This window comes from Melozone crissalis, unplaced genomic scaffold, assembly GCF_028551555.1.
Source record: "Melozone crissalis strain CALT ecotype California unplaced genomic scaffold, PUWL_Pcris_2 ptg000041l_1, whole genome shotgun sequence".
Lineage (NCBI taxonomy): Eukaryota > Metazoa > Chordata > Aves > Passeriformes > Passerellidae > Melozone > Melozone crissalis.
The window spans coordinates 8,596,187-8,740,365 of NW_026535819.1; the positions used below are offsets into that span (position 1 = coordinate 8,596,187).

The following is a 144,179-nucleotide window of genomic DNA, read 5'->3' on the forward strand; positions in this document are numbered from 1 at the left end:
ATAATTACATAAATTACAATTATATAAATGGGTGTTTGCACTGGAAAAGTGGCCAAAAGTCAGCAGTGTTTAGAAGCACTTTTGAGTCATCACATCAGGAAAAGGAGAATTTAGTGCAGAAATAAAGTGAATTATTGTAAATAGATATTTAAAGCAATAACTGAAATGTTTTCTGGGAAAGTAACCTGAAGTGCCTTGTTTAATTGTGTTGAGTGGTTGTAAGGAAATGCTCTCATAAAAATCAGTTTGTTTGCAAACAATTGTCAAAAAGAAGCAGCAAATGGTTTTCTGCAAATTCCTGGGAAACCAACAGAAAAGTAGCAGATAAGGTGATAATCCAAGAGCCAGTTTTAGCAGGATTGCTGGAATATTGCTCAATAAACCAGAATTAACTGAGCTGTATTTGGCTACAGCAGTAAAGGAATGAAGGCAATGCAGGTGGAAAGACAAAAGCATTTTGATCTTGGTTCTGTGCCAGGAAAACCTTGTGAAAGGATACTCAGTAAAAAGGGTCAAAGAAATTGACCTAAAATCATCAATCTTAAGACTGGAGCACAAAAGGATTTTAAAGTCTCCTTAAGGACCAGCCCTGTGATATCAGAGTGTCTCTTTAAGCCTTGATTTTTCCTCTTTCCCTTGCAGTTAAAGGAGTTTTCAGCAGGATGGATTCCTTGGGGAGGCTGTTCTCAGGCTCCTGCTCTGTGCTCACATCCCTGAGGCTGCTGAGCTCCCAGGGATGCCCAGGCTGGAATTTTTGGGGTGTCTGTGCAGGGCCAGGGGCTGCACTGGGTGATTTTTGTGGGTCCCTTCCCACTCAGGATATTCTGTACTCCTATTCTAACATGAATTATCTCTGATAAATACACTTCCTTCCAGCCACAAGCACTGAATGCTCCTGAAATTGTTCCAATCCTGTCATTTATGTTTCAGATGTTCTATTGCAGTGGCTCACTGCATTCCCATCTCTGTGCTCCTGGAATTGGCTGCGCTCTGTGCATGGCAAAAGATTCTCAGGCTCCACTAAGGGTGCTCTTAATTCACATTCATGGCAGCTTTCACTCTCAAATATGCTGCTACAAAGCAGATTATTCCTAGGGCTGGGTGAACCAGCACAGGTATTAAATTGGAACAAAATCTAATTACCTGTGCTGCAACAATTTTGTCCCAAGGTAATAATGAGGAGATTTTTTGCATTTCAAACAATTAGTTGCTCTCTTTTAGGCATTCATAAATATAAAACTATTCCTAGATTTGTTTATAATTTATGACTTTCCATAGATCTTTGAATTTCATCCCTAACACTGACTTGCAAGCCCATAAAATCACAGCAACAAACTCCAGCATATTCAGCTCAGTGTGTTCATTTAATTTCTCCCTGTTCCTTTCATTTAAAAAAAAAAATCAATTTCTATCCACATTCATCTAATGAAAGAGGGCACCTCAGGGCACAGAATCCAGTGCTGGTCCTGCTTGTTAGAGATCACAACCTGGAGCTAACTTTCTGATTAAAATACATTTTCCCTGTTCTTTCATGTTATCATTTGTTTCTGACTCAGCCAATGGTTCAATGCTTGCCACAGACTGTGGTTAAGGATGGGTGAGCCCAAAACAGATAAAACAAGAACAAGCCTGAACTCTTACCTGGAACTTATCTCCTGTGGCATTTTTTTTTAATTTAAGTCAGGTAAGTGGGTGGTGAATTATTGGAGAAAAAATTAGTTGAACTTTTGATTCAGCAGCTCTTGGTGGAAAAATGGCATTAGCAAAATAAATCCCACAAGTTTCTTCCCTCAGTTTGACTTCATCTTGTGTAGACTTGTGTGTAGGGACAGGGAAATAAAGTGTTTTGTGAAAGAACTACTGAGAGAGACAGGAAATGGTTCATTGTATGGAGAACTGTCATTTCCAGAGTCCCATTCTGATTTTATTGGGAAAATTGTGTTACATCTCCCATGCAAGTTTTAGTCTTGAGCACACACTTAGTTGAATTAGAAATCATCCTTAAATCATGGAATATTCTGGGGTGGAGGGGACACACAAGGACTGAGTCCAGCTCTGAAGTGAAGGATCCAACAAGCTCAGGGTTATTTCACACCCTGAATTGAGGCAGAGCTGGCCCAGACTGGCTTCAGGACCAGCTGGAGAAGATTCTGAGAATTGCACACAAAAATTGGTGACCTGCTGATGACTTCACCCAACAACCCCACTGCCTTTGGGGCTGGTGGAGATGCCCAGAACAAGATGTTCTTCTAAGAAATCAGTGTTCAAAGAGGGTCCAATGCCTTTAGTAGGAATTAAGTAACATTTCTGACCCTCTTTTCATCACAGGCTCATTTCTTCTCTGAGGGCATGATTGTTAGGAAACACAGCATTTCACAAAATTAACACAGAAATTGGAAATGGGTGTTGATTTTTGGAAAAGACTAAAATTTATGCTGTGCATAAAGACTACAATTTATGGGGAGCTTAGGGTGAGCTCAGTGATATAATTGGAATAAGAGGAGGCACACAGGGGGTCAATGTTACACAGAAAAGCCACAGCAAGGAAAATTTAGGTAGTTCAGTAGGCAAAAAGCTCTGCTTTTTATGGCCTCCTAAAATAGTCAGAATTTCAGCATCAGGGATTCCCCCATCCTTTTCTACATGTGTAGGATTGGTAGTGCTGTGGAGGAGTGTTGGGGAAGATGAAACAGGAAAGCCTTATAAATATGATTGTCTAGTAAAAGATTTTGAGAATATAGAAACTCTAAGCGAGATTGAAATGAAAGCAAGCTTTGAGATACCTCAGTTACTGAACAACTGGAAAACAATGGTGTGGCCGGCTGAAGGTGATCCCCTTTTGATGGAACAACACCCTCTGCTTGCAGACAGGCCCAAGGGTCAGAGCAGACCCTACAGCTTGGCAGAAGGGGCCCAAAGAGGAGGTTTTAGGGTTTAAATGTAACACAAGATGGTAATGTAATGATTCTTATAGTCTGTATGTAAATGCTATAGGATTTGTATCTTGTACTAAATTAGTTAGTGAGAATCAGAATATTCAGCATAGAAGAAGATTTATTGTATTGTAACGGGAACCTTGCCCTTTTACTCTCTCACCCTCTCACCCTCTCTCCCCGTCTCTTCTCTCAGCCTGCTCTGAGCTGTGTCTGGCAGCTCCCAGCAGGGCCCTGCACCCAGGCCCTTTGCAATAAACCCCAAGTTCCAGACCTGGCTGCAGAGATCTCTCATCTCCGTCTGTCCCCACGGTCCTACCCCCAACACTCCTACAGAAGAGCAAACAGGAAAAAATCCTGACCCACACAATCACGGAATATCCTGAACTAGAAGCACTGAAGGGATCCCCCAGCCCAGCCCCTGTCCCTGCCCAGCCCCCCCAGCAGCCCCACCCTGGGCACCCCTGGCAGCGCTGCCCAAAGGCTCCTGGAGCTCTGGCAGCCTCGGGGCCGTGCCCATTCCCTGGGCAGCCTGGGCAGTGCCAGCACCCTCTGGGGGCAGAACCTTGCCCTGAGCTCCAGCCTGAGTCTGTCTGACACAGATTCACACCCTTCCCTCATAGAGTGATGTACCCATGGAGCCAGGGAAGGGCCAGCTGGGAGGAGATGTGTTCAGAGGGGAATATCACTCAAAATTCCCAGGCAATCTGGTTATATTTTTATGAGCATCTTTGCCCCTGAGGAGGATCCCAGCAGCAGAGGTTTGTGCTTTCATGGCCCTCAGAGACATTTGGGTAAGTCTTGCTTTCTAAACCATCCAACAGAAGAGTGATTTTATCTTTTATTCTGGACGACAGACCTCAAAGTTCAAGATTAATCTTCCTCCTTCCTCCTCTGCCACCACCTCCCCAACAGCACAACCCAATGGAAGCAGAAACCCAGAGCACAGAGGGCTGGGCACAGGATTTTAGTGTTAGGGGAGGAAAATCTGTCCTAATGAGTATTCTTTGACTGTGATCTTCTCTTTTTTGCCACCAGCCTCGGGTTCCAGGGTACTGAGAGACAACAAAGAGCCCTGGAAAGGTCCCAGCTGAGCACTCTGTGTGTCACTGATAGCTCCGGGATGGGAAGCAGGGAAGCCCTGAGCCTCAAACAGTGGCTGGGTTATCTGTACACACAGACAGCCACGTAATCTCTTTTTATCTGATCTGAGAAGAAAAGGGAATCCCTCCTGGGTTGTCCTCTTCGGGCGTTTATCTCTCCTATTTTAGTTTGGGGGTTTTTTTGTTTGTGTTTTTTTTACGAAGACTCAGGCAACGACTCTGTTCAGTTTTCTCATTAATTCCCCACACTTCTGCCTGCAGCTCTTCAGAGCAGGAGGGCAAAAGGACGAAAAAGAAATGACAGCTTGAAAAAATGGGAATATGCCAGATCTTCTGTTTGTATAAATCTGAATTTTGCAGTTGATTCCAGTAAAGTGGGGTCTATTTACACCAGCATTAAACCCATTAATTTCTGTAGGAGTCCCTGGAATTTAAACCCTGCTTGTGATTCCCTCAATTTCACGTAAGCTTGCTACTATTTCACAATGTTCAAAAAATGGTGAGGGGATTAAAACTCCTGATAATGCACTCCGCTGATGCTGTAGGGAAAATATTCTGCTTTCTGAGTCATTTGCCCTGAGCTGACTTTCTTTTTGAATGGTTCAGGAGGTTTCCTTCTTTAGCCATAAATCCCATGCAAATTCTTTTTGTGTGTGTGTGTGTGTGTGTGTGTGTGCCTGTGGATGACAGCGTGAGTGTGTGAGTGTGTGCGCGCCAGAGAGGGAGAGAGAGGCTGTTCCTTTAAAGCAAAACTGAAAAAAAAAATGCCTTCAGGCGTCCTATTACAGTGGAACGAGCCAAGGATCAGGATTTGCAGCTCAGCTATATAAACCCAGCAGAATCTGGCTGCTCTGACCAGTTTGCCTTGCTGTCAAAGCTCGCTGCCTTGCGCTCGCACACGGCACCGGACAACGCAACTTCGCCGAGTTTTGACAGGACGGCAACAAGAGTCAGGAGAGCCCAGCTGGCTTTGAACAGAGTATTTATTTCATGGAGGCTGCTCACAGCGGGATCTAAGCTCTGGCACAGTCTCTAAGGTAAGTCTGCTTCCTCCCTGAATTAAAAAGTCGCTCTCGCTCACGAGTTTGTAGTGACCCCGTTCTCCGGCATTGCCCTGGTGGCTGTGGCTGCCAGGTCAATGGGCAGGGATGCTGGTAGGAAATCGTTTGGGATTGGAGCATGCCTGCCCCAAAATCTGTCTGCATTGTCCGGCACAATAATTTCAGAAATGTCTCAATGACATCCACCCGACCCAATGAATGAATGAATGGAGCAGGAGCTGGCTGGGTGCTGGATGTCCTCACAGAGCCCAGATTGACAGGCAGGGCAGGAAAGCAGATTTGGGATTTCCTTTTGGCTCCTGAAGTGCTGTAAATGTTTCCCCCAGCCTCACCTCCCAAACCAGACTAAATCCACTCGCATGTTTTAACCCTCCCAAGCACAACTCCTCTTGTGCTCCTGTCTGTGACCTGATGAGAGCTGGGCCCTTCCTGCTGGTCATTTGCTGTCCCCACACATCTTTTCTTTGCACCACAGCCTTTGTCACCTTCCTCCCTGCCCCCACTGGTCTCCAATTTCTTTTAAAAGTCCTGTAATATTAGCCTGCAGTGGGGAGCAAAGCACAAAGGAAGATTCAACTGGTATTTTATTACCCCTGCTTTGCTGGGTGGGTTCTGGGAGCGGGAGGGTGAAATTCTCCATCCTCATGGAAAAACAGAGGCACTTGCTCCGTGTCTCAGCTCCTTGCTCCCTGGTGCACTGAGATTTTCTGCATGACTGTGTCTGCACTTACCAGCGAGGCTCAAATTGGCTTAAGAAGGAGAAGCTGGCTGGGAGAAGGTGAACACACTTAGATTCATTTAGGAGTTAAACTCACTCACTCAGGACTTTGTGTTACATCACCTTTGCAGAGTTTTCCCTGCCTGATTTTCTGTCTGGCTACCAGGACAGAGAAGTTTTTGGCAGTTAATCTAAACTCCTGAAAAGTCAGTCTCATACTATGGAAAGGAATGTTCGGATTGAAATGATGCTGATGTGTTGTGCTGCACAGTGGAAATCTAAAATTAAAAAGCAAACTAAAAACATTTATAGGAGTTTTTCTTCATGACAAAGCAGAAAACAATGAGGTGGATGTGATTCTATGGTCTGGCCTTGCTGTCCAGCTCTTGGGTTTGGTTTTCTCTCCTGGTTTAATTTTTTTAATACAATATTAAATATTGAGAATTCATTTTGCACACTTCCTGATTAATGTTACATGTGGGGGCTGTTTTATTGTTCTGGGTTTGTTAATTTGTCTTTTAAAGCTGTGAAATCATGGAATGGTTTGGGTTGGATGGGACCATAGAGATCATCCAGCTCCAGCCATGGGCAGGGACACCTTCCACTGGACCAGGCTACTCAGTTTAGGGGTGCTGGAGTCCAAAAATGAGGTGGAAGATGGGAATTAGGGACCATCCTTTGAATCCTAGGGAAACTTGCAGAAATGTGATGGCTTTTGTGTTGTTGGGAACACAAGGGCAAATTGAATCTGAAGAAGTTTGGCCAGATGAAAGTGTTTAGCCAAGAGAAGATAACTGGTCTGTCTGCAGCCCAGCTTCCCTGGCAGGGAATTTGGGGAGCAGCTGGAACAGCTGTCAGGGTGCTCCCAGTGCAGGTCCTGCTCCGTGCTCAGGGAAGGATTTGCCCCTGAACTGAGCAGAGCAATGGGACAGGAGTGACAAGGGCTGTGCCTCCCATCACTGACCCAGTCACTCTCTCCCAAATACCAAACCTGCATTCACCTCCCATATTTTTTGCTCATTAATTTTATCCTCTGGCTCCTTTCAGCCCAGTGCCTTAATCCTGTCACTAGAGTTACTTTATCAGTGTTTCCAGAGCCCTGGAAGAGCCAAAGGATCTGCTGCAAAGCCCCCAGCCTGCAGATGAGAATGTCAGGTCTCATCTGGAGACAAAGCAGAAATTCTGCTACAGAAATCACTGATGGTGGTCATGGGCACATGGAAAAGACAAACAACCAGACCCAAATCTCCTGCTGAAATAGTGATGCTTAATGGTGTTAGAACTTACTGGGAAAATCCCTAAACACAGGCTAAAATGTGCTCCACAGATTCTGAGTAACTGTTAGCTAGAGACTTTTTGAAAGCCATCCTCTTCTATTATCCCAACTCTTTAAAAGTGAATCATTTCTCCTCAGTATTCACTCAAACTTAACTATCATGTTGCTCTAACATAATTTCTAAAGGTGTTTGACATTCAGCTTTTTTCACATTAGTGCTTTTTATAAAATGCCTAAAAAAAGCCAAAGACTATTCATGGGTGAAGACGTTCTGACTTGCTATAAAGAGACTGTCAAAGTTTGTTCTTGAGCATTGTCTCACTTTTTTGATAAGAAAATGAGATTAAATGGTAGGGTCTGTGCCTTTTGGGACTCTCATCCTTTTCAAGAGTCAGGCAGAACTAAAAAGCAGAAGTGTCTGTGAAACAGCGATGCTGCTTTGGAGCCAGAGCTTTAACCCTTTCATCCCTCCTGGCAAAACCATTAGGAAAACCAGCTTGGCCAGTCCTCTGCTGCTTTCCTGGTACATCACAGTGCCTGTGTCTACCCAGCCCTGTAGGATGTGCCTAAAGGTTTAAGTGGTGCTGATGGCATTTAATTGTCCTGGGTTGAACAATGGGTGTCTGGTGGAAGTGGATGTGAGGGAGAAAGAGTTTCCATCCAGTCCTGCATCGCTTAGAGAGCCCTGGTATCCCTGGAGGAATAGCACCTTTGGAAGGAAGATTAATGCAGAGGGTGGTGGCTTGGTTATCAGCTACACATCCACCTGTCCTACCTCTGTGCCATGAGAAATCCAGAGTGCTTAAATAATTACTCTCACTTGAAGCCCGTGACTTGATAAATTCCTCCTTGGCCTTGTGCCACCACAGTCTGCTAAGCTGAAGGGCCACTGACAGTTTTAAGGTCTAGTGGCTCATAAAACTCCAGCTTAGGAGTGGATGATTTACATCCCTGGAAAGTTCGAAATCTCAGCTTTCCAATAATAAAAGGAATTTGTTTTGAACTGTGTCAGTTTGAGATGCAGGGCTTTGAAGCTGGGCTCTGATTTACCAACGTGTGCTTTCCCAGACTTAATTACTGGTGTGAGTTTAGCACACCCTGCTCAAAGACTGAGCTCTGATCTAACCCTGTGGTTATAAACTGCAGACGTCTGAAACTACTGTAATATGTAATAGCTGCTCTTAGTGGTTTTCAGGAAGCTGCTGATGTCATATTGCTGAAAAAATCATTGTTGCTGAAGTGGGAAACTAAGGAAGACAGCAATCTAAGTGAAATAAGTTAATGTTTTGTCACCTACCAGGCTCAGAAATCTTCAAAACTGCAAGCAATTATAGGATTAGTAACTAATGAGTTCTGGACAGGAAACACCATAACCTGAGGTCATGGGCTCAAAATTAGGAATGTGTACAGATTGCTTATGAGTTTTTAAGATGTAATTTAGTTCATTAAACTACTTGTATTAAAGAAGACTTGTCCATGGATTTGGTTGGTTGATGTTGTAATAATTGCTCCAGCATTTTAAAGCCTCACTGTATTAGGAATGAAGGGGTTTAATAAATTATGCTCCCTGCCACAAAGAATCTGCAATTCCTGTTATTAGCTATTCCCCAAAAAATTCTTTGTATAGTGAAGAGAAAAAGGAAATAAGAAAGCAGTTCTTTGAGGAAGGGGACTGCTGGAAAGCAGGGAAATGAAGAACCCTGAGGGACAATCTTGAGTGGTCGCAGTTTCCACCAAGCTCAGGGTTTCCACAAGTGTGAAACCTCTGTGCTCGCTGTCCACTCGTGTGTCTGACCCTCTGGCCAGCCAGAGCTGGAGCTAAAAGCTTTCCACATGTGGGAAAAGTTAGAGGCTGGGCTTGGTTCCAGCCCCTGAAATCCCTGAGCGCATGATGTAACCCCACGGTGCGGAATGGGCAGACTGGAGGAGGAGTCAGTGGGATCCTGCCTGACAAGAGGCGGCTCTGGAGCCTGCAGGAAGCGTCTGGGCATTGAAAAGAGGAATAGATGGGGATCCTTTGCTAAAAGGGAAAAGTTTGAATAATTTAGTGTCACTTTTTAGCATTGAATGAATGATAGACGTGCCCTTATAACTAGAATTGTCCTTAATGTAAGATTTTCCTGGGTTTCTAAATGCATCGTTTCTCTCTCCTATATGCTGCCTATCCTGTTGCTGACTAAATAACAGCAAAAAACCTCCACCTATAGCTTCAGAGAGCATATCCAGATGTAGAATTTGAATAATACTTATTAATATAAATTATACCTCCCAACACAACCCCTCCTAAACAAATGTGGAGTCAATGGGAAATAACTCCCCACTTATATCCTTGTTTGACTTAGCCAATCACCCAAGACAAATCCATCCTGAGCTGATCTCGTCGCAAGAAATTTCTCCGAGCTCCCATCCTTAATTGTCTGCAGTTTCAATTAAAGCAAGGTGGGCTGGTGCCAAGTTTCCAGCACTTCCAAGGGGAGAGCCCCGGTGCCCGAATAGGCAGTGGCATTTTGTATTCTTTGGGGAGCGGAGGGCAGCGTTGCCAAGTTTGCATTCAGTCATCCATCACATATTAGCCCACTGGAGGTCCATTCTTCCCAAGCAATGGGGGAGCTCTGCTTCCTACTTTGAAAGATTACTCCCACAGAAAGGCCTTTCCCCAAACCCAGCAGAGAAAGGAAGCTTTTCTTCGATTCATACAAGCGCTCCCTTTCCAAGCTCCCCACAAAAATGATATTGTTTCATGCTCAGAAAAAACATATTCTCTTCAGCAATTGAGGAGAAAGTGCAGGGTGGTAGGAGAGAAACCTTAAATACAGATTTTTCCTAAAGTGCTTGTTTCAATCCTGGGCTCAACAAAGGTTTATTGTAGTGGCTGTCTCTTCCCATGGCAGGCTGGAGCATTGACTATGTGTGGATAGATATTGGCCAGGAGCCTCCCAGGAGGCTGAAACTGAGAGCCTGGGGAAATTCCATTATAATGATTTTGGCTTTAACTCATGCACCAGAACTTGCTAAGCTCATAAGCCTAAAATTGCAAATGCTAATTTTGTTATGGAATTAGGATATTTACCTGAATATTCATCTAAACAGTCTTGATTCTTCTTTAAATTTATCTCCTTTTCCACCATGCTGGCAGCGCAAAGCTGAAAGGGAACATAAATTTCTTCTTATACATGAAAATCAAACTGTGTGATCCTTTCCCTGTGTGCCCAGCAGAACTGGCTAAAGAGTTATTTCCACCATTAAGGAAAGGCTGGAAAAGGGCTAAAAAAAGCTTTATTTCCAAGACATAAGTTCACTTTCCCTTGCCAAGAAATCAAAAGACCTGGAAAGAGGCAGATTTTGTTGGTCAGTTTGGGGTTTTGGTCAGGCACAGAGTGCAGGTGAGAGAGGCTGTGGGCTGAGGGCTCCGGGGATGGTGGTTTTGTGCCTCTTTGCTGTGATGAAAAGCCTTTATTCGGCCAGGAAAGGGTCACTCTCAGTGTGTGCTGAGCACTTGAGCACCAGCCCTTGGTGGTTATCTCCCTCCTCAGGATTTCATCTTGTCAGGAGCTGTTTGCTGGCCTCTCAAAAGGAGCTCAGTGCCCACTCTGCCCTGGCTCTTTGTCTCTCCTGGTTCCTTTGCAAGGCCAACCTCTTTTGGGCCTGCTGAATCCTCCTAAATAGCTTCTCTGTGCTGTGGGACAAAGGTTTATGCCAAGAAAGATATAAAGGTAGCTTGTGATCTGCAGGCAGCCCATTCCTCTTGGCCAGAGCCAGTGTAATGCATATTTTCCCTTTGCTTGTGGCTTGTACTTCCCTCCTGCATTGCTTGTAGCGCAGTAATTCAGGGCTGACTCCCGATGAATGCTGCACACTGTGGGCCACAAGGCACTGCAGAACAGGATACATATGAAGGGAAAGTTCTCAGATCATTTTTCTTACTGAAGGATTTTGGCCATGTAAAGAGTTTCCAGGAAAAAAAGAAAAACAAAACAAAAAACCCTCTGGCATTTCCCATGGTGAGGGCTCCTTATGAATGTCCTATCTATTTTTCCAGTTTGGTGGCCAAGTGGAGTGTTTAGAGGAGGATATACCACCTACAAGCCAGGGAATTTATATTTCCACTGCCAAGTGTTAATTATGATGTCGACTTAGCCACTTTACAGGTTAGCAAGTCAATCATAGGGAGCCAGCACTCCAAGTGCTGCAGCTCCAGGCTTGATGGAAAGCCTGCAGCACCCAGAGAGTGCCATTCTCAAACACATCAGCATTATTTGTTCCTTTATTTGTCATTCTCTGGCTGTTACCTCATATATTGTTTATTTGCCTTAGCAAGAGCAAAATAAATTGTAAGGGTAACAAAATCCACAGAGAAAGACACCAGAGAATTGAAGAAAAATCTGCAACTGACCCAAAAGATGGGTCCAGCTCATTCTCTTACATCAACTGAAGGTCCATTTATTGGGATTTGCAAGGGTTGCTGTTACAAACAAGGCAATTCAGTTTATTACCACTAGCCATGTGGCAGGGATGCCTTTTTGATTGTTCTGATCCTTGATCTTGAACAATTCCAGGGATGGGGACTCCCCAGCCTCTCTGTGTTATTTATGGCCTAAATATCCTGTAATCCTGTACCCTAATATCCCAGAAATAAACGGAACAAATTTAACTAAAAAATTTAACCAAAATTTAACTTAAAATTGAATTTAATTAAATTTTAAACTAAATTTGAATTTAGCTAAAAATTGAATTAATTAATTCAACTAAAATTAAATTAATTAACTAAAAATTGAGTTTTTGGTGTCAAGCTCCACCTGGGAGAGAGTTTTCCTGCTGACAGGAGCAATATTGAATTCCCTTTGGTGTGGGGTGTTGGATATACGTAAAACCCCCATTGCCTTGATGATATCTTTGTGCAGAGGGTGCCTTGGGCTGCTGCAGTTTGCTCTGTGCTCATATAGGTCATGGAGCAGCACAGGGCCAAACCCAGGCTGCCAGAGGGGAAATTAAAACCCACGGAGCATTTTCCATGCCCTTCTTTGCCTGCATTGTCCCCTCCAGCCTGCCCTGCTGAGGGGATGGATGGGTTTCTCCAGGGCAGACTTCAGGGGCTGCCAGCCAAATTCTCATGTGACACAATGGCATTGATTTCACTGGGGATCTGGTGCTGGATAATTGAGCTCCATGTCCCTCCTTTCACCATCCCACAGCTCAAATTGCTGCCAGCCAAGGCTTCAGCACGGGCAGGGCTCAAGTCACTGTGGGTTAAGGGAACGAGGTCAGAGCTGGTGGAGGTCTCTCAAGCCTCCCATTAATGTGGCAGTGGCCAATTTGTTGACATTTGGGGCAGCAGTGCAGATTTTTGTCCGACTTCAGTCACTAATCACTGCTCAGGGCTGTGTTTATGGCTGCAATTTCCATCACATTACATAAGTGCCTCTGCTTTACATCAGATCACTGCAAAACATCCCCAGACTGGACTTTTCAGAAGCAGCCTCCTCTCTTTTTCCAAATGCCTCGCACTCAATTTGTCTCATATCTTGTGCCTCTCATTTATATTTCATTTTGCCTTGCCAAGCCATGGTTGATTTCATTCCATCCTCTCTTCACGAAGCGTTTTGCTCTGCTCTGAGTTTGCTACCCTTTCCTGGCTTGCCAAAGATGCAAATTCTTGATGCTACCACATGTGACAGAACTAGGCCAGGCAGATCTGCAGCCCGGGGGCGATTACTGGAAGTCAGATTTCAAGGAACTCCTTCTGTGGTCTTGTGAGTTACAAAAATGTGCACATTCCTGTGTGTTTGAGGTGCTAGTACCAAGGACAGAGGAGCTCCAGCAGGGAGGAAAAGCTGTCCAGGGAAACTTGTAATTGGTTTAAAAGCAAGGAGCTGCCTGGTGAAGGGTTACCCATCTGTTCCCTCAGCTTCTTTTTAAACCATGCCTGAAGTCTGCTAATGACAGGAATGATAATTCTGGTCCCCAGGAACAGTAGCAGGCTTTTATGGCTGAGTCCTGAGTCATTTTTAGTGCTTGGATAAGTATATGGTTAAATCAAAGTAAAATTATAAAGCACATGCAAATATTCATAATGGAATCTGAAAGTACCCTGCTGCCTGCTGACCAATATCATCTGCAGCAATCCATACAATTAAATACTTTCCGTTATTCCAGACCAATATAAATGTAAATTGTTCGTGCTCTTACTTACAGCAAAGCTGTTAAAAGAGAAGAATTCCACCTCTCTCGCTTCTGTACGTGACATTCCTTCAGCTAAAATGATTTTAAATATGGAAAAGTGTGGGGTTGGGTGTGTGGAGCAGAATTTTGGCTCATCTCTTTTTCCTGACCTCCAGGAGAAATTTGAAAAACAGCTTCCTCAGAGGTGCTGTACAAAGCAGTGGTGTCTCAGTGTTTATTCACTGCGTATTTGTTTAATGTGTCAGTATTTTATGGTTCTTATAAATGATCCTTATTTCTATTGCACAGATTTCACCAATACTTTTGGTTAATATATTAATTTGGCATCTGGTTTTTTATTTTAGACCAGCTATTATTTCACCTATTGTTATTATATTTATCAAGAGTATTGATGGCTTATTTCCTACCTCTCATTATCAGTAAAAAAGATGACGTTTCATACCTAAATCATGAACTTGTGAGACAAATCACACTGGCCAAGTTCCCATCTCCAGCACTTGGCTGCTCCTTTGTTCTCAGCAACTCCTGCTTGGCACGAAGGGAGTGGGAAGAAAATTCAGAAGTCTTGAATTTCTGCTCTTCCCATCTCATCCCAAAACCACCTAGAACTTTGTGAAATGGGCTCTGGAAAGTTTATAGGTGGTTTTGGAAGTGAGAGTGTGGAGAAGGGCCTGGAAACGGAGCAGAGCTGTGTGTGTGGAAGGAACACGAGTTGCCATGATTCATGCGAGCGAGCACACCAACCCCATGCTCTGAAACTGCATCAGCAAAGCCCTCAAAGTATTTCAAAGCAAAGCCTCCAGAAAATAATGAGCTCCTGACAAAGTGTAACTTGGCAGAGAAACTTTCCAAAGACAAGTTTAGAAAACTGTAGATCTTTTCCAGCCCCGCGTCTTTGCTGCGAGCGGGGAAAAGCCAAGAGCCCGAGCGAATGCTTTTGCTATTAGCAAAGGTTTTATTAAAAGGTACAGGACGTACTTGAGAGGCAGCAGTGGTTTCTGCTGGAGGTTATGCACAGGAGCTGTGAAAGGGTTTTTTTTTTTAATATTGGAAAAGGCACTAATTGAGGTTTCTGTGTCTGTGGCAGCTCTGCCATGGCCTGCATTCAATTCCCTGTTCAGCGGTTCTGGGATGGGTAAAAGTCACTCCCCAGACTTTCAGCCATCAGAGAGGGATGGGTAAAAGTCACTCCTGTGCTGGAAATGCAAACAGGGGGACCAGACAGACACCAGGTGTTTCTGCAACCCTGAAAATGCTCAGCTCCTAACTTCATATGAAGGAAAAAGAAGTTGCAGCACACTCTCCTTTTATAAATGTGGCCTTGATGTGCTTCTGGCTTATTTACCTAGCTATAAAATTAGTAGTATACACATTTCATAGAACAATGCAGGATTAAGTAATTCTTTATATTTGTAAATCAGTCCATGAGTGGAAAACATTCTCAGCAGAAGTGCCAAGAATTGCTGCTCTGAACTCAAACATGCAAAGGTATGGGAAAGATATTCCCTTTTCAGTATCTGCGCTTAGAATATGTATCTGGCCATGATAGCCAGGTGATTAAAACCCAGGCAGAAGGAAGGTGTGACCCATCCACTCTGCTTTCCATGAGTCCCTTGGATGTGACCCATTTCTAAGCTCTGCTTCTGTTTTTAGAACAGCACCAGTTTTTCTGAATCCATTGTTGCCTTTGCTGCTCCCATCTCTGTTTGCCCTGCTGCTTCTAATCCACAGTTTTTGTCCAGGCTGTGTCTGCCATGGGCTTTTTCTTCTCCTCTGCCAGCTACAGCAAGGACAGAGGTTTCTTTGCAGATGTGAGAAAAAAGTATTTAGCAGATGGCTTTTTCCCCCCTTCTCCTGAGTCTGTAGCAAATTGCTCCACTTGGCTGATTGTGTGCCCCCTGCCAGGAGCCTGAATGCAGCTCCAGAGCACCCCACTGCCCTGCTTGTTTTGTTTCTCTTTTCTGAGCTCCTGTTTCAAGAACTGATGCTCAAGTGTCCGAACCCTTAACAAAAAACCAAGCTGCAAGGGCAGACTGAATTCCCTCTTAACTTGTGCCTCATCCCAGTCCCTGTGAGTTAGACCAGCTGGGTTTGGTGTGAGTTCTCCCATGGTTACTTCTTGTAATGCTGCTTCTCTTTTTTTTTTTTTTTTTTTTTTTAACTTTTTATGCAACACATTTGAGTGATCTGCCCTATAAAATAACCAGGCTGTTTCTTGTGGCTGCTGTAAAATTCCTTCTGTGGTCAGAGCTGGATGAAGGATTCTCCTGCACTTCCCAAGCACAGGGGTGAATCACTGGGGTTGTGTAACAGCAGCAAACATTGGCACACCAAGGTGCAGGAGGATCGTGCACATGTGTAGGAATGATCCCTCAGATCCCATAAAACTTCCAGAGATGAAAAGACCTCCAGTTGATGTAAGAGAATGAACTGGACACGTTCATTTTGGGTCAGTTGCAGATTTTTCTCAAATTCTCTGGTGTCTTTCCCTGTGGGTTTTGGTAACCTTACAATTTATTTCCATGGATTCATCTTCTCATTCTGGTAATTGGCCTGGCACAAACTCTTGGCTTCAGAGTAAGGCTGCAGTTTTCTATTATTACCCCAAAATTTCAGGCAGTCCTGTGGCTCTGTGCGTTTGTGCTGCACATCTGGTCAGACTTTTTTCTACAGAGAAAAAGATTCTTGAGAAAGAAAAAGAAGGAAAAAAATCAAACAATGAAAGAATACCCTGGTTTGAAATGGACTTTAATACTCATCTCATTCCAACCCTGCCATGGCAGGGACACCTCCCACTGTCCCAGGCTGCTCCCAGCCCTGTCCAGCCTGGCCTTGGGCACTGCCAGGGATCCAGGGGCAGCCACAGCTGCTCTGGGAATTCCATCCCAGCCCTTCCTCACCCTCCCAGGGAACAATTCTTATTCCCAATATCCCATCCAGCACTGCCCTCTGCCAGACTAAACCCATTCCCCCTTGACCTGTCACTCCAAGCCCTTGTAAAAATTCTCTTTCCATCTTTCTTGTTGGCTCCTTTAGGTTCTGGGAAGCTGCAATTACCCAAAATCTCATCTCCAGATGCACAATCCCAGCTGTCCCAGTCTCTCCTCCCAGCAGAGCTGCTCCATCCTCTGATCCCCCTGGAGCCTCCTCTGGATCTCTGCAGCAGCTCCAGCTCCTCCCTGTGCTGGGCCAGGGCTGGGGCAGCTCTGCTGATTTCCCTTTCTCTCCCAAATTGCAGGGATAACTCTCCAGCTCTTTGCTTTTTAATGAAGTATTTTCTGACAATTTTACAGCACTCCTCAGGAAGATGTTTAATTATGGAAATGAGGATTTAACAGCACCTTTCCTGTGAGGTCATTGGAATACTCAATTCACAGGACACACATCACCCCGGTGAAGTTCTACCAGAGGTTAAACAGAGGCACAGCAGATGATTTATTAAATCATTTCAGAGCAGGACGCCTGAATTTCAGGCCTCAGTCCTAACCATGGGACCACACCTTTAACCCCAAGGTTCTGGGCACTTTCTGGGATCTCTGCTGAGAGCACAAGGCGTTGTGGCAATTCCATGGGTCCATTTCTCTTGTTATGGAAAAGACTTGAGGATGGCAGACCCCCAGTCAGGAAGATTTCATCTCAACCCTTATTGCTGAGATGTAGCTTTTCCAAGCCTGGGGAATTCATTCATTGGGAGACCTGTTCATTCCCACTTTGCAAAGACACCTTAATTCTGTTCCTCACCATTCCACTAAACTCTGATTCCTTGGCTGCCCTATTGGTTCACCTCCAACTTTATCCCAGTTTAGATTTCCCCGTCATTCAGCACATCCCTGGTGAGCCAATCTAACGATTTGTATTCCCAGATTCCATAAAGGAGATTTTATCTTCTCCAGAAAGTTCACAGCACCACAAACCAAGGCTCTGTGGTAAAGCACAGGTGAGCTCTGTGCCCTCTTTCCTGCCCATCACCTTCCACAGGACAGATCCAGAAGGAATTCGCTCCTTTCCTTATCCTGCATGAGGACCAGGATGAAAATCACACTCACGCGTGTGCCACTGTTGGGAATGTTAGTTGAAATATATTCTAAAAAATAAGATTACTCCAAATGAGCATTTGTTTGGCTTTTCCAACTCAGCATTCAGAGTTTCACCTCCTCACATCCTAAAGGGAACAGATCTAATTTGTAAGAAAAACCCTTTGCTTTTTATAGATGCAGCTTTTTCATTTCCTGGGCTTTGCACCTCTAAGGAAGAGCAACATAAACCATGAGTGAGACATTACTTCAGCCAACCTACTCCAGGCTGCATTATTCCCTTGTACTCGTTCAGCAGCATCTTTTTACATGGTCTTATCCTTTTTTATGCCTCCAACAAAACCAGGATTTTTAAAAACATAGTACACAGACATATTTTTAGCTGCAGTGCCAAGGGGTCGAATCCACCAGCTGGTCTAACATGTTGTGAAGGCAAAGTGGAGTTGTCTAAGACACCAGAGCAGCACCATCAAATCCCAAACCTGAGAAATCTCAGTGTCTGTCTCCCCTGCTGCCCCTCCCTCCCTCCCCAGCTCTGCTCTCTTTCCTTTCCCCACTCTCCCAAGCTGTTTGTTTTACATCCCCAGCCAAGCTGACTTGCAGCCAAACATCCTGGGGGCAGGAGAATGTTATTTATCCCTCGTTACAGCCCTTTGGTGGATAACAAGCAGAATTTGTCTGGGGAAAAGGAGAATCCCTGTGCTTGGAGATGGTAACAAGCTGAAGGTAATTGGGCAGAGCAGGCAGCAATAAGGAGCCCTCTGGCTCCTGGACCAGTATATTTGAAGTATTTTGCTGCCTGAAAATTCAGTTTGGTGTTTGAAGATGCACTGACATGTTTTACTCCCCGACGGGCACAACTCTGAGCTTTTAGAGGTGGGAGTGAACATGAAATTAATTCTCTTTTTTCTGTCCTGGGGTGCAGGAAAGCACGAGCACTGTGGGTTCACTTTGATAAATTTTCACTTAGTAATTGAAGGCCGGGTTGCTCCAGCTTTTATTAGAAAAAGGAGCAGGAATCCTTTGAAGAAATGATTGAGGTTGGTATTCTTTCCAACAGGCCATTCGGTTCAAAGCAAGCCATTACTGGTTTCAAACATTTACAAAAAAAGATTTGTCAGGGAATTTTTTTCTCAAGAATGGGAACTCCTGAAATGCTGCTGACTCCCCCTTAGCTTCCTTCTTGCTGAGTCTTCAGAATCAAATGAAAAATGGCACCTTTCAATGACCAAATATGTGTTGTGAAAAACTTTCAAGCAGTGGTACCTGTTAATTTATAATCACTTGGCTCCAGTTCTTTTATAGAGGCAACTTTTACACCTTTTTTTTTTTTTCCTGGACATCCAATGGAGAGGACAATGGAGGGAAGTACTGAATGAAATGATACAAAATGAGAGGAACAAAGAGAAATATTTCTCTAAAATAGGGAACCACTTCTTCTAATATAGGGAACCACTGATGCCACCAAATAACTGATTTGAAATACTGTCATTCTAATAAGTACAGTAGATATAATTTATAAATATTTAAATATCCTTGAGTGCTTACCAGTGCAAACCAGACAAGTTTTTCTTCAAGTTAAATAAAAATTGGAGTCCAATTTCAGTTTACCTCCTCCAAAATGGATCAAAAGCCCAGTTTGGTGAAGGGTTTCACTGCTGCAGAAGGTGGGTGCTGGGTCACTCCACAGGGAGAGGTGTGGGATGGCTTCTGCTCTTTGGGTGCTGCATTGTGACCCTCCCAGGTGACATTTGCCTCATGGATGGGTGCAACTGGTGTCTGCCACAGGGTTGGCTCTGTAGAAATCTTTAAAATAGATGAAGATCTTTGTTCTGTCATCTCAGAACAAGGAATCAGTGTCTTATCCCACTTTCCCATCTTATTCCTCTCTGCTTTTCCTGTCAGGCAAAAAAAAAAAAAAATAATTAAAAAACCAACCAAATTCAATTTATTTATTCACTTCTCAATTCTGCCTGAGCCTGTTCTTTAAAGACCCTTCTTTTGTGAGTTTAATCAGATGCTTGATAAGCTCAAAAGCGTTGCTAACTAACACGGGCTACAAAGCAGCCCCTTCAGGGAACACATGACCTCATCCCCAGGATTACTCCAGCACAGCAATTCAGCCTCCAGCACACCCAAAATAAACCTTTGCAAGGAAATGCTTTATCCACCTCTCCTTGGCCAGGCATATGCTTTGCCAATGTCCTCCTCAGTGGCTGGGACGAAACCCGTATGGAAATTAAGATTCTGTGCTCCCAAGCAGCCTGCCCTGCTGGCTGGAGCTGCCTTTGGGCTGCTGCCCTGCAGGAGCAGCCAGCCCTGGCACAGGGATGCACTCACGGAGCTGGATTTCCCTCCCAGCTCCCTTTGTGTGCTGGGGTTTTGTTGGATGCTCGGAGCCCTGGCAGCCGGGGGCGGCTCTGTGGGGTCACACACAGCGCTCCCCAAACCCCCCCTCTGCCAAGAGGTGGCACAAATCCCTCTCTGATGGATTGGAAGTGACACCATTGTGGTGTCTTGGAGCTCTCAAGGCCTTTAGCACCCAATATTGGACAGCACAATATGCCAAGGGTATCAAGGATATCATCCCTGCTGGTGGGTTTCCAGCCAGCTGCTTTGGGATCTCAGTCTGGGTTCAAGACTGAGCTCCTGTTGCCCCTGTGATGAAGAGGAGGACATGGGGAGCAGCTCCTCACCCTAGCACACTTCTGCTGGACAAGGTCTCCAAGGAAATGCAAGAAGGACTCCTGCAGTTCCTGAAGTAAAATGAACTAAAAGACAATATCCTCTTTATGCCTTGGGAAGGCTGAGCTAGAACAGAGACTTGACAGAGCTAAAGAATATAGCAGGGATTTATTAAAATGCCTCAATGAGTAGCCATGATATTTTCTGAAAAATCCTTTCCTTAGGATTTTTTCTCCTGATTAGGCCTCAGGAGCAAAATGTAAACAATGGTTATCTGCTGCTGAGGAATGCAACAGGTGGATCTGTGATTGGTCCCATGTGGTTGTTTCTAATTAATGGCCAATCACAGCCCAGCTGTCTGGACTGTCTCGGTCAGTCACAAGCCTTTGTTATCATTCCTTTTCTATTCCTTGCTAGCCTTGTGATGAAATCCTTTCTTCTATTCTTTTAGTGTAGTCTTAATATAATATATATAATAAAATAATAAATCAAGCCTTCAGAAACAGGGAGTCAACATTCTCATCTCTTCCCTCATCCTAAGACCCCTGTGACCACCATCACATCAATGGATGCACCTTGGGCAGCACCAGAGCCCAGCCAGGGCTGCACCCAAGATGAACCAAAATGGTCCCAAAATGCACGGCCGGGCACGGGGTCTGTCACTGGGATCAGTTCTGCTCCATTTGCATCTTGCAGTTCATTGTCCCATTCCAGCTTTAGCCCATGCAGTCCCACCCTGCTTGTTTTTCTCTCTCCAGCCCACGGTGTTTGTGCTCTTGGGCTGAGATTTGGATCATTTGTCCTTGGTGCCCAGCTGGAGCAGGAATTGTTTTGTCTCCCTGCTCTGTGCACAGAGCTCACCATCCCCTCATATGGAGCTCAGACCCACACACTAAAGCATCACAGAATGTGAAAAATAGGAAAGCTCAAACCTGAGGCATCACTGTCAAGTCCCAAGCTGGAGACCTGCTTTAAGCCCCATTATCTCTAGTCAGGAGCTCATAACCATGCTGGAAGGCAGCACATCTGTGGCGCACACTGAGATGTATCATTTATTTGTTTCTAATTATGCACATTTAGCAGCAAATTACATGAAAGATTAAACACCACATTACGAGTGTGGTCTGATTAATTCTGCACCATGCTTTTAAGTTACTCAGCAATTACTTCCACTCATTTTAAACACAGATGATTTTATTAAATCTGGTGGTACCAAAAATGAGTTAAGAGCTTTGGATTCCTGTTTTTAGTGTGGTCTCTTCCCGAGGCTGGCTGCCTATATATAATTATTACATAATGCCACGTTGGATGCTTCTCATTTAAACAACAGCTGAAATAGCTGCAAGGCTCTGACACGAGGCAAGGCAAGCTGGATACCACAGGGTTCAGCAGATGCCACTTCCTTGGCTCTGCTCCTCTAAATGTGAATTCTTCATCGTGCTTGGGATGCCTGTTGGGAAGAGATGTTGCAAAGCCTCAAGGATTGAGTTTATTCTACAAATAATTGGCCTGAAGAGTAAGTACTGCCCTAAACACCACAGTAGTGGTGTCAGAGCAGCTCCGCTCCTGCCAGATTGTGCCATTTCCAAAGGTCTCCTTTCCCCTTTTTACCATCAATCTTGTGCCCATCTGTGACCTATTTATGTCGAAATTCAAGACATCCCTCTGGCTGTCCTGGATTGCCCAAACCCCTGCCAGGGGGCTCAGAGACCTTGGCACAAAGCCCAAGACACCTGTGACTTTGATTATGACCCATGGAAAAAATTACCAACCTTATATGAGGATCTGCAAGCCATGAAAGTTTAAGTAGAATAAAAATTAGTTTGTCATGGAGTGAAAAATAGATTTTTTTGGGTTTTTAGAATGGGGGTTCAGAGGACAAGATGGAGGAATCTGGGCATGCCCAGCGTTTCTTCTTCTTCTTCTTCTTCTTGGCCTCCACCTTCTGCTGTGATGTTGGCACTTTTAGATTGGTTTAGAGCAGAAGCTCACTGTCCAACACAGGTGATAGGTGTTGGGAAGTTATGGTAAATAATGTACATGCAGTTTTTAGTATAAAAAGATAACACTGCCCTGAGGGTGGCCAGAGTGCCTCTGTCTGACTTGCTGAACAGACCTCAGCAGGCCAGAGAAAGAATTTTATACATAAGAAACAATAAACAACCTTGAAAATTATATTAGAAGAGTTCTGACTCCATCTTCAACTACTGGGCTGGGAAAAGAGACTTTCTAACACATCTCAGGGTCACTCTGACCAGCAGAAGCCCCAAGATATATAGAGGGTGGCTGTGATAAACCTTATAAACCTGTAGGCACTTGGCTTCTCTTATTTAACAGCCTTGGGGCTACCTCTAATCCAGGTGATATATTGAAAGAATTAAGACATTCTAGCATGAAGAGCATGATAGAGTTTATGTAGAAAAACTGAGAGCAGAGGAAGCCTTTTCATAGGGGTAAAATGAAGAATCTTTCCAGAGCAGTTGGAAATATAGAATTCGGAAGTTTGGTTGTTTGTACTTTGTTTAGACTTATTAGAAATCAGGGTGAGAACTGACTGGGCTGAAATGGCAGAGCTGAGGGATGGTCTCAGCTCTCCCATGTCCCAGCTCGGTGCCATTGCCACATTCCTGGCTCTCCCCTGAGCTCTTCTGCTTTGCTCTTGATGGAATAGAAATAGCAATGGTATGTTCAGGCAGCATTTCTTTGCTCTTCTCATCATCAGCCAGGTAATTCCTAAGAAACATAAATCAGCAAAATCTATAGGACCCAGAAACTGGAAGGCACCTCTTGATTGCTGGGTTCCATATCCTGTTCTTGCATCCCATAATCTGTTTTTCACTTCTCTTTAATTATTGCATGTTTTCAGCAGTTATTTTCTCCCAGCTGTATCTCTGCTTTTCATTTAATTCATGAAATTTGCTCAATATATTCAATATTTCATTGATCAAAGATGTCACTGGAATAAGACCACCTCCAATCCCTGAATTTTTAATTGTGCTCTGAAAAAGAGCCAAACTCATTGTTTAGTTTGGAAAATTCTGTTCTCTCTCTGAGATCCTGACCAAGGATAGATCTGGAGAAATTTTCCATGGCTAAGAGGACAAAACATCTGAAACAAAAGTAGTTTATAATGGAATAATCATGGTAATTTACCTCAAAATAGTCACTGTACAACAGAAGGTTTAGTCTCTCATGGGTCTCCTTTTATGCTTATCATTCAGAATTTACCAGAGCTCTTTCATATTTTATGGATGTTGGCTGCTGTGGATTATTTCTCCTTCCCCTTTTTGGCACTGTCATGCTGATGGCTTTGAAATATGAGCCATTGCTAAATTCTAAATTGTACACAAAGCAATTAATTAAAATTCCTTCCAAAACAGCCCTGGCAAAGCCCTGGCAGTGCTGCTTTCCAGCCAAGGTGGAATGGGTGGAGGCTAAAATGCATCCAAGTTGTTTTATTTCACAATGGTGTGCAGTAGGATCCGTGAAACACAGACCCTACAGCTTCCCCAAAACAGGAACACCATCTAAGACCTGTATCCAAAGGTGAAAACTGAGCTGGGGTGAAGAGTTCAGGCTAAGCTCAGTGATATCTAATGCAGGATCTCAGGGGCAGCACAGGACAAAAAGTACCCATGTGTCGCAGACATCTTTTATGAAAAATCTTTTCTTTAAGATTTTTCCTCTTGAGAAGCTGAGAAGCCTCAAGAACAAAATGTAAACATTGATTATCTGCTGCTGTGGAATGCAACAAGTAGAACTTTGATTAACCCATGTTGGTTGTTTCTAGTTAATGGCCAATCACAGCCCAGCTGGACCGGACAGAGAGCCGAGCCACAAACCTTTGTTATTCATTCCTTTCTATTCTTAGCTAGCGTTCTGATAAAACCTTTCTTCTATTCTTTTAGTATAGTTTTAATGTAATATATATCATAAAATAATAAATCAAGCCTTCTGAAACATGGAGTCAGATCCTTGCCTCTTCCCTCATCCAAGAACCCCTGTGAACATGGTCACACCCATGAATTGTTTTAATTGTTTAATTGCAATTCTTTGAAAGAGTCTGAGGTATAAATGTGATGACAGGACCTCTCATATGATTTCAGATGATCTAAAATTCCTGTTGTTTTCATGACCAATTCCAGTGGCATGGGCAAAGCCCTTGGAAAGGGTGATGGATGCATTGAAAACTGTCATTTATGACAGCTCAGGAGTCAATCCTGAATTAACTGCAGAGCAGCTACCATCTCTGCACTCAGAATGTTCTGGGTTGTGTCTGTGGTCAGTCCCACAGAGCTGCACTGCTCTGAAATGTGCAGTGCCAGCAGCAGATGGGACACAGGTGGCATCCAGAGCCCTGAGCTGTGGCTGCTCACCCACATCAGACACAAACTGCTGGTTTCTCCTGGAATGAGAGGGATTCAAGTCACAAAGGCAGGCACATCCAGAGGAAAATGTGCTTTTATAAGCCATAAATGCCTTCTGGGTGGTGTTTGAACCACTGTGGTGGGACTCAGCAAAGCTGCATCAGCTTCCTCTGGCTTGCAGTGGGTAAAATACCTCAGCAAAAAGAGCAGAGGCTCCTGGGGAGCTTGGGATTCTCAGTGTCAGCCTCTCCATGTCTCAGTTTTCTGTATTTAAAGTGGAGGAGTGTGCTTTGTTTATCCATTATAATTCAAAAAGCTTTCAAAGAGGCTCTTTGCCTTCCTCCAGCACATGTGGATGCCATGAGGTTCCTCTTGTGGGCCTGTGGACATCACTGAGTCCCTTCTGTGACAGAAAAAGCGGATTTGTGTCACTTGTGTTCCTACACTTCAACTCGTCTCATTGAACAACTTTTAAATCTTCCTTTCAATTGTTCCCTCTCTGTCCCTTTTTCCATGGAATTTTTCCAGAGGATGCTTTCTTGCTTTTTCCCTCTTTTTCACTCTCATTGCACTCCCACAACCATTTTGGTTAATGGTTATCTCCCTTTGCCATTTCAAGGATGAGCTTTAGTCTGAAATATGGCATAGGTGGGGTGGCAAAGGCTTTTTATTCAGGGCTTTCACATTTTGCTATTTATTAAAGGGAGGTCACCAAGCCTGGATCTATAATTTTGTGTGGGCTTCCCAGATGTGGGATTTCTTATCCAGAAAACTGTAGAGCATTTGCAGGGTGTTTATTCTTTGTGACCTGGCCGTGGAGGTAGAAGTGAAGTTGTTTGACTATAAATTCAAGGTAAGTCCTCAGTCTGGAAGCTGGATGGATTCCTGCTTATCACTCTGCACTTTATCTGTTAGAGAAAAAGGCAATCAGCTTCCTCCTGTTCCCTTTGAAAGTTATGACCCTCTTTTCACCTCTTGTGCAGCTGATTTAAGACTTTGAAGAAAATTCCTGAATTATGAAAATTTCCCTTTGGAGCTTCACACCCTCAGGGCCTGCTCATATCTGTGGGGTCTAATTGGGGTTGAAACAATTGCCACACTTCCCTGCACACACATTCTCTGGGAGCCTCGGGGAACACAGTGGATTTTCTGAATTACTCTAAATTCAGCTGCCTTAAAATTCTTCTCCTTAGAATGTAAATGTGTAAATAAAGAAGAGGTGGGTGGGGAAAAAAGAAGGCGACAATTTGTCTTTGATCATTTCAGCTGAAAAGATTCAGGCCTGATGCCTTAGGACTGTTATGAATTTCTGCTCTCCACTGTGATTTAATGGAGTTTGACCTGCACTGAGATCCCTGCTGATTCCTTCACCCTGTTGGAATTGGGAATGGAAAGAAAATTATTTTCTGCCGTTATGAATGTGTGGAACCAGCAATGAAAGATGATGAAGTCAGAGCCGTTCATGTTTTGGCCTGACACGTCAAAACTTCCAGGTCCCCCCAGCCCCTTGCTTTGAGAACATTTCAATTTACTTCAGATTTAATCTAGTTTTTCTGGAGAAGATTCCCGGAGCCTCAGGAGTCACAGGGTCTTGGTAAAACCAGTCCAGCACTCTGGCTTTGAGGGGTTGAACCTTATGAGGCCTTGCCTCATGAAAATGCCCTCTGGTCTCAATTTATGAGTCCTGTGGAGCAGCACTGCTGGCATTCCTTGCAGAAAATGCCCCAATTGCCCATGCAGGCAGACAGGGAATGGTATCAATATCCCCAGGAGATGATAACTCTTTTCTGTCTTGGTGGCAGTAGATGAGGAGGGGGCAGTGATAACACCACATGTGCCCTGCTGGGCACTCCAGGCTGCAGGGAACACACAGCTCACACCTTGGTGGAAACCCTGGAAACTTGAATTTCCTGGAGTTAACAGATCACAGAGAACTCTTTTGGGGTTAGCAATTTACAAACCTCAAAATGCTCCTTGCTGTGTTCCCTGGAGAGGGCTTTGGCCCTTCTCCAGCTGAGCCTTCCTCCCTGTCACAACCCAGCCTGCTGCTAATTTACCCAGATTTTAACAAGATGTGCTTGAATCCAGTATGGTGATGACAATATTTGACCCTCTCCTGCTGAAATGTAGGAAATATCTGCTTAGACAGGAATTATTTCCTTTTTTTTTCGCCCCCCTCTCTTTTCCCATTTTCATGTCTAATTTCCAAGTCATGACATGTAGAGGGTGTCTGAGCAAATCTAATCAGCCTTCTGCCTTCGTTAGGAAGGACAGCTGAGATGGAGTTTTTAACACCTCCATTCCTTCCTTGCTGCAATCTGTTTTGATTAAAATTGCACAGGGCTCTCATCTGCATATTTATCATTCCACATACCCACAAATCATCTCACAATTCTGCCACTCCTGAACATTTCAGGAGAGACTGGAGTGCTACACCAGGACTTTAAAGTATGCAGACATTAATTTAGTTTCTCACACCTGCTGCTTTCCAGCAAATATGGCTTTGGGGAAGGGAAATATTCATGCATTACCTTTGCTTAGTATTCCCCAGGAGTCAGGATTCCTGGGGTTTTTTTTCAAGATTGATTGAAAATTTCCTATTAAGAAACAAATTTCTAATTAAATGGAAAGGTCCTTGAAAAGTTCTAATGCTGGGAGGGGGCAAGGGGAAGGGGGGATGTCTAAACAAAGAAATAACCTTTTTTAATAACATTTTTTTCAGCTTTTTACAGCCAGACTGTGACATGCTTTCAAATCTTCAGATGAAAGGGTTGCAGTGGAAATGAAAATTATTCCTTCTCTTTGTGCTATTGACAGTCCATCTTACCCCCACCACATATTATTAAGTGTATCACCAGGCAGTGATGAAGTTTTTAAGGAGTGTTTCTAGAAATAGCCCTTTTCTGCTCTTTGGTTAAAATCTAACTTCTAAAGTTAATGTTCATGTAAGAAAATTCTTACCTGAATCTCCTTTTGCCTCTCGTACTGCAGAGATGCTACGATTTGCTTCTCAATTCATAATCTCTATTTTTTAACCAGATATTTAAGATGTGTCAGAGGCCACAACACATTTTTTTCATATTTAAATTGAGGTTCTGCCTCGGGGAGCAGGAGATAGCTCTTGTCCAAGGATGGTGGGAAGGTGCCAGTGACCAGATGGGGAGAACACAAGCTCCCCTGCATTTATTGTCCTGCATGACAAGCAGAACATTTTGAAGATCATCCACATCATCATGTGCAGGATTTTCGTAGTCAGAGTGGCAGGAAGATCTGAGGGCACAGCTCATTAGGATGATAGGTGTTCTCTATTAGACAAAATATTTGTAAAACTAGACACACTCTGGGTCATACAAACCTCTCAAAGTACCTGAGAGATGTCGGCCATCACCCAGCTCCTCTTACAGACCACAAGGCCAAACTCATGCTGGGAAGGGTCATTTTTCTGCCAACCCTTGCTGCAAGACTTTTAGGTGCCCCTAAGTAATCCAGCAGCTGATGTCTGCCAAGAAAATACCAAGAGGATTTCTCCAAGAGACAGGTTTAAAATACAATCTACACGAGCTGCTCTGAAGGGAAGAGGAGGGAAAATGAAGGGACAGCAGAGCCTGGCAGTCACTGTGGCTTCATTTCTCTCCTGCTCCCGGGTGGTCGGTTGTGGTCAGAGCTGTTGTTTGGATGTGTCTGAGGAGCTGGAGAGAAGGATGTCCTCTTTGTTCTCCCAGCCAAAACCATGGCTGATGTATAAAGAACTGGAGGAAGGTGTCTATTTTGTAGATGCCAGATGCAGGAGTGGAGCTCAGCTAAGCATGCTGGGCCCGTGGCAGATGGGATGGGAAACACCTGATGGGGATGGATTAGCTCAGACATCACACCAGGTGCCAAAGCACAGGGGTCACAGAGCAGGCAAGCAATGCTGCTCCTAGACCACCACGATGCTTCTCCAGAAACTTCAAAAGGATGTCAGCCCAGACATGTTAATTCTTCCAGTTTCATCTGTGAGCTGAGAGGTTTGGCTGCCTCTAATGCAGCAAGTGTCCTCTCAGAGTCCTGGGGTTCATGTGGCTTTCACCAGTGGTGAAGATGACAGTGACAGTGACAGTGACAGTGCCAGAGCAGGTTTGTCATTTTCCAGGCATATTAAAGAAATTACAATTTGTGCCATGATTAAGTGATTTGTCAGCAGAAAAAAAGTGCAATTTCCTTGGTTTGGGCAGGGCCCGTATTCCTGTTGGTTGGGATTTCCAGAAGCCATAAGGAAATGGATGCTCAACTTTCACTAAAATTCAGTGAGAATGATATGCAGAGCTGCCTCCAGTTTGTTCCATTTTCCATTGGTGATCCATCTGTCCAGCAGCCTGTCCCTTTAGTGACTACTTGAGGGTCAGGCACCAGTTTTAGCTGTGTGATCTTGTCCTGGGGCAAAAAGTGCATTGCAGCACAGGGGATTGTATGGGAAGCACTTTGCAAAGCCCTAGTGGGAGTGCTCAAGACTAAAATCCCACTTCAAATACAGTCCTGAACACATTTCATGAACTGGCAACACAGTTTAGGGATTGAGTCAGAAATGAGACCTGGGCCATGTCTGTCTCTGTTATTCTATATTAATAACTTTGTGATCTGTTCTGGTGCAGGCAGGGCTTGCAGAAATATTTGAGCAAATGGGGTAAGTGTTAGAAATGCCTTAAAGCTGAATGGGTTTCCGTAACAAGGAAAAAACTTTCCTTGCTGCTTGTTTACTTCTGATTTATTCCCCAGTAAAAAGGGGTGAAGTTTGCCCATTCCCTACTAAACCCACTAAACTCCAGTGAAGTGTCTGATGTGTTATTGTCATTCCCTCACAAAAGCAGCTGGGATAGCATGGGAAAACAGTCCCATCACTTTGGGGGAATCAGAAGGGTGGAAGAGGCTGGTCTCTCATCTGACAAATAAATTAGCATCAAAACCATGATGTTTAGAGAATAAATTGCTGTTTCCTCCATTACTGGCATTTCATAGCTTGCAACCACTGAAAGCACAGTCACTGATCTAACCATTAAGCCAAGCTCTTCTGGGAGAGGGAAGGAAAACAAATGCTGAGATGACATTTATTAGGTGTGCTTGTTCAGGCAGTCCATTACTGCTCTGGCTCCTCGCTCTACATGCTGAGGGGCTGATCCTGCATGGAAGTCAATGGATGTCTTTGCACTCCCCTGGCTCACTCCACTGAAAAGGAACAGGCACAGACTGAGGAGGAAGGGGAAATAGTGGAGCTAATTGAAAGGAATGAGTTTCAGGAGGAGCTGTAGAGCCCAGCCAGGTGCTTGTAACTGTACACGAGTTATTGTGCTGTAGCTGAGGAAAGATCAGGCAGTGGGAAATGCTGCCTGATGGAAAGGGATACTGGCTGCTAAAATGTCATTTTTACACATGTAGTTTTATTGCTGTCTCTCTTGTTGGAGTCTGCTTCTCTTGTGTCTCACTACTTTTATACTATAATATCCTTGTGGTACAAGCACTGGCACCAGAACCTGTAGAGAGTTCCACTTATCTTCATGTTCTTGATAAATCATCACATAGGGGAACTTACTATGGAGCTACAAGCCCTGGAGTTCAGATTCCACAGCAATCTTGCAGTTAAAACCTCTAGAGAAGGGATGGAATGATCTTGGTGGTGTTGATGCACTTTTTGACAATGTCTCAAGTTTCTTACGTGGTCCAAACTTGAGCAGCCTTCCGGCAGTGGAGGGATGAACGAAATACAGAATTTAGCATTGGTTAAATCATAACCGAACACATATTTATTTCATCTACCTCTGTTTTCAGTTGAGCTGAAACTCAGCAGGCATCTTGGCCCCAGTCTTCTGCTTGAGGCAGTTAAACTTTCTACAACTCACAGTATTAGCTCTAACCTGGAAATAACAGCAGCTTTCTTCATATCTGGTGGGATTTCCTTCAGAATCACACTGAGATCCTGGAAAATGACTGTTGTTACACATCAGAGCAAGCTCAGCAGTGAAGTGTGATGGTCCTGTGGCAGAAATTCAACATTCTGATGTAAAATAAAAAACCTAAAATAGTTGAAGTGCTAAAACACTGGAATGAATTTGCACGTGTTTAATACTAGACAAAAAATAACAAGTGGAAGCAAAACACAAAAGAAAGGTAAAGAACAAAATAAATAAGCATTTAAATTAGTATTACTGTACTGTGCATTATCAATTTGAATTAAATCTGGAGTTCAGCTGTGTAAAATCTAAATGTGTTGTAGAACCAAATGTGTTGTTCTCTGAGGATGCAGCACACGAGCACTGTCACACCTTCGCTGGGTGGTGTAGCTGCTGTTAATCCCTTACACTGTTCCTTCTTCTTCTAGGGAACAAACACCAGGAAAGAAAAGGATCTCCAGCTTGGTTTGTGCTGTTAATCCCTTACACTGTTTTCTTCTTTTAGGGAACAAACACACCAGGAAAGAAAAAGATCTCCAGCTTGGTTTGGCCTGGCTTTCCAATTTCTGCTGCAGATTACAACGGCCAAGCAGAACTAAAATTCTCTCAGCCTCAAAAGGAAACCGGGCACCACAATGGGACTCCCCAGCTGGGTCTTGGCCTGTGCCATCCTCGCTTTGCTGTCCCAGCACATCACTGGGGGACTCATCAAGAGAATTATCCGGCAGAAGAGGGAGACTGGGCTGAACGTGACCTTGCCAGAGGAAAACCAGCCTGTGGTTTTCAACCACGTCTACAACATTAAGCTGCCCGTTGGCTCCCTCTGCTCTGTGGACCTGGACTCGGCGAGCGGTGACGCTGACCTGAAGGCAGAAATTGAGCCCGTCAAGAACTATGAGGAGCACACGGTAAACGAGGGCAACCAGATTGTCTTCACACACAGGATTAACATTCCCCGGCGGGCCTGTGGCTGTGCAGCTGCCCCAGACATTAAGGATCTGCTGAGCAGACTCGAGGAGCTGGAGGGGCTGGTCTCCTCCCTGCGGGAGCAGTGTGCCAGCGGGGCTGGATGCTGTCCCAATTCCCAGGCAGCAGAAGGTAAGGCAGTCTGGGGAGCTGCTCCTGGGGGAAATTCTTGTGCTGGCTGTAGATATTGTTTAGAGTGATACTCCAATCTCTTTCAAGAATAAGCACAAGTCGACCCCTTAAATTTGAAACGTAATCAAAACTGGGAACATGTTTGGCCAGCATGCAAGGTACATTCATTCACAGTTCCACGGCTTTATGGATCTGTGGGTCAGGAGCTGGCCTGGGACCCTTTGTAGATGTGGCATTGAGCATGGACAGCACTTGGACATGGTAAATCCGTGTCGGAGTTAAGATTAAAACTCACAGTCCAAGCTCTTGGCTCCACTTTTTGTCCCCTTGAGGAAGCTGCCAATGTAACCATTTTTGCTTCCAAGTTTTCTTTAGTAGAGACCAATAAAAATACAGCAGGACATAAGGCAATAGACGAGCACAAATAGTTATAGAAGAGGGAAAAATGTGTCTGTCTGGTTGATTTTTAAGTTGAGGGAAGGAGTTGGTCATATAAGAAAAGGAATACAAGTCTTCTTCAGAATGATGTGTCCCTTTGAGCTCAGAGCAGCCTCCTGGCTGCTGATACAGCTGATGACACAATGTGCTGCCTGACTTTTGTGTTCTGGGGTGAATGGATGAATGATGTTCTATTTTGCATGCCCTAATGAAGCAGTCAGGAAAGCTTCTCAGTGAGTGGGAGAGGATTTTGAGAAGGGAGGAGGAATCCAGCATGCTCAATTACCAAGTGGCTGGCAGGGGATCTTCCCTGGCATTAGAGCAAATTAGAGCTTTCCTGGTAAAGTAAATCTAGCTGGAGAAAGAAAGAGATTCTCATTTAAAAACTTTAAAAACTTATATCCTGTAGGGAACTAGAAAATCAGAGCCCTTTTGGGTCATAAGTGTCACGCTGGCCTACGGCATTCTAGTGCCATGGGGATTAATGAACTTTGGGCTCGTTGGTACAGGTCGCCTGGACACCACACCCTACTGCAGCGGGCATGGCAACTACAGCATCGACATCTGCGGCTGCATCTGCGAGCCCGGCTGGAAGGGCCCCAACTGCAGCCAGCCCTCATGTCCCAACGACTGTAACGACCAGGGCAAGTGCGTGGACGGGCTGTGCGTGTGCTTCGAGGGCTACACAGGCCCAGACTGCAGCCAGGAGCTCTGCCCCCAGGGCTGCGGTGCCCACGGGCGCTGCGTGGGTGGGCAGTGCCTGTGCCACGAGGGCTTTGTGGGTGACGACTGCAGCGTGCCCCTGTGCCCCCACAACTGCCACGGCCGTGGGCGCTGTGTGGACAGCGAGTGTGTGTGTGATGAGGGCTACACCGGCGAGGACTGCAGCGAGCTCATCTGCCCCAACGACTGCTTCGACCGCGGGCGCTGCGTTAACGGCACCTGCTTCTGCGAGGAGGGCTTCACCGGTGAGGACTGCGGCGAGCTCACCTGCCCCAACGACTGCAACGGCAATGGGCGCTGCGAGAACGGGCTGTGCGTGTGCCACGAGGGCTTTGTGGGCGATGACTGCAGTGAGAGGAGGTGCCCCAACGACTGCCACAACCGCGGGCGTTGCGTGGGCGGGCGCTGCGTGTGCCACGAGGGGTACCTGGGTGAGGACTGCGCGGAGCTGCGGTGCCCCAATGACTGCCACAACCGCGGGCGCTGCGAGAACGGGCAATGCGTGTGCCACGAGGGGTTCATCGGGGAGGACTGCGGGGAGCTGCGCTGCCCCAATGACTGCCACAACCGCGGGCGCTGTGAGAACGGGCAGTGCGTGTGCCATGAGGGCTTCACTGGGGATGACTGCGGCCAGCTGCGGTGTCCCAACGACTGCCACAACCGCGGGCTGTGTGTCAACGGGCAGTGCGTGTGCGATGAGGGGTACACGGGCGAGGACTGCGGGGAGCTGCGGTGCCCCAATGACTGCCACAACCGCGGGCGCTGCGTGGAGGGGCGCTGTGAGTGTGATAATGGCTTCACAGGGGAAGACTGTGGTGAGCTCTCCTGCCCCAACGATTGCCACGGGCATGGGCGCTGCATCAACGGGCGCTGCGTGTGCGATGAGGGCTTCGTGGGCGAGGACTGCCGGGAGCGCTCCTGCCCCAACGACTGCAACAACGCGGGGCGCTGCGTGGACGGGCGCTGTGTCTGCGAGGATGGCTACATCGGGGACGATTGCTCTGATGGTAGGTGCAGTGTCCCTCTGAACAGCTTCCCCTTGGGCCAGCCAACAGCCTTGGATGCTTCGTGAAGGTTTTCCATAGAGCTGGGCCTTGTTGGTGCTTTTTCAACATGGTCCAAACAGCAGGATCAGGGATACAGCAACACCAGTAACTCTTGGCATCCTGAAATATCAGGGATAAGTAGTGTAGTGGTTTCTGGTGGCTTTTGATGGTCACTAATACAACAGGCTGCTGATGGTGTTGCAATGCCTTTGTCACCTCCATTTCTGCTCCCATCACAATGTCATTGGTGCTGTAGACAGCACTAGCTGGGATTTGTCACCATGAGCCTCCAGGTTCTCACAGTACCTCTTGATGCCAGGAAAAAAAGCTGAAGGAAGCTGCTCTAGCTAAGAAGAAAAGGGAAATGGTCCAGAGTCTTCTCCACATGTGTGTATGTATTCATACATATATATATAAATGCACAATACATATGTATATGGATGTGTGTATCTTAGATCTCACAGAAGCTTACAGGAAAATTGTGAGATCAGCTGGAGTGAAAACTTAGCTATAAAGTCACATGCTTGGTTTCCCAGGACCAGCGACTCTATGGAAATTGATAGAAAATTTTGGCAGTGTGATAATGACAAGCTATACACCATAAATGAGGTCGTTTTCTTTAGTAGATCCTGGGGGAGAAATTGTGAGACTAAATTTTGGTAATGAAAGAGTACTTTGGGTTGGGAGCACTATAAAAGACAATGAATACCCTTTAAAAGAAATTCCCATCGTTCATCTCCTCCTCCTGGAAGGTGCCTAAACCCCACTTTGTGATCTTGCACAGGCAGATCTATTGCAAGTATTTACTCAAATAATGTTTTATTTGACTTTGGAAAATCTGTGCAAATCCCAGGACTTCTAGCTCTACAATCACATGCTGCTGGCAGTTGAATTAAACATCTGAACCCCTCGGGACCCAGCTATAGCACTCTTGTGCTGCAGCCATGAGAGGAGCAGCTGGAACACAGTCAGCCAGAGGTTGTGTGCAAGTGTGAGAGCAGAAATTGGCTTCTGGAAATGTCTGTAGTCTCCATCAGCTGAGCATTCCTTTCCTCAGCAGCTAATTTGTGGGACATGCCTTCCCCATTCCCTGCGTGTGAGATGAGCCTTAGGAACCGCTCCTGGGAAAATGTGAAACTGGGCAAGTCATTATTTCCTGAGCCTTGAGAACTTCTTATAACTTGGCTGGGCTTTTTTTTTTTTTCTCCCATTCCCAGTGTCTCCTCCAACTGAGCTGACTGTGACCAACGTGACAGATAAAACTGTCAATCTGGAGTGGAAGCACGAGAACCTCGTCAACGAGTACCTCGTCACCTACGTCCCCACCAGCAGCGGGGGCTTGGACATGCAGTTCACCGTGCCAGGAAACCACACAGCTGCCACCATCCACGAGCTGGAGCCAGGGGTGGAGTACTTCATCCGTGTCTTTGCAATCCTGAAAAACAAGAAGAGTATTCCAGTCAGCGCCAGGGTAGCCACATGTGAGTTTAATGTTCCCTGTATTCATCCTTTTGTCTACTCCATTTGAATCCCTCTTTTGGGGTGTTGCTTATTTTGTATTTTCTGTTTTCACTTTGTATGTGTTGGCTTGCATCCCTTTCTTGGGGGTATTTTTTCTGCATTTTTTATTTTCAGTTCAGATGTATTGATTTACAATCCATTTTTGGGATATCATTTCTTTTGTATTTTCTACTTCCAATTCAAATGTTGGCCTGGAAAAAACAGCTTTCTGTACTTCCATTTTCTATTTTTTTCCAATATCAGGAATTGTGTTAGAAGCAGAATTCACAAGCTCTTCGGCTCTCAGTGTCTCCCAATATGGTGCCTTTATGAATTAAGAACCTTGGCTTCTTTATAAAAATGCACATTTCTTTATTATAATGTGCATTTCTTTACTGTAATGTTCATTTAAAAAACTCTGGTAATTCTTCCTGAGAAAAAAATTAAAAATGTAACAGCATATAAAAGAGCAATATGAAAATGCTCGAATTCAAACTATTTTGGCTAAAGTAGAGGTTATATTTGTCTTGCATCTTTGCTGTGATTTACTACATCTTAACTTTTATCTGCCTGGCTGTACTTCTGTTGTTCATCTTCTTTTTGTTTTGTGCACATCACTGTCATATCTAAACATCCCAATATCAAAATGTGCTCTTTGACTTCTGTCACTGAGCTCATTTCTGGAGAGCTGGGGCAGGATTCAGCCCTCCTGACTTCCAAAGTTAACACCAGGCTTCTTTCAAGAGGGCACAAAAAAGAGAATTTGAGGGTAAAATTCTTTTATTCTAAGGTGACATTTAACCAGTTCAGGAAAGTCTCTCCAAAGCCACAATAACAGGATCTGAGAAGAGTTTAACCACCTCATCTGCAGATCCCCACCTGACAGATATTTCTAGAAGTGGAAAGATGTCCCACCCCAGTGCCCTAGTTATGGGAATTTGACACTAATGTGAGAATATCCCTTTCTTCTGCCACAGATCTGCCTGCTCCAGAAGGTCTGAGGTTCAAATCTGTTCGGGAAACGTCCGTCCAGGTGGAGTGGGACCCTCTGAACTTTTCTTTTGATGGCTGGGAGCTGGTCTTCCGTAATATGGTGAGTAAGCAGTTTCACGTTTAGAATGAAAAATCTTGTATTTTTATGTCTGTACTCACTGATTGTCTCATGTGTTCCAGAAAAAGGATGATAATGGTGACATAACCAGCAGCTTGAAAAGGCCAGAGACATCCTACATGCAGCCAGGTTTGGCACCTGGGCAGCAGTACAATGTGTCCATCCATATAGTGAAGAACAACACCAGAGGACCAGGACTGTCCAAAGTCATCACCACAAGTAAGCACAACCTGTGTTTGGTCTGGGTTTAGTTGGCCACCAACAAAACATCTGCTGTTTGGGGGTTTGTAAACAAAGAGAAATTCAAGCTCTACACTGTGAGTTAATAGCAGGGGAAAGAGATAGTGGAGCTGCTAATGAATAAGTGAGGAAAAAATAATTCCTCTCCACTTTACCTGTTTGAAGCAGAAGGGAAATTTTTGTCCAGCTTAGCATGCACTTTTATCCCTTTTTCAAGATGTACATCAGCAGGAACTAGAATTCCTTGCTAGAATTTGTGTTATCCTGGTGATATTTGCATGAAAAGCGTATGAAGGTGAGGAAGCTCTCAGGGTTCCTGCTTCTCTTTCTTTTGGCATCTCCTGGGTTGAAGGAGTTTTGATGGATTTGCTTCTGATGGATTGATTCCATCTGGAGTCCAAAACTACAGGAACCAAAGGAAGAGTGTAAATGAGGATACTAATTTAAACTTTGTTTCGAATCATCAATTAAAAGCATAAGAATATGGGTGTTTTTCATGGCAATATTCATTTTTAAAGCCCCTTCTCCTTTCTCTTTTGCTTGGTAACAGAGCTTGATGCCCCCAGCCAGGTGGAGGCCAGAGACGTCACCGACACCACGGCTCTCATCACATGGTCCAAACCCTTGGCTGAAGTTGAAGGTGTAGAGCTCACTTATGGCCCCAAGGACATTCCAGGGGACAGGACAACCATTGACCTCTCTGAAGATGAGAACCAATACTCCATTGGCAACCTGAGGCCGCACACAGAGTACGAGGTGACGCTGGTGTCTCGTCGAGGGGACATGGAGAGCGACCCTGTGAAGGAAATCTTTGTCACAGGTGAGGGGCTGGGAAGGTGCCACAGGGACCACCCATCCTCCTGTGCTGTTTGTGTATTGTTGCTGGAGTTGGCAGTTACTGATCAACACAAAACCAGCCCAGTTTTAGAGGTACATGGAAGTAGAGAACAATTTCCTGTGCCTTTTATGCTTTGTTGGCTCACCAAAATATTTAGACCCTCCCACAAGAATCTAAATGTATTTTTAAAATGGGAACTAGGTTATTGTGTCTTTTACCCTAAATCCCTGTTTCAAAAACCAAATTCCTCTGAATCATTTGTCTGTCCAATGAGCTAAATATCTTCTGTAGTTCCTGTTACATCTTATTTCTCTTTGCCTAATTAGTTTAGAAGCAGAGAACGGGGTTTTTTTTCTTCTTCAGTTCTGCAAATATTTCCTGCCATTCTTTTATAAATTTACTGTGCTCCTCAGTGATTCTGGGAATGTTTTTGGAAAGTGTGGGTCCTTTAGCAGGTTATCAAGGCTTGATGCATTAAGAGAGCTGTGAATTACATCCCTTTTCATCCTTAAACACAGTTGTTATTTTGGAACAGGATTTGAGGCTACTGTAGGTGAGAAAAATGAAAGCTCATAGAATTTCTCCATAATATTCACCTTTTTTTGAGACTTAGAGTTCCTTCCAGCCATGAATGCAAGATGTTACTGAACAGAAATTCTAGATATGACCAGTTCTTTGCTCTTCTTTCCTTTTGAAAGCTGAGATTTTTGTAAAGGAAAACTGTTTTCATCCAAGTATGTTTTTCCACAAACCCATTTTATAGTAAAAACTAATTATTACAAGTGAAAATATTATTTTTGTCTCAGGAGATAGAAGTTAAATTTCTTGAACTGAAGCTGATGAACTCACTTGTCATGCTAGAAAACCTTTGATTTTTGTAGTTAAGACATCACAGGATCATATGAGAGGAAGCTTTACGGGTCATTTCACCTTCTAAAAAGCACTGTCACAAGAGACTGCTGTCAGAAGAGAAATATTCCCAATTATTTATTTATTGCTTGGTTGATTCCAGACCTGGATGCTCCAAGGAACCTGAAGAGGGTGTCTCAGACTGACAGCAGCATCACCCTGGAGTGGAAGAACAGCCACGCCAACGTCGATAATTACCGAATCAAGTTCGCCCCCATCTCTGGTGGGGACCACGTGGAGATCACAGTGCCCAAGGGCAGCCAGGCCACAACCAGAGCTACACTCACAGGTAGGGGGATGGAGAGATTGTCATTAGTGTCACATTGTTTTTGTCACCCCAGGGCATGGACATGGAGAATTAAATGTGCTTGTGGTCACCATACATTAGAGGTACAAACAAGTTTTGAGTGATCTCAAGCACATTGTTTTGGGACAAGAGGTTACAAATTTGAAATTAGATGGGATATTAGGAAGGAATTGTTCCCTGTGAGGGTGGGCAGGCCCTGGCACAGGGTGCCCAGAGCAGCTGTGGCTGCCCCTGGATCCCTGGCAGTGCCCAAGGCCAGGCTGGACAGGGCTGGGAGCAGCCTGGGACAGTGGGAGGTGTCCCTGCAATGGCAGGGGGTGGAACAAGATGATCGTTAATGTCCCTTCCAACTCAAACTATTCCATGATTCTATAATTTAGTAGACCAAACTGAATTGAAAGCCATGTGAAATGGATTTACCAGCCAGCAGAAGACATGAAGCCATTTCACTTCCACATGCGCCCTGAATCCAACTAATCAGTTCCCCTAATTCCAAGCAGTTCTGTGGAAGTGCCTTCACATCCTGAGCTCAAGAGGCATTTTCATGTGCTAGGGGTGGGATTCACTGGTGCCAGTCTGCAGCTTGTCAGCTAGAGGGTCAACAGAAACCTCAATTGTCTGCATAGAGGAAAGCAGATCTCTCACTCTGCATCCATTCAGCCTTCCTTATTCCAATGCCTGCAGGTATATTCCATGGACTCACATTTCTTCTCCTCACCTCACAGGTTTGAGGCCTGGAACTGAATATGGCATTGGAGTGACAGCAGTGAGGAACGACAGGGAAAGTGCTCCTGCTACCATCAATGCTGGTACTGGTGAGTGTCCTGGTCCCATTACAGCTCTGGAGGAGGCACCTGTGGTGGAGCCACTCTTCCATTTCTAAGAGATGCTGGAAGAGATATTTTAGAAAGTTCTTGAGTTCATTGTGATACTTTTTCCCTCAAGGAAAACAAAAAAATCCAACAAAGGTCATGACCTCTGAATCTGAATCTCATTTCTTTTTCCTGTTCCTCTTAATGTTCTGTGAGTTTCATCTCCAGGTGAGCTCCTTAATGATAATAATACTTGCACTGATCACTCTGGCCAAGGCCCAAGGGTCAGAGCAGACCCTACAGCTTGGTAGAAGGGGCCCAAAGAGGAGTTTTTAGGGTTTAAAATGTAACACAGTATGGTAATGTACTGATTCTTATAGGCTGTATGTAAATGCTGTAGGATTTGTACCTTGTACTAGATTGGTTAGTGAGAATTAGAATATTCAACACAAAGAAGATTCATTGTATTGTAACGGGAACCTCGCTCTCTTACCCTCTTACCCTCTCTCTCTCATCCTCTCTCCCCCTCTCTTCTCTCATTCCTGCTCTGAGCTGTGGCTGGCAGCTCCCAGCAGGGCCCTGCACCCAGGCCCTTTGCAATAAACCCCAAGTTCCCAGACCTGGCTCCAGAGATCTCTCGTCTCCATCCATCCCAACCGTCCTACCCACAGACACTCCTACAGATATTCCCCTACAGATGCCTGAAAAAATCTCTCAGAGCACTTCAGAGACACCTCAACTTTGCTTGTTTTTCACTTGCAGACCTTGATAACCCCAAGGACCTGGAAGTCAGCGAGCCCACTGAGACCACCCTGTCCCTGCGCTGGAGAAGGCCTGTGGCCAAGTTTGACCACTACCGCCTGGTTTACACCAGTCCCTCGGGGAAGAAGAGCGAGGTGGAGATCCCAGTGGACAGCAGCTCCTTCCTGCTGCGGGGGCTGGAGCCAGGCACCGAGTACACCATCAGCCTGCTGGCAGAGAAGGGACGGCACAAGAGCAAACCCACCACTGTCAAGGGCTCCACGGGTGAGTAACAGCTGCTGGTGGTCACCATCCCAGGGATAACTGCACCTGATTTCCTAATCCATATCTAGGGAACCTCCTGCAGAGCTCTGCCAGCATGAGAGAGTGAAGGATAGATGAGTTTACCAGCCAGCAGAAGATATGAAACCATTTCACATCCCTGAAACCAACGAACCGGTTCCCCTAATTCCGAGCAGTTCTGTGGAAGTGGCTTCACATCCCAAGCTCAAGAGGGATTTTCATGTGCTGGGGGTGGGATTCACTGGTGCTAAATCCATCTCTGTGTGTCCCTCCCTGTTTCCCTCCCTGCTGCTCCCTCACCTCCATGTTTACAATGATTTCTTGCCCATCCTTTGAGAGGCCTCACAAAGAGCTCATCTACTGGTCCTGCATGGATGCAGAACTCATTCTCTCTTTTAGGCCAGGCTGGGTATTTTTGTACATCATGTCTTCTAACATGTTTTGCTTTCTACAGCCAAAAACCTAAGAGGAAGAGCAAGCAGAATGTGTTTAACTTGGTTTGTTCCTGCCTAATTTATTCTCTTCACAGCAGGCCATCATCCCTCAGCAGGGCCAGTGGGGCTCTGATGTTTCCTATTTCAGTTTTCTCATCCAAAACTGGAAAAGGTTTTTGCCCCAATCTGGTCCAAGCCACCATTTCTGCTGGGTACTGTGACTCATATTTGCCTGTTTCTGCCATCTCCATTTGTGCAAACCACTCCCACTGACCACTATCAGATGACTTACTGAACAAGGTTTTATCCTTTGGGAAACATTTTGAGCCAAGGTTTGTTGCATAGAGAATTATATCTCAGTATAGAACACAAATAAGTCCTGAATCTTTAGGTTTCTCAGCCTAAATCCTGTGAGGCAAAGCCTCAATCTGCTCTAAGCAAGCAGAGATGGTGAAATCACAATCAGCTGGGCTACAGTTATTGTCCTTAGCAGACACCAAGGTGTTTATCCTTTTCTTCCCAGTGACCATCTGTGAGGTGAGCACATGTTAGACAGTGTGGATTTTACAAATTAATAATTACACAGCTTCACTTAATAATTTACACAGATCAAAGCTGGGTTCATATTTCCTGGCAGTGCTCATGCCAGCACAACCTCTGAATGCTTTATAGAGACAGCAATCCATCAGAGAGCTACATGGTCTGGAAAACATCAGTCCTGAATGAGTTATTTGGTGCCTAAATCAGGCCTATATCCAGTGCAGGGAAAAATTAAGAAGCTTTGAGGCACATACAGAAAAAAGGAAGATGTAGGTTTGTGTGGCAGGAGTGAGCAGAATTCAATTTTCCAACTTTCTCTGTTGGAAGACTGAGAGGTTTGAAGGAAGTCTGCAGAGATGGTGAAGAGGCAGAAACAATGTGCTGTGGAATCTCACAGCCTGGTCTTTGCAACACCAGCTTCCAAAGCTTCACAAGGTGGCTTCTTTTTCCTGATTCGCCTTTTATTTATTTATTTTTTTTTCTTTAGAAATACCTTCGTCTGGCTGCTGTATTTGTTTTATGTCTTTTCTCAGAGCAGCAGTAAACAGAGAGGGCTCTGCAGTGGGCTCCAGGGAGGAGCAGTTGACATAACCTGGCTCTGTGACCTTTCTGCTGAGCAGGAATGGACAAATCCAAACACAGAGCACAGGGAGCAGAAATTCTCTGGAAGATAAGTGGTCTCTTCAGTTTGCTTTTCCATCTACCCTCAAGACACTCCTCTTTATCTTCCTCTTTATGTTCCAGCACTTGGGAGGTCCCAAGTCCTCAGGCTGAAGCCAAACAATCCTGTTTTGCCCTCTCTTGTGGAGGCAAGCTGAAACATTCAGAACTCGTGAACCTCTAGCAAAGGACACATCACAAAATACATAATGCAGGATGGAAGCCTCCGTTGCCTCTGTCCCTTCACAGGGATGAAGTGCAGCTCAGGTGACAAAGTATTTTTTAACTAATATTCCTGATCCTGCACTCAAGGGATGGCAAAAATTACAGAGTGAAGTTTACTAAATTTTGCTGAAAAGGAAACACTGAATATTTCACACTTCCATTTGCTTGTTTGTCTCTTGTAGCTCCATAGGTAGTGTAACCCTAATGTAAGCATTGAGTCCTGACCCAGAGGAGCTCCCTGAAATGAGGCTTTTTGTGCTCCAGAGGCATCAGGAATGCAGGAGAATTCCATGAGGGACCTTGTGGTCCTGAGGGGAACAGACCACACAGCTTTAGAGTCTTGTGGTGTGTAAATACAGGAATCCACAACAGTTTTGTGCTGAATACAGGAATACAGGAATCCACAGCAGTTTTGTGCTGGAGTAATGGAAGTGTCACAGCAGAGCCCTTCCTGCCCAGAGAACCCCTGGGAGCTGGGATTGAAGCCTCCAAACCAACACTTCCTATAAACCAAGGTGTGTTGGTTTATAGGCTGGAGAGGTTTATAGTTTGGTTTTTAGGCATGGGCTGGAGAGCAGCACTCTGCTCCTCTGGAAGCTGAGTTACCACAAGAAACCCCTTTCTGTTATTAGTGAAGGTGTCAGGAGGGTGCCACCTGCCACTGCATGAAGGTTTGACTCAGAAATTAAAGAAAAGGAGCCATTTTAGTCCTTGGAGGGACCTTGCCTTGAGCATGTCCCAGCAGATGAGCAGCTCATCTGCAGGGTGAGCACATCCCCAGCACTCAGGCTGCAGCTTTGAGCTTTGTTCTGTCCTGCTCTGCCCCTGGAGCCCTGCCTGCAGAGCACAATGTGGGGCCTGGAGCAGGAGGGATGCCAATACATCAGGCAATGCATGAGAGGCCTGGGGAGATAAATGAGTGAGAAACCAAGAGCCAAGCTCAAATTCCTCTGCTGAAGGACCCAGATTGTGCAGCAACTGTTGATGGATCGTGGATGTGATACTGTCCTGCCTCTGGGAGTGAGCTTGAACAGCAGAGCATGGCTTGGAGAAGTGACTTTTCCATTCTGCTGAATGTTTTCCACAAGATTTATGCTGTTTACCAAAGGCCCTTGTCCGTGGTGTGCGTCAGCCCCTCTTCCTCTCCTGGCTTCTCCAAGGCTCAGATTGCACCACCCTTTTTTATACAAACTCAAAGAAACATCAGCAAGAATGATTAGGTGAGCCAGCTCCATGGGAAAGCACTGAGCACTGGGAAACTAAATTTGCCAGGGAAGATTGTCCATTTGTTCAGCTGGCTCCTCCTCTGAGAGCACCTGGAGCCTGAGTTCAGTTTTTAGAAATAGCTACTCCATTTCTGAGTATTTCTGGCTTGTGATGTGCTGCAGTGTTTTCTTAATGAAATTCAGAGTTGCACAGGCACTGCAAGCCCAGTTTAATCAGCTGATTAAGAGAGGGGAAAGTGTTTTAGCCAAAGGGAGCTGAAAAGAAAACCTTGCTAGGTCATCAAGAGATTGGGAAAGTGGCTGAGAGCTCCTCTTGTAGAATAATTTAAAATCCCAGATTTAGAAGCAAGAAATAATACAGAATACTTCTTGCTCTATCCCAAGGGGTTGGGGAAATGTCACAAGTATCCTTTTTAGTAAAACCACCAGAGAAACATTCCAGTGGAATTCCTCAAAAGGCCAACACCACTCCACAGACAGATTCAGGCCAGGCTCACCCTGGAGATTTTACCAAGAGATATTGAGCTATTTCCTAAGCTGACAGTAAGAAGTGTTCCAGCCTGGGAAGGAGTGTATGGTTTTTATCCATCCAGTTTCCTTTTTCATCTTCTATCTCTGTTCATTCATCTCACCACTGTGAATCATTCTCTGGCTGTCACCCACCCACCCAAAGCTCCCAGAGCTCTCTGTTTTTTCTGCCCCTCTCTTGTTAAATCAAGTGTTTGAGCTCACTGTTCTTGTTATTCTACAGTTTGATTGTTTTCCAGATTTTCCATTATCTGTTACAGCATTCTGCCTGCTAAACAAAGAACACTGATATTTCTGTGGTATCAGAGTATTTTCCATGTATTCATATCATTTTCATTTGTCCATCTCTTGCTTGTTTGTACACAAAGCCACATATTCCTCTGATACACATGAATTATGTGGGATATATGAGTGTTAATATCTGTGGTAGAGGAAAACTATTTTTTCTCACCCACAAATTCATTTGTGGAGTCATTAAGTCCAAGGTAATATTCAGAATTATATTCCCTATGTTCCATGGGACAACCTGTACATGGAACCGCCATGTAGCTGCCAAGGTTGGCACAATAAAATAAATCCACTTGTGAATCCAGCAAATTTCTGGATTCAAATCTCACACAGGTGGTTGGTCCCTCAGGTTTTCTATAATATATTTGAACTGCTGCTGCATTTTCCGTCTAGATTGGAGTCACCAAATCCTTGTGTGGCTGTGCTAGAACAGGCAGGGATGCTGGAGAAATGTGCGGTGGTCAGGGAAAATGAGGAAAAATGAGGGGCCAGCTTTGACTGATCTTACACAGGGTTCTCTCACACACCCTCAGTACATCAGGAGGGTAATGCCACCCTAATTTTATGTTGCCTCTTTGTATTTTGGAATGTTTCATCTTCAGTTTAAAGTTCAGGGTTCATTTCCCAGGAGTAGTTGTCCCTGTGGGATGCACTGCTCCTCTCTCCTCCCCACTGAGCTGCCCACTCTTGTCTTCAGCAGAAACCCTTCCAGCAAAGCCCAGCCCAGCACAGCCCAGCTTTGGTTTGGAAAGACAGGAGTCTGCTAAGGCAGGCAGGAGCCTCCCCTGAAATAGAGAATGTAAACCCTCCCCACCCTTCCAAATTGCTATAAATTTTAAATTAAGGGGCTCTCAGGCAAAAATATGGGAGCAGGAATAACAGTTCTTTAATAGGGAAAAGAAAAAAATAAAATGATAAAATGAACAATGCAGTGCACTAGAACAACACTGACAGAGTCAGAACCCAACCTGACACCCTGTGGGTCAGGGTGTTGGTGGCAGTCCCATTGGAATTGTGGCTGCAGCCCTCCTGCAGTGTCAGGGGTGGTTCTGTTGGAGCAAGGGGATCTGTAGAGAAGGATGTATTCTTCCTCTGAAGATCCAGTGGAAGGAGAGGCAGCTGCTGTTCCTCTGGGGAATCCCGTGGAGAAAGCCGTGCTGGTGTCTCAAAACCTCTGGATTATATCTGGGTAGCAATGCTTGGCTCCTCCCTCTGGGCGGAGCATCTCCCAACGGGATGTTATAGTTCTTATCAGCCATGCAGTGACATTCAATAGTCTGTTATCAGCAATGTCCCCTCCCGAGGGAGGAGTGATTGTGGTCACTCAAAGAGAGAGATAAGGCAAACTGCCCACTTGACAAAGGTAATCTGCCATACAGATGGTAATGGAAAACATCTTGCATTGCAATCTGAAACACCAGCCCCTCAAAGCCCAGCCACCTCTGTGCCTGTTAAATTATCAAGTTTTAGACTAAACAAGTGCCCTTGCTCTTGATGTTGTAATTTTTTGCCTGTTCCCAGAACAGGAAAGACCTGCTTGGCACCTGCTGATGCACAAGCAGCTGGGAGCTGCAGAATGGTTCCAAACCGTCCTGCATTGTTCCACGAGCTGCCCTGGAGCAGGCAGATAACAGTTCTGACAGGGGTTTACTGGGAAAGAGGGGATGATGGCAGTGGTGAGCATTGTAGCTGTGCTGGTATGATGGAAATACGCTTATCTCCAGGATGCAGCATAGGCAGAGCCTGTTCAAATCATGTCTGGGGTGAATTAAAGGCATTTCTTACCTAAATCATGACTATTAATGCCAGATGTAAATATAAATATTCATATTATATATAAATATAAATCAGTCTTTGCCTCACAGGCTTCTCTCCATCCCAGAGGTGAGCAGAAAACAATGTTTCCACACCTGTAGTTAACCTGAGAGAATATTTACAAGCTAACATTTCTGCATCCATTTGAAAACATTTCTAATTGATTTTGCTCCTCTGAAGATGTATTTCTTTGTGAGGGATGTGTGAATTTGGAGACATGTAATGAATCCTGAGCAGATATTTGTGCTGAGCTGATGGATGGTGCTCGATGACTTGCTCTCTCTTATTGAATGGAAGTGGAGCATGAAAGCAAGGAAGTCACCGAGGTGTGAAATGATGAGGCTTCCCACTAATGAGGAGATAATTCTGCATGTCAGAGAAATCCCCTGCCTGGTGCCTTGTGCCCGGCATCAGAAACTCTTTGGCTGTGACCTCCACAGTTCTCAGATTTCCAGAATCTGACTGTTCTACAGGATAAATCCACAGATCATTCAGCATGTCTCCCCTTTCCATTCCTGGATTTTCTATAAGAAATATTTTTTTAAGTTCTTTCTATCCTAGTTTTTAGGCAAGAATGTGCATCCTCTCCACTTTATTCTGCATGTATCACAATGCATAACTCTTCCAAGCCTGTTTTTGGTGGGATATGAGGAGCTTTAGCCTGTTTCTGCTGTGATTTCTCAGCCTGGGTTTGGATGTGTTTGTGATTTTTGGCATGAATTCCCTCCATGGTTTGTGTCAGGAGTATTCACTGATGGGTGTAGGAAAGACAAAGGACCTGTTTGGATACTGAGGGTTCCAATGTGATGTAAATGAGCAAAGTTCTTTGGAAGTAATCAAAGAGAACTGATTTCCATCAGCTGAGGATGTGCCAGCTCCCTGCTGGAAGCATTCCATCTCCTCTCTGTTTGCTGCTCAGGGTGGCTCTGTGAGAACCAGGCTGTGTGTTCTGCTGCTCCCTTTGCTCCAGGCCTGGTTTCAGTCTCCAAAACCAGGAGAACTCCTCTGCTTGCTTTGTTTTCAGGGCTCCTAATGCACAGCCCACAGAGTGTGTTGGAGTAGGTGTTAGCTGTTTTTTGGCGGCTTATTATCAGGAAATTTTAGCACTTTTTAGCACTTCTGGCCACTACACGTGGAGAATCATTCAGAGAAACACCATTTGATCCTCCCAGCACTGCACCGACCCTGCTCAGTTATTTAACATCCCCCAGCCCTGAGTCTCCTGCTCTGCTTTTATTGCCCCTCACTCACCCAGCTCAGAATCACTGTGGCTCTTCATGGCCTTAATATAACCCCCAGGGCTTCCAGCAGTTCCACCCTGTCCTGGGCAGCACAGGATGAGGTATTTGATCAATTCCCTATCACTCTAAAAGGCCTGTCCACTTTAAACAGGACACAGGAAATGTTTCTGCTGGGAAGTCTTTGAGAAACAGAAATTCCCAATCTCCCAGCTGGCACACAATTCCAGATTAACCTCAGTGGAAGTATCCAATGCCAGCTCTCTTGGTCCCTGGAAGCTCTACCTGCTGCAGGCATTTCCCATGGATTCACAGCCGCCTGTTCCTTTTCTGCTTCAAAACCCAGAACTTCATTTCCATATGGCTTTGGTATGGATTTTAGGCTTTGTGAGTGATGCTTTTCCTCTTGGCTGGTTTATTCTTCCTTTTGCATGAGATGAAACTCTTACAGCTGTGGACAGCCTGGGGTGGTGCAGCATGGACAATGGAAGGTGCTGCAGCATCAAATCTCTCTTTTCAAATTGCATGCAAAGAGAGACATGGATGCATCTGCTGCTGATAAGGGATGTGGGAACAGAGAGATGCTGCATGTGCTTGTCTGGATTATGCTCAAACACAGCAGGAGTTTGGCATGGAAGTGATGATGCCAGAGAGAAAAAAAGATTGTGAGACCTTTCAAACTCCCACCTCTTGATGGAACCCCTGTTCCATCAATTTCACAAGGTGACAGAGGTGAGTTCAGTAATGACCAAAGCACCAGGGTGGGAGCCCGGATCTAAGGACTGCACTTGTTCAGCCCTCAAAACCAAATTCCCAACAGGAGGTAAACTACTTATGTAGAGACACGAAGATTAGTTCACAGAGCCAGAACAGTCTCACCTGTCCATGGTTTGTTCTCTCTGGTTTTGGTTTTTGGGTTTTTTTTTTTTAAGAAACATCATCCCTTGATCTTTACCATGGCGCTGTGGTTGCTTTGCCATCTGTGCTGGATGGCTGAGGGTTTTGGAGCACCCCAGCAACCCTGTTTGGTTCATGATTCCACAGGAGAACCCCTTGTCCCTGGAGAGCATGAGAGGTTGTTTGCTTTTCTGTCAGACATGCATGACCAACAAATGGCAGGGAAAGGGGCTCTGCATCATGGAGGAGAATGAAACTGAGCATTTTCAGAGAAATCAGAATTGCTTTCAACCTGTGATAGTTCCTGCATTACTTATTATAACCAAGCTTCTATTTAAAAGATTTAACTTCACTGTAACTTTAGTTTCACTTTCATTTGAAGGAAATGTATTTGTTTTATTTGTTTCTGTTGCCACCAACAGATTGTGATCTCTGATACAACCAGTTCCCTTGCTGTCCTGCTTTCTCTTTTCCAGATAACAGTCTTGTTTTGACAGAATTCATATTTTACCTCAATGAATCACCTTTCTGCTCCTGATAAGGGAAGACAGCTCTGGATTAATGCATTTTCTTTTATTGTTATTGAACATTGTCATAATGTCATAAACAATCTCTTTCCTTCAAACAGGATGGGAAAAGCTCAACAGAACTTCTGTTCCTGATAGTAGCAATTTACTGATTTGTTAATGACTTTCACTGAAGGTTATTATGATCTATGAGTGCTCAACCTCTGAAAATCCAGCCCCAGCTGTCTGCCTGAGGCTTTGAGCAGTCATGCAATAATCACACTGGTTTTACAGGGAGAAACTCCATATGAGTGATGCTGCTGAGCCTAAATTTCATTTATTCCAGGGCCCTCTTAACTTCTGTATTACAATATGCATAAAGTTGAAGTCTACAATTGACAAATCAGATCCATTTCCCTGCATGCAGCATCTCCTATGAATTCTCAGTCATGCAGAATGGGATTATTCAGAGACACTCTGTTCTCACTGTAACACTTATGTGCAACAATTCAAATAAATCAGAAGGGTGCTGAAAATCAGCACAGGCCACAGGTCAGTGATAGAGCACACAGGAGTTTCCAGGTAGAAAAAGCAGGCAGTGCTCTCTCATTTTCCCCTCTGACTGTTAATGTTAAGGAATCAGTTGAATTCCCTTTGTAGCAAAGAACTTTCCATTCTTGCTGAGCAAATGCCCTCAGCTTTCAGATTTAACAACAGAGTTACCTCTGATGGCTCTCAGCTTCCTCGGCCACCCCTGCGGGGGTTTGTGAGAATCTGAATTTCTGTGAATGAACATTTTGATTTTAGATTAATATCAGTAACTGTGAATGTCCTGTCTCCACCCACAGAAAGGTTTTGTGGATAGAATGATATGCTAAAAGAAGATAAATCCATTAAAGGCATGCAGACATGGAGGCATTTTTCTCTTCTTTGTTGTTTTGTATCTGAAATAGTTTGGAAGCATGAGCAGCATCCTTAAAGTGGATGCAATTAAAAATATAAATATCTGAATCCCATAAATATCTGAATCTGAAAAACATAAATATCTGAACATAAATATCTGAATCCCAACTACTCTAAACCATACCCTTTCCTACCTTTACAACACAGTTACTTCAGAATGGCACTGAAGTAGTTTCACAACTCAGTGTATCAGACTGAGTAAAGTTGTTACAGTAATACCTACTTATCTCATAGGGAGTTTAATTAATGCTGATAAAGCACTCACAGCTGTAAGATTCTCTGTGAGCTGCTTTCTGTGGGCAGCCTCCCAATATTTGTTAATTATTACCATTCTTCTCTCACTGTTTCATTTTGCCATGCCTCCAAAGAGACTTTATTGAACTTATCTGAGGCAGCTGATAATGTAAATGTGGGAGGGGGGGGGCATCTCTGTGGCCCTGATTAAATGTGAAATTCCTTAACACAGACCCTCATTAAAAAATCCAACATCAACCGACAGAACCTCATGAAATAATCCAACGTCAGCCCTGTGACGGTGTTCACAGGGGTTCTTGGATGAGGGAAGAGATGAGGATCTGACTCCAAGTTTCAGAAGGCTTGATTTATTATTTTATGATATATATTACATTAAAACTATACTAAAAGAATAGAAGAAAGGATTTCATCAGAAGGCTGGCTAAGAATAGAATAGCAAAGAATGATAACAAAGGTTTGTGGCTCGGACAGAGAGTCCAAGCCAGCTGGGCTGTGATTGGCCATTAATTAGAAACAACCACATGAGACCAATCACAGATGCACCTGTTGCATTCCACAGCAGCAGATAATCAATGTTTATATTTTGTTCCTGAGGCCTCCCAGCTTCTCAGGAGGAAAAATGCTAAGGAAAGGATTTTCCATAAAAGATGTCTGTGACACAGCCCCACTCTGCAACCCAAGTAACAGCTTGCCTCTCTGTCCTTATCCAGAGGAGGAGCCCGAGCTGGGGGAGCTGTCAGTGTCACAGCCTGGCTGGGATGGCTTCCAGCTCACCTGGACAGCAGCAGACGGGGCCTTTGAGAGCTTTGTGCTGCAGGTGCAGGAGGCTGGCAGCCCCGAGGAGAGCCGCAATGTCACAGTGCCGGGGACACTGAGCTCTGTCAATGTCACCGGCCTCAAGGCCAGCACTCCTTACACCATCACCCTGCAGGGGCTCGCTCGGGGCCACAGGAGCAAGCCCATTTCTCTTGAGACCACCACAGGTACCTTCCCTGCAGCTGTTTGTGACAGAGATGTGAGCCCCTGCGAGTGCTGGGCAGGTCCTGCTGGCTGGGACAGCCTTGCATGAGCTCCTTACAGCTTGGCTGAACATCTCTGCCATGGAAATGCCTCATGGTCAGGCTTCCCAGTGCCCTGGTGAAGCCCTTCCCTCCCTGCTTTCCCCTTTTTTTGTTCCCTTTCCTCACTTACCTGGCTGACACTAACAGCAAAACCCATCTGGATGTTGTACCTGCTTGGGAAAGGCCAGGTTGCCTGATAGTTATAAAAATAATTCCTCTACCAGCCCAGATAATTAAAGCCTGAGACTGCTCAGTTTTTACCCTTCAGAAGCTGCCTCTGAAATTCTCTGTGAATTCAGACTCAGTAAACTCAGACTCAGGACAAGGACAAGAACTTTCCATATGTTCTCATATAGGAAAGGACACAAATTAATTCCTAATCGGACTAATAAAGTGCATTAAGCCATCTAAGATCATGAAACAGTCTGGCCTGAAAAAGATATAATGCAAAAAAGCAAATTCATCAGAACTACCCTGGCACAAAACTGGCCTGAAGGGAGGCAGGTGAGCTCTGTGCTATCAGGAGCTTGCATGAAGCTCATCAAGGGCCCCAAAATAATTTTCTGGCTCATCATGTGAAACTCAGCAGTTTGAAATAAGAGCTTATCACAGGCTTTGACCATGAGAGATAAATGTATGTTTACATCTCTGCTGTGTGGCTCTCTGATCCTCCCAGGTGTCATGATAACTATAACGAACAGTGTGAATTAATTGGCATTAAAGTGGCACCAGTGGCCTTTCCTTCAGATAATTTCTACAAGAAATTATTAAAATCAGACAATTTCTGTTGCCTATGGGCAACAGCCTCAGCCCTTTGCTCTTCCTGTCTCTGTGAGATAGCCAGAGCTGGCTGGTGCCAGCACATGGTACCCTGCCCAGAAAGGGATGAAAGCACCTGTGAGAACGAATCAGAATTAAAGCATGAAGTGCAGCAGAGCTTGCTTGTTTCTGTGGAGCCTAGAGCAGCCTGGCTTGGGCAGGAATGGCTGTGCTGTGTCCCAGGAAAGTGCTGAGCTTTGAGAGTCCTCCCCAGGAGCTGGGAGCAGATGCCCAAGGAGAGCAGAGCAATGAGCTGGACAAAGAGACAGAGCAGGAAACACATCATGGGTGTCCTGCCTAAATATGCAATGTGCTCCCTTCCTTTACTCTCCTGAAAACAGCAGAAAATGCCCTGCTGAGGTTTTCCCTTCCCTTTCTGGGTCAAGCTCAGCAGCCAGCTTTTCAAAATCTTCCCTTCTGGGGACTTGCAATTGTTAACAAATATCTGAACCTTCCTGTAACGCTGTGGGGATGTCTGCAGAGAGGAAGAAACCCCAAGGCATCTCTCCCTGTTTTGCATTTTGGCTCCAGCTCCAAAATTACAAGCCAGTTTTCACAGACTTAAGCTGAAAGGGAAAGTAGAAGAGTAAACAAAACACAAGATTTTCCTTTGGATAAAGCAGCAGCTTTGGTTTTAGCTTCTCCTAAAACTGGAAGCCGTCTTTTCCAAATGCCCCAGGGGCATTCAAGACAGTCCTTTTGCATCTGCTTTCATGCTCGGACCTCAAAGACACGGCTGGGAAAGAAAAATAACCACAGTTTTAAATGTTATTTTAATTTTTTTTTTCTTATCTAACATTTTGTGACGCTTTAATTTCATTTCCTCCCCTTAGTACCTGTCTGCTCGTAACAAGCTTTTACTCACACGCCCTTGCCCGGCTGGCAGTGCTACCAGCAGGGCAGAGAGGAGCCTTTGAGAGCAGGAGGAGGCCGGGGCCCTTCTGACGGGTGTTGTTTCCCTCCCCAGGAGAGCAGCCCGGCGTTGCTGAGCTCACGGTTTCCGACATTACCCCCGAAAGCTTCAACCTCTCCTGGACAGCCTCCACCGGCGACTTCGACGCCTTTACCATTGAAATTATTGATTCTAACAGGTTGCTGGAGCCCATGGAGTTCAACCTGTCTGGCAACTCAAGGACTGCTCATATCTCAGGGCTTTCTCCCAGCACTGATTTCATTGTCTACCTCTCCGGGATCTCTCGCGGGTTCCGCACACAGGCAATCAGTGCTGCAGCTACCACAGGTACACAGAACCTGCCTCACTGCTAACTCTGCTTTTTTGAACTCTTCCTTACAGGTCGTGGCCCCTTCCCTGCCCTCAGCTACCCCACAGCTCACCCATTTCCCAACCTTCTGCCTTCTGAGGAAGATCGACCAGAAATACTGTGAGCTGGGAATGTTTGAATTTGAGCCACCAGCCCATCCAGCAAAGTCAGGCAATCCCATCGTGCTGGGGTTTCATTCACACCATGAGTCTAGACATCATGGGGCAGCCTTTGAGGCAGAAGAGAAGCAAAGCAAATATCCCAAGAACCAAGTGGGAGATGATTCCTTATGTTCACCTTTCAGCCTATGTGTGCATCTGTCCCACAGCTCAGAGAGGACACAGCTTCTCTCAGATAAGCTGATTTCTAGACACAGATTTACCTAAAAGATGTCAAGCACATTTCAGTCTGTGCCAGCACAATCTTGCAAGGCACTTTCACTGCTTGAATTTAGATTCAATTATTCAGGTTGTGTTGGGTGAGAGATTGAAAAGTCCATTTGAGTTGAAGTCAGAGAAGGGAATAGGCAGGCACTGAGTTGTTGGCAGGTTGAACGTTTCAAGGTTTTACAGTTGACAGCTTTCCCAGAAAAGACAGGGAAGTCAAATGTTCAGGATGAGAGTGGGAAGTGAGGACTGGACTACGGAAACAGAACATTGTTATGTAGGCAGATAATGGCTCGTGTTATGATTGTTAAACACCTCCACCAAATTTTGCCCCTCTAGGAAAAGTTGCTGTAGTGATTTGCCATAGGAATGGAGTAATGTGGTCAGTGAAAGCAAAATATCCAATCTCAGCTATCAGATAATATAATATCAATTTCCAGCAGCAGCAGACTGTGAATATTCTCATTTGATGATGGGTGGCAGCAGGAATATGGGAAACATGGGGAAACACAAGGCTGGGTGACCCTTGTGACCCGTGGTTGTGTGAATTCAAACTTCTCTATTAATTTATTTTATTGCTTTGGCTTTTGATAACTGTGATACATTTCCATTTGTTTTTTCTTCCCGTAGTAGAGGAACTTCTCCTTAGCAAACTCAGTGTATCAAACGCTACCTCAGCCAGCCTGTCACTCGCCTGGGAGGCACAGGACAAGGCCTTTGACCACTTTATTCTGGAAGTCAGGAACTCTGACTTCCCCTTGGACTCCCTGGTGCTCACAGTGCCAGGGGACTCCCGGCACTCTGTAGTGACCAACCTCAAAGCTGCCACTAATTACACAGTCCAGCTCCATGGGGTAATTGATGGGCAAGGTGGGCAGACCTTGACAGTCATGGCAACCACAGGTATTTCACTGTTTCACCTTCCAGGTTTGCTTTTTACTCTCCTTTCTCTTGCTGTCCACCAAACTGCTCTACAACGTGGCTCCAACTCATCATCGTTCTCTTGGGGAATTATAGCATGGATCCTTCCAACCATGAGGGGAGGCTGAAATACACTGAGAGGGCTTGGAAAAAGGTCTGTGGCAATGGAAAAGGCTGAAAAAGTGCCCCCAGCATTAAGAGAGGCAGTAGTGAACCATGATGGTTTCCTTATATATACACACCCCTCTGCAAGTTCAGTGTATATATAATTGCCTCGCTCCAGATGGTTGATGTCTTTCACTCAGCATCTCTGCACTTGATCATGAATGAAGTTGTTCATCCCACCCTCACTTGCTTTGCTGGGGGTGGGAGAGAGGCCTTCGTGTGGTTCTCAGCCTGGAGAGGCTCCTGCATGTCAGTTTTGTCCTCCTTAAACCCAAATGTCTCCCGAGGCATTTGCATCCCTGGTGGGCGTTCCGTGCCGCATGTGAAATGATCAACCCAACCTGCATGGAGTGGTCTGGCCACCTTCTGCTGGTTCTCATATTTTCTCTGCCCAGGATTTTTATGTTCTCAGCACAGAGCAGGGCTCAAAAAACGAATTTCCCTTGTCTTGGTGGTCAGCCCACCACTCTGTCCCTTGCATTGCTCCCTTTGAGTCTCCACAGCCTGTCTTGTTTCCCTGGGTTGTAGTGGTGATTCCAGGATGGCAGGAGATCACTAAGACTTGCCTGAGGATATGATTCCAGCTCATTTTGCATGTAACATTCCTGGCAGTCAGGCTGTCATGATGGGAATGTGCCTGACCATGGATGCAGGTGGCATGTGAAGAATGTGGCCATGCCAGGATGAGGTTGGAAAGGCTCAGTTTGCCCTCTCTGAGCTGCATGTGGGGCTGAGGGCTCAGATTTCCTGGGTTTTCCACCCAAGCCTGTTTGCTTTGTGGATATTTTCTCATCTCCTTGCCTGTCTTCAAGAGCACCATGGTGGTACCTTCCCTGCTGGCCATGAAGGCACCCATGGTCACTGGTTGATAGCATGACATCTGTGACATCTGTGTCCTTAATCGGGGCCACTTCCTTCACCTCTTCCCAGACAGTTCCAGAAAAGGAGCTGGATTATTATTTAAAAGTCTTGCAATAAGGGACATGAGCAAAAGTTGGAACATCTTGCAGCAGTACCTGTTTTAGCAAAGAAAAAGATTTCACTCTTTCACCACTCTCTGTCGGTGGGATCCTCTCTCTCACTTCTCCCAGCATGGATCACTCTTCCATCATTATTTTTCTATGTCTCACTGGGTGCATTTCCCAAGGTGTTCTTTGTTCCTACTCAATTGGCAACATAAGAATTAGAAAATCAGCCCAGAGAGCAAAACCAGGATTCTCTGACCCTCTGACTTGGGTCGTGTTTGTTCTCTCTCTGGGCTTTAATGAAACTTTAATGATTTTTGTGCTAAGTGTAAGTTTAAAAAGAGAATGGGTAAGGAGCTCTCCCTCTCCTGAAGGACAAGTTTCTCTCCTGGCAGGGCAAGGATGTGAATTTGAATTTTCTCCAGCAGAAAAGGAAAGTTTTGGCTTCTTAAGGAGGTGCCCTGACCACTGAACAGTCAGAAAGGAGAGTAAGAGCAGGGTTGTGGGGTTTATTGTTTATTAGACATTCTCTGATTGTGCCTAATCAGAGGATGAGGAACACCTTATCTGTGGATTCCAGGGAGGTTTTGGCCTGAGATTAGTGCTGAGATAATCCCTGAAATCCCTCATAAACCTCTGAGACCAAAAATAGAAGTATCTACAACTCCAGGCAACAGAAACACCAAACAGAACCTGGACTGTGATTTCAAGGATTCCTGCCTGAATCCAACTTTCTCTATTTTGGAATTGCTGTGGGTCTGTATTCCCATCAAATTCCCAGTGTGGAATTCCCACAATTTGCATGTGCATGTTGTTGATGCTTCTGTAAACCAGGCCCAGATTTCATTGGGCAAGTTGAGTTTATTTAAGAAAATTTAATGAAAAAAATATAAAAGTCAGCACTAATTTCAGTGGCTTCTTTCCAAAACCTGAGAAAACAGCTCTTGCAAGGCTGCTTTTCATTTATTTCACTTTATTTTATTTTATTTTATTTTATTTTATTTTATATTTTATTTTATTTTATTTTATATTTTTTTTTTAAATTATTTTATTTTTTATTCAACCACAGCAAAACAAGACTAAACCATTATTTTTGAGCACCTCCAATCCCTCCTCTGCTGATTCCCCCTTGAGTAAAGCTGTCTGCTCATCTGTGTTCCTTTCTCCCCCAGAGGCTGAGCCACAGCTGGGCACTCTGGCCCTCACAAACATTACCCCTGACAGCTTCAACCTGTCCTGGACCACCCGAGCCGGGCCCTTTGCCACGTTTGTTATCAAAATCCAAGATTCCCTGGCGGCACAGGAAGCCCAGGAGCTGACGGTGCCGGGGGGCGCCCGCAGCGCCCACATCTCAGGGCTCACAGACCACACTGCCTATGACATTCACATTCAGGGCACCACCAGGGCAGGTGTCCACACAGAGCCCCTCACTGCTTTTGTCACCACAGGTACCTGCTCCAAGCTTTGGAGGCCCTTTCTTGGCTCGGGGAAATGTGTGTAACCCAAAAAGGATCTCCCCAGCATGAAGTGCCTTGCCAGCAGCGATAGGTTTGTTTGGAAACCTGCTGCAAGGAGGGGTCAGAACAGGAATGTTGACCTTAAAAAAATTCCTAGGAGCAGGATTAGTTTAAAGGGAGTTAAAAGGTCAGATTGGATGGGGCTCTGAGCAAGCTGGGATAGTGGAAAGCATCATTGCCCATGGAACTGGATGAGTTTAAGGTCCTTTCCAACACAAATTATTCTGTGATTTTATGATTCTGTCATTAAGACCCCTCTGGAGCCTTTCTCTCATTTCTAATAATCTTTTATAACTCCTGAAGTTTGAGGGAGAACTTTGCCTGCTGCTTAGACTTGACTGGCTCCTGGAGCACCTCCTGTCCCAGGATGTTCCCTTCCAGGGACCTACCCAATACGTAAATCTTGGGGATTGCTTGATTAGAAGTAAATAAGATGCAAAAAATATCTCTAAAATGACTACTCAAATGTGTAGATATAAATACATAGGGAGTTCCAAATTATAACTCTTCAGGGGGGAATTTTTATGGCAAGTTCAAACAAAATCCTTTTCAGTGTTTGTGAAATGTTAAAAGCAAACCCAAAGCCCTTTTCAGGAGAAGGTTCAGCCTTTAACTAAGTGGTGTTTTCTGAAGTGAGTGGAGTTTTGAGTGGTTGGAAGATTGGCTGAATCAGCTCCTGAGCCAACAGAGCAAGGCTGGACAAATCCTTTGGAGAAATACAAGCAGTGCCTGGGCTCCAGGATCAAGGCCAGGGCTTAGCAGAGCCACCTCATCTTCCTACTTGACTTGTCAGATTTTGAGTGAGCAAAATACACTGACAAAAAATACACTTGTGACCTTTTATTTTTGATGAGACTTAGTGGATAAATTCTGAAGTGTTTCCCACATCTTTTCACTTTGACAAATGTCACACTGATGTGAAAAAGGAGCCCTCAGTGGAATTTCTTTAAGTTGTCAACAGAGCCCAGCAACAGCTGATTTGCACTGGCTGTGACCCTGAGTGATGAATGTTCCTGTTCTGGCACCTCCGACCCCTCCAGCACTGAAAACTAACACTGGAGATATTCACAGGCAATAGGTAAAGAAGGAAAATACAGCAGTTGTGAATGCCCAAACTGAGGCTTGTCCCTAAAGCACTGACAGTGGAGGGAAGTAAAAATAATTGAAAGCTTTATGTGCAGCATTTCTAAAGCAGTTTTGGTTATAACTTTCTTACAGTGAAAGGGCAGCAGCAGAACTATCCTCACAGAGGGAGCCTGGGAGGGGTTCCAGTGGAGCTTGTGAGAGGAGGTGCTGAGACATCCTTGAGAAAAATTCAAAATTGAGCTCCATTGAAAATCCTCATCTTGTGGTCCTGACTATTAGATCCACACTAGGGGGAAAAATGTGATTTTTTGTTTGATGGAATCTGTGACACTTTCTAATTTGCAATGTTTTTCACTTCTTTTCTTTTTTTTTTTTTTTTTGTGTGTGTGTTTTTGCACCTTCCCTTCTTTTAGAGGCCATGCCCCCACTGGAAAACCTTACAGTGTCAGATGTGAACCCCTATGGGTTCACAGTGTCCTGGATGGCATCGGATAATGCCTTTGACAACTTTCTAGTAGTCGTGGTGGATTCTGGCAAGCTGCTGGACCCACAGGAGTTCCTCCTTTCGGGAGCCCAGAGGGAGCTGAAGCTCAAAGGCCTAATTACTGGCATTGGCTATGAGGTTTTGCTTTATGGGTTTGCCAAGGGGCACCAAACAAAGCCCCTGAGCGCCCTGGCTGTTACAGGTATTTCAATGTGAGCAAATTTTGTTCCCTTCCACCCCTTTTCTCTCTCACTTTCCTTCTCACATGGAAGATGTTTCATGCAAACCTTGGCTTTTTGCATCCTTCTCTGCATCGTGGCTCCACGTAACTCCGTCATGACCGGTGGAATTCTGTTCCCTTTAACTGGATGTTTCCCTCTGAGGGATCCTGTGGAGGAGCATGTGGGGGCCTGAGGGGTGAAAGTTCCTTCTGGTCTTGCAGGTACCTCTAACAAAGTCTTGAAAGAAGAATGGCTGCATGCAGAGCTCGTCTTGTTAACAGCTGGGCACATCAGCATTCTCCAACAGCAGCATCCTCCCACGTTCCACCCACCAGGAGCTTCAGGAACAGCCATGGACTTCTTCCCATGGCCTCCTCTTTTCCCTCTCTGTGTAATTCCACCCACAGTGGGATCATTGCCACCCCAAAGCTGGCACCTCTCTCCTCAAACCAGCTCATGCTTCCAACCCCATCAGAGCTGCTGAGTTCCAGCAGCACTTGAGCTTTCTTGGGAAAGGATTGCAGGCTGGTTCTCCAGCCCCAGAACCATCGGCTCTCATCTGCACATTCCTGGCTGGGCAGCAGTGAAGCTGGGAAGGGGAATCTGGTGGGAGGTTTGAGGGGAAATAAATAGGAATGGCTGTGTGTGGAAGGAAGAACTGCAGTTGGTGGGAGGTTTGAGGGGAAATAAATAGGATTGGCTGTGTGTGGAAGGAAGGGTTGCATTTTGTGGGAGGTTTGAGAGGAAATAAATAGGATTAGCTGTCTGTGGAAGGCAGGATTGCACTGGAAGTGGGAGGTTTGAGGGGAAATAAATTGGAATGGCTGTGTGTGGAAGGAAGAATTGCATTTAGTGGGAAGTTTGAGAGGAAATAAATAGGATTGGCTATGGGTGGAAGGAAGGGTTGCATTTGGTGGGAGGTTTGAGAGGAAATAAATAGGAATGGCTGTGTGTGGAAGGAAGGATTGCACTGGAGGTGCTGTAGGACACAAACACTCCAGCAGCATTTCTCTAGCTAATGGTGCCTGACCATATGAGTTAGAGGTGTTTTGCAGGTAATTAATTACTTACAGCCCTTGGGATCCTTTTGAATGGGTTCATTAACCAAAGGCAGCAGCTCTTGCATTTAGATTGAAGGATGCTGTTGAAGAGAGGAATTTTCATGGTTCCTCTTTGCTGTTAAAGAGCACAGTAAAGGATTCATCAGATCAGAATCATCACTGATGCCAGAAGTGCATGAAATTAGGGGTTTGCATGGAGAAAAAGAATTTTCAGTGGCTTCTATGTTGTCCTCCTAGCAGAGACAGCTCTGACAATGTTCCAGAGATGCAGTTCTGTAACAAGAGCTTGTTTTTATTGGCCATAAATGTGTCACACAGGTAGGGAGGGATAAATGCCCAGGAAACTCACCTTTAGCATGTGTAACTCTGCATGTGGGGGACAAACCTGTGTGTCCATGCAGTGGTTTGCTGTTCAAGAGTGAAAGTTAGAATGGGCCTGCACACACTCACATTTATCCTCTTCTGTATAACACTAATTTTTTTTTTTTTTTTTTTTTTTTTTTTAATAGCTGGCAGATTGTTCCCCTTGCTTTGAACTGTGGTCGGATTCTTGCAGTGTGCTATAGCCAGACCTCAGGCAGGTCTCTGATCAACTGATTAAAAAATCGTTTTTTCTTTTCCCCACTGCTATCTTCTCCTTTTTTAGAAGCAGAACCTGAGGTCGACAACCTCCTGGTTTCAGACGCAACCCCAGATGGATTCCGTCTCTCCTGGACAGCAGATGAAGGGGTTTTCAACAGCTTTGTTCTAAAAATCAGGGACACCAAAAGGAAATCTGACCCCCTGGAGCTGATAGTGCCAGGCCATGAGCGCACCCAGGACATAACAGGGCTGAAAGAGGGCACTGAATATGAGATTGAGCTCTATGGAATTAGCAGTGGACAACGTTCCCAGCCTGTAAACACAGTAGCATCCACAGGTATTGTCTTTGCAGAGGGAAAAGTGTGACATTCCCTGCTCCTCCTCACAGCCAGCTCGTGCTGTCCCGTAGGTACCCTGAAAGTGTCTCCTGCATGTCCCTTGTCCAAGTCACTGCTTCAGTGTGGTGTGGTTGTTTGTGATCAGTCCCAGCTTCCCAAGCTTTGTCACTGTCTGTTTAATATGGTTTAATTAAATTACTTTAATGGTCAGGAATTGGTCAGGCAGCAGAGTGTGGCAATTAAAACAGTGTCTTTGAGGGCCAAGAAATATTGTCTGTGCATCAGCCTTTTCAGTGATTTTCTGTGACTAATTACATCTCAGCTCTGCACAACAGTTTACCTCCCTAGGAAAGAGTTATGACAAAATGAATTTACCAGGGCCATTGAGAAGTTTATTTATGGCTTGATCAGCAAAGGCCTAGGCATCATTAATTTAGACTGATCTTACCAGGAGCAACATGTGCTGGGTAATTCAAATTGACTTGAGTTTCTTTGCAAAATCAAAGCGTTGATTCAAGTTCATAATTGAAGCGTTTCATTTTGGCACTTTTGAATGAAGCGTTTCAATCTTTTTTTTCCACACCAAAATCGTGGTTTCATTCTGAAACACATTCAAACCTGAAGCATATGACGCACAGTCTCATGAGCCAAATTTGGTCTTTAAAAAATGTTGAGCTTGTGAAAATGTGGTAATTTGAAATCTAATTAATTAATGGAGGAAAGGAAAAGGATGAGACAGGAGATCTCACCAGAGGGTGCAGCTCTTCCCGAGGGACAGCTCCCATCTCTGCTCTGGGACAGGGACAGGGGTGGCACTGAATGATCCCTTCAGTCCCTCCCAGCTCAGGATATTCCATGGTTCAATGGTTCTAACAAGAGCTCTATTTATATGCAGAGTGGGATAAGGATCTTAAGTTTCATAGGATTTTTGAAACTGGGGTAATGATAAGAGATTTAAATCTCCAGACCCTTGCTGTTTCTACGTGACCTGATTTCTGAGGGAGTTTTGATAACAAAGGTGGACAAATCAGGGAGAAGCTGGTCCCACATCCAGGTTCCCCCTGGCTGGACGGGGTCTGGGCAGGGACAGGGGCTGGATTTGGTGATCTTTGGGATCCCTCCCAGCTCAGCACTCCATGAGTGAGCAAAGAGGCAGGAATGCCTAAAGGAGGCATTTGCCAGCAGCAATACCTCAGTGTTGAACAGCTTCTCCTCCTCTTCCTCCTCATCCTCCACCCTGCTGCCTGTGGGCTCAGCTGCCCTCCTGCCATCCCATCCCTACATAAACAGCCAGGCCACCCTTACCATGCCCCAGACACTTCGATGAAGCAGAACCTGCACCAGCAGCCCCCCTTGGCCAGCACTACCCCCTGAACCTGACCATGAACTGAAGCTCCTTCCACCAATATTCAAGCCCATCCTTCCTAGGAATCCCACCAATCCTCATCTCAATAACATTCCCAGCTCTCTCACTACCCTCCCTAGAGACAACTGATGAATTACTGACCAACTCTCAACCCTCCAGCCATGGTTTATCAACCTAGTCACAAAACAACTAATAATACCCCTAGACAAAAAAGGACACACATGAGCCCTAAGCTGTTGACTCCTAATGCAGAGGGTGTTTAAAACCCCCTGCACTTTTCAGCATCAGGTCTCCATCCTCAGTGACTCCAGGAGATTTATGGAAGTCACTGAGAGTTATCATTTTCCTCATAACCACGTCCCTGTGCAGCCCTTGCGGGGAGATTTAGCACATGTCACCTGCTGGAGCCAATAGCCCAAGAGATGTTTGTCAGCTGTAAATAGCCCATGAATAATGGACAATAAAGCCACAAAACCCCAGCTAAATAATTTGGGCTGCAGGTTACACCACATTGGGTGGGTGGCTGCCAAGGCAGACAACTAATTTCTTTTTTAGGAGTGGATTATTGCACAAACATGTGGGTATTTATAGCACTTCCAGTGTGGTTGCAAGGAAATATTTCTATTCCTGAAGAGGGGGTTTATCCACCGCTGCTGTCATGGTTGGTGCCTTTTAGAATTTTATCTGTAAAATCTCAGTTAAGGTGCAATTTAACCCCCACTGGGAGATCACAACACATCTATGGTCCAATTAATATCCTTGTGGGAGGTGTGAGTCTCATGCTGCTCCTTTCCTCTTCTTCCAGTGGTGTTTTGCCACACTGTGACAGCATTTTTTTTCCCTGAGATGATCACAAAACACTTCACGTGCTCTTGATTTGTGATTAATGCAACCTGCTGCTTGCTGTTGAGTGGGAGAAGAAAGCCAGGGAACATCTTTCTCTAGTCTGCTGGGAGTGAAAGAACAATTAGCAAAACAAATCCCTACAAAACAGCCTCTTTCAGGTACCTTGGGTGCTTTAGCAGCTCCCTGTCCCTCACACACCTCTTTGGGGACAATGCTGGAGGATAAAGATAATTCACTGTGCCTGCCCCACAGATGCCCTGAGGTTCTCTGTGAGTGCCAGCTCAGGATCTCACTGGCTGCTTTCCATGCCTGCTTCATTCTGGCTTTCAGGTAGCCCAAGAAGATGATTTCATTCATTTCTTTTTCATTTTCCCGTGCTCCAAGGTGCAAATCTCTCCCATCTCTGGGATTCATTCCAGGACAGATGCTCTGATGGTCCATTGTGTTTCCTGCCAGGTTCTCTCCCAGGAAACTGCAGCTGGGGGATTTGGGGATGTGGAAAACTCACATCAAAGCTCTTCTTACTGCTCTTTGTCATGCAGCTCACCTGGTGCAGAAAACAAGCCTGAGGCCCATGGAAATGTGCACAGCAGAGTCCAAGTGGGACGGATTGGGGATTTTATTTTCTGGGAAAGGGTGAAATTCTCCATGTGTATGCAAACCAAGTGCTGGTCCATCTGTTTGGTCTCCAAAATCACCACTTCTCTTTTTCTTCAGCCTCTCAGGCCACCTATAATGTAAAGCAAAACCAATCTAATTTTAATTTCTCTGTCTTGCCTACCTTTTCTTTATTTTCTCTCATTTCCTTCATCCTGTATCCAAACCAGCAGCACCTTTTTGTGCCACGTAGCTTTTCCAACCCCACCTTTCTTCCTTTCTTATCTGTAATTCTTTTCTTCCCTTGGCTTGTGAGCAAACCTCACCAACACAACACTTCTAGTGAGCTCCAGAGACATAATTTACATTTCTCTTGAGAGCTCAGTTGTTTTTCTTTCCTTGCCTTTCAGTTGATTTAGTGCCCTGCTGCTTTGAGGACACATGGAACAAACAGCCTCTGACTCCTTTCCTGCAGAAATGTTCTTTCCAAGCTATTTCAAGCCCAATCCCTATTTTATTTTTCCTCCTCTTGCCCCCCTTTCCCTGCTCTCAGCCTGTCTCCACTCCTCTTCATGTGGCTGATGTTTGGGATTTCTCCTCTTTGTTCTAAAGGCCTGCTCTGTGTGTGATGTTTATTTTTTAATACCTCAGGGTTGTTTTGGTTACAGCCAAAAAAATCTGGAAAGATTGGAAATGGGATGCTCAATGTAAACCTGGAAGACGCAGCTCTTTTTACCACGTCCTTCCAAAGCCCTTTCCATGCTTGTTCTGCAGGATCTTAATTAAGCCTCCAACTGGAATGTTTCAGATACATGCTGAGTTTAAGTGTGGGTTATTTTTGGTAAAATTTGGGCTTTGTTTGCCCAGCTCACTGATTTAATTTACGTGGGCAAATGCAATGCTCATGTTCTGACAGGGAAAGGCTGAGTTTTATGACAAAGAGCTGCAGGTACCTTCCCCATGATGGCTGTACTTGGATGTCCTCTGGATGGATGTGCTTGAAAGAAAAATCATGGGCTCAGGGAGAGGTTCCAGGAGGAAAAACTTGTTGCTTCTGGTTTGAAGCCAACAGAAGTTCCAGGAGTGAGTCCTTGAGAGGAGCCTTGAGGGGCTCCCACACCTGATCCAGGTCTCCTTGGAGCATCCTGCATTAGGAACTTCATGCTCAGGAAGGGAGATCTGTCCATGGCTGTCACTGCTGTGTGTCACAGAGGGCTCTGGGGCTCAGCGGAAAGTCTAAAAATCCTCCAAGTGAAACTGGGATAGAAAAAATCTTAAATACAGCATACCATGGATAGCAGAATGTGCATGTTCCTCCTGCTATTCTACAGCACTGAAATCTCTGTTATTTTTATATGTAGATACACATTGGGTATTTTTAACCTTTGCAATACTGGATTGGTCCTGAAAAAAAGAAAATTTGGACCAAATAGGTTGTTTCTGTAATAAAACTCTTCAGTTTTGTACCCCCTGCATTAATGCTGTTCAGAGCAGAACACTGACAGCACCAGCTCATGGTTTAGGGTGATAAAACAAATCAAGGACTGATAAACAGGACTAAGGACTGATGAACAAACGATTCACCTTTTCCTCCTGTGTGGTGTGTTCTCTGTTCTCCCCTGACAGTGGTTGGCTCTCCCAAGGGGATTTCCTTCTCTGACATCACAGAAAATGCTGCCACAGTCAGCTGGACCCCTCCTCGCTCCCGCGTGGAAAACTTCCGGATCTCCTACGTCCCTGTCACAGGAGGTGAGCAGGAAGGGTTTGCTGGGCTGCCAGCCCTCCTTTCAGGGCATCCCCCAGGTGATCTTGCACAGATCACCTCTTTTTCTTCTTCAGGAATGGGGCAGTGCAGCCAACCTCTGTCTGGGCACCGTGCCCACATCCCATGGGCAGGGCTCAGAGGTGGATGCTGGAATGGTTGTGCTCCTAAGAATTCTCTGTCTGAACCTCCTCAGCAAGGATTAGTTTCCAAACTGTCATCATTTTGTAGGCACTTCATGAGCTGAGCACACTGGAAAAGATGGCCCTTGGAAATAATAATCAGAATCCATGGTTATAATAACTTTTCAAGGCAGTGCTCCCCAACATTGTCTCATTCTGGTTTAGTGTCCAACTTCAAAAGTTTCCTCTACTTTAACAGAGTTTTAATCTAATTTAGGGACATCTCTGAGGCGAAACAGCTAAAGAACAAACACTAGAGACATCAGCACCAAAAGACATCAGCACAAAAAAAGCTGCTGCTGTTGACTGAGACAAGGAAAGATTTAGATCTTTAGACAATATAGCCTGGAAGCACATGTGCAGCTTTAAATACACTGGTCCCACAGAAGAGCAGGAATCCAGTCATAAAGTTAGGCACTTCTCTAAGTGCTTTCCTGGAATAAACCCAGAATTTGGAGCAAAGATGGGTGCTAAGTCCTCAGCCACACACAGAGCACCTTTCAAAATAAATACTGTATCTTTAGTCTAAATGAGGGGGGTAAAGGAGAATCTTCCAGCCCTCACCATAAACAAGGCAGATCTAAACTGAAAGTCCTGTCCCCAAGGTGTTTGTACTCCCATGAAGAGACTGCTGGGATTTCTGCTTACACCTTGTCTGGGAAATTGTATTTTTCTGAACAGAAATCACTGAATGGTTTGCACAGGAAGGCACCATTATGCTGATCTCATTCTGACTCCCTGTCACAGACAGGGACACCTTCCACTAAAAATGTTAATTTTTCTTACTAAATACAAACCAATGGCTTAGATTTAGGTGTTAAGGCAACAATATTTGACACCAGTGGTTGTAACCAACTGAGAAAATTCCTCTCCTGCTGTAGAAGCACATCCATGGTGGCTAAAATATCTTTAACTTGAAAAACACCCTTCAAGCATTTCCTGGCGTACTGTGTCACTCATCCCTTGGCATTGGCCCCACCCTAGGTACTCCAAATGTTGTCACAGTCGAAGGGAGCAAGACAAGGACCAAGCTGGTGAAGCTGGTCCCAGGTGTGGACTACAACGTCAGTGTCATCTCTGTGAAAGGCTTTGAAGAAAGCGAGCCCGTCTCTGGCATCCTGAAAACAGGTAATAACATAAAAGCAGCAAATAGCAGCTCTTTAAATGGCTCATCTGACTCAGAGACTGGAGCTGCAGACTCACCAAGATCCCATTCTTGCTGCCCACACAAACTGTAGGAAGCTCTTTGTCCCACTCCTTCTTTGTCTTTGCATTTTACATAAAGATGGAACTTGTAAATTTGGTCAGGCTCCCATTTGCTAAATGCTAAATAAACCTGTGAGATGGAGACAATTAATGTATTTACTGTTCTAATTCACTAGAAAAAAAAAAAATCAAAAGTTTCTTTGGTTCTTTTTTTTAATTAATGCTGGTTTTGAGATGAGGGAGCCAAGGCCCAGCTCAGCTGAGCAGTTCAGGCCAATTTCTGTTGTGGACTTCACATGTCCCAAGCTCCAGACTGTCCTAAGCATAAAAACATTCTCTTAAATATTCTCTCAATGTTTTTCTCAGTATTCTGTCTCCTGATTTTTTTTTTAAATATCCCTGCAGACAATGAGGCCTCGCTCTGCTCCTGCTGACCCCTCCTTGTATTCTTTTTGGGAGCTGACAAACATTCAGAGAGCTGAGGCAAAGAACAAGATGATGAGTACTGATAATGACAGGAGATTTATAACCCATTCCAGCTGCTCTGGAGGCAAAGATCCCATCTTAATTCAGGGAGAGCATAAACCTGTGTGAAAAGTGGAGTCCTGAGAGGAGGCAAAGCAGGACATGGGGGGATTTTGGATGCCTGGCTGGCTGTGGGATTGGTTTGTTCCAAACAAGCTGCTGGAAGGTCACAGTGGCCATCAGCTGCTGTCACTTTGGTTATTTTTCTCAGTTCTGTCTCCTGAATTTGTTCTAAAAAACAACCCAGATTTGAGAGTGTTGAGAGAAATATGTCAGCTTTGACAGAGCTGTTGAGATTGATGGTATCAAGAGTGATCTGAGAACGTGGTTAGCTCTGTTTGTTTCCAGAATTTCATCTCTTCCAGCACTGACCTCCCTTTCCAGAGAAGGTTTTGGTGTCTCTTCATAGGCACTGACGTCTTTCCTGCAGAACTCCACTATTCCAGAGGGAGCCATAAAAGCTGCACTGAGTTTTGGGCATTTTCTCTCATGAATTTACAGCAGAGCATTGCACAGAGCTGAGAATGTTTGTCAAATTCCTTCAATCTGTTTTTGTCCAGTTCCTTCAATCTGTTTTTCTTCCAGCTCTGGACAGCCCATCAGGCCTGGTAGTGGTGAACATCACAGACTCTGAGGCTCTGGCAACCTGGCAGCCAGCCATTGCTGCTGTGGATAACTACGTGGTGTCCTACTCTTCTGAGAAAGGTGAGAGGAGCTGTGTTTTGCAGAGATAAACAAAACTCCACAACTTTTGTGGAAGTTGTAAAGCCGGTATGTTTATTACAGCGCTGGACACGTGTGGGAATTGTTCCTCTAAAATGACTTGTGTACCTCTGGGAACTTCAAGTCCCTTTTTATCCCCCTCTCAGATACATATGCATACAATTTCACAACAGATTCATACATATTCATTTTTATGAATTTCATGTGACATTTGCCGCTAGTTCTTCTTTATCAGAAAGAATTTTTAGGTCAGGTTCATCTGCTCTCACAGCAGTCTCTCTGTCTCTATCATCCTCTGTCTCCTCCCCTTTATCTCTGTCTTTCACTGAAGCAGTTTCTCTGAGCTTAGGTTTTTTGCAGTCAGGCTACATAGCTATGTTTTCTAACTACAGACTTAACTCAAAGATGTACATTTCACCTAAATAAAAATAGATTTCTACTCTGGAAAATTTCTACTCTGACTCAGCTGGAAATGGCTTGAGGGGCTGAAAGGTTAAAGTTCTCAAGAGGTGCTGATTGTAACTCCAGGAAAATCACAGAATATCCAGAGCTGAAGGGACCCATTAGGATCATCTAATCCAACCTCTGTCCCTACCCAGATCCTCCACCAACCCCACCCTGGGCATCCCTGGCAGCGCTGTCCAAATGCCCCTGGAGCTCTGGGGCTGTTATTTGGAGAAGGGGCTTTGCTGGAAGCATTTAAACATTGATCGTTTTAATTCAGCACTCTCGATTCAGCCGTGAGCAGACACAGGGGAGATTTCCTGGGAAGCAGAGGCGGTGTTATAATCCCTGTGAACACTAGAGAGAGCTCACACTTTTAGAGAAAGGGCTCTGGTGGAACCCAGGCTCAGCAGAGGGGCCAGCACAGCCCTGGGCTTTTTCCATTCTGCACTTGCACCAACTAGGAATAAAAGAAATCAGTGAGTGGAGCACAGAGTTGAGCACATCATATTTTCTGGAAAAATATTTTTGCCAGGATTTCTCTCCTGGGAAGCTGAGAAGCCTTAGAGAAAAAAAGGACAAAATATTATCTCATTTGCTTCTCCTGTGTTTTGCTGCTTTGGAATGTGTTGGAGATTGTTTATCCAACATGTGAATTGTTCTGACTTAATGACCAATCATGTTCAGGCTGTGTAGGGACTCTGGAGAGTCACGGGTTTTTAATAAGTATCTTGTTAAGCTTTCTGTAAGTATCCTTTCTCCATTCTGTAGTATAGTTTAGTATGACATTCTATAATATTATATGATATATGATATAATATGATGTAATGTAATATAATATAATGGGTAGTATAATATAATATATAGTATAATATGACATGACATGACATGACATGATATAATATAATATAATATAATATAATAATAAATTAACCTCCTTAGAACATGAAGTCAGATTCACCATTTCCTTCCTGCCACGGGGAACCCTGACAATACCACACACCATGATGTGTCTGAATGCAATCAACACCTCTTTCTGTGTGTTCTGTTCTCAGAGCCGGAGGTGACCCAGCTGGTGTCAGGGAACACGGTGGAGTACGACCTGCAGGGGCTGCAGCCTGCCACTGAGTACAGGCTGAGCGTCCACGCGCAGAAGGACACGCAGAGGAGCGAGAGCCTCTCCACGCACTTCACCACAGGTGCCACCCCCACCCACAGCCAGCCCTTCCAGGCCCACCTGCTCTGTGCTCCTCTGCTGCCTTTTTCACTGGAAACCTGAATTTTGATAGTGTTTGCATCACCTTTTTCTGCTTGGGCTGACCACAGGTGGTTTTCTGTCAGTGATGCCTCAGGTTTAGCTTTTCTGTTTTTCACATTCTGTGCTGCTTTAGTGGGTGGGTCTGGGCTTCACATCAGGGGATGGTGAGAGCTCTGTGCACAGAGCAGGGAGACAAAACAATTCCTGCTCCAGCTGGGCACCAAGGACAAATGATCCAAATCTCAGCCCAAGAGCACAAACACTGAGGGCTGGAGAGAGAAAAACAAGCAGGGTGGGACTGCCTGGGCTAAAGCTGGAATGGGACAATGAACTGCAAGGTGCAAATGGAGCAGAACTGATCACAGTGAGAGACCCCATGCCCGGCCGTGCATTTTGGGGCCATTTTGGTTCATCTTGGGTGCAGCCCTGGCTGGGCTCTTGTGCTGCCCAAGGTGGATATTCTCAGTTCAGTTGAAGAAAGAACAGAGATGATTTCTCCCAGGCTGAGAATCTTAGAGGAAAGAATTAAAAAAAATATTATCACTCTTTCTATAATGGTTATTTATAAATATGGTCCCACAGAGTGTGTTATTCATAGTTAACCAATAGTGTGAGATGTTCCTATTTTGAAACCAATCAAGTCTCTCCTTAGCAAGTCACATTATAAAAAGGTCCACTACTTTTATTAAACACTTTTACCTTCTCATCCAGCTAAAGACTGGAGGCTTTCATGCAGTCCCTGACTGAACAGCATCAGGGACCAAGGACAAATGATCCAAATCTCAGCCCCAAGAGCACAAACAATGTGAGGCTGAAGAGAGAAAAACAAGCAGGATGAGACTTCATAACCTAAAGCTGTAATTGGAGAATTAGCTCCAATATGCAAATAGACCAAAACTTATAAAAATATGAGATCACCAATTCTGCAGTGTCTCAGAGCAGGAACTCTTCCTTGGCTGCTGAACGTGCCCAGGTGGTTTCACACTCGTGGCTTTCCATGAGCATCAGCGGGATCAGGGATGGTTCTCATTTTCTTGCCTTGGCTTGTCCCAGGGTATTAATTAGAGAGCCACACCAATCCAGTCCTGTAATCACAGAGGGGAAGGGAAGCTGGAGATTTGAGCCAGACCAAGCAGGAAAAGTTTTCCTATTCTATAAAAGTTTCCTATTCTAAAAAGTTTTCCTATTCCAAAAAAAAGCATAATTGGAGCCAGAGTTTTATTTCCTGGGAATATGTAAATACCAATCTGTCTTCTTGTGAGAAATAATGAAATGCACAATTTTCTCTCAAAAGACATTTCAGTGCAACTGTTCATAAAATAAGGTGCCTGGAACAAGGCAATATTTTAACTTAGATAAAGTTAACACCTTTATTTTAAACTACCAATGGGAAAATTAATTCTTAACCACAAAAGTTAAGGTTGAAGTGTTTTTTCATTTCAAATTTCTCTGGAGAGAAGGTTTGTTTTCCAGGCTTGTTTTAATATACGGCCCACAAGATAACCTGTGGAACTGACTTTGTATGTAATTGCTGTGGTGTCTCCTGCAGGGCTGGATGCTCCAAGGGATTTGAGTGCCACTGAGGTGCAGTCAGAAGCAGCTGTGATGAGCTGGAGGCCTCCCCGTGCTCCAGTCACTGGATATCTCCTGATCTATGAATCCATCGATGGCACAGTCAAGGTAAATAAACCTGAGGGGCTGTGCCTCAAATCTGGGCAGTGGAGATGCTCTGAAGAGTCCAGTAATGCAACATAATCCTGTGCCTTAATTTAAACACCACATTTAAAAATACTCACTGCCTCTTTCAGTGCTAGACTGAACACAAATGCTTTTAAAACCTGTTAAAGGACTTTCGTACATTATACCCTGAAACTGAAGCTCCATTGCAGCTTGAATTTTGCCTTTCATCCCTTCACAATACAGAAAAAATCACAAACATTTTCCTTCATTCCAAACAGATACCATGGAGTAAACTCAAACCCCCAAAGGATGTGACTCACTTTTCTAAAGTCAGGGGAATCCCTGTGTAAAGGGCTGTCTAAGGAAGGATGAACTTGCCTCTTATTCTCCTATAATTTAATTTCTTCCTACATAATTAATTACACTAAATGCTTAAATATGAATCGGGTGAATCCCAGAAAAAATAAAATTCTGGATGCCCAGCCTGGATCAATGGAGAGAATTCTAATTTTCAGGAAGGCAAATTCCCCAAGCACACTGAAAATCAGTCCTTTAAAACAGCCTTTTAAAGACTGGAGTGCAACATTTCCTTGCCCTAAAGGATAAGTTCCCCAGTTTTTTATGAATTTCACAATCTGTACATTCAGAACATGTAAGCATTTATGCTGCCTTGCTTTCAAACCTCCCAGCTTGTACATTAGGATGGTAAACACTCATTTCCAGGCAGGCTTTATTGAACTTTTAAATATTAGCTTGGTAAAAATCTTAGAGGAGTAGCTTTATATTAATTAATCTAGATGGTTAAAAGTACCATCAATAATTATGACAAAAAACAATGTGACAGACTAAAATATGTAACCATTCTGGTCATTATGATTTATTTCTCTGAGATTTCCCTGTATTATTTCTTTTCTCCATAGGAAGTCATCCTAAACCCTGAGACAACCTCCTACAGCCTGACAGAGCTGAGCCCCTCCACGCAGTACACGGTGAAACTGCAGGCCCTGAGTGGGGCCCTGAGGAGCAAAACCATCCAGACCATACTCACGACCAGTAAGGACATTAGAATAATCTGAATTATCTAAAATAATGCTGAATATTAATCTAAAATAATCTAAATACTGCTGAGCTCTGCTGTGAGGACACACAGACCCCACACAAGATTTTAATCTGTTTGTAGTGTTGGTGAAAAATCTCTGTTCTCCCAGACCTGTTTTCCCTTGGCAGGATGAAATTCCAATATCCATCCACATCACCCTCACAGTCTGGTGAAGCATCCTGCCTTGCCCATGTGAAATATCAGCAGGAACTCTTTAAAATCCAGCTGACACTTTGATTTCTCCCTGTATCGATCCCAGCGAGCAGGGGAAACAAATCAGAGTTTGGAGCTGAAATGAAGCAAACCACAGAGGCACACACAGATCAGAGCTGGGGGCTGAGCAGATGGATTTCTGGGCAGGCTTTTCTCCTCTCTCTGAGATGGGCTGTCTCAAAGCCCCTCTGCACATCAGCTCCAGCCCAACAGGACAGCTCTGCAAGGATAAATTGGCTTCTCTGAAGGTCACTTCACAGCTGGCATTAAAAAAGGGAGTTGCTCTGTATTAGCTGTGACATTTTGCCTGTCATTTGTCTCACTTTTCCCAGTTTCCAGCCTTTCAGGCCCAGCAGGACCTTCAGTCATCCCCATTCCCCCTCCTGCTGCTGGCACCAGCTCCAGCCCAAGGACTGCCAGAAATCACCCAGCCCTGAGCCTGCCCTGTCACTGCTTGTGCAGAGCAGGATGAACTCACCAACACACCCAGAAACAGGAGAGGAGTTAAATCTGGGTGAATTTAGGTGATGTTTGGCAAATTGACCATGAGCAGGGACTGACCAGGCGCCTTCAGCCATGTGAACAGTGTCAGACTCATTCAGGCAGAGGCTTAAGCCTGGCCTTAACTCTAAAAATACATTTGTGTCTATTTATTGACAGGGATTATTTAGTGACTATTTAGTGACAGTCACTCTTAGTGACTGAAGGAGCCCCCTGTAGAGCCACTTTTCTCCAAATCCCAAAGCTGATGGAAACTTGCATGGCCTTAAATCACACCAGGGAGGTTTAGATTCAATAACAGGAAAAATTTCACCATGGAAAGAGTTGTAAAGAATTGGAATAAGCAGTGTTGGAGTCCCCATCCCTGGAAGTATTTAAAATACCTGTGGAGGTGGCACATGGGGACATGGTGGTGAACATGATGGTGGGACTGTGTTAATGGTTGGATTTGATCTTAGAGGTCTTTTCCAACCTTAACAATGCCATGATTCTGTGAAATCCTCTGGAGCTGAAGCACAGGCAGGGATGTGTAACACTGGCAAGGATCAGCAGCCACTCTGTGAGAAGCTGCAGGTAAAAACTCTCCTTTGGATACACCTTAATTGGCTGAAAAGTGAATGACCTGAGTGAATAAAACAAAAAAAAGAAAAGGTCTTTTAGGGGGGTTAGAAATTGTTCTGACTGCAATAATTTTATTGCCTTGTTGTCAGAAAGAAAAGCTTAACAACATTTTCCTGTAGTTTCGACTGTTGCTGTTTGCTTTGTTTTTTAGGAGTGCGGCTTTATAACATATTTAATATTGTCCTTGCTAGAAAAAGACTCAAAATTAATTTATTTTTGATTGAAGTTCTGTCTTTGTATTCCCCCTCCATTTTCTGTCACGTGAGCAGAGATCGGTACATTTGTTTTTCCCCAAAAATTGCTATAACACAGCTCCTGAATTTCAGCCTTTAGTTGGAGGATGCACTCCCATCATAGCAGGGAGTAGTTATCTAACCTTCCCATCACTTCCAGTGTAGGCAGATGTGAAAAACCACATTCAAAAGAAGAATTCACCTCACCAGCTGCATCCTGTGGATGTTCTGCATGCAGGATGCAATTACAAACCTGTTCCTGGGATCTGCAGCTGCCCCACAAGGGATTTTCCTGAGCCATCTGCATTGTGCACATTCCTTGTAACTGCTGATTTCCTAAGGAATGCTTTCTCCTCCCTGTGTGTGCAGCTGGGCTCCTCTATCCCTACCCCAAGGACTGCTCCCAGGCCCTGCTGAATGGAGAAGCCACCTCTGGGCTCTACACAATTTACCTGAACGGGGACAAGGCTCAGCCTCTGCAGGTGTTCTGTGACATGGGCGAGGACGGCGGCGGCTGGATCGTGAGTATGGGGCAGGGGCAGCACATCCCGTCCTGCTCATCCAGGCACCCTCAGAGTGTCATTATCACACTAGGGCTGGCCTGTCTATAAATCTGGGGAGTTTTATCCTGGGTAGGTGTAGTGGTTTTGGTTCACTGATTTGAGATTTCACCAATTTTGAGGTTTCCCAGCCAATGCACCAATGAGTGTAGCGGGTTATTATCACAGTAGGATAATAGTGTTATCATCACAGTAGGGCTGTCCTGTCTATAAATTTGGAAGTTGTATCCTGGGCAGGTGTAGTTGTTTTGGTTTGCCAATTTCTCACCAATTTTGAGGTTTCATAGTCAATGCACCAATGAATGTGGTGGGTTATTTTCACAATAGGATAATAGTGTTATTATCACAGTAGGATAATAGTGTTATTACCACAGTAGGGCTGTCTTGTCTATAAATTTGGGGGGTTTTATCCTGGGTAGGTGTAGTGGTTTTGGTTCACTGATTTGAGATTTCACCAATTTTGAGGTTTCCCAGCCAATGCACCAATGAGTGTAGCGGGTTATTATCACAGTAGGATAATAGTGTTATCATCACAGTAGGGCTGTCCTGTCTATAAATTTGGAAGTTGTATCCTGGGCAAGTGTAGTTGTTTTGGTTCACCAATTTTTCACCAATTTTGAGGTTTCCCAACCAATGCACCAATGAGTGTGGTGGGTTATTTTCACAGCAAGATAATAGTGTTAGGATAATAGTATCACACTAGGGCTGTCCTGTCTATAAATTTGGAAGCTTTATCTTGGGTAGGTGTAGTGGTTTTGGTTCCCCAATTTGATATTTCACCAATTTTGAGGTTTCCTGGCCAATGCACCAATGAGTGTTATCATCACAGTAGGATAATAGTGTTATTACCACAGTAGGGCTGTCCTGTCTATAAATTTGGTAGTTTTATCCTGGGTAAGTGTAGGGGTTTTGGTTTGTCAATTTGAGATTTCACCAATTTTGAGGTTTCCTGGCCAACTCACCAATGCATGTGGCAGGTTCAGGGCTGGCCTATCACCAGTACACTAACTTCCTGCTGCGAGATAGGATTAGGAGAAAGGCAAAGCAGGCTCAAAACCTTAAAAGGGTATAAAGAAAATTTTATTAACAGTAACTAAAAGAAAAAAAAAATTAAAACAAACCTTTCAGAACACTTCTCCTCCCCCCACAACATTTCCTTGTCCACTGACAATGTAAAGAAACAAAACTTTAAATTTCCTCTTAGTTTACCACCTCTAAAATAGTCTTTTTTCAGTTCGCTTAGGGAGAGAAGTCCCTCCTGAAAAACTACGACAGTAGGACACTCCAGTGCCCAGAACAGGGTTGCCAGCTCTTTCTGTAGCTGGAGGAGAGAGAGGTGTCTCCAAAGGATGTTCACACCCCTGGTTTTCAGCCCTGATCTCTCTCCACTGGTGGAAGGGCTGCTGAAATGACCACATTGGATAACACATCTTCTAAATAATCACCAAGGAGAGGGGAGGGTGAACTGACTCTGAATGAGAGAGGGAATGAGGGAGATTACAGCACAGCCCAGGGGAAGCATTTGCTCAGCAGCCATGGGGTGCAGTGGCTTCCAAAGCCACTGTGCAAGGGACACATCCCACCCAGCCAACAAAGGAATGGGCAGTAAATGCCACCTCTCCACACTGACACCCCAAATCTGAACATGCCAAAGGGACCCAGGGCACAGAAAGGGAGGAGGAGCTGGAGGAATGCTTGGCTGGGAGATGCAGGGTGGAAAACCCTTGGCTGAGAAATCCAGAGCTGCAGGACGGGTTTAGAAGAGCAGAGAGCAGGAACTGAGAGGCCACGTCATGCAGAGGAGCCTGGGAACCCAACAGAGAAATTAGAGACTTAAAAAATACATGGAGCATCCAAAAACCTGTGTGCAACTCAGTCCTTGCAGTGAGGCTCTGCTGGGAGGGGCAAAGGAAGGGCAGGAGCAATGCTGGGCTTTGTTTGTAAATGTTCTTCCCCTCTGGCCAGGGCAGTCTGTCCATAACATTTCCTGCTTTTAGGTGTTTCTGAGGCGTCAGAATGGAAAGCAAGATTTCTACAAGAACTGGAATACTTATGTGGCAGGGTTTGGAGATCCTAAGGAGGAATTCTGGATAGGTAAGTGCTGAAAATTTGTATTTTTGGAAAAAAAAATAACAAGACAGAAACACAGCCCAAAAGTCCAGGAGCCACTTAGAGGCCTCCATTTAGCTGGCAGGAATATTTGTAAAGGAGAATAGGAAAAAAGGAGCCAGGGACACCCTACATGAGGGAGACTGAGAGGGCCAGGCTCAGCCTGCAGTTCAAGGGTGCCATGCTGGTGTCACCAAATGAACCCACTGATGCTCACTGGGGCTCTGGGAGCAGTCAGAGGTGCCCTGGAAAGGAGGTTCTGCTTCTGTCCCTGCTGGGACACTCCCAACAGCAAAGGCTGATGATCCAGAGAGGAAAAGCAGGGCAAATAGAAGTCATAAACTCACATTTTGGTAAAACAGAAGTATACCCTCCACATTTTCAAAGATTGCACTGCATTTTTCTGGCTGTAAATGAAAGATGATGATGATGATGATGATGATCACATAGCATAACTTTGGTTGTTTTGTCCAACATGTTTCTATCATTTGAAGGGAAGACCTCTCCCAGTCAACCTGGGACTATTTATTTGCTTTTGTGCTGACATCACACTAGAGCTGATCCAGCTCAGTGTCCTCACCTGTGCTGATGTCCTGCTCTGTTTGTACAGTCCAGTATGGCCCCGTTTAGGGAATAATGGCATGGCAGAGGAAAAAACATGGAGACTGATGCCTTAAGGAACCTGGAAATCAAACAACACCTTTTTGAGATAACATTAATGTAGGAATAATGTCAAAGTTGATCTTTATTGGAGGCCTCTAGAGGTGAATATGGAAAATGTTCACAAAAGCCCCTCCCCCATGAGGTGAACACAGTTTTTATAAATTTAGCAAATAAGCATAATTGACAAAATCACCAATTAGGATTGTGGTGATGCAATCTACTCACAGTTCAAGCTCTTTCTAAATCCTCCTCCCTCAGATGGAACTGAACTTTGTTGATGAAAATGAGTCTCAAAGAGCTTTTTTTTGGCCCTGGTTTCCAGGGAGAACCAAGATGGGTAAGGGCTTTGGAATGTATTTTGTCTTTCTGCCTAGGGAAAAGGTAGGGAAAAGCACTGGGAAAACTAAATAGGAAAGCAGCAATAGGCTACAGAGCTCCAAATATGTGTGTGAAGAATACAGAGAATACAGAAGAGAAAAAAGACAAAAAAACCATTTGGCATCAAGACAAACATTCCTTCCTGCCCACAGGTCTGGAGAACCTGCACAAAATCACTTCTCAGGGCCAGTACGAGCTGCGGGTGGACCTGAGGGACAAGGGGGACACGGCCTACGCCGTGTACGAGCGCTTCAGCGTGGGCGACGCCAAGAGCCGCTACCGCCTGCGCGTGGATGGCTACAGCGGCACTGCAGGTGAGGGCAAACTGACTGTCCCTCCTCCGGGGACACACTGCCTCCCACTGACTCAGGGAAAATGTGTGAATATTGCAGAGCAGCAGGTGCCTCTCTTGTGTGTCCTGGTTTGGAAAGACAGGTGTCTGCTAAGAAAGGCAGGAACCTCTCCTGAAATAGAAAATGTAACCGCCCTCTCTACGAATGATGATGATCTCTATATTGATGATGATGATCACACTCTCTATGAATTATTATAATTTTATTAATTATTATAATTTTGAAATTAAGGAGGTCTCAGGCAAATATATGGGAATAGCAATAATTCAGTTCTTTTATTATAAATTCCCAAGTTCTTTACTAGGAATAGGAATCATTCAGTTCTTTTATAATAATTCCCCAGTTCTTTACTAGGGAAGAAAACAAAAAAGTAAAATAAACAATGCAGTAAATCAAAACAACAAGGCCAGAGTCAGACCATGCCCTGCCCCCTGTGTGCCAGGGAGGTGTCCCAGCCCCATCCCATGGGGGCTCAGCCCTCCTGCAGTGCCAGCTGTGGCTCTGCTGCAGCAGGGATCCTGCACAAGGGGGGAGTTTTCCTCTGCAGCTCCAGGGCTGCTGCAGATGGGCCTGGGCTCCCTCTGGCCATGCAGGGCAGCAGAAAGCTGCTCCTCTGGCAATGCAGGGGGCAAAGGCTGCTGTGCTGTGCCAGGCTCAGATTGGATCCAGGCAGGAATGCTTGGCTCCTGCCCTGGGCGCAGCATCTCCCCATGGGATGCTGGAATGGGATCAGCCCTGCAGGGACACTCAGTGGCCATGGACAGCAGAGATCTCCTGGAGGGAGGGTTGGCTGTGGGAGAGAGAAAGAAAAAACTGCCCCATGGACAGCAGAGAACTGCCCCAGCTCTCACAGATGGGAAATACTCACCCCAAACCATATCTGACAAGCCAGGACAGTGAGGTGTTCAAAAATCAAACATATCAATATATTTGTTTCTGTTTTATATCCTCCAGGCATTTTGGTGCCATATTTTATGGCCTGATTATGGTAGCATTGAAACAAGTGTATTAAACCACAATATATCTTATTTGGTCAATCTTGGCTGTCATTTATACAGCCAATAATAGCCTGGCACAGCTTCTTCTCGTGTCAGTAGAATTTGCAGCAAAGCCCTGCTGTAATGTGATTTATGATTTTGCTGAACAAATCATCTGCCTTTTGTAATCACACTGGGGCAAACCCTGCAGCTCTTGGTGAGACTTTTCAGGGCTTCACAGGATTAAGAGATAAATCCAGTTTAACAATGTCTTAAAAGGAGATAATTTCACACTGCTGGGTGCATAAACCAGAGCAGAGGTGTGGGTGTGGGCTCTGCCCTGTGACCAGCACAGGAGCTTTTACCCACACTACAGAGATACAAAGGAAATGCAGCAGCAGAATTAAAGTCTATTTAATTTAGATGGGATATTGGAAATAATTCCTTCCCTGTGAGGGTGGGCAGGCCCTGGCACAGGTGCCCAGAGCAGCTGTGGCTGCCCCTGGATCCCTGGCAGTGCCCAAGGCCAGGCTGGACAGGGCTGGGAGCAGCCTGGGACAGTGGGAGGTGTCCTGCCCATGGAATGAGATGAGTTTTAAGGTCCCTCCCAGCCCAAACCATTTGATGATTCTGTGATTTAAGCAAATTGTCTAGTACAGAGTAGTGGTAGCTGCTACCATGAGAAGGATTCAGTCAGTATGGAGACTTCTTTGGTCTTGATTCCTTCCTTGTGAACACCTCTTTGGTCCTGGCTTGTCCACACTGTAAAATCCAGATTTTAGCAAGAAATTTAGAAATTGACCTGCATGGAAAAAACCCACTTCATATACTGGGGATTAGAGACCACCTGAAGAAACATTTTGACCTGCCTGCAAAACCAAAAATTGTGCATTTCTTTCTGTATTAAAACAAGTAATTTTTAAAAAAATTTAGATGCAGACAGGGCATGGCACAGTCCAAATATGTTCATGAAATCTAAACCAGGCAACCCACTGACCTTGCTCTTTTTTTTGTCCCCCCATCCAGGTGACTCCATGACCTACCACAATGGAAGGTCCTTCTCCACTTTTGACAAGGACCATGACTCTGCCATCACCAACTGTGCTCTGTCATACAAAGGAGCTTTCTGGTACAAAAACTGCCACCGAGTCAATCTGATGGGCAGATATGGTGACAACAACCACAGTCAGGTGAGTTTGGCTCTGAAGGCTTCTGCAATGCATGAGAGGAAGGGGAATTGCAATTATGGGTTTTTCTGATGGTTCAGCCAGCCAAAAATCACAGCATCCCCTCCTCTCACTCTCCAGGAAGATAGGGAAATGTATGGGCTCACAAAACAAGAATTTAACATCAGCTGGTGAAATCTTGTTGGCTTTGTCTGATTTTCCAAGGGAATATCCCAAGTGTGCAGGGAATAATTGTCATTTCCAACATGTGAAACAAAAATATTTTCCTGCCATGAAAGCCAGGCAAGGAGGGAAAATTTTGAGGGACAGAGATTTAACAAGACCAAACTCAAGTGCTGCACCTGGGTTGGGACAGCTCCTGGGACAAATCCAGGCTGGGCTGAGCAGCTGGAGCAGCCCTGAGAGGGAGCTGGGGGTGCTGGGGGTGGGAGCTGGAGCTGCCCCAGCCCTGAGCCCCCCTGAGCCCTGGGCTGAGCCCAGCATGGGCAGCGGGGCAGGGGGGATTGTGCCCCTGTGCCTGGGCTCAGGTGAGACCCCACCTGCAGAGCTGCCCCAGCCCTGCCCAGCACAGGGAGGAGCTGGAGCTGCTGCAGAGATCCAGAGGAGGCTCCAGGGGGATCAGAGGATGGAGCAGCTCTGCTGGGAGGAGAGGCTGGGACAGCTGGGATTGTGCACCTGGAGAGGAGAAGCTTTGGGGGGACCTCAGGGTGGCCTTGCAGGGCCTGAAGGAGCTGACAGGAAAGATGGAGAGAGAAGATTTACAAGGACCTGGAATGTCAGGACAAGGGGGAATGGTTTCACATTGATAGAGAATAGGTTTAGATGAGATACTGGGAGGAAATTCTCCCCTGTGAGGGTGGGCAGGCCCTGGCACAGGGTACCCAGAGCAGCTGTGGCTGCCCCTGGATCCCTGGCAGTGCCCAAGGCCAGGCTGGAGCTCTGGGATAGTGGAAGGTGTTCTGTCCACAGCAGGGGTGGAACAAGATGGTCGTTAAGGTCCCCTCCAGCCCATCCAGTGTGTGTTTCCTTGATTCTGTGACCTCATGTGGGTAGGTTTGTACAGGTTGGACATTCCACAGCCGCTGTGCTTCCCAAAGCTCCTCCACTTCATGGTGCCTCTGTGCCCAAACCAGAAACACCCCCATGTGGCGGTGTTTGCAGGTGTCCCAGGATGAGGGAAGAGATGAGAACCTTGACTCCATGTTTCAGAAGGCTGATTTATTATTTTATGATATATATTATATTAAAAGAAAATGATGTATTAAGACTATACTAAAAGAATAGAAGAAAGGATTTCATCAGAAGGCTATCTAAGAATAGAAAGGAATGAATAACAAAGGCTTGTGGCTTGGACAGAGAGTCTGAGCCAGCTGACTGTGATTGGCCATTAATTAGAAACAACCAACATGGACCAATCGAAGATGTTGCATTCCACAGGAGCAGATAATTACTGTTTTTCTTTTCCTCTGAGGCTTCTCAGGATTTTTCAGAAAATATCATGGGAACACCCTCAGTCTGAACCAGGGGCAGCAAATGCAAGTGTGACCCCCCCCAATCTCTCCCCTTTGCCTTCACAGGGCGTCAACTGGTTCCACTGGAAGGGCCACGAGTATTCCATCCAGTTTGCAGAGATGAAGCTGAGACCCTCCAGCTTCAGGAACCTGGAGGGGCGGCGGAAGCGAGCGTAGGGCCCGGGGGGTGCGGGCAGGGGTGGGAGGGGATGGAGAGGGGGTGTGGGGAGACCCTCGGGCATCGCTGCCCTGGGGGTGCGAGGAGCTGGGACTGGCACCACAGCATCATCGGTGAGCCCCGGCAGAGGCTTTGCAGCATTCCAAACACTAAAAAGCCTTAAACCATCCCAGAGTTTCCAGCAGAGCAGCTCCAGCTGCCCACCAGGAACGTCCTCCACACCAAAGACAACGATCTCAAGGGTTCTGTGTTGTTTTATTAATTTTTTTTATTTTTAATTTTTTGCCAGAAAGCGTCTGGGATAAAGTTCTTCCGACATCTGACTATCTCTTGGGTGGCCCAGGGGAGGGGAGGGAGAACAGCTTTGTACATTGGTAGTTTGTTTTAGAACCAGCCATATTTTACAGACAGAAATGTGTAAGATTAATTATCATTATTATTATTATTATTATTAGTTATAAGTGGAAATAATTGGTGGTTTGAATGCCTTTCTATATATATATCAAGTACCGCAGAGAAGGAGGGAATGGGAAGGGGAAGCAGTATGTTTTTAAACTTAAGCACAGGATTAATATTATTAATATAAAGACAAAGTAATAATAATAATAATGATAATAATAATAAGCTACATTTTGTCATTTTTAAGAGAACCATGCTTTTGAAAACACAGCAGGACAGTGTCTGATTGTAAATTTTTTTTTTATAAATAAAAGCACAATTACTTTTAAATAAATTTCTACCTTTTTTTTAATCTATGTGGAGTTTGTGCATGTCCAGGATATATTTACTTAGATGGGGAAATAAAGACAGACTGAGATTAATTAGGCTGCTGAACCCCTACTGAAAACTGTTCCTTTTGTCAGTGACTGGTTGTAATTATTCTGGTGGGTTTGTTACAGTGAAATGCCCGTGAGGATTTGGGTTCTTTCAGAACAGATTTTTTTTTTTTCCTGCCCAAAAGCTTCTTCCATGTTTTTCTAAGTGCTACTGACCAATGCTTGCTCCATCTAGGTGGGAATAACTAACAAAGCAAAACAAAGAGAACCCAGAGTTGTTGCTAGGTACCATGGGCAGTTTGAACACTTGTGTAAATAAAGGGCTCTCTCTTTCTTTTTTTTTTTTTAATATGAATGAAATTCCATGTAGTTCCTCTGTATCACACCCTGCAGTTGAAGACAATAAAAAATCTCTTGTTTTAATCCAGTCTCTCTGCCCTACTTCAAGGTTGCATTTTGCAAACGTTTTGTAAATGTTTGTTGCCTCCCTCCTGGCTGAAGTTACACTCCTGAGGATTGTCTGTGTTGCACGGGGAACATAAATCTCCTTTGACCCTCCAGGGCACTGGCAGCACTATATTAAATTAATTCTCTGTAATTAGTCTCCCTTCCTAGGTGTTTATCACAGTAAGTGATAGGCAGCATAAAGGAGAACAAATCCAGTAATGAAGAAATATGCTCTGCTCTCCAGATGCTTTCCAAGCTATGAGGAAATGGCACTGGATCCCTGTTTCTGGGTGCTGGAAAGCTCTGGCAGTCTGTTTGCAGACAGTCGGGGGAAGAAGTGACACTTCTGGAATGATTTCCTCATTTCTGGTAACATCCCAGAGCTGCCTGGCTCTGCCTCTGGTGTCATTTACCTTGGCAGCTCCAAAGAGCTCCTGGAGACAGGCTCAGCTTTGTGCCTCACCCCAGACAAGACTCAAACACGCTGCACAAAAGGAAGCTGATATTTCCTGTAATTACTCACTGACAGATGCCCTGCTTGGTATTCTCTGTGATCCCCACTGAGAGAGGGAAGCTGGCAAATCCTTGGAGTCAGAGCTGCCAAAACACCCTTCAGAGCTGACACCAGCTTGATTTGGGACCAGCAGCTCCACCACGGGCTCCTGGAAGGGAAATTCACTGGCTTTTCCTCCTTTCCTGTTTGTAACTCGTGAGAAGAGTCTAAAAACACGCTCAGATTTGAAATCTGTTCATGAACCTGCCAAGCCTCAGTGCTGGGGTTCATCCTTAACGCGATGAAGCAGTTTGGGAGCCTCAAGGGGGCAGGAGAGGAAGGGCTTCACAATTGTTTCCTCAGCCAGATTTAAGGTCCTAAAGGCACTGAAGGGGATATCTGGGGGCATGAGAGGGGTTTATGGGGTTAGGACTGCAGCCATGAGGTATTTTTGAGACACGTGGATGGAAAACTCCTTTTCCAGGGTCACTGTCCTAACCTTAACTACAGTCTGAGCAAGAATTCATGCTTGGCTTTCTTACTTAATTGAGGGGAAACCTTCAAGGCAGGTGGGCAAAAGTCAGCTGGAGGCATAATTTGGGGGAGTGAGGCTGATGGCAGCTTTCAAATTATTCAATCCTCTGGTTTTTTTTGTAAGACTTGGACTGCTAAGTGATGTGATTGTTTCTGACTCCAAGCATGAGTGTGCAGTGATTAGAGCACTCCAGGGTGATGTGGGAGATGACAAATACCTTAAATTCTTCCCTCTGTCTCAGTAATTCCTTGATGCCAGCTGAGCTGGAGCACCCACACGTGCTGCATCACCTCTGGGTGCAGCTCCCTCACCTCCTCTCCTGATGCAATTCCAGCCAAGGGAACTGATCTCACCCATTGTGGGATGAATGTCAGCAGAAAGCCAGAGAATCTCACCTGAGCCTGCAGCAGTGAATAAATAGCCCAGTGATTTGTGACAGAAAATACAAATTTTCCATCTTTCCTACCCAAAGGTGTCCCTTCAATCAAATTACAAGTTTGGCTTGGTTTGCTTTAAAAGCAGTTGAGCATAACTGAGGGTCAGAGAGCATGAAAAACAAGAAATTGAGTACACAGTGATCCAGTGGCTGCCCCTGCTGCTCATTTGGTCTCAGGCTTCACTATCTGAATCCAAACTGCAGCCTTGAAAAACCTTCTTGCAGCTGCCACGTTAATCCTGGGGGCTGTTAAAGGGGCACTACCTTTTTTCCTTCGTTTTTTTTCTCTTCCTTTTCTCCTTCTCCTTCTCCTTCTCCATCTCCTTCTCCTTCTCCTTCTCCTTCTTTTAATCTTCTTCTTCTTCACCTTCTTCTTCTCAGCATCCTTTGAGCTTGACCCACTGAACATTTTCTAGAACTTGATTAGAAAGGAAAGCAGAATAGAAATGTTCAGGTGTCATCAACAAGCAGCAGCTTGATCCCAGAAAATGGCAAGGAGGTGGCATCAGCCTCATAGGTACCTTACCACTTTTTATTTCTGACTTGCAGGGATGAGGACAAGATGAGCCAGGAATAGAGCTGGGATTGCTGAGGTGGTGCTTGGTTGCTGCTGGTTCTCTGTACTCCATCAGGAGCTCAAGGCAGAGTGAAATTCTTCACAGAGTGTTACAAACACAGGGCACTGATAAAATATACCATTTATTTAATGGGATATGGGAAAAAATAATGTAAAATGAAAATACAGAAGGAGACATGAACGCCCCAGCAGCTCTGGAGCCTCTGTTCAGAACAGCCACAACATTTTCTTTGAAAAAAGTCTGCTCCAGCCTTTGTTCCTCCACCTTTCCCCTGGTGATTTCCCCAGCAGGTACAGAAATCTCAGCCCTCAGAGCTCCAGCAGCTCTGTGTGTATTCAACAAATGTTAGTGCTGATAAACAAGGTGTGGTTTGTCAGCAGGAGACTGTGAACAAAGCTCAGCCAGAACTGCACGGATGATCTTTATTCTTAGAGGGCCCTGAAAAAACACACCTCTTAATCAGGCCTTCACTCTAAAAGGGAAGGAGTTGGTGTAGGAGAGAGGGAAAGACAATTCTCAGCAAAAAAATATAAAAAAAGTCAAAAACCAAAAGACAAAGCCAGAATAAAGATGATGTAAGAACCGCTCTGGCTTTCTGGGTCACCCTCTCCTGCTCACAAGCTGTTCCTGGCTCCATCCCAAAAGGTTTAGGAGTAGAAACACAACCTGATGATTGTACAGTGAGGTTTTCACTTGACTTGCAGCCTTGCTGAGGAATTTCCAGAGGGCTGAGAATGAGTCTCCATCCGGGCTTGCATCAATCATGTTCCTGCTGCAAAATGAATCAGGCCTGTTGCACTTTGCAGTGGCAATGAGATCCTGAGTGTAGGCCAGAGCAGGAAAATATAACCCCACACAAGCATTGCAACAGCTCTGTGAGCTAAAGGAAAGTTTCCTGGAGGGGGCAGGAGTTCTTGGACAGGAGAAGTTGTTGCAAAATAAAGAGGCTGATGCTGTACCCATCTCTGTATCCCTTCCACTCCTACATTTAGGCCCACTCAGCTGAAAAATGCGCTTCAGCTTTAGTCACTCGTGAAGTGTGGGGAGCTCACGGTCTCTCTGAGATGCTATCTGCAGGGTTACTCACTTGTGCCCTTTCAGATGACTCTGAGGATAAGCGTTTGGGTATTTTTAGGGCAAAAGTCCCCTTTCAAGACATCTGAAACTTCGGAAGTCTGGGCTGAGCTTTTCCAAGGGGTCTTGCAATGGAAGGGGGCCCAGGTCTCCCTCATTAGTGCTACTGCTTGGCTTTCCCAGCTCGGCTCCTTGGGGAGAGACAGGTTTGGAATGGCAGCTAAAAATGTACCTGTCCCTCCATAAGTGCCCTCTTTGTCCTTCGTCAGGGCCGTCCTCACGTTCCCTGGAGGCACAGAGCGGCCTCCACACCACTGTGGGCAGAGTAACTGTAGTTAAGTGGTTTTTTGGTGCACAAAGTGCAGCATGACTAATAAATAAATAAATATCTGCTGCTACTCACAAATTCAGGACTCCCTTTTTTGGGATTGGCACAGGAAAAAAGCCAATTTTCATGTGCCAGCCTGCCTGACCTGGCAAAAAGCCACCTGCAAGGTGTCTCGTTCCAAGGCAGCAGCTCCTGAAACCATCAGTGACTGCATGGGATGGCTCAAAGGACCTGCTGATGACTCTGCTCCTTCACCTCTCCGTCAGGTACTTTCCTCAGAGGAAATCATTCAGCTTCCTGTGTTTTTACTGTAAATTCTGTGCTGCAAAGAGGAAAGAGAGAAAGAGACCAGCACAGATAGAGAGACTGGGGTGGGGGGAAAACCAACACACGGCGGTTTCGGTGCAGATAATCCCTTTCACTCCCGCTTTTGAGGCATCCCCCTGTTTTAGAGCAGCAGAGAGGGTTAAAAGCAACATCTAGCCTTGGTCCCCTGCTTAAACTGAAACTACTTTCAGGACTCAAAGTGCTCATTTCCTCCCCGCCCTTCCTCTGCCTCTTTACTTTTACTTTATTTCGTGCCTTGTCCTTGTAGTTCTGTGATTCTGTGAAAGTGAGAGGAGAAATAATGTGAAAAAGGCTGGGTTTTGTCCAAGTGAAAGAAAAAATGCCTAGCTGTGTCACTAGAGAGCACAAGCATGCAGATTTAGTCTGAGAGATAATTTCCACTTTGTCATCACACCGATTGCAAAAGTCACAGCTTCAGGAAGAGCTGGGACTTTTTTAATAATGAGATATTCTAGGCTTTCATGCAAATAGAATGCTGCTTGCAAAGAAGGTACTCAGCAAAAATAAACCCATCAGGTCTTCCCTAGAAAAAGGTTTTAAAAGATAATTTTGAATGTCTCAACTCCATTATGACCAACCAAAGAAGTGTAAATGGCTGAGAGACATTGGAACAAAAGTAAAAAAATCATATTCTGAGTTGCATTATATGCTGAACTATTCGACTTTTCCCTGGGAAATAAATAGTAAAAATTAGATTGGACCCTTGAGATTATAATTTTTATTTGTATTCAGTGTAATCTATGTGCATTCTCTGATTTATGGTAACCAGACTACCTGGAAATTACCCCCCCACACACACAGTGCAGCACTGGCACAGCAGACAAATTAATTGTAATTTTTTCATGGTAAAAAGTGCATGCAGGTGGCAGCTCTGTGTTTTGGCAGTCTCCCATCAGCCCTGAGGAGTCTCCTCTGAAGCCCTCTGTGTAAAGATATCCCAACTGTGGAAACCCCCAGGGGAGCTCTGACTTTGACCCTCATTCATGGAGAAAGTTTCCCAGACTTCAAGATAGACTGAAATCCACAAAAGTGTGCAATAGATTGTAGAGAGTAGTGTAGGTGTATCACTTGGGGAGAAATTGGTTTTGGGATTTTTAGTGTGTTGTGGATGGAAGCAAGATGGAGGGCACAGGGTGTCATCCTGGGTTTCTTCTTCATGCTTCTTCTTCCTCCTTCTCCATGGGTTTGGGTGGCTTTTTGTAATTGGGCAGAAAAGTCCACATTGCAGCTCTTTGGGATCAGTTATTGGGTTTAAAGGGGAAATAATCCAGGTGTCAGTTCTTCATTGGAGAGTTTAGTCTTCAAAGACCTTGTAACCGGAGATTGTTGGGCATTTTGTGCCTTCTAATGAAAAGCTGCAGAACTCACAGCAGTGAGATTGCTTTACTGATAAGAAATAATAAACACCTGAGTCCAAACATGAATTACTGTTTCAAGCGCCTTCAATCCAGACCCAGAGAAACCACAACTGGTACCACCACACTCAAGCTTGGCTATACCTGGATTCATGGATTCTGCTCCTGCCTTTCCATGAGGCTTTCAAAGCACTCACATCTCCAGCCACTGCTCTGAACTCATCTCACTGGAATGGGGAAAAGCCTCTGAACCACCAAAATTTCAGTGTCCCTGAGCAATTCTGAGCCCAAACCATCTCCCCTATGCCAAACCCTTCCCATCTCACTTGGCCTCGGAGGGAAAAGCAGCTCCTGGATGTGATGATGCCTTTTTCAGGCTACCTAAAACCAGAGGCCAGACAAAATGAAGGGAATAAAAAGCAGTTCTGTTTATTGAAGGACCAGTAATTCTGCAATTCTTTAGTGTGTAACTCCAAACTCCACACTCAGTGTGAGCTGCTGCTTTCCCATTTTGGGCAGACACAACAATTCCTCTCCAGGCCTGGCAATCAAGGACACCTCGCTGCCTCAGGCCCCAGAGATGGAGACAAAAGGGAGTTTGGAGGAGCAAACTTGGGGTAAATAACTTCATTATCTGGAGCTGTAATTGGCAGATTGACATCCAATATGCAAATGGACCAAAATTATAAAAGTGTGAAACCTGTAACCCATCATCCATTTTGGGTGTAGGCCCAGAGGGGCTTTGTCTGCCCTAAATGTACCTGAAGGGCCTTCAATAAATATTCCTGCTTTTTATTGCCTTAATTTTGTCTGGCCTCTGTTTTTAGGTAGCCCTAAAGAGGCATCACTGGAGCTGTGGCTGTGCCAGGGCAAAGGCATCTCCTTATATTATATATAATATATATAATATATATAATATATATAATATATATAATATATATTATATATATTATATATAATATATATTATATATAATATATAATATATTATAAGTATATAATACTATCTATATACATTATATAATATATAGTAATATATAATATATAATATATATTATATAATATATAATATATATTATATATTATGTATTATATATTATATATTATATATATTACATTTTAAAATATATATTAAAACTATACTAAAATAGAAGAAAAGAGACGTCAAAATCTTAAAAAGAAAAGAATAAAATAATAATAAAATCTTGTGACTGCCTAAAAAGTCTAAGATGGCTAAACTGTGATTAGCTATTAATTAAAAACAACCCCATGAGAATAATCAAAGATGCACTTGTTGCATTCTACAGCAGCAGATAATTATAACAATTCTTTTTCTTTTTCTCTGAAGCTTCTCAGCTTCTCAAGAGAAAAAATCTTGTCAAAAAGATTTTTCATAAAATAGGTCCATGACACAGAGGGGCACTGATGTGAGCTGCCAAACAGGTTCAGCCTCCAGAGGGATATGAACAATTCCTTAGGGTTTTAAGTTTCATATTTTTCATGCATTTGTAATCCAGCAATTATTCAGTGTATAACTCTAAAGGATCTATGGGTGTAAAGGTGTGTATAGACATGTAAAAACCATCCATGTCTGTGTTTGCCCACAAACACCCACATATAACTATAAAACGAAATATGAACATATACAAGAACTATAAAAACACAATGATTTCCAGGCTGGGAGCATCACTGGGACTCAGACCCCGGGGTGCTGCCAGCTCAGCAGAAATGTCAGTGTTTCCTGCAGCTTAGAAAGCGAGAGGAAACCACCGAGGTTTCAGGTGGCAGCAGGTGCTGATCTCAGAGCTGACAGCACTGCCTGGGGCTGCTCTGCCCTCAGCCCCACACTGAGGCACTCAGGCATCATCAGTACTACCAAATATCGTGATTTATTTCCCCCCCCTTCCACCCCATCCTAGTGAGTGAATAATGTTCTTTCTTGTAAAGGTGTGATTATGAGTAGGAGTTCTGTGATTCCTGTAAAATCACTGATGTCTGGGCTTCAAAGGACATGAGAGGAAGAGAAAGGGAGAGCCAAAGGGTGTCTGTGTCCTGGGAGGGATTCAGCCCAGATCAGAGCTTGTATCCTGTGCCTCAAGCTCGAGCACGTGGTGAAGAAAATTAAAGTAAAGTAATGGTCTACTCCCAGCTTTAGTGCTCCTATCTGGAAAGTTCTGCATCTCCCACAGAAACATTTCATCAATCTGTGCCCTCAGAGGTTCTTTCCTTGCTATACATTTTGGCACTTCTCAACAGATTTCCCACCTCAACAGAGTGTTGGTTTTAGAGGCTTTGTGACACCCAGGCTGCTGGAAAAATCTGTTTTCTTCCTCTGAAATAATCACCACCTGATGTGGGTACCCAGGTCTCGCGAGCTTAGTTGTTAATTGCAGCCTTGAGATGTGCAGGATGTCTCTGTTTCGGCCCACATGTCTGAAGAACGAGTCAGAGCTCTTCAGTTTTTGGTCTTGAGGCTGTTTATTAAATTTTATCCATAAAATTTTCTTTCTGCCCAGCCAAGATCTGCTCAGCAGGGCAGCCACAGGCACTCTGACTGTCCCCGAGGCAGTGTTGTCCTTTTATACTAAAAACTATGTATAACATATTTACACTTAATTCCCAATACCTATCACCTATGTTAGACAGTGCACTTTTATTCTAAACCAATCCCAAAGTGCCAACATCACTGCAGAAAATGGAGGTAGAGAAGAAGAAGAAAGGCTGGGCATGCCCAAGTTCCTCCATCTTGTCCCCAAAACCCCCATTCTAAAAATCCCAAAATCTACATTTTCACCCTGTGATCATTTTATTATTACACTATTCAAACCTGTGTGACTTTCATGTCTTCATACAAAGCCGGTAACTTGCTACAGGGGTCATAATCAAATCCCCAGGTGTTCTGGGCTGTGTGCCAGGGTCTCTGAGCCCCCCGGTGGGGTCCTCAGCAGGGACACTCAGGGACACCCAGGGACACCCAAGAACACTCAGGGACACCCAGGCCTGAGGGGCCCTCAGACAGGTCCTGAGATAGATGTGGATGTGCACACAGACGCGTACTCAGGTTAAGAGTGTCTATGAAGTGAATAGATGATAATAGTGGTTTGCTTTGTCTCATAAACCATTTCTGCTTCAAACAAATGAGTTTCTGAAGATTGGGTTTAGATCTTTTATTGGTGACATGACTGCATGGAAACTCGTGGGGATATATTTTTGTGTGTGTATATATATACACACACATATATATATATATATATATATATGAGAGACTACAAAAGCAAATATGACAGGACAAAGGGGAATGGTTTCAACCTAACAGAGGGGAAATTCAAGTCAAATATTAGGAAGAAATTCTTCCTGTGAGGGTGGGGAGGCACAGGGTGCCCAGAGAGGCTGTGGCTGCCCCTGGATCCCTGGAACTGTCCAAGGACAGGGCTTGGAGCAGCCTGGGACAGTGGTGCCCATGGCAGGGGTGAGATGGGATGATCCTTACTGTCCCTGCTCCCCCAGGCCGTTGTGGGACTGCAAGGATGTCACAGAGAGCTGTTCTGCATCTCCTGTGAACAGCCCAAGAAATGCCCTATCAGCACAAACACCAGCAGCACCAGCAGCAGCCAGGAACCGAGGCCATGGTGTGGAGAGCAAACATTTCACAGAAGGCTTTGGTGGTGATTGTTGCTATTTGCCCTGCAGAACTTCCTAGAAGCACTTGCCATTGAGAAGATCAAGCTGCTTACAGGGCTGCTGTGGAGCTCTTCACACCTCACCTGGCACTGGGCCCAGCTGCTCTTTTCTCAGAACAGAACCCCCAAAAAGGATTTGAGTGCTCCATCCTTCAGTGGCCAAGGCCATCTGTGCCCAGGTGTTTTTCCACTGACAAACCACCCCAATGTCAGGGCTGGTGTGGCACTGCCACGTTTCTTTGGAAAACAACCTCTGTCTCTTCAAAGCTCAGCAATGTCAGGGGTCAAACACACCAGAAAATCCAATGGGCCAAGGTTGTTTGTGGGATCTGAGTGGAGAAACCTTTTGTGGTCATCCCCTGCTAACCTCAGGAGTAAACAGCAGAGAAGCTGGCAGGTGTTGCCATCTGCAGTGGGCAGAATGAGAAAATAATAAAGGAAGGCAGGCTGTCAAAGAGGATTTTTAGCACCCAGCACTCACGTTAATCCCCTGACCTACTTTCTGAAAGACCTATATAAGGAAAAATATTCTCCACTGAGCAAGCAGCTAATAAGCAGCGCCAGCGTCAAAGAGTTGGGAGTGCATCAGTTCTGAGACTCAGTTATCTCTTCCTGGAAAAAATTAAAGCACAGAAAACAAACACTCTTCAAGTAGAAAAAAAAAATCCACTGGCCCATTTATTTCTAACGAAAACTTTGCACCTCCTCTGGGGAGTGATGGGCATTTCCAGAAGGCTCCAACAACTGTGGACTGTAAATTCTGAGCTTTTCTCTCAAACCCCCAAAACAAATAACTGACACTCATTTATTAGACCTTCACCACAGAGATAAGGCATTCTGGTTCCCCAGGGGAATCAAGGATTTTTGGACCACCAACCCTTCCAGCAGAGGAGTTTTACTGGACCATCCCCAGCAGCAGCTCCCAGATTCAGTTTCCAGCACTGAGGTTCTTCCTTAGCATTTTTATGACTTTTAAAAATCTGTTATTAGCAAGGAAGCACCAAGGCTGCAGTCAAGGAGAGGGACACCCCAGCAGGATGTTCTTAACACAGTCACATCCCTGTGTTGGTTATCAGGAATTTGAGCAGGGCTGGGCCTGGTGTAAAGCTCTGCAGCCCCTCCTGGCTCTGGGAAGAGCCAGATCCCCTGGATATTTTATGTTAATACCTTGATATTTCTGTGTATTTGATCAGAAATCCCACTGATTCAGGGCTGTGAGTTGGCACCATGGTCCCAAAGGCTGTGTTGGAGGGCGAGCTGCCCAATGGGAATCACCAGAAAGAAAAATCCCTGCCCTCAAATTGCCACAGCTTGTTTTACTGGCGGTGCTGCAAACACACCTGGCATTTTGGAAGCTTTCATTTTTACCTGGCCAAGGAGGGATGTTTCAAGGGCTCTTTCTTACATACAGGATCTCTACTTTGACTTCCAGTGAGGCTGAAAACACTCAGCACATTATTCTGAAGTTTATTGGCCTTCAACCAGCAGGATAAATAGAGCTGTTGTCAAAATCAGATCATTTTTGGGCACTTCTCACATCTGGCAGCTCTCATTTCACTGCTCACGCTGCTCCTAGGGAGTGGACAGCAATAAATTGCACCAGTGTGATTTATATTTTAATAACTTGAAGGCTACACCCCTAGTTCTTGCAAGAGTCACAAGATTATTTTTCACATCTTCATCCTTTCAGGAGTTGTTTCACATATTGCAGTGTAAGAGACACTGCAGTGTTTTAAAGCTGTTTTAGAATAATTTAAGCTGCCTTCCAAATCATTCTGTGATTCCATTGATCAGGTGGCTCTGGACAATCTGCCCCTGCTGGGTTTCATTTATTTAGATACATATTATTTATGTATGTATTTATTTATTATTTTATGTATTTATGTATTTATGTATTTATGTATTTGTTTATTCGTTTATTTATTTATTTATTTATTTATTTATTTAATATTTTAAGTTCGTAAGGAACACAACTTTCTGTGTTTATTGCTGCTCCTGGCATAAACACCATTCAGGACAGAGAAATGCCAGAAATTCTACACAAGTGCCTTAGCCTGTGAGAGCCCAGCCCCTTTCTGAGTACAGAAACATCAGCTCGAAGCAGCCTGGCCCTCAGGGTGAGGATGTTTGGGAGGCCCCCAGGAGAAAGTGAAACTCCATTGTGTGGTGCTGTGGTTGGGGCAAGACAGATGGGTTGGTTCATTAATCACCCAGTGTCACTGGCTCTGCACCTTTCTGGAATTTTGCATTCTCCCACCTAGGGAAGAGGGTTTTACTCATAGAAAAAGCCTTGCCTTAAAGCTTTTCTTGTATTACTGTAAAATTATAATTATCTATTAATAATTATAATTATTTTAAATTGTAATATTTACAATATTTGTACTATTGATATTTAAATTAAATCAATTTATTATTTACTATGTGTATATTATTTATTTAATTCTTAATTTGTTTTATTTATTATTTATATATTTCATTCATTATTTATTTAATTAATTTAATATATTATGATGTGATAATATATTATAATTAAATATATAATAATTATATATTTAAATTATCTGGCACAGCCAGATAGAGGCGTCCATGTGGGCATGGTGAGGAAGGCAAAATAAATGTTCCTTATCTTTCCTCTTCTTCCATTAAATTTTTCTTCTCACTGAGAGATCTGCTGGAGAACACCTCCTACAGGAACCCCTCAAACACAGCAAATCCTGGGGATTTCCATTTCACCTGTGTCAAAAGCTGAGCACAGAGACACAAACCAGCAGAGAAAATCACTGCCAGAGCCCAGAGCATCATCCTCTTCCTCCCTGCTCCTTCACATCCAGGCACAGGGCTGGGCAGAGCTCAGCTCACAGACAATGTAATAATTTCCACCCAATGTCCTCAGTGAAAAAAAAAAAAAGAAAGCAATTAAAAAAACAACAGAAAGTACCTTAAAATATATTTTTTTTCTTCTTCTTTCAAAACTAAACTCTCCAGCAGCAGGGGAACATCTGACACAGCTCCCTCCTCCTGCTCTTCCTGCATCACTGTGTGCCCTGTGGGAGGCTCTGAGATGAATTTGCCACAGGTGCTGGTAAATACAAACCACATTCTCCCTGCAGCTCCTGGAGAACCTCACTGGCACATCCCAACCACTGAGGGGCCACCAGGAGCCCCAGGGTGGGTTTGTGCCAGGGGCCAGCAGCTGAGCAGAGCCACAGTTTGTGCCCCTGGGTAACCTTTCCCTGTACTGACCTGTTTGTTAGAGCACTCAGGCACTTGTGGGTTTTTGTAAAGCTGCAAAACAAGAAATGTCCCCTGATTCTCAGGAAACCTCACCAAACCACACCAGAAATCTGTCAGGCAGCCTGAGGTGTGTTCTTACTGTGCCTGCATCTGTAGGGATGGGAGAATGAACACACATCAAAATTAAAAATGACCTGGCATCCGCTGAAATGAAAACAAACCTAAAAAGCTGCCTTAGCTCTTTTAACGAGCAAATAGTGTTTCATTTCAGTTTTTCTTCATGATTTTGGAGTTTTCTGCTCTCAGATAACCTCTCAAGGCCAAGCAGAGCTGCTCAGTGCCTCCCAGCCAGGCTGGCCTTGGGAAGGGCTGCATCCCTGCTGGCTCCTCATGCAGGGGATGGGTGCAGCTCTGTTCCCCATGGGGCAGGGTTCTGCAGCTGCTTCATCCTAGAAACCAGAGCGACACCTTCCCCCTTCACCCAGCTCACTTTTAATGGCTTTTGCTCTAAGATAAAACTCAGGCACTTTCTGTCATTGTCCCATGGGCATCACAGCTCTCTGGGTCTGGCTGCCCTGAGGATTCATATCAAGACCAAACCTTACTTTTGATTTTCCTCCTTCTTTCCTTTGTCTGAGGCTTCAGGCAGTGCTGCCCTGCCCAGACAGGCTTCAGTGAAGTGAAGTGTCCACTGAAGTGTCCCAGGCATGGGGCTCTCTCAGCCAAAGCTGATGGCAGCAGAGTCTCTGAGGAGGGACAGTGTGACAGCGTTCACAGGGGTCCCAGGATGAGGGAAGAGATGAGGATCTGACTCCATGTTTCAGAAAGCTGATTCATTATTTTATGATATATATTACATTAAAACTATACTAAAAGAATAGAAGAAAGGATTTCATCAGAAGGCTGGCTAAGAATAGAAAAAGAAAGAATGATAACAAAGGTTTGTGGCTCGGACAGAGTCTGAGCCAGCTGATTGTGATTGGCCATTAATTATAAACAACCACATGAGACCAATCACAGATGCACCTGTTGCACTCCACAGCAGCAGATAATCAATGTTTACATTTTGTTCCTGAGTCCTCTCAGCTTCTCAGGAGAAAAAATCCTAAGGAAAGGATTTTTCATAAAAGATGTCTGTGACAGGATAGGACATGAACCATGCTGTCCTGAACCAGAGGCATAAAACAAACTGGACAATCCCCTCTGGAAAAGTTCCATTTCTCTCTCTTGATTTCAAAATAAAGAGATTTCAAAGATCCCTGTTAAACCTTGACTGAGTGGAGGCAGCAAGCCAGAGATTAATCCAGGCCATAACCCAACAAACCTAAGGAGCATGGGGACAGGTTCAAGGAAAACAAACCCTTCAGCACTTAAAATAAATGAAAAGAATGCTTGTTTTCTACATTGCACAATTAAATCATGGATATCACTGTCACAGGGTGTAACTGGACTCAAGCAGGAATTCACTCAGATTTTTCCTCTCTCCCAAAGAATCTTGCACTGTTATTGCTGATGGTGCACTGGGCTGGGTGGGCATTTGGGCTGCTCTGTGCTCATTGCAGAGACCAAAAACAGCAGGTGGTGACCCTGGAAGTGTCCAGGGCCAGGCTGGGTGGAGCTCTGAGCACCCTGCTCCAGTGGATGGTGTCCCCATGGCAGGGGGTGGAATCAGATGATCCTTTTAGGACCCTTCCAAACCATTCTGTGACTCCATTGATGAGGTGACTCTGGACAATCTGTCCCTGCTGTGCTCCAGAATTATTTTATATATTTATATATGTATTTATTTATGTATGTATTAATTTATTTATTTATTACTTTAGGTGTGTATGGAACACAACTTCCTGCTCTGGCATAAAAATAAAGATAGAACTTGAAGCCAAGACATTTTCATCTTTACTCAGCTAATACTGAAAGGGTTGTTGATCTCCTGTGGAGTCCAGGTCTGAATTCACAGACTCCTCTAATATGTACTCATTCTGGGAGTCCCAGGGAGGGAATTTCAGCTTGCACTTTTCATGGAATTATTATAATGTATTTTCCTGTGCTTTCATTCAGATTATGGTATTCTAATTTGTGCATGCTGTCACAGTCATGATTTCTTGAAGATGGGGGAAGATTGCTCAAATCTGTGCTCTGAATTACTCAGAGAGGAGATTACATCTATTATGGCATCCGTTGGTAAATTAATCAGCCTGGTAATGGATGAGGAAAAATACCTCCATCATCTGTCTCAGGGCTTGGCAAGAGCCAAACCAAGCAAGCAATCTTGGATCTAAACCACTGCTTTATCTTGTCTCATTCTGATGCTTCAGCACTTCCAAAACTTGTGGTTTCACCTCAACCATTCAGCAAAACCCAACTCAAACTCATGAACAGGCTTGGTCAACCTGAAAGTTCCTTTTCTAATGAACTGATGAGTCACTGAAGGATTTTTCTCCCAGTTTTGGAGCCCCAGCATCTCCTGGCAGGCAGCTCTTTGCTCACAGAGATGGCTATCACAGCCCATTCCACCGCAGGGGTGTTGAAAGCTTGGGCTGTGGGCTGTGCAGCCGTCTAGGGCTGTATCCTGTGCTAACCTGAGCTCTTGGGGCATTTCCTCCTCTACCTCTCAATTAATCCAACACATTAATTCCCTTTCAATGGCTGCACCCAGTGAACCTCTGGCTGAGGTCACCAGACTCTGCTTCTGACTGGGATTTGCTCCAACTTGCAGGTCCACAATGTGCTCTGGTTTTGGTTTCCACCCAGCTGCTCTGCTTCCCTTTGTGCTGCACACTCAGCTGGAGGCCAGGGTAAATATTTGGACTAAAATAAGTAAATAAATAGATAAATAAATAAATAAATATATTTTGTTTAATTTAATATTTAATTTATTTAATAAATAAATATTTTGGCTAAATGCTTCCACCCGGCTGCTCTCCTTCCCTTTGTGCTGCACACTCAGCTGGAGGCCAGGCAAAATACTTAGACTAAAATAAATAAATAAATAAATAAGAATATTTTATTTAATTTATTTAATTTTTTATTTAATTTTACCTTCCGCCCTCTATCCACCAGGCTAAATATTTAGACTAAAATAAATAAATAAATAAAAATATTTAATTTCATTTAATATTTAATTTATGTAATAAGTACATATTTAGGCTAAATATTTCGACTTTGACATTATAGAAGTCTCAAAGGCTGAGACTTCTATAATATAGAAAATACAAAAAATATTTTTCTATATTTTCTATATTATAGAAAATTCTTCTTTGTGTGGAGGATCCCTGATCCAACAGATGTCTTTAATCAGAAAAATGGAGCTTAAAATAATGTCTTAAAGAAATTCAGGATAGTCACCAATGTTTGTTTGCTGCTCTGCTGGATCTGCCTGGCCTCTGCCTGGCTCCATCCCATCTCCTTCCCTTTGTGCTGCACACTCAGCTGGAGGCCAGGCTAAATATTTAGACTAAAATAAATAAATAAATAAAAATAAAGATTTGGTTTTGGTTTATATTTAATTTATTTAATTTTATATGTAATTTAACCTTCCACCCTCTATCCGCCAGGCTCAATATTTAGATGAAAATAATTAAATAAATAAAAATATTTTATTTAATTTATTTAATAAATAAATATTTAGGCTAAATATTTCGATTTTAACATTACAGAAGTCTCAAAGGCTGCCTATAGATAATTCCTCCTTTTGTGGAGAATCCCTGATCCAACTGCTGGCTTTAATCAGAAAAATGGAGCCTAAAAGAATTTCCTAAAGAAATTCAGGATAGTCACCAATGTTTGTTTGCTGCTCTGCTGTCTGACCTCTGCCTGGCTCCATCCCCTGGCACAGTGCCCTGCAAGGTTGGCACCTTTTCCTGTGCCCAGGTCCCATGAAAACTTCATGACAACATCCTTCCCATTCCCTTGGAACCACAAATTAAATCTTTCAGCCACCTAATCCTCACTTATCCCTACAGCTCCTTCCTTCTCCACCTCCTCCTAGAATCACCTGTTTTTCCTGCCTGCAAGTCCCTGTCCCCTCTTGTGCATCATCACCCTGTCCTTGTTGCACTGAGGAATTCTTTGTTTCTCCAGGAAATAAAACACACCTGATCATTTTCCAAAGTGTTACAAAATCCATTAGATTGGCAGTAAGGGAAGGCTTCCTGAATTGCTGAATAGAAGTGCTGACAGAGTTTGCTATCACTGAAAAACTGCCAGTGATGCAAATATTTCATCAGGAATTAATTGGCTGTTGTGTTTGGTTTGTAATGAGGCAGCTTAAGAATAAATTCTATTTACAAAAAAAAAAAATTCCTAGAAATGTATCACAAAAAAAAGTCCCTTTCTCCACCACTAAAATGTAGCAAACATAGATGAAAAGGCTTAATTTTCCCAATAGTTTCAAGCTGAATAAACATATTGAATAAATAAATTAATAACAAGTGAAGAGTTCCAAAACAAAATGTCATTTTTATAGAAAAATGAAATCATTCTATTCCCCAAATGCTGAACTTGTGTCTTTCAAGCTTATTAAAATAAAGGGGATTTTTTTATTATTATTTCTGAATAGTTTTATCAGAATGATCATCTTTCCAAAATCCAGTTTTGCTTTCAGTGAAACAGCATTTCTTAGAGGAGGGGAATCCACTGCGATATTTCATAGAATCCCAGAATGGTTTGGGTTGGAAGGGACATTAAAGCTCATCCCATCCCACCCCTGCCATGGCAGGGACACCTCCCACTGTCCCAGGTGCTCCCAGCCCTGCCCAGCCTGGCCTTGGGCACTGCCAGGGATCCAGGGGCAGCCACAGCTGCTCTGGGCACCCTGAGAACTCCAGCCGGGTTCAGATTTGATGGCTGAGTCACTTCAGTCACCCTGAAGGTCACCCTAAAGCCTCACTGGCCAGATATACCCCCAGCACATCCCAAATGCCACAGCACCCACAGAGTTTAGGGTATCTTGGCTTTGCTGGTGCAGATTTACCAGCTGGCACCTGCTGGCACTGTCCCCCATGGCACAGCCCACCTGGGCATGCAGAAATACCTTGGGTGCCTCAGAGTCCCAACTCCAAAGCTTTTCTCTTGCCCTCTCCCCAAAGGCAGATCCATCCCCCCAGGAGCAGCACTGAAGGCTTTGCTGCCCATCCTGGGGATGCTCCAGGAGAACAAGAACAGTCCCTGCACGCCAGACTGGCACACAGAGCCTCAAATCCCTGATAAATGTGCTGTGCTTCTCCTCCTCATCAGCCTCTGCACCCCCTGCCCGGGCTGCACTCCCCAGGTGTAGCCATGATATTTTCTGAAAAATCCTTTCCTTAGGATTTTTTCTCCTGAGAAGCTGGGAGGCCTCAGGAACAAAATGTAAACAATGGTTGTTTGCTGCTGTGGAATGCAACAGGAGCATCTGTGATTGGTCTCATGTGGTTGTTTCTAATTCATGGCCAATCACAGTCTGGACTGTCATGGCCACAGACAGTCTGGACTGTCTGGTCAGACACAAACCTTTGTTATCATTCTTTTTATATTCTTAGCTAGCCTTCTGATGAAATCCTTTCTTCTATTCTTTTAGTATAGTTTTAATATAATATATATCATAAAATAATAAATCCGCCTTCTGAAACATGGAGTCAGATCCTCGTCTCTTCCCTTATTCTCAGATCCCTGTGAACACGGTCACACCCAGGCTGCCTCAGAGTGTGTTTGTGCAGCACCCCAGCCCACAGGTGTCCATTGCTGGCTGGCACCACGACACCAGCAAGGCTTTGCCAAGGCTAAAACATTTCCTCAAGGGCTCTGCTCACCCTGTCCACCTGGCTGGCACCACCTCTGCTCACCCTATCCAGCTTCAAGGGCTCTGCTCACCCTGCCCAGCTGCTTGTCAATGCCTTCATGGCTCATTTCTAGTTTTGAGGCTTTCAGGTCTTCGTGTGTCTGCCTAAGGTGTCTTGGCGAGAAAAATGCTGGTAGGGATAGAAATAATATCACAAAGCAGCAATTCACAGAATTACTGTGTTGGAAGAGACCTTCAAGACCATCGAATCCAACCCAGACCTAACACAACTAAACCATGCACGTAGTGCCACATCCAGGCTTTTTTTCAACAGAGGTAGTGACTCCACCACCTCCCTGGGCAGAGCATTCCAGAACTTTATCACCCTTTCTGTGCAAAACTGTCTTCTAATATCCAGCCTATATTTCCCCTGATGCAGCTTGAGACTGTGTCCAATAATCAGAGCCCCAGAGCAGCAGTGTGGCTGTGCCATCCCTCCCTCACCTATATTTGGTTTGTGGTGAGCCCAAACCTGGCTCATGTCAGCCTCAGCCTCCACCCTCCCCTGCTTCACATTGATTATTATTAACAACAACTTCTTTGTGGGCTGCTTAGCACCCACAGATATCCACCCCCAAAAAGCCCCAGAGGAAATAACACCAGATAACTTGTTGTGTATTTTTCTATTTATAAACAGAAAAAGACGATTCCCAGCCAGAAAAGAGACTGAGATGTTTATCTGCTGCAGCAGAAATGTCGAGTTGACTTTTTGAAATTCCAAATGTGAAGTTTCCTCTGCTTGTCTCGAAGCTGCTTCGTGTTCTCTCACAACCTACACCACCACCTCCTCATGATCTTCACCACATCCCTCCCTCATTCCTTATCTTGCTCAGCTGGGACAACAGGGACAAGCCCCTGTCACACGAGCTCCTGGAGCTTTTCTCTGCCCAATGATCCTTTTGGAATTCAGGCTCACTGAATTCAGGATCACTGAAGAGCCCCACTGCAGCTCCACAGACCTCACTTGTCCAATTCCTCCAGCAAAGCTTTTGGGGAGTCTCTGCTCCATTTTTCACTTCTCCACTCCCTGCCTGAGGTTTTCTGTCTGTAAAATGGTGAAAAATCAAGAAGATTTTGCTTCTAACAGGATTTGAGTTGTGGGGTGAAAACAGCTGGATTTAGACCTGTAGATATTATTATTATCACGTGCTTGTGTTCAGAGCTGGGCCCAATCTCCCTTCCCAAGGTGTTCATGGAGCAGCAGAAAAGTGCAGAACACATCTTGGTGGCTCTTAAGTGTTAAGCTGTAGGAGGAAGAGTTAAGATTTTTTTTTTTCAGATACATTTGCTTCTATCATTCTTTCTACCCTTGGGTGGTCTTGAGTCCTATGCTGAATTCAATTTCCTACTTCCTATCTCGTGAAGAAAATGTTAAAATACATGTTATCAAAAGCTTCCCTTAAATGAGATATGCTGCTCCATCCCATAATCAGGTAAATGTTTCAAGTGGTGAATATTCCCAGTGAGATCATAGCTTTAATTTTAATGATTTGGGAGCTCCTGGTATGTAGTTAGTCAGGAATTTTACTGTAATATTGGGAATGTATGTGGCATTGATTGCCTTTGTACCTAAAATGCATCTGTTTGAAACAATGGGCAGCAATAAAAGAGCAATTTTTCCTTGTAGACTGATCACTGCTTCTCTCCCACTCTTTTCCCTAGGGTTTCTGGCCTAAGAAACTCGAGGGAAAGTCCTGAATATCTCCTCTAAAATTATTCCAAGGGATGCTGACACCCTCCCAGGTCATGCCCTGCTCCTTTCTCCCAGAGCCACCAGGGTGGGACACGGTTGTGACACAGGGACCAGATGTGAAACCAAATTTCCTCCCAGTCTGGGTTTTTCCCACAGGCCAGCCTCCTCTAGAAAATAGTTAAAGCCAAACAAACTCAACCAAAAACAGAATATCAAGACACATCCTGAAACTGCCTCGTTACGTTTAGCAGTGGCCACACAGAAAGGGGATATTTTTTTCATTTGAGTGGATGCCTCAAACGTTTCAATTATTTGCTGTGTTTTTATTTCATTCATTCAAAACACTCTTTGAAGCTACATTTTCCCATCCTACGTGTTTTGAGAAGTCACTCTCTCTGTTGAGCAGGGGAAATTGGGTACAGATTTTCCCTGCTCAACAGGAGCAGGAGTGAACAAATGGTTTGGGGTCCAGAAAATATCTTTAGTAAGAAAAAATTGACAAATTTGGTTTACTTATTTATTTATTTATTTATTTATTTATTTATTTCAGCTGGGGAAAGAAGGAAATCTGAACCTGGGTTCATAGGAATTTAGGTTAAAATAAAGAAAGTTTTGACCAGTGGAAATGCGAGTTAACAACAGCTGAGGGAAAATAATCCACAAAGTTTTCGTCTTTTCTCTCTGGCTTTGTCAATCCAACAGAAAAGAGGAGCAAATCCATCAGGTTGGAGTAAGTTAAACATTGTTGTGACTCCTTGGAAGAAGTGGCAAGTCCATCCTGACTGGAAGCTTTGACCTGAAACCTGGCTGTCTTCTGAAATGAAATCTTCCAGTCTAGTTGTTTCTTGGTTCAGTTGTGCTCAGTAAAGCAATTCCTAAGGAATTCAGCAGAATAGATCAGCACTGATATATCCTGGATGACAGAATTGGCTCAGTAGGTGAGACACAGCCTTTGGAAGTGCACACAGGAAAAATACACACATCTGCTTGTGTATCACTAAAAATGAGATATATTTCAAGACAAATTTTCTACAAATTTTCTCCAGTATTGCCCACTCTCCATCTCACTCGTGTTTTCATTTCTCTGCTGTTTGATTGTCACAAATTCAAGGCTGAAGTTGTCTTTCATGTGCACCACACTCACATAGGTGTGAAACCCTGAGTTACCAAGTGATTGATCATTTCCCTGACCTAGAAATTATCCAAGTTTTAATCTCTCCTGGAAGAATCCCCTGTTAATCAGTAGGAAAGAACAACAGCAGAGTCTCACAATTTTTTAAATCTCTTTAAACCCTGAGATATGAAAGATACTTCCTTGGCTTTTCCATGCCTGCACTGATTTCCCACCATGAAGAAGAATCTATGATTTTTGATCTTCCAGACATGGGTTGATGGTGCCCACAAGCCTCACTCTGTCCCTTGGGTGGGTGACAGGGTTGAAACCATGCTAAGAAGACCAAAGCAAGGGCCAAAACCAAGCTCAAAGCTCAGGACCCAAGGAGGGCAAATAAATCAATCAATTTTCACTTAAAACCAACTGAGGAGCATAGAAATGTCTCTTGGCAGCAAAGATTTCCATCACCAACCATTATATTCCCAGTAGGCCGAAGTGGACAGGCCAAAATTCAAAGCTTTGTGTATATTCTATTTCAGATTCCATGAAATTTTCATAATAAAACTCCCAAAACAAGGTGAACTGCATGGTTTGGTCTGGAGACCATGAGCAATTCTGTGGTTTTGCTTAGGTTTGTACTGAAACCAGTCCGAACTGGGGAGTTTCTCTTAACTCAACACAACCTGAAGATATTGAATTCATTCACACCTGAAACTGAGAGCGAAATTTAGGGGGCATGAACTCACACAGAGTAAAAGAAGGAAAAGGGCTTTGCATGAAACCGCAGGCCAGGTTTGCTCACGGGGTTCAGCATCACCTTGAGGTGTTTTGGGTGGTGTTTGCTGCTGACTCAGCAAACCACAGCTCGTGGATCCCACTGGGCTTCAGCTCCTTGGGAACACACAGGTCCCCAAGTGCTGCTTGGTGGCACCTCTGCAGGTGTGCCTGAGCTTCCCCTTGTGGCATTCCTTCTTCTGGGAGAAGAGAAGGCTCTGGGGAGATCTTAGAGCACCTTCCAGTGCTTGAGAGGACTTAGGAGAAGGCTGGGAAGAAATTTTCATGAGGATAGGTATTGATAAGACAAAGGGGACTGGCCTGAAGATAAATGAGGGCAGGGGTAGATGGAGTATTGGGAATAAATCCTTCCCTGTGAGGGTGGGCAGGCCCTGGCACAGGGTGCCCAGAGCAGCTGTGGCTGCCCCTGGATCAGTGCCCAAGGCCAGGCTGGGCAGGGCTGGGAGCACCTGGGACAGTGGGAGGTGTCCCTGCCATGGCAGGGGTGGGACCAGGTGATTTTTAGGATCCCTTCCAACCCAAACCATTCTGTGATCTATGTAGGCTGGCAGGGCTGCACTGTGGAAAAGCTAAGGAAAGAGTTTGGAAAAGTAGAACTCTCAGGATTCTGCTGCTCATGGTGACCTCGAGATACATTAGAAAGTCTCTTTTCCCAGCCTGGCAGTCGAAGAAGGAGTCAGAACTCTTCTATTCTCATTTTCAAAGTTGTTCATTGTTTCTTATCTATAAAATTTTCTCCCTGGCCTGCTGAGGCTCATCCAGCCAGTCAGACAGAGGCACGCTGCCTGCCCCTGGGGCAGTGTTATATTTTTATATTAAAAACTACGTGTACAATATTTACAATTACTTTCCAAAAGCTATCACCTATGTCAGACAGTGAGCTTCTACCTTAAACCAATCCAAAAGTACCAACACCACAGCAGAAGATGGAGGCCAAGAAGAAGAAGGAGAAAGACTGGACATGCCCAGATTCCTCCATCTTGCCTCCTGAAAATCCCCAAAATTTTACATTTTCACCCTGTGATGAACTAACCATTATTCTACTTAGACTTTCATGGCTTGCAGATCCTCATATAAGGTTGGTAATTTTTTCCATGGGTCATAATCAAAGTCGCAGGGGTCTTGGGCTCTGTGCCAGGGCTTCTGAGCCCCCTGGCAGGGGTTTGGGCAATCCAGGACAGCCAGAGGGATGTCCTGAATTCCGACATAGAACTGCCAGAAAAACACTTTTTCTTACAGTGGCTTGTGTTGATGGATTCTCTTGAGTATCCTTCAGGCATCTCAGTGCCCAGCTCTCCTGGACAGGGGAAAATCCTGCTTTTCCACAGCAAAAACTGCTGTGTGTGGTGTGCCCAAGAAGCCCCAAGAGATTTGCACAAAGGCATCAAAGAAAGGAGTAAGAGGGAGGCAGAATTCAAGAATGGGCAAGATTAAATAGTTCAGCCTGCACAAACTGAGAGTGACATTGCAAAGATTCTGGGGTTTCATTAATTCAACAGAAACTGGAGTAGAAATGATGTGAATATCAATGGCAATGCACAGAGCTTTTGTATGCCCTGATTGTAATCAAAGGAAAATGTCAAACTTAATTCTACAGAGGGCAAACCAAACGGGATCCAGAGTGGATGTGTCCTTCTTGTGGCTGGGGAAAACAGCTCTGAAAAGGCTTTGGATAATTTCAGGGCAACTGTTCCAGAGAAAAATGCATGCAGATGCAGGATTTTACCTGACAAATAAATACCTTTGTAGAGACAAATGAAAACTGTCACTCAAGCCTGAGTATTTTCATTTTCCTTTTCCATTCTCCTGTGATTTATACATTTTGTGGCTCAGGTAAACGAACAGGCAGTGGTGATGCCCTGGCAATCATGGCATCCCCAAGACACCCCAGAGTCTGGGGAACTGCTTGAGGGAGCCTTTAGGGCCACAAACACCTCAAGAAGGCCCTCAGACTGGAGGCACAGCTGTGTCTAGCTCCCAGTTTTAAACAGAGACCCTTCCACTTTCTGATGCTTCATTTCTCTCCTTTAATGGGGAGGTAGAGGAGGAACACCAGCACTGACCCACCTCAGCAGCTGCTGTGGGGATAATTCCACCCCAGACTGAGTGACAGAAGGTGGCTCTGGCACCCCAGGCACTCTACAGAAGGAATTTTGTAACATCTTTCCTTATTTGCCCTATAGGGAGTGAAAAAATAAACAACTTCACAGTTTCTTGCCTGAGCAGAAGAGTGATGGAGCTTTCTTATTTTGAGAAAGGTGAACCAACAAAGCCTTTCAACCTGCCAGGATTATAAATAGACTTTCACCCCACATTCCTGCACTTCCCTTGATGTACAGACTGCATCTCAAGCTAGGGAAACTTTGATTTCTCAGTGGTTCTCATATTATTTCCCAGTAGGGTTCAGTGTATGAATGCCATGCTGAGCAGACCCTGTTTGTAGGACACAGGGAGATTTGAGAGCTGTCAAATGCTGAATGCCAGCTTTTGGGGGGGTTTATTTGGGGCCTGGGGTTTACTTTGGGGTTTATTTCCAGCCTGGGTATCTCATGCTGTGAATTCAGCTGTGAGGTAATTCTGCTCTCCCAGTGAGGTCTAACCAGAGATGATGTGGTCCCTGGAAAGGTTTCGTTGTTTTCAATCTGACCTCATATCTCTCATCTCTCTTTTATCAAAAGCTTCCAACCCTCATGCACAGGGAACACAAATAACAGCTTCCTCCCTAAATCAGACTGACCAACCTTTAATTCATAGTTCCACTACTTTCCATGGACAATTATTAATACTTCATACTGACACAGGGGGAAATTCTGATTATTACAGCTGAATCACTCCAGAGCCCTGCCTGTCCTAACCCAAATCCTTGTATCTGTGTCCCAAAGACACCCAAGCTGCCCTTCCCAGTGTCCTCCCTTCCAAAACCACTGCTCACCCCCACCCCTGGGTGCCCACAAGCCTCACTCTGTCCCTTGGGTGGGTGACAGGGCCACATGCAGGTGCAGGATGCTGCTCCAGCCTGACCCTGCCCCACAGCTCAGTCCCCACTCTCATCTGTCTTTTATCAAAAGTTTCCACCCTTATGCACAGGGAACACAAATAACAATTCCCTAATCAGACTGACCAACCTTTAGTTCTCAGTTCCACTTCTTTCCATGGCCAGCGATTAATATTTCATACTGACACAGGGGGAAATTCTGATTATTACAGCTGAACCACTCCGGAGCCCTGCCTGTCCTAACCCAGACCCTCAGATCTGTGTCCCAAAGACACCCAAGCTGCCCTTCCCAGTGTCCTCCCTTTCAAAATCATGGCTCATGCCCACCCCTGGGTGCCCACAAGCCTCACTCTGTCCCTTGGGTGGGTGACAGGGCCCCAGGGTGCTGCTCCAGCCTCACCCTGCCCCACAGCTCAGCCCCCACTGATGCTCAGCACAATTCTCATTTTCCAGGATTTGGCTAAAACTCTGTGCCCTTTCCTGAATAGTGTGTCCAACTATATGATCTAAAAAGCCTTTTCTGGCTTAAATCCTGTAATTCTCCTGCAGATTTTGTGGGTGAGATCCTTTTCAGTGATGCTTTTGTGGTGGTGCTGCTTCTCTGTGCCCATTTGGGGTGTGTGAGACACTGTGCCACTGTCACTGTCCCTCACAGCACTCTGGAATTGAGCTTTTCCCTTCACACCCCTGGGCTCCAGTGCTTGTTTCCTCCTGCTACCCAAATCCATCCATGAGCACTTCCTCCTCCTGACCCAAACCCACCTCATGGATTTTCTCAGGCCAAGATTTTCAAGAGCCACACTCACACCAGCAAATTGAAATGTTCTTTTTCTCTCTCTTAATGACCTTGAAATGGATATAATCCTCTTCTATTTTTTTTATTAATTAGATCCCAGAGTATGCATGAGAGTCTGAATGTACTTCTGTATGGCTCAATATTTTCATTATGCTGCTGAAATCACACAGCAATAGCCTGGTATTCAAGAAATTATGAGATCCTTGTGGGAAATGAATGTTCTTCTGGTGTTCCATAACAGAATAACTGGAATTTCATTGATTTGAAATCTCTAGATGTGCCTGAAAATCTCATTCTGATTAACTCTGCCATTTTTTTTTAATTTAAACTATATTAATTATTCCATCTCTCCCAGCTTTGCAATTCATGTATTATTTTCTTCTGGTCATTAAGCAGCACACAGAGGGGTTTAATACCCAGAAATGAGTTTTCCACTTGGATTGACTCTCCCAAGTGCTGCTGAAAGGCACCAGAAGTTTTCCAGCTCCCCAATTTGGTGGATGCCACAGGGGAAGAACTCCGGGTGTGTTTGAGCAGACAGTAAATCCCACTGAGCAAACTCTGTCTCTGACAAATTTGTGGAAGTTATTGCACTTTTATAACTGTTCCATTTGTATTGTTTTATTATTGCTTTTTATTATCTCTCCTAACACCTCTGCTCTCCAAAGGAGATGGATGGTGCACATCCACTGCAGTATCAAGATGTGGGTTTTTTTCCCCATAACCAATTTTCAGCTAATTTAACACACCTGATTTTCCATATTATTACAAGACTGAGTGATATAATTCTTTTGAGCAAGGAGGCGGCAGCACAGCATGAATAAACCCTCTGCAGCTTCCCAAGGATATAACACTGCTCAATGGCTGCTTTAACCTTCCCTTTTCCCTCTCATTTTACTCCTGTCTGGTGTCTATTTTTATCCAGTGATCTTATTTGAGAAACAAAATGAGTAAAGAATGTTGCTAATCCTGGAAACCCTCCAAGGGGCTGGGATGAGAGATGGGAGATAGGCAGCATCTCCCTCAAAAGAGAGTTTTGTGCTGACAGCCAAAGGCATCCTCACAGCAGTGTGGGCACTGAGATACCGGAGTGTGATTTCCTCTGCTCAGGACCATGTGAATGGACAGAGATTCTAATAAATGCTGTTAAAAATAAACTCAAACAACTCTTTCAGCCTTGGCCAAGGGCTGAGATGTGCAGCTCAAGCACAACCCCTCAGTGATTCATCGGAGGAAACAAAGCCTCCGACGAGGTGATTCATCCTCAAAGTGCTCTGGGTGTTTTGCAGCCACCTCAATTTACTGATTTTGCATTTCCATATCAAATGCTCTCCACATGTGCTGACATGTTCATGGGTGTGCAATCAGCTGCAGCTCAGAGGGGGCCAGAGAACCCTGCAACCACTGGGGTCTCTCACTGAAGATAAAGATTGTCACAGACATGTTTTATGAAAAATCCTTTCATTAGGATCTTTTCTCCTGAGAAGCTGAGAGGCCTCAGGAACAAAATGTAAACAATGGTTATCTGCTGCTGTGGAATGCAACAGGTGCATCTGTGATTGGTCTCATGTGGTTTTTTCTAATTAATGGCCAATCACAGTCAGCTGGCTCAGACTGTCTGGTCAGTCACAAGATTTTATTATCATTGCATTCCTTTCTATTCCTTTCAAGCTTTCTGATAAAATCCTTTCTTCTATTCCTTTAGTATACTTTTAATATATCATTTTCTTTTAATATAATATATATTATAAAATAATAAATCAGTCTTCTGAAACATGGAGTCAGATCCTTGTCTCTTCCCTCATCCTGGGATCCCTGCAAACACCTTTGGATGTGGTGTTTGCAGGGATCCCAGGATCTTGCACAAGGATCTTGCAAATCCTCTCATTCCAGGCTGGATGGAGCTCTGAGCACCCTGGGACAGTGGGGCAGATGTCCCTGCCGTGGCAGGGTGTGGGACCAGGTGATTTTTTAAGATCCCTTCCAACTCAAACCATTCTGTGATCTATGTAGGCCTGCAGGGCTCCACTGTGGAAAATCTAAGGAAATAGTTTGGAAAAGTAGAACTGCCAGAAAAACACTTTTTGTTACAGTGGCTCGTGTTGATGTGTCTTTCAGGCATCTCAGTGCCCAGCTCTTCTGGACAGGGGAAAATCCTGCTTTTCCACCAGAAAACCTGCTGTATGTGGTGTGCCCAAGAAGCCCCAAGAGATTTGCACAAAGGCATCAAAGAAAAGAATAAGAGGAGGGCAGAATTCAAGAATGGGCAAGATTAAATAGTTCAGCCTGCACAAACTGAGAGTGACATTGCAAAGATGGATGATCTCTAAGGTCCATTCCCCCTCAAAGCCCTCTGTGATTCCCTGATTCCATAAGGAGCCTGACAGCATCCCTGCTATCACTGGCCCTCCATTAGGGTGATGGCAGGAGTCACTCAGGGCAATAAAAAAGACATTAGGGTTCATTTTGTCTCTCAGATCTTGGATGAGCTTCTGGGATGTAAACATGGCTGATGGCTTTGACAAGAAATGGACACTATTCATATGAACCCAGGAACCTCCTAAGGCACCTACACTCTTCACCCCCTGGATTTCAGTGGCAGCTGGGTGCCCACACATCTCTCAAAAATTGGGCATTATTGTCTTTGATAAAGTTTCAGTTATCACAGCTTCAGTCAAGGGTGAATTTCCAGTGACCCCATGGATGGGTTCTCAGCTCTCAGTGAGTTCATTTCCTTTCAGCCAAGGGGCAGAACAACAAGTACAAACAACAGGCTGGGATGTTTTGTATTTCTCCTGACAAAGGCAATCACTTGCAATATCTACCAAGAAATAATTAGAGCTGCTGGTTTTGTGGTTGCCTTGTTTTCTGCCTCCCTGCCCTTTTATGCAAAGCTCTTTGCTGCAGAGGACACAGCTCGTGCTGATGCAACTTTGGGGCAAGCACCTGCTGTTTAACCTCTTGAACCAGAGCTGGGGAGAACTGATGCAATACTGGTCAGAAGAACGAAACTGTGCTCTGGGAATCAGCACCATCAGGCAGGTGAGAGTGTGAAAGGTGTGCAGGGTGACGTTGTCATGTTTGAAAGCACATCACCACCTCTAAGCCAGAGCACACAGCCAGAATACCCAAAATCCCTATTTAATGGGGGTGCCCCATCCCTGGAAGTGCCCAAGGCCAGGACAGGAACCACCTCTGAGCCAGAACACACAGCCAGAAGACTCCAAAACCCCTATTTATTGGGGGGTGCCTCATTCCTGGCAGTGTCCAAGGCCAGGACAGGGCTTGGAGCAGCCTGGGACGGTGGGAGATGTCTCTGCCCAGGCAGGGGATGGGACAGGATGAGCTTTAAGGTCCCTTCCAACCCAAACCAGTCTGGGATTCTGTGATTATAGGACCTTCCCAGCAGATTCCAGCTCACCCTGTGGGTTTGCAGTGCTGTGCTCGTGGGCTGAGCAGATTTATCTCAGAAACTGGTTTAACGTGGATTGCACTTGTTTGCACAAATTTATCCCATTTTTTCTCACTGACATTCACTGATCTCTTTTCCTTTTGTAGCCACCATACCTGGTTGTCCTTACATGAGTTTAGCACAGGTGTTTCTCTGTTTGAAGAGCTGACCTGCAGTCCAGGTGTGAGTGTAAAAGCCTAAGAGCTCACTGAGAACTGAGCCCTCCTCATGACACCACACAAGGTGACACCCCACAAACTACACCTCCATTATCCCATGCAATATCATCTACCCCAGTGAGGGATGTACCTGCTCAGTCATGAGCAGGAGGTGCTGACTGCCTGCTCCAGAGTCACTGCAGGACATTGGGAATTGGGATTTTCCTGCATTTCAGAGCTGTCACATTGCTGAGGAGGACTGGGGATTACTTTGGTGAGAGATCTCCATGTGCTGCTTCTCAAAGAGTGGATTTGCTCTGCGCTTGCTGCCTTAAGAGGTCAAATGAACTTTCACAGGCAACAATTTGTAAATCTTTCCTTTATAATAAAGATTAATTTCCAGAACTAGAACCTCTGCTGCTCATGGCTGTCCAGAAGTTTTGCATCCACCAAGAAGGTGAGGATCCACCTCATCCAGCCTGCCAGGTCTGACCAAGTGAGACCATTTTCTCATCCCTTTGTCTCTGGTTTAAACAGGTTGTGCCTGTTCCCATAGTGATAAGGGATGCTGTGAAAAACATTGCTTTGCAAATCTGTAGAAACCTTTGTAGTGCTGTGCTCCAGTGATTTCATTAAAAATAGTGGTAATGATAGAAAATGCTACAACTCTGCCATGTCAGGGGTGTAAAGAAGAACAATTGGATTAAAATTTAAAAGTTCTACTGTGTGGGAGGCCACGAGCCCAAATCAGAGGAAACTGGAGAATTGCACTCAATGAATGCCTGGTTTTTCTGTTCTGATATTCTTCCCAAGGAATTTCTTGTTGCTCTCTGCCAAAGGCAAGGTGCTGAGATGGGTGGACCATTGGTAAGATTGTCCTTGCCTTCTCTGATGTCCTTGTAATATCAAATTGGGATTAGCTGAGACAACCCAGGATTTGTTTTCCTGTTAAATAAAGTAATTGGTTTGAATGGATGTGATTCAAAAGGGGACACACACCCAGCTGGGAACATTGTCAGAAAAACTCAGGTGTCTTTTGACTTGGACTGGCCAGAAAGTCAGGAGTCATCCCAAGGAAAACATGCAGGGTCCTTTAGCACTGAATAGAGTGGGAATGTTTCCAGATAAATTTCACTTGAGCTCTGTGCAAAGCCAGGGTGATAGTCTCAGGCCAGGACAAGATAGAAGTGAGCAGGAATTCCCTGTCTGCAGAAAATCCTGGGATTACTGACACCCTCTGTGGGCACATCCCAACCTCTGTGTTCAGCTTTGGTGTCATCGCTTCCTTTCTGCCCAGAATTTGCATCCTGCATCAGAAATTTATTTCTGACACATTTCTGTGAAATTCTTCCATGAAAATCCCACCCAAATATCTCCAGATCTCTACAGACAAGGATAGTCATAAAATTGTAGAATATCTTGAGCAGGAAGGGATCCATAGGATTGAGTCCAACTCCCTGCTCCTCCCAGCAGTGCCCAACACGAACTCCTATGATCAAGAAGCTCACCCAGAGGTTCCTTTCCCCTTGGGCAGGGTTAGTGCTGTGGGGAGCCTATTCCAGTGATCAGCCACCCTCTCAGGGAAGAGCATTTCCATAATATCCCTTCTGAACTTCCCCCAGTGCAGGATCAGCAGCTCCTGCCCTGCTCCCGTTGGGAAGGAGCTCTGGACTTCCATGAGGTCCTTCCTCAACCACCTCTTCTCCAGCCTGAGCAAACCAAGATGTTCCTCATAAGTTCTGCTGCCCTTGGTGCCTTTTTCACCACTCTGGACACACCCTCAGAGTCCAATGTCCTTGTCCTGCTGAGGTGCCCAAAACTGCTCCCAGCACTCGAGGTACAGGGCAGAGCAGGTCCATCTCCTCCCTCTCTCTGTCCCCTGGATGTGATGCTGTGCTTGGGGCACTCCAGGGCACAGTGGGGCTGCCCAAAGGCCAGCTGTGGATGCAGAGCTCTGGAGGTGGCTCCCTGTTGGGAGGTAGCAGAGCTTTCAGTGCACAACAGGAAGGCAGAGCTCGGGGCGACTCCCTGAGCCCAACTGCAGCTGCACAGAGTATAAAATGAAAGAGAATTTGCATATCTGCCCATTTCACAGAGCCTGGGGCGGGGGATCGCGGTGTCTGTGCACCTTGTGACATCAGAAACCTCTGCTGCAGCGCAGGACCTCGGTGGAGAAATCCCTGAGCAAGAACATGAAGCTCCTTCCCCTGCTCACAGCTGCGTCCTGCCTCACGCCCCCGGGGCCCTCTCTCTTTGTACGGCAAGTGATGAAGTTTTTTTTCCAGATCACATGAGCCAGGATGAAGGGGGAAAATCCTGCCAGGAGCAGAGATGGGCTGCAACTTGAACCTGACCGAGGGGAGACACACAGCAGTGCCTGGAGAGCTATATAAGAACGTGCCAGGAACAGGAGCAAACACTTTCTCAGGTGAAGGACTCGCATGAATCAGCCATGAATGTGAATGAAGACACTGATTCCAGGAGGCTTGGAGCCACTAACAAAGTCTGTTTGTATTTCATCATCGCCACCCTGGGTGTGTTGCTTGTCTTTGCCTTGGCCACCATCATGATCCTGGTTGTCCAGAGGACGGTAAGAGATTGATTCTCTTCTCTTCTCTTCTCTTCTCTTCTCTTCTCTTCTCTTCTCTTCTCTTCTCTTCTCTTCTCTTCTCTTTTCCCTTCCCTTCCCTTCCCTTCCCTTCCCTTCCCTTCCCTTCCCCATTCTGTAGCCAGAAGAACAGTTCCTACCTCTGTTACAAATGCACACACACATGAATTAGGGGAAAGATGAAACACAGACAAAAGAACTTTAGGAAAAGAGGACCTTTCTCCATAGACACCATTTATTCTTGGCACACAGTTCCTACTCTACATGGAAAGAAAGGGCTCCTGACCCAAGGTGCCAAGCAGCCTCTGTTCCACCTGCTTTGGTGTGTGTCTCCTGCTGTTTCTTTGGAGAAGAACCTCAGTGTTTGAGAAGGTCTGGTCTGGTTCTCTGGAATGGATTGCAGCAGGGGACATGCCACAGCTCTGTGACACCCTGTGGTGCTGATGTGGTGAGGCAGAGCTGTCCCAAAGCACCCAGAGCAGTGCTGGGGGCCAAGGAGCTCCCTCGTGCCCCCTGTCCCCTCAGTCCTGCCTTGGGTGTGATTTTTATAATGCACAGCCAGAGTTGTAGAAAGGATATCAGTGACACAAGGTCACACACAAACAACTCTTCCCTCTACCAAGAGTCACTTTAACTTCTTAAAATAAAATATTGCTCTTGAATGGATCTGGGGTTGATGGGGAACCAGTGACAGCCAGAGTGGAGATGGATGGTTGTGAGGATAAAAAGTGAATTTCTGACCTTGTAAGGGCATTACCATCAACTTCACCAAGGTAAAATGACAGGTTAGAAGTTTTATAGTCTCTGAAATCTTATTGCAAAAATCAAAGTGCTGAGGTACCCCCACTACTGTTCACAGAGGGAAAGCTCCAGCACAGAGCTGCTGGAGGAACTGGCCATGGAAAACAAAATATGATCCTTTGACTCAATATTTTCTCTTGCTAAATTTACCCTGTGCAATTTGTGTGCCCATGTATGCACATTACCCAGAAATTAAACCAGGAAGGCTTGACTGATACTCCTCCAAGAGAGGAATCATTTACCTGTAATCAGTGTTCTCCCAAAAGAGAAGCACTTTGAGGACAGTTAACATGAGACATGGGGCTTTTTAAGTGAGAAATAGTGGGCTATCAGGGGAGATCTTTAAAATAACAGTCTAGGTAATTACAGACTTGCCACAGCTTTGCTGTATAATGAGGCTTTCATTTGTACTGATTATGGAAGCAAGCATTAAATCACCTCTCCATCAGGATAAAGCACTTACAGGAGTTGCCAGAGGAACAAGAGTGCTGAAAGAGCCAAGGTTTTGACTTAAAAGAGTAATGACACCATTGCAGCTGCTTTGAAAACAAGCTTGGCTGAAGGAGGAAATACAAAGCTGAGGGGTGTGAGGAACAAATAAAATCAAGCAGCAATTTTACGCTCTGAGGAGAATCTGGCAGTGAAACCCAGATTGTGTTTTGCTCTCAGGGAGCTCAGAAGCAGAATAGCCACCCCCATCTGTGCCTGGTCCTCAACTCCCAGAGCAGAGAAGAAGGGTTGTTTCTGTGGGACAGGTTCCAGAGGGAGCTCCAAAAACACCTCAGCTCTGGCTGCACTGTCAGAGGGAAGTTGGGCTTAGGATATTTGGGGAATCTAAGCATCTCCAGCCCTGACTGGGGAGCCCTTGGAGCCCTGAGCTGCTGTAGGGACCAGAGCACCACCAGCTGACTTCATTGTTTTCTTTATAACTGACAAAAAACCCCACTATTTTGTGTCATCATCTCCTTGGGGCAATGAGCTTTTCCCTCCAGATGCTGCCAGCTGGACTGTGTGTGTGAGTTCAGGGGTAACTTCACACCCTGCTCACCCTTTTTTTTATATTTATATTTATGATTTTTCTCCTCATTTTATTTCCCTCTGTTCCAAGGGGTCTTTGGGGGTCACAATGCAGTGGCTGGACCCTTGGGTGCCACAGCATTGAGAATCTTGTGGTGACAAAACCAAACTGTCCCTGCCCCCATCACAGGCTGCCTTTTGATGAATTCATAATTGCCTAATTTAAGTTGAAGGAAGACAGACTGGAAAAGGAAAATCAAACTCTGCAGAAACCAGGCACTTGCAACCCCCACAATCTGAGTGCTCCAAAGAAGGGAAACACAACATGAAAGGCTGAATGAAAAAGGCAACTATGATTCAAAGCTGCTTCTCTGAATCCTACAGCACCTCTAACAGAGATTATCACACCTCCCCACTTTCCAGCACCCCAAGAAATTTCCTTTACGCCTTGTTTTTCAGAAGGGTGGCACAGCACATTAGTGCCATGGCTGGGAAGGGTCAATTTTAGAGCCAATCTCTGGTTTTTTGGAACTATTTGCAGTGCTGAAGTCAGTTCATTCCTTCAGCTTTCATCTGCAGAACCACTTGGCTTCAGGCCATTGTTGATCTTTCACAAGTGACTCAATTTTCCTCTGGAATGAGCACAGTCTCTGTAAGGTGGTCTGGAGCCATCATTTTTCTTCTTAACACTGTTCATAAGTGTGTTAAACCCTCCACCCTTGTGCCTGCTGGATATATGTGTATATACCCACTTCTGGAGATATTTGTGTGCACAGAGAGAGACATGGCAAACCAGTGATGCAGAATGGGACAGGAAGGGCTGGAAAATGTCATTTTAAGGCACACAGACCCTCACAAGTCTGGTGCTGTACAGAAAAGTTCATCAGACACCTGGGCCTCCCATTAACAAATTGTGTGGATGTCCAGAGTCCATGGTCTGGGTTAGTCCATCACTGCTCTGGATTTTGTAGACTTCATCTATTGAACTTCTAAACTGTGTGGGGAAAACCTTTTATCAGCAGTGTGGCAAATACTAAAGGTCAGAGTAGGTTTTTCTATTTGCTGATCTGCTCTTTTAGGCTGTTAAGAAGCTTTAGCAGTAGATTTGTGAATGACTCATCCAGCAGCCAGCACAGTTCTGCACTATTTATTGGGTTTTTGTGTCTCCTAAAAACTCATTTTGGCCCTGGGTGCCCCCTCTTGTGGCAACCCTGACAGACAGGAAAATAAAATAAAATTTTAAAATAAAATTAAATTAAAATACTGAAAATTCGTCTAAAAGCAGAATTTTCATTTATTGAGCACTACAGGAAATCCAGGGAGGCATTTTAGGAGAAAACTGCCCTGGCCCAGCTCTTGCTGTGGATGTTGCTTTGGTCAGCACAGGAAAAACTGATTTTTACCATGTTTCCAGTGAGACTTGTTATCAGATGAGGGACAGTGGGACAGTGCTCTGCTTTCTGCTCTTCTCATGTCCAGCTTCAACCTTTGTCTCTGGGCACCTCAGGAGGAAGTGCCCCCAACATCTTCTTTCCCAGCCAGAGCTGGGTCATAGAATAAAACCCAGAATCACTGAAAAGCCCTCGAAAATCATCAAATCCAACCTGTTCTCTGTAGGAGCGTCGGGGGTAGGATGGTGGGGATGGATGGAGATGAGAAATCTCTGGAGCCAGGCTTGGAACTTGGGGTTTATTGCAAAGGGCCTGGGTGCAGGGCCCTGCTGGGAGCTGCCAGCCGCAGCTCAGAGCAGGCCCGAGAGAAGAGAGAGGGAGAGAGGATGAGAGGGTGAGAGAGCAAGGGAGTAAAGAAGGTAAGAGAATAAAAGGGTAAGAGAGCGAGGTTCCCGTTACAATACAATAAATCTTCTGTATTGAATATTCTCATTCTCACTAACCAATCTAGTACAAGATACAAATCCTACAGCACTTACACACAGCCTATAAGAATCATTACATTACCACACTGTGTTACATTTTAAACCCTAAAAACTCCTCTTTGGGTCCCTTCTGCCAAGCTGTAGGGTCTGCTCTGACCCTTGGGCCTGTCTGCAAGCAGAGGGTGTTGTTCCATCAAAAGGGGATCACCTTCAGCTGGCCACACCATTGTTTTCCAGTTGTTCAGTAACTGAGGTATCTCAAAGCTTGCTTTCCTTTCAATCTCGCTTATGGTTTCTATATTCTCAAAATCTTTTGCCAGGCAATCATATTTATAAGGCTTTTGTGTTTCATATTCCCCAGCAGTTCCCCATCGCCTCTTGTCCCCAGCCCAGAGCATTCAGTGTCACCTCCAGCCCTTCCTTGGACACCTCCAGGGATGGGCACTCCAAACCTCCCCGGGCAGTGCCAAGGCCTGAGCCCCCTTTCCATGGGGAAATTCCTGCTGAAATCATGGTGGTGAGAGGCTGAGCAGGAACACAGGAGAGCCTTGGGGCCTCTTTTGGAATGGAAGCATTTCCTTTGAGGGCAGGGGACCAAAGACCTCCTGCCCACAGAGCTGACGTAAGGAGCTGCTCCAGGAAAGCCCAGGCCCATTATGGTCACTGGTTTGGGGGAATTTCCTTGGATTTCTAGAGTAGATAAAGATTTCACAGAATCTCAGAGTAGTTTGGGTTGGAAGGGATCTTAAATCTCATCCCATCCCACCCCTGCCATGGCAGGAACACCTCCCACTGTCCCAGGCTGCTCCCAGCCCTGCCCAGCCTGGCCTTGGGCACTGCCAGGGATCCAGGGCCCTGTGCCAGGGCCTGCCCACACTCACAGGGATCAGAGGTGTCTGGTTCAATGAATATTCACTGCTGTGACCCAGGAATTTAGAATGACCCTTTATTCTGCCTCAGCTTGAGAAAGCTTCTTGTAAAATGATTAAGAGAAAGAAGAAATAAATCACTTTCACTGGCACCCGATTGTCATTTTCACTAATAAAGCAAACTCAAATTATTCTGCTTGCTGAGGAAAGACTGAGCTCTTTCATCACCAGCCCCTAGATCGCTCCAGACAGAGTGAAATTTGTTGTCTTGAATTTTTTCTTAGCTGGCACTGTGGAATTTAATCTGTTTGGGCTCCTCCTGTGTGCCTCTTCGCATTCCAAATGACAGCATTACATGTGATATTCTTGCTGCTGGAAAAGAAAGAAATAACACCAGTAATATCTCAAAGGAAGTCCTAAAGGTTTATTTCAGTATCTACTCAATTGTCACTAAAATAAATTGCTTTGCTATGTGCTGGGAGACTTCCCAGGTGAGAACACAATGCCTTTAGTCCATTTTAATTTTGTTTTTATGCCCTAAATGTAGAGCAGGCTCTGAGCCACCAGCAAGGCAAACACCTCCCTGGCTGCCTGATTTCATTGAGTGCAATCTCACTGGGGACAGAGCCCCCTTTTTCTGTCACCTGAAATATCCTGAATTCTCCACAGAGAGCAGGAATGTTCAGATATTGCAGTGAACAGCAACACTTCCCTGTGCCCTGAGTGTGTGTGAGACAACGGCCCAGGGCAGGGGCAAGGGAAGGGGCTGAGAGGTCCTGGCAGAGATTCCTGGGGGTGTTTTCAGCCCAAACCCTGCTCAGTTTAACCTTTGGTCTTACATGATGAGATCCATGAGAGCTCCCAAGGGAGGATGTTGTGTCAGAGCCAAAAAGCTTGGAAATCTCAATTTTTGCAAATTCCATCTCTGGGTTCCTGTTCTCCTGCTGCCCAGCACCTCCCTGCACAGCTCAGGAAAGTCACCTGGAGAAATATTGGCTCAGGAGGTGACTCTGCCCTGCCCTACACAGGTGTGGGGAGAGAAAATGAACAAATTACTGATCTCCAAATTCCCGGAGAATCACAGAATCATCCAAACTGGGAGAGAACCCAGAAATCAGTGAGTCCAACCATTAACTTGTCACTGCCCAGTCCCCTGGGAGCAGCTCTGCCACCACTGCAGGACACAGAATTTGGCACCAGACCAAAGCATAACAACTCTCTGCTGGGAGTAGATGTAGCTCCACATTCTGCTGTTCAAACGTGGCCACATGAAGCCAAAATCTAATTAAAAACCTTCCTAAACATTTAAGATTAGAACATTAAGTACCACAAACAGATCCAACACAGCTTTTCTCCTTGTCCAACCAGCTTCCTCCTCCCCACACCACCCATTATCCACTTCTGACACAGAAATGAGGTGTTTGTGCTGTAACACCACTATGGATGAAGCTGTTCCTACCACATCAGGAGATATCAGATGTTGTCTTAAAGCTGGTAGAGCTTCCCAAATTTCTCCTTCCTGGATGTCCTAGTGGGTCAGTGAACAGGGAGGTGCTCAGGTGGGTCACTGACAAGGCTCAAGGAGCAACTGGGTGAGGTTTTAGATCCTGTGGTTTAATTTTAGGTAATGAGGACCAGGGAGAAGGACTCAATGATCCTAATGGATCCCTTTCAATGTGCTAAGCTGAACCTGATTAGCCTGCACAATTAACCCAGGTAATTTGCAGCCAGGTAAGAGGAGCTGGTTCAGCCGAGCCTACTCTCTCTGTTGCTGAAATCCCTGTGGGATTACCCAGGGTGACACTGAAGGGATGGGACACACAGCGAGGAACTGTGGGAATAAATAAGAGGGATTCAATTTTCTTCATGGTGGAAAAAGCTCCTTCTTTATTCACAGAACTCCTTTTTATACAGTTTTACAGACTTCATGTGTGACTCCCATTGATCAGGAGCTTTCTTGCAAATCACTTTATTGGTCAGTAACAAGTTGTTATTCTGTATGGATTGGTCACTCCAACCCTTGGTGTGTATGTGCAGGAAAAGTTCTTTGTACAGATAGTTTTCATTTTTCTATCTAACAGTATATAAACTTTATATTATATTTATTATTTATTTACATTATTATATAAATATATAAATATATTTTTTATATATAAATATATGAATATATTAAGTATATATAAATATATATTTATTATATAATTATATTTTTATATATAAAATATATAAAGTATATAAAGTTTATACAGATATAAGTTGGTTTTTACCCAGGAATAGATTGTTAAGTTAATGAACTGCTCACACCAGGATTGCTTCCAAATGGGAACTTGCACAGTGACAGCTTGACTTAGAAGAAATGACAGGCCAGCCAGAGCAGGCCTGATTTTATATGGCTTTTCTTTATAATTTTTGATTTTATGAGGCTTTTCTTTATAATTTTTATTATAACCTTACTGCAACAAGGAGCTCCCAGTGCTCTCCTCAGCTGTTGGGAGAACATTTTGCCCCTTGAGGGTATTTATGAGGTGCCAGGAGCTCTGGGGTGTGTGTCTGGGTGACAGGAAGGTGTCATCAGAGGGAATCCTGCTGCATTTCACCCCTGGAGCTGGTTTTCTGGGAATTTCTCATGTCATGCTGACTGAGGAGAATTTCCTGTGCCATTTTCACCCTTGGTTTTACACCTCAGCAAGAATTAGGAGGAAAGGTGAGGTAGGACATCACTGTCATGCTCAGACCTCTTTGGGGCTTTGATGAACTTTCCCAGCGCTTGGCTCTCCAGGTTGTCCAGTCCCTGAAAGACACAGAGAGGGATTTTTTTTTTAGGATTTGTGCTTCTGAAACATCCCCAACAGAACCCACATAATTTTCTTACTATGCTGAAAAAATCTTGCTGTGTGAAAAATGTCAATTTTCTATGTTAGAATAAACCAGAAATGTTTCAGATCCACAGATGCATGGATACCCAGTGAATTGGGTACTTCCTATTGCCAGAATAATCCATCTCTACTCTTTCCTCTCTTTCAGGAAGCTGATCCTGCCATGGAGGGCATCAAAAACCCCATCAGGACAGGTAAGACCCTGAAGGAACACAGGCAATTTGTCATATCTCTAATGCAAATATTGCCCAAGGGCACAAATAAGTCAATTGTGCACATCTTGACATTTCCAATAAAGGCTCCTGTTAGTGAAAAGTTGAATTAGTGAGGGAAAAATGAAAACAAGAAAAAAGCTTTCAATTTACTCAGTACATCTGGGTAAGTGTATGTCTGGGGAAATAACAAATATTTCTGAATGTGCCCTGGGGTGTCTGTTCCAAAGAGCTTTTTGTTAGGAGATGTAAACATCACTCTGATTTTAAAGTCCTATTTTAAATGCTGGCTCTTGCAAATGTGTGTAAAGTCCTCATCTGCACGAAGGAGGGGTAAAAATGTGTTTGAGATATTCCAAAAGAGCTCTTGGTTTGAGGGGAAAAGGGAGAAGGGAATGGGTGGGTTGAGAATGGACAAGGAGAGACCAGAAGCAAAAGGAACAAATCAAGGAATTGGAACAGGCAGAGTGTGAGCACAGGGAGCCTGAAATAAGAAAATCTGTCTAACAGAGACAATTTACCAAGATTCTGCTTTGCCTTAGCATGAATCAGGAGAGCTGTTCATGTCACTGACACTGTGACATGAGCCTCACACAGCTCTCAGCACCAATATCTGACTCTTGCAAAGGCAAGTTGGTGCCCAGTCCCATATATGTATACACATATATACCATAAATAAACCAGATATATTTTTATAGATATATATGTATATATGATTTTATTTCAGCTGAAGCAACTCGTGCAGTTGTTTTTGCTCCTCACCAGCAGCTGGCAGATGCCACGTAGGAGCAGTGTGCTCACCCCAGGAATGGCCAGCATGCTTTTTAATAAGCCAGAACATTTCTGTCTTTAGCTCCATATCAATCCCAGGCAGTCTCTTGCTCTGAATTTCTGAATTCTGCTGCTCAGTGTGAGATGATGCATTAGTGAGGGACCAAAGGGGGCTGCTGGTGAGAGCCCACCCCAGGAAGAGCTGCTGAAATTTGGTTTTAGTGCTTTCAGATGCTCTCCCAGCCCATCAGTCTCTGGAGGGTTACAGAGCATTCAAGTGGGAGCAAATTGTCAGGGCCTTTTATTTTCCTCTTCAAATGCATAAGGCAGAGCTTATTAATTATCAGCAGAGAGATGGGGAAGATATTGAGGTGGTCAAAGAATCCAATTTTATTGTGAGATACAAAGTTTTATATACTATTTTAGGGAGACTACTAATGCTTTACTACAATAATTGGGTTAAAGATCACATAAACAAATTTATACAATTGAAACATCTCTTGCTTGCAGAAGTCTGATGTAATTTTCATTTTCTGGTAAACCAGTCTGAATCTTCTTGCATTTTGAATCCTCAAAGTTCTGTTTGCTCTTGCCAAGGTATTTTGTTTATCAAATCTCTTCTAATGAGGTCCAACGTACTCTCTGTTTTGTGTACTCCAACAATTAATTAATATACCCAGTGGGTAATTTACTGAGGACCCCTCACAGGGAGCTCTGTCAGCTGCTGGAACCAAGCAGGGATTGTGGCCACTGCTGCCAGGTCCCACCCAGAGACAGGAACAGGTCAAACATTCAGGAAGGGGACTGAGCTGAGGCTGGAGTTGCTTGAGGCTGGAGTTGCTGTGGATTCAGATTTGGATCCGTTCTGCCTCCCAGGCAGCCCAGATGGAAACTGGGTGTGGTTTGTGGCCATGAACCAGGGCTCCTGCACTGTTAAAATGGGCAAGGGAGTGAAAAACCAGTGTCACTGGGGTCTGTGTACAAATCACAAACAGGACAGGGCTGCTGGGAATGTGCCTTGAGCTGTTTTATTTTCCAGAATCAGTCTCATTCCATGGTTATGACAATGGGAAGATGCCAGCAGCTCACATCCCAGGCAGCAAACCAAGAATTGAATTTTACAACTTACTTTATAAGTTTTTTGAGCAATCACACAAAGCCAAAGCACATTGACAGTAGTTCTATCCAAGCACTATAAGCACACGTACCTTTGGTTAAAACAATGCTTGCTTATTTCAAATACAATACCTGCTTGTGAACCTTAAAACACAATGCACAGAGCTCCATTATTAAGTTTCAACCTTCCTAATAGCTTGCTGGATAAACTTTTCTGTCGCTTAGAGAGTTATTCTAGACAAGCATTAATACACCCGCCATTGTTCTATTTGTCTTTGCTTTTCTACAGTTTAAATATTTTTTCTGCTGACCAATCTCATGGCTGCTGCTTAGCTCTAATCACAGTTCTGCTGTCTCTGGGCCCTGCCTTTTGCAGCTTTCCCAAAACCCTCTCATTTTGTGGATTCCTACAACCAGCATTGCACAGCTGGGTGCTCAGCCTGGCTCCAGCCCTGTGGCAGAGCCAGCACCTCAGGGATGCTCTGGGGGACACAGCCCCAGCCCTGGAGGTGTCCCAGGCCAGGCTGGACAGGGCTTGGAGCAACCTGGGATAGTGGGAGGTGCCCATGGATGAGCTTTAAGGTCCCTCCCAGTCCAGACCATTCCATGATCCTGTGACACAATTCTGTGCTGGGTCCAGCTGAGGTCACTCAGGCAGAGACCTCACTGAGCAGCAGCCCAGCCCTAGCCACAACAGGGATTAATTGTGTCTTATTAAAGCAGGGAAATGCCATGATTTCATTTCAATCCCGAATGAGATTATGTCCTATTGTTAGCTAAACACCAGTGGACACTAAAGCAGATTTATGGGAGTTTTCCAGCCCTGACTCAGCTGTCAGGCCCCAATGGATGGGCTGCAGGAACCCACAGGCACAGGCTGAGAGGGATGCAATGTCAGCTCATTAAATGTTTGTGAAAAATGGGATCAGTCTCCTCCAATGCTCCATGCCACTGTCTGTGCAGTACCTGAGCAACAGGGGGGAGGAATGAAATCCATCACCAAGTGTTTGTGAAATGTTCTTTCTGTGGAAGCATTTCTTTGCAGAAACTCATCCCCATTTCACAAATAACAAATCATCCATTAGTGTGGATCTGAGGGGTATTGTTAAGTTCATTTTTTTAGAGGGAAAATGAACTCACAGACAAATTGATGACCTGGAAAGGTACAGCCCTCATCATCTCCTTGCTGGCCTCTTTGAGCCTCATTTCACTGGGAATTGTATAATCTGGGCTGATGGCTTTTCTTGTTATTTGAGCTGCAAAAATTTGGTATCAAAATATCTTCTCATTTACAAAAGGAAAAAAAATAAAACCCTGCAGATACAAATGAACACACACACACACAATTTATAGGTATTTTTCTCTGACACTCAACAAACCAGGAAAAGAAATCCAGCACCCTGCTTTCAGTTTTAATGGGAAATTTGTTCCCAAAAAAAATGTGGCTCTGAGAAATTAATAAAATACAGGTGACAGTCTCAAACCTGCTACTGTAGAGAAAATCAGGCTGAAGCCAATGAGCCAAGGAGCCTTTCCAGATCTGCAGCTGTGTCTCAGAGGGCAGCTTGGCCTTCTGCAGCCAAATCTGATCCCAACACTGTGAGAAGCAGCTGAGGGAGCTGGGGAAAGGAGAAAAGACCTGTATCAAGAGCAGAGTGGCCAGCAGGACCAGGAGAATCATTTCATGTCCCCTTCCTGGGCACTGCTGGGTCACCTCAGGGGCTGTCTCCTGTCCTGGGCCCTCCTGGCCAGGGGGACCCTGAGGGTCTGGAGCCCCAGGAGAGGCTGAGGGAGCTGGGAAGGGGCTCAGCCTGGAGCAAAGGAGGCTCAGGAGGGACCCTTGTGGCTCTGCACAGCTCCTGACAGGAGGGGACAGCCGGGGGGTCGGGCTGTGCTCCAGGGAACAGGGACAGGAGCAGAGGGAATGGCTCAGGCTGGGCTCAGGGTGGGCACAGCAGGAATTTCCCCATGGAAAACGTTGTTAAACATCAGATGGGGCTGTCCAGGGAGGTTTGGAGTGCCCATCCCTGGAGGTGTCCCAGGAAGGGCTGGAGGTAGCACTCAGAGCTCTGGGCTGGGGATGAGGTGGGGATTGGGCACAGCTTGGATTTGATGATCTTGGAAGTCTTTCCCAACCTCGATGACCCTGTGATTGTGTGATGACACCGCAGGGCATCAGACACCCATCCCACAGCAGTGGCTTCCTCAGAAATGGATATTTCACACTAAGCCAAAAAGGTTTGTCCCTTGCCAGCCTCAGTCCAGGCAGGTGTCTGGGTGCATAAATGTGACCCAGAGCAATTGTGTTTCTCAGGCTGAAAACCCTGGGCAAGCCTGGACTTGTAAATGCTAGAAAGAGTGCAGAGGCCTCCTGCAGGCCAGCATCAGGAGAAATGCACACACACAGCCAGGGTGGGCTGTGGGCATCACAGCTGGGCTGATGGGCATTGCTCAGAGTGCTCAGGGGTGGCTCTGCCCTCTCTCCAACACTTAAAACACAAGCTATATGTGAATATATATATAAATATATATGTGTGAGTAAATATAAATATATATGAATATACACACATATTTATATCTATATTTATACTTTATTTTTCTATTTATTTTCCATTTATCTATATATTTATCTATATATTTATATCTATATATCTGTATTTATATATATTTTATATATATATATATATATATATATATATATATATATATATAAATAACTCATGATATTATGTGACCTTTGCTACACTAGCAAGCAGGCACAGGTTTGAAGAGTTTTAACCTAAAATTCCACAGGTCTGGCAGTACTCAGGTGGGCAGTGAGGAATTCATCAGAGGTTCTTCCTAAATTTGGTGGGGGAAAAAAGGGATATTTCTTTAATTTCTGGTTTTGGAGGGAAATTTGGCAGCTGAGTTCAGTCCCCTTCAGGCCTGAGTGGCAGCTCTGGAGGTCCAAAGGCTCTCGGTGTGTGTGTGACTGGCACAGCCCAGAGCTCTGTCACAGAGCCCAGCAGGGGATGTCACCCAGCTGTCACTTGTCACAGCATCACAGGCTGGGCCAGTCCCTTGGCTGCTGTTTGCAGGGCACTGAACTGGCAGGAGAGGGTTAAAATTAGCCACAGGGACTTCAGGGAGTGGCTGCTGAGAAATAAAAATGAGGCAAATTCAGCTAACTCTGGCATGCTGACAGAGATGTGTGACATCACCTTGCCTAATTCCATGAGCACTTAAATCCACGGGGGTTACAGAGGAATCAAAAGCTGTTTGTTGCCTGCTTTTCCTTCTTTACCTCACAGAATAATTCAGGGTTTTGCCCTGCTCCTGTGCCTGCCCCCAGCCAGAGGGGATGCCACCCCCTTGGCAGTGGAATGTCACCTGTGGGACATGGCTGGGAGCAGCACAAGCCTCAGGAGCCCCCCTCGAGGGGCTTTCCATGCCTGGGTAGCAGCACCCTCCATGCTGACAGAGCCACTTTCAGCTTGTGGTTTCAGTGCCCTTTACTGGTGCTCCTTCAGACCCATCTCAGGGGTGGGGAAACTGAGGCAGCCAGCAGAGAGATCTTCCCCCAGCACAGCCACATCCTCTGGGACCTCTCTGGCAGCAGCCCTTGTGTCTCTGAGCCCTTGGCTTCCTCCTGGCTGGACATGGTGCTGCTGTGCTTTGATGCTCTGAGAGAACCCCAGGGGTTCATTTTGTACCTCAGGGTGAAATTCTGGGGTTTCAGTGGATCTGCAGCTTCTCGGAGATCCATTTCCCAGCCCCATTTCACAGTCCTGTTTCCCAGTCCCATTTCCCAGCCCCATCTCTCAGTCCCATTTCCGTCTCTCTTGGAGAGCAGTGTGCTCCTGCTCACCACAAAAATCTTTAAACTACTGAAATCAGATAAATATCACATTTCCCAGTCCCATCTCCCAGTCCCATCTCCCAGCCCCATCTCCCAGCCCTATTTCCCAGTCCCATCTCCCAGTCCCATTTCCCAGTCCCATTTTAGCCCCATTTCCCAGCCCCTTTTGGCTCAGTGGGGACAAGCTGCATGGACCTCCTGGAAACAGCCAGACTGTTTTCCTTGGAGCTGCACTCTCTGGATGCCCATCCTACCATAAAAAGGGTCAAAAATAAGTGATCTCCTGATATCCTCTTTAGGGTTTCCCCCTGAGACCCCTCCCTTACCCAGCAGATCTCCTTAAAGCAGAAGATCTGCAGTGCCTGTGCTTCACAGCACACAGTGAAACCCAAACCAGTGTGTTCTCCTTGCTCCTTAGCCCCAAATGTAGCTTTGTTTTTCCTCCTCTCACAGTATTTTTAAGCCATCTAATCCCATTGACTGCAGAGGGATTAGCTCTGATTTACACCACGACTCGTGCAGAGCCAATTAGGCCATGTGAGCACATCCATCGATCAGTCCTGAAGGGAATTTCAGCTTCTCTTGGCTTGAGCTGAAATGTTTCAGATAAAAGAATTAACTTGAGAAATAAAAGTAGAAAACAGTTATAAGCTGCCTCAGCAGAGTGAGGACCAGACCTGTCTATCTAAAACAATTTTTTTTCCATAATTTCCTTTCTGACTAATGCAGCTGATGTCACCCACTTTAAACACAGTCACACCAAACATGCTGACAGCAGTAAATGTTAAATACAGCTGTGGAAATGAACAGTGCAGCCATGTCAGAGAGGGGAGATCTTTGGAGAATCCATGGACACCCTGAGCAGCTCAGGGCAGCTCTGGGCACTTTGTGGGCAGGCTCAGCACTTGGCTTGGCACAGTTTGCAGGGCTGCTGCTGCTGCTGCAGCAGGGGATTTTCAGCCTTTGGAGGGTAAACCCCCTAAATGCCACTGAGTTTCTGTAAATTATCTCCCCCTTCCTGCACACACAGGAGTGTGAGTGGGTTCAGGGTGCTGATTGTGTTACCAGACTCTTGTTATCACCACAGCTGAAATAAGGGCCACAAGGGTTTCTGCCCATCCTAAGCCATATCTCCACATCTCTGCCTGTGCCCTCACTAAAACACCAAATTGACATGACTAACACCAGGAAAGCAGGTTTTGGTTTTTCTTTGGGGATTTCCAGAATGGTGAAGGGACTTTGGTACATAACTTACTCATTCTTGGAGAGCAGTGTGCTCCTGCTCACCACAAAAGTCTTTAAACTACTGAAATCAGATAAATATCACATTTTTTTCAAGATATCCACAGTTTCTGTCTCCAGTGGAGCGTGCAAAGGGTGCAATACACAACACACCAACCCCCTTCAGTCGGAGGAACTTGGGTGTGGGACCAGCTTCTCCCTGATTTGTCCATCTTTGTTATCAAAACTCCCTCAGAAATCAGGTCATGTAGATACAGCAAGGGTCTGGAGATTTAAATCTCTTATCATTACCCCAGTTTCAGAAATCCTATGAAACTTAAGATCCTTATCCCACTCTGCATATAAATAGAGCTCTTGTTAGAATCATTGAACCATGGAATATCCTGAGCTGGGAGGGACTGAAGGGATCATTCAGTGCCACCCCTGTCGCTGTCCCAGAGCAGAGATGGGAGCTGCCCCTCGGGAGGAGCTGCAGCCCCGGGGAGCTCTGCCCTCACTCTGCTCCAGCTGAGCAACCCCAGAGCCCTCAGCTGCTCCTCATAGGCCCCTTCTAACCCTTCACCATCCCCATGTCCCTCCTTTGGACCTTTAGATCTTTCTTTCATTGTGACTCTCAAAAGTGCCCCCAGGGATTGAGGTGAGGCCCCATCAGCACTGAGCAGAGTGGGACATGTGAGGATCATGACACACAACATCTGATGTCAGGTTTTAGTAGGACTCGGTTTTGTGCATTAACTGCTCCTTCAGAGACCCTTGTAGGGTTGGGGACTGTGGTATCAGTTTTATAACAGAGTCACAGGAAAACTTCAGAGTTTTGTGTACTCAGAGAGAGGGAGTATAGTTTTAAAAAGCTTTGCTGAAATTCCTTCCTGCTTTATTCTTGGTGTTCAGCTGTGGAATGGAACACAGAAAATTCCCAGTTTGCCATCTGAGCTCCTGTGCACTTCCACAGCCACAGCAGGGCCAGGAGATGTAAAGGAGAGCAAATGCAAGGATAAATAACCATTCACCTGTCAGGCTGCAGCACTGGGATGTGCACTGTTTTCCTGGATGGACACACCTTGTCTGTGTGTCCATCCACCTGTGGACCTAGGGGACAATTCTGTGTCATGCAGAATAAAGACAGAATAATCACAGAATCATTGACTGAATCATAGAATGGTTTGGGTTTGAAAAGACCTTAAAATTCATCTCATCCCACCCCTGCCATGGGCAAGACACCTTCCATTGTCCCAGGCTGCTCCAAGCCCTGTCCTGTCTGGCCTTGGGCACTGCCAGGGATGGATAATCAGTGCCATTAACTGAACATCCAGTGTGGTGACAGGAGGAAAAACAGAGAGGAGATAGAAGGCAGGAATATGGATGGAAAGGAGGTGAAATGCAAGGGGGAGAAGTGGGGAGCTATTGTAAATCAAAGATGACTCCGATGAAATGGAGAGAGAAAGACGCATCTGACTCCATCATCAGAAGGCTAATTAATCACTTTATTACACTATACTATATACATTTCATCTAAACTGAACTGCCCTGCATTCACCCTTGCTCACAACTGCTCACACTGGACTCATCATCTCTGATTCTCTCCTCACTGTCCCATGACAGTCCCACACACACCTGGCCCTGACAGGCCAAGGGCACAAACCATCCTCACTGTGGGTCAATAATCTCCATATTGCATTCTGCTTTGGCACAACACAGGCACAGCAAGCGAGATAAGAATTGTGTTTTCCTCCTTCTCTGCTTGTCTCACAGCTTCTCTCTGTTCAGAGGCCATGTGAATACCACAGGGAGCAGGGGCTGGGATGCAGGATCTGGATCACAGGGATGTAGTGCTGGGATGCACTGGTGGGACACCGGGATGCGGTTCCGGGACTCGGCTCCTCGGTGCTCTGCGGGCGCCTGCAGTGCCGGGCACGGCCGTGGGATGGAGCCGTCCCCGCGGCCGTGGGATGGAGCGATTCCTGCGGCCGTGGGATGGAGCAGCCCGCGAGGTAGTGGGAGGGAGCAATACCTGCATCCCGTGGGATGGAGCCATCCCAGCGTCGCGTGGGATGGAGCAGTTCCCGCATCCCGTGGGAGGGAACAGATCCCGCGGCTGTGGGATGGAGCAGTTCCCGTATCCCGTGGGACGGAGCAGCTCCCGTGTCCCGAGGGATGGAGCCGTTCCTGTATCTCGTGGGATGCAGCAGTTCCCGCAGGACGGGGCAGTTCCCGAGATATGGAGCAGCTCCTGTATCCCGAGGGATGGAGCCGTTCTCGCAGGATGGAGCCGTCCCCCCTGGGGCAGGCCCTGCTCCTCCCGGTCCCGGCGCTTTGGATTCGGGCCATTTCCGGGTCTCGGCCGCTGCCCCGGGCTCGGACCCGCGGCCTGGGGAGGGCTCGGGGTGTGCGGGGGGAGCGGGGCCGGCTCGGGCCCTCCAGCAGCAGCGTTCGGGTCACTGGTGCCCCGAGCAGCCCCTGGATCCCTGGCAGTGCCCAAGGCCAGGCTGGGCAGGGCTGGGAGCAGCCTGGGACAGTGGGAGGCGTCCCTGCCATGGCAAGGGTGGCACTGGATGGGCTTTGAGGTCCCTTCCAACCCAAAGCACTCTAGGTTTATATGAACAACCTAAAGTCCTGGTGAAATCCACATTTTAACCGTGGAGGAACAGAGCAACATTCAAAAGCACCCAAAGAGCCATTTTCAGAACTATGTCCCACTTAAATGTTTAAAAGCTTTTTGTAATTGCACCACGAAAACAACTTGGTTAAATTAAGCTTAGGTGCACATAATTTCTGTTTCATAGAATCAGAGAATCCCAAACTGGTTTGGGTTGGAAGGGACTTAAATCCCATCCCATCCCACCCCTGCCATGGCAGGGACACCTCCCACTGTCCCAGGTGCTCCCAGCCCTGCCCAGCCTGGCCTTGGGCACTGCCAGGGATCCAGGGGCAGCCACAGCTGCTCTGGGCACCCTGTGCCAGGGCCTGCCCACCCTCACTGTAATTTCTCCTTGTATCTATTCCAAATGCACCCTCTTTTAATTGAAAACCATCACTCCTATTTTTAAGAAGCAGGGTGGGTAAGGAATTTAATTTTTCACAGCTGAGAGCTGCAATCTGCCAGAATTTTAGGTTGTTATAGATTTACCAGTTGAATGACACTGCTCTGAATTCCCTGGGCAGCTCAGATATCCTCAGCCAAGGAGTAAGAACCATGCTGAAAGTGGGGTACCAAGTGCAGGCTGCACTTTATTGTACCAAAAAATTAAAGAAAAGCTCAGAAGCGATGAGTTAATCTGTTGTTTTCTTCAGGTAACACCTTTGAAGACTATTTGAGGATCCTACAGAGTGTTCCAGCAGCCAATGGAACTGCTGCCTACATGAGAGGTCAGCGAGGAGTCCAAGGGGGAAGAGGGTTGGGAAAAGGAAATTTCAGAGCTGTCTGAAAAGCTGCTCATGTCATTCACACTGGGTTTACTAGCAAATAGCCTTTTTGTCCAAAATGGCATTTTATAGGAGAAATTCCTTAGCTCTCTTGGAATGTGATTGGCAAACCCCTATCTGATAGTAGAAACTTTTATTTTAACTTGATAAACATAAAAGGAAATAAAGATTCAACTTCTGCATACCCACAGAGGAAGGTACACCTCCATGAGCTGTCCATTTTTCATGAATTATGGAAAGTACATGAATGTACACCTCCATGAATTCCCTTCAAATGCCAAGTGGGGAAATAATGGAGATGAACACTCATGCATTTTGCTGTCCTGGATTTCCCACGGGCTGAGTAAATCCTTGCAATTTTTAGTGCCTCACCTTCATGTGTGAGCTCCCAGCTGTCTTTCCAGGGGTTTTCCTGCAGTTTCCTGCAGGAAACTATTGGGCAGGTGTCTCCTTTTAGCAGGAAACCCTGCTGGAGGTGTCCTGGGGCTGAAGGGAGCTCGGTGGAGCTCAGAGCTAACATCCCTTTGTTCTCCCTGCAGTGTCCAGGACAGTGAACAGCTCCAAGCTGAGCCTGGTGGAGAAGGGGATCTGTGAGGGCATCAAGTGCCAGAGCCCAGAGCTGGTGATCAGGGAACACGGCCTCTACTTGATCTTCTGCAACTTGAACTTTCACTTTCCCAACTGCTCCAAGAGCCCCATCGACCTCAAGATCGATCTCCTGGTGAACGACAGGGTGGACAGGCAGACGTTGTCCACGTTCTGTGCCTCAGAAACATGCCAGGACGAGACTTTTAAGACCTTGATCCAGCTGCACTTGACACACCTGGACAAGGAGGACAAAATATCAGTGACACTGAACCATCCTGAGTTCCTGAATGACGTTTCTCTTCCCAACGAAAACGTTCTTGGGGTCTTGAAGTACAACGATGAAATGTGAGCAGCTCCCTGGCCTCCCACTGCTGCCCAGACCCTTCCTCTGAACACCAGCAGCCTGCTTTCACTAAACACCACCTTGGTTTAAATTTCACACCTCACCTCATCCTAGGGTGAACAAGGAACTTTGCGAGTGTCCCAGAAAAACAAACACTGAAGAGCCACAGCTGCCAGGTTCCCTGGCCTGGGTGGGATTGTTGGACTATCCAGCACATAACCCACCAAGGGTTCCTCAAAATAATCTGTGCAAACACAGACTAAAACCCAGCCAGATCATGGCAAGAATCCACAATACAGAGATTTTTAAGGGCCATAAACTGCTGGCACATGTGCTCAGGACATGGGGAAATGTGTTTAACTCTATTTTATGGAGTAGTGTTTTAACCCAGTCTTTCCAAAAACCCAACAGTCAAAGCTTGTAGTCAAAGCTTTTCTTTACCATGGCCACACAGTGACAACTCTGGAGCAGATTCATTGTGCAACAGCAGAAATGATGAAATTATTGACTCTCGGGCTGGTAGCTGAAACTCTGGGGCAGGACATAGGAGATTTGGGATTTACAGGATATTTCTGGGCTGCATTCTGCTATGGACTTTATGTCGTTCTTTCAAGTGTCTTCCTTGTCACTATTTATCCATCTTTTCTATTTAAATATAAAGCTCTTTGGGACAGACTTTGTCTAAGCAAAGTGCTCAGCCTCCGTTTTCCCCTGGGGTTCTCAGACCTTTTTTACATTCAACATTAAGACAGCAATGGAGTTGCCAATCTGGCAGATAGCAAAGTCCGTAAGGATGCATTTTCCTTGAGTGCTGCCCTGCCAGTTTGGCACAGTGGGCTGGGAATCCTCCTCCAGCACCAGCACTGCCTGGAAAGCCAGGGCTCCACACTTCCCCAAATTCCACACTTTCCCAAACAGTTTCAGACTGGCCCTCAGCTGAGAGCTGGGATGTCTGAGCAGGCCAGGGGATGGGTGGTATTGGAGCTTCTTTGGATGCCTGGAATATTTAGAGAATTCAGGATAAAAGAAAACTCTCCAGCCCTCTTATTCCATGAATTGCAGTAACCCAGACATGTATTTGCAATTTCATTCTTACAGTGTGGGGAGAGAAGGGACCAAGATGTTCCCAAAGCTGGTCCCAGTTCAGTCCTTCCCTTTTCCCTTCATCTCTGGGAATCCAGGAAGGCCTATTCTCACCATTATTGGAGTTTTTCTCCTTGCACAACTGACATTTTTCTATGACTGCAGCTTGGCAAACTCTCCACAGCAAACATTTAGTCATAGATTGAGTTTCTGGCTCCAGAAGCCTGGTGCTTTATCACGCAAGCTCACTGGATGCTGGTGACTGATGGAGCTCAGTTTGTGTGAGCACACTCCAAATATTCCTCAGAGCAGAAATTTGTTTCTTGTTTTACATCACCAGAAACTGATGGTGCATATCAATGAAGTTTTGTCTCATCCATCCAGGTGACTTCAAATTACACCAGACACTTTCTAAAGGTCAGGAGCTGATATGATTCACTGTTAGAGATACCCACTTTCTGTTTTGATGAACATTGATGCAACCAAAATTTCCTTTTGCTGTTAATGACTCAGGAAAAAAAAGAAAAGAAAAGAAAACTAAATCAAAAAGAAAAAACCAAAAAACATGGATTTAGTTTTTTCTTCTTTCTTTTTCTCTTAGCATAGAGAAATTTAGTTTTAAAAGGGTCAGCTGACCCTGCCTATGACTTTGGAACCTCCTCTGGGATCTCCTCACTCCTCTGGGCCATATAAATCCCTCATGTCTCTGAATAAGGTTTTTATCTTCTATTTGCCTCCACTTTGATCCACATAACCAGTTTCCAGAGAAGTTAAAGCAAGCCTGGCAGAGAGGGATCATAGCTCCTGAATATAGAAGCAGTCAGTGAATGAAAATATGCATCTCCTCACACATCCCACCCCTCCTCCTCTCCCTCAAGGCTTTGAACTCAAGGAGAAAGGGCATTCTTTTAAAAATAAAGCAGATCTCTCTGCACAGGGTGATTTTATTATAATATTTTGCCAGATGGAGAAAATCCTGACAAAGCAATGCTAAGCTGCTCAGCCCCAGGCATTTTAATACCTTTGGATAAAGAAATCTGGCCTCTACCCCATTGCCTCTGAGAAATAAGAATAAATTATAGCCAGAAAGAAAGCCCATTAATAGTGGACAATTTCCCCATCAGTTACAAAAATGTTAAATAGCTTTAACTGAAGCAAGGCCCCGAGGCAGGCACACTCCAAGCCACTTCATTCTTTCATCCCTTTTCCTTCATTTATTTTTTTTCCTAAGTTTTTGAAGCAGGTCATTTTGACAACAAACCTGTATGGAAAAGACTAACCAGGCTGGTCCTTCCCACAAGGATGTGTCTCTCCAGGAGCATCAACAGCAATTCTCTGTGGGGAACAGCCCAGTTTGCAGCAGGAGGTTCCATCTTCTGAGGAGCCACTCCTTGCTCTGATTCCCCAGCACAGGAGAGGGCAGCAATCCCAAATGCACTGAAGTTGATGCCTTTTAGGCTACCTAAAAACAGAAGCCAGACAAAATTAAGAAAATAAAAAGTTGTTATATTTATTGAAGGGCCTTCAGGTACATTTTAGGCAGATGAAGCCCCAGGGGCTACACCCAAAATGGATGATGGTTTCACAGGTTTCACACTTTTATAATTTTGGTCCATTATTGGGGGTTAATCTGCCGATTACAGCTTCAGCTAATGAAGTCATTTACCCCAAGTTTGCTCCCCAAAACTCACTTTTGTTTCCATCTCTGGGGCCTGAGGCAGTGAGGTGTCCTTGATTGCCAGGCCTAGAGAGGAATTGTTGTGTCTGCCCCAAATGGGAAAGCAGCAGCTCACAGTGAGCGTGGAGTTTGGAGTTATACACTAAAGAATTTAGGTTGTAACATTTGAAGGGAATTCATAGAGATGTACATTCATGTACTTTCCATATCCATGGAGATTGTAGGGTTACAAATATATGGAAAATATAAAAGCTAAAATCCTAAGGCATCAAAGTCATGAGGAAATTGTTCAAATTCCTCCCCTAGTCCTCAGATGGGGCAAATGTGGTGTTTTCTGTGCCTGTGTTATTGCCAACTCCACCAGGCACAGGGAGCAGCAACAATCCCACAGCTCTGCTCTGTCGATGGGTTTGGGCCCTCCCCAAAAACTGATAAAGCTGCACTCTTAATCTGATTCCTCCTTGGCCATGGGGCATTGATAGGATTTATCCATAATCTTGGTTGAGAAAGAAAAAAAATTCCAATTATTGGTTTAATTCTGTCTGACGTTAATTGCTGCAGAAATCTTGAACAGGGATTTCAATAGCAGCCATGCTGATGTAACACATTTCCATCCCAGCTCACCCTGGGGCAGCAACTCCAAATCTGATCAAGGTTTTTAAGATCAGAGATCACAGAGCTGCATCTGAGCTCTGCTGGAGCCGTGGAGACTTTGAAACCACGAGAGCAATCAGATTTCACAAGGCTCGGTGACACCTCCCATGAAATTGGCCCCAGCCCAAACTCCTGAAAGCTCAGCTGTGAAAATGAAGCCATGGCTTATGTGACACAGATTCTTTATCCACGGAGGGACTTTCACATTCACTTCTGCGTTTGTTTCAGTTTTTGTTCAGCACGAGAAGAAAACATCAGAGTCACTTAGAGAGAAAATCCCTTACTGTGCCAACCAGGGGCTGTTGGCAAACTAAAAATGCACAACTGTTTCTATTCAAATATCCCACCTGGATCAAAAAGGCCCTGACCTTCTGTGCAGCCACTGCCTGACTCTGCACTGCTCTGAGCCACACAAATCCCCAGGGAGAACAGGCAGCACTCTGCAAAATTCTTGGCTAATTGCTCATGCTTAATAATAATAATAATAATAATAATAATAATAATAATAATAATGTTACTAGATAGAAAAGTTCAAAGCAGCTCCACTGTTTTCAAGCATCTTATCCTGAGGATAACATAAGAAAGGGACTCCTCAACACAAATAACAAACCTAAAAAGCAAAATAAATAAGAAACTTTTATATTTGGGACCATAAGAAACTTTTATATTTGGGACTGACCTAAAAAAAAAAATAAATAAGAACTTTTATATTTGGGACCTTAGAAAGAAAAAATCAGAGTCACTTAGAGAGAAAATCCCTTCCTGTGCCAAGGGCCAACCAGGGGCTGTTGGCAACCTAAAAATGCACAGCAGTTTTTATTTAAATATCCCACCTGGATCAATAGGGCCCTGACCTCCTGAGCAGCCACTGCCTGACTCTGCACTGCTCTGAGCCACACAAATCCCCAGGGAGAACAAGCAGCACTCTGCAGAATTCTTGGCTAATTGCTCATGCTCTTAAATAACTATTATTTTTATTGTTATTATTATTATTCATAATGTTACTAGATAGAAAAATTCAAAGCAGCTCCACTGTTTTCAAGTACCTTATCCTGGGTGTAATATAAGAAATGGACTCCTCAACACAAATAACTAACCTAAAAAGCAAAATAAATAAGAAACTTTTCTATTTGGGACCTTAGAAAGCAGAAGTGATACAACTTGTGTTTGGTGCAAACAGCAAGAGAAAACTTCAGAGCAAAGGCAGCTTCTGGAGGGAGAATGACTGAAACAAATGCAAATTCTGATGAGCAACTCTTGGGGCAGCAGGAGCTGCATGTAATGACCTCAAAACCTCCTCCAGGCCCAGCTTTTAATGGTTTTAATTGGCTCAGTTTCAATGAATGTGAGGATAAATGGTCTTGGAAAAATGTTTTGGAAGAGCACATTCTGCAGTCACACCTGGAACCCCCCCCCAGCCCCCATGGTTTCAATCCCCAGTTTTTCTTTTCACTGCTGATCCCAGGAGCTGGAAGGTTTGGGATGGAGAAGGGTGGAGCCCCAAGGACAGCGTGGCACTGTCTGAAATTCAGGCTCCAGGAGGAATTCGGGTGTTTCCAATGTTGTGAGACCCCAGAGCTGGATGTTCCCATGAGGGCAGAGCCTTCTCCACGCTCAGCATTCCCTGGGATTGCAGCAGCCTCCCTGCTCTGGTGCAAGGCAGGGGTGCTGCAGTGAAGCCATCAGCTCATTTTCCTGAGCTGCCATATCCTGCACTCCTGACATTCCATTTCCCTTCATGTCAACAGCTTCTAAATTTAGGCTCCCTAATTCCTTCTTAGAGCCAGTGTGAAACAGGAAGCTCCAGGTGAGTCAGAGCACCCAAAATAGCTGCCTAGAAAAGCCAGGCTCAGCTGCTGAGTGAGCCTTGACTCTGTCCAGTCACCTCACACTCAACAGCCTCACGCAGTTCTAGATAAAGAAATGATTATTTAATATGTGGATTGATAGTTTATGGCCACTTTCCAGGGGGGAAATTTATGGACTGAGGCCTCCAAGCAGGACACGTTTGTGAGGTAAAACACAATGACAAGTGAGCAAGTTGGTAGATTTATGGCCACACAAGACTAAGGTTTGCCTGTTTAGGTCATTTTTATTCCACTTATTCCTTGACCTGACAGAGGGAAAGCCACATTTTGGAATTAAACACCAATTCAGAACTAGAAGTGTCTTTGAAGCTACTTTTCTCATAGAAAACTGTGTAGTAAATATATCACATTTTCTTCATTCTTTCAGTTTTTAAATTCCTAATTTCCTAGGGTTTTTGTCATTCTGCTTCTTCCTTTCTTTGCTTCTAGTTTTGTGTCTATATTTGTATGAAAGTGGATGGAAAAGGAAATCAAGCATAAGGTAAAGGGGGAAAAGGAAGGAAAACAGAGTGTGAGGAATTGGGGAAAATACCCCAGCAGTCTGAACAGTTCAATGAGCTCTAAGAAGCTCTGACTCCAAGGATTTGAAGGAATGTGGTTCCAAGGCCAGACAGGACAGGGCTTGGAGAACCTGGGATAGTGGAAAGTGTCCCTTTCCATGGAATGGGGGGAATGAGATGGGCTTTAAGGTCCCTCCCAACCCAAACCAGTCCGGGATCTTTGATTCCAATATTCACATCAATCACAAATTGACACCAGCAATTTCTACATTTTATGCTGTAGAAGAAAACGAAGTTTTATAGTGAAAAATACTAATTTTATGCAATTTTAAAACACTTTATATGGATGCAACTCCAGAGGCTTCAACCAAGTTCCTCAACATGAACAGTGGTGGGAGAGCAGGACTTGTGCCTCTGGCAGGCAGAATTATGAGCAGCATTGCAGAGCCTTGATATTTAAAGGGATTTTTCATGTATAAACCCAACTGTGTTGTGAGTGTTCACTGGGGGCTTTAGCAATGACACCTATGAAAGGAAAATCAATTTTCCCATATAAAATGAAATTGTGTTGTGCTAATTATTTCAGTTTAAATATTGAGAGCACATGTGTTTTCCTGAATAAACACACCTGGTTCAGAGCATGGTGGTGAGAGTGTCTTTAACCATCTTCAGACAAATCACAGGGCAGCTTTTAGGGTAGAGATGGGCACAGGCTGGTCCTGCAGGCCAAGAAACACAAATATTCCTTATGGGAAAGGAATTCCTGGTGCTGGAGCACAGAGCCCTTTGGACAACTGCTTGGGCTGAGGGCTATGGAATTCACAGGCAGCCCCGATGAGGGGAGAGAAGGATGCACCTGACTGCATCTCATCAGAAGGCTAATTAATTACTTTATTATACTATATTATTCTATACTATCTTACATTTCATCTAAATTGAATCTGCCAAGCACTCAGTTCTGCTCACACTGCCCAGAATCTCATGACTGTCACCCAACAGTCCCCACACACACCAAGGGAACCTGGAGCAACATGGGATAATGGAAGGTGCTCCTTCCATTTTTTTTTCTGTCTTTATTTTTTTGCATAGAAGTGGACAGAAAAGGAAATCCAACATAAGTTAAAGAGAGAAAAAGGAAAGAAAGCAAAGTGTGGAGAATTTGGAAAAACACCCCAGCAGTTTGAACAGATAGATGAGCTCCAAGAAGCTCTGACTCCAAGGATGGGAGGTAATGTGGCTCCCCTTTACCTTATGTTTGATTTCCTTTTCCATCTGCTTTCGTAAAAAATAGAGACACAAAAATAGAAGCAAAGAGAGGAGAAGCACAATGACAAAAATCCAAGAAAATTAAAAATATAAAGACTGAAGGAATGAAAAAATTGTCAAACATTTATTACACAATTTTCTATGAGAAAAGTAGGCCGAGGAAACAAAACATCTTCACTTTGGGTAAACAATCTCCATATTTCATTCTACTTTGGCACAAACACAGGCACAGCAAATAAGAATTGTTTTTCCTTTCTCTGAGGTTCAGAGAATGTGAAACCCAGAAATATTCTTGGGAAGAATTGTGCCTTGCTTTTCTCTGTGAAGAGAAATGTGGTGACAGAGGGCAGCAGGGGGGAATCTGTCCTTCTCCCATAAAGCTGGGAGAGAATCACAGAATCCCAGACTTTTGGTTGGAAGCCCATCTCATTCCCCCAATTCCATGGGCAGGGACATTTTCCATTATCCCAGGTTCTCCAAGCCCTGTCCAGCCTGGCTTTAGAGCCCCATTCCCTCCATCCTTGGAGTCAGATCTTCTTAGAGCTCATCTAACTGTTCAAACTGCTGGGGTGTTTTTCCAAATTCTCCACACTTTGCTTTCTTTCCTTTTTCTCTCTTTAACTTATGTTGGATTTCCTTTTCCATCCACTTCTATGCAAAAAATAAAAACAGAAAAATAGGAGCACCTTCCATTATCCCAAGTTGCTCCAAGGCCTGTCCAACCTGGCCTTGAGAATTCCAAGGATGAGGAAGCCACAGCTGCTCTGGGCACCCTGTGCCAGGGCCTCCCCACCTCCACAGGGAGGAATTTCTTCCTAATATCCAACCTAAATTTCCCCTCTGCCAGCTTATAGCCATTCCCCTGTCCTGTCACCATATGCTCAGGTTGGACTCAATGACTTCAGAGGTCTTTTCCAACTTAATTTGACTCTGTCATTCCCTGTGGTTCTCTGATTCATTTCAGAGCTGCAGAGATGTTTTCAGGATCTCCCAGTGCTTGGCAGGTTTGTGATTTTCTCCACGAGGGTCAAATGTCTGTGTGAAGATTTAATGATTCAAACAGCTCAGCTGGATGCTAGTCCAGGTTTGGGAATTCAGGCCTGGAAAGGACTCGTGCTTGTGCTCTGACGCAGAGGAACACTTCAGTGGAGACCTCACTGCCAGAAGGTGTTCAATAGCAACCAAGAGGCTCTGAAAATATAAAACCACTTCAGTTCTGGAGTGGTTTTAAGCAGGAACAGTCACAGTGCAGGAGTTCAGGTGCTGAAGCAGCTCGGGGTCACGGCATTGTATCAACAGTTGAGTAAGATTCCTTTGTTTAGTGCCAGTATTTTTAATGAGTCACTTGGTCTTCCCCTCCAGCTTTGATCATGGAATCACTGAACTTTTTTGGGTTGGAAAAGACCTTAAAGGTCATCTAATTCCACTGCATTCCATGGAAAGGGACATTTTCCATTATCCCAGGCTGCTCCAAGCCCTGTCCAGCCTGACTTTAGAGGCCCATTCCCTCACATCCTTGGAGTCAGAGCTTCTAAGAGCTCATCTAACTGTTCAAACTGCTGGGGTATTTTTCCAAATTCTCCACACTTTGCTTTCTTTCCTTTTTCTCTATTTAACTTATGTTGGATTTCCTTTTCTATCCACTTCTATGCTAAAAATAGGAGCACCTTCCATTATCCCAGGTTGCTCCAAGCCCTGTCCAACCTGGCCTTCAGAATTCCAGGGATGAGGCAGCCACAGCTGCTCTGGGCACCCTGTGCTGACCTTTCACTACAAAACACATTAGGGAGTGTTTTAAGGCCCAAATAAATTTAATTTAAAGGGTGTAAAACTCACTAATGTCAATTTAAAAGATGCAAAACTCACTAAGCAACAAGGACTTCAGCGTGCATTTTGTTTAGGTGTTACATAAGTTCACTCAAAGGATAATAGGACAAGGGAAAAAATTCTTAAGCTGACTTTTGTTGAAAAAAATTTTAAAAAACTGAAAAGAAAACTACAGTAACTATTCAGAAGAAAACACAACAGACCTGACTCATTCCATAAGTCTCCTATGTTAAATTCCATGAAGATTAGGCAAAGTAACTTCCTTCTTGTAAAAGACAGAGAAAGCAGAAAATAACTTTACTAATTATCTGCCCCATGAGTTATATGCCATGTACAATTCCAAATACCTTTTTTTTTTTTTAAATTTCCAGTCAGAGATTTGCTTTCATGGAGGAAGGATGTCATTTATGGAAGCAGATTCATTGGGATGTTACAGTCAAGGGTGCACTTCAGCTATGGGAATAAATCACACGGACTCCATTTCCTTCATGGTGGAAAAAGCCCATTCTTTATTCACAGAACACCTTTTCATACAGTTTTACAGACTTCGTGTGTCACTCCCATTGGTCAGGAACTTTCTTGCCAATCACTTTATTGGTCAGTAACAAATTGTTATTCTGTATGGATTGATCATTCAAACCTTTGGTGTGTACGTGCAGGAAAAGTCGTTTGTGAGAGATAATTTCATTTCTTTATCTAACTGTGGAAAAAGAGTTTAGACAGGTGTAAGTTGTTTTTTAACCAGGAACAGATTGTTATGCTAATGAACTGCTCACACCAGGATTGCTTTCACATGGGAACTTGCACAGTGCTGGCCTGACTTAGAAGAAATGACAGGCCAGCCAGAGCAGGCCTGATTTTATACGGCTTTTATTTATAATTTTTCTACCTTACTGCAACATGAGCCTTTTAAAATTGAAGTAAAGCTGGTTTAAGCACTGCAGGGGAAAACAAAACCTGCTGGTCTTGAGCCAAAACCAGGAGTACCCAGCAGGTAAATGGGCAAGGCCTGTCCCATGCCCCATCCCATCCCACCAGGAGATCCCCTGCTCTGACACGAGATGTCTCAGCTCTTCTGGACATGCTGCATCAAAAGAAATCACATTAAAATCTCACCACTCCAACCTCCTGAGGTGCAACAAGCACAGACTAATTAATTATTCAGCAATGTAGAGGGGAGAATCACTCTTCTGGGTTGCTTTGTATTAATCACCTTTCAGTCAGGGTGAGCCATCACTGCTTGGCTTCCCTCACCGTGTCCCCCAAAAATGACTCACGGCCCTCACTTGGGGTGACATCGCTGACTTTGTTCAGTTTTGCAATTTTTCACTCCTGCTGCCACCTGAGCCATCCAAAAAAAAAAACCACGGGAAAATGCATAAATCCTTTTTACTTATGGATCTGTAAGGAAACCATCCAGAGAGGAAGCTCGAGGATAAAAGAGAAAACAATGAAAGGCAGCCCAGTCACAGAGTGCCCTGCATAACTGGGAGATAACTCAGCTAATCTGGTTTCATGCATCTCAAGGGGTTCCTAGAAGCTGTCTATTTTTACCATTCTTTCCAAATCCTATCGAAATGAGGCAAAATGAGTGCGTTGAACAGCAGTCACTGCAACACGTAATCCAGGGGAAAAAATCCACTCCCGCCCCTTAG

General features: G+C 44.9%; 2 protein-coding genes across 2 annotated transcripts; both read left to right on the top strand.

Annotated features, from left to right (window-relative positions):
* The first annotated feature begins 4,967 nt into the window (after positions 1-4,967).
* Positions 4,968-81,962, top strand: TNC (tenascin C). The gene is made up of 27 exons (XM_054284016.1): positions 4,968-5,073; positions 30,787-31,379; positions 32,327-33,547; positions 34,804-35,067; positions 36,064-36,179; positions 36,260-36,416; positions 36,988-37,257; positions 38,288-38,473; positions 39,217-39,306; positions 40,066-40,329; positions 50,633-50,905; positions 52,770-53,042; positions 54,081-54,353; positions 56,674-56,949; positions 58,518-58,790; positions 60,517-60,789; positions 65,226-65,348; positions 66,528-66,671; positions 67,860-67,979; positions 69,497-69,640; positions 71,249-71,379; positions 72,300-72,432; positions 74,416-74,567; positions 76,604-76,700; positions 77,909-78,070; positions 80,113-80,276; positions 81,851-81,962. Exons 2-27 carry the CDS (start codon positions 30,917-30,919, stop codon positions 81,959-81,961), a joined length of 6,153 nt encoding a protein of 2,050 aa, XP_054139991.1. The 5' UTR covers positions 4,968-5,073; positions 30,787-30,916; the 3' UTR covers position 81,962.
* A 32,507-nt stretch (positions 81,963-114,469) lies between these two features.
* LOC128941952 (tumor necrosis factor ligand superfamily member 8-like) lies at positions 114,470-133,654 on the top strand. Its single transcript, XM_054284030.1, has 4 exons — positions 114,470-114,655; positions 122,261-122,306; positions 132,586-132,660; positions 133,257-133,654. The coding sequence occupies exons 1-4, from the start codon at positions 114,518-114,520 to the stop codon at positions 133,652-133,654; spliced, it is 657 nt and encodes a 218-aa protein (XP_054140005.1). The 5' UTR covers positions 114,470-114,517.
* The last annotated feature ends 10,525 nt before the right edge of the window (positions 133,655-144,179 follow it).

Bases quoted from the DNA above. Each gene is read 5' to 3' on its own strand.
- TNC (XM_054284016.1), top strand. From the start codon at position 30,917: ATGGGACTCCCCAGCTGGGTCTTGGCCTGTGCCATCCTCGCTTTGCTG. The intron at 66,672-67,859 runs GTAATAACATAA...TTTTTCTTCCAG, and splicing joins CTCTGGCATCCTGAAAACAG to CTCTGGACAGCCCATCAGGC. The intron at 78,071-80,112 runs GTGAGGGCAAAC...CCCCCCATCCAG, and splicing joins TGGCTACAGCGGCACTGCAG to GTGACTCCATGACCTACCAC.
- LOC128941952 (XM_054284030.1), top strand. From the start codon at position 114,518: ATGAATGTGAATGAAGACACTGATTCCAGGAGGCTTGGAGCCACTAAC. The intron at 114,656-122,260 runs GTAAGAGATTGA...CCTCTCTTTCAG, and splicing joins TCCTGGTTGTCCAGAGGACG to GAAGCTGATCCTGCCATGGA. The intron at 132,661-133,256 runs GTCAGCGAGGAG...TTCTCCCTGCAG, and splicing joins AACTGCTGCCTACATGAGAG to TGTCCAGGACAGTGAACAGC.